Raw genomic sequence first — 117,386 nt, forward strand, 5'->3', positions numbered from 1 at the left:
GCTTTTAAAGTAGGACGCATGGCAGGGAGCTCACTGCAACAGTCATTATCCTCCAGCTTCAGAAAAGCCTCTTTGGAGTCTCAGCAGTGCTGCTTTCTCCTGCTTTCGCACTTTCTGTTTTGCATAGGCCTTGATTTCCCAAAACACCTGAGGGCCATGAGTCTGGACAGGTCTTTGTCTCACACAGACTGGCTCCATCTCCTCACCCACATTAAGGTATCACTGTTGTGCCTGTAATGTTACACTCAGACAGAGGTAGAGTGAAAGAAGACCCTGCTTCTGCTCCTAAATCAGCAGTAAAGCTAAATCAAGCATTGGACCTGGTTTCCAAATGGCGTGGTGTTACGTGCAGTGGAACGCTACTGGGTGTCAGATTGATGCATGCTGGGACAGGCCATACTGGTATTGTTCACATCATTTAAGTTAGTGCTTTAAAGATGTCTTCGGAAAGATGCTGGATGCAGTGAGAACTGGAGGGTGGGTTTCCGGCTCAAGCACACCTCTGCATTCTAAATGAAGGTGTAAAATAGAGAAGGCACGATGAACCTTGTCCTCCCATCACCCAATATCTAATTTCCTTAAAACCTACAGACCCTTACAATACACTGTTTTTAACAGAAGCTCTTCATTGCATCTAAAAGTATAGTCTTATGGTTCTTTGTCTGGAACATTAAAAAAAAAAAAAACAATTAGCCATAACATTAAATACTGTGTCGATCCCCCTTGTGCCCCCAAAACAGTGCTGATCTGTCAAGCTTGGACTCCACAAGACCTCTGAAGATGTCCTCTGGTATCTGGCACCACACAGTTAGCAGTAGATCCTTTAAGTCCTGTAAGTTGTGAGGTGGGGCCTCCATGAACACAATGTTTAGGAGACGTTCCGACCCAGTTGACCCAGCCATCACAACTTCACAACTAGTCAGAGTGGCTTAGACAACACATCACCTTCAAGAACTGACTGTTCACTTGTTGATTAATAGATCCACCTATTGACGAATGCCACTACCACCAGATCATCATCAATGTTCTTCACTTCTCCTGGTTTTAATGTTATGGCTAATCGGTGCATGCTCAGAGTATCAGTGATCATGCTCAAACTACACTCTTAAAAATAAAGAAAGTGCTTGGCATGATGCCATTGAAGAACCAGTTATGGTTCTGTAAAGATCCCGTAGTTGAGATGTGGGAGTCTGAAGCTTTTTAAAGGTTAAGGAACCTTCATTTGATGTACAGGTTCTTTACAGATGCAGACGTTCTTCATGCTCACATGCCTCTTTCACAAACACGGTTCTTTATGGAAACTAAACTGGTTCTTCTGTGACGTAGAAGGTTTATTTTTAAAGTGGACTCAAACACTTCTACCCCACAGGAAGAAACACACAGCTAACATCACAGACCACAACAGGAGGGTCTTCCGGGGTTCTTCAAATGCAAAGCTTCTTTATAGAACTACAGTCATTTAAAGATGCATTTGACTCTTCATTTCCTTTCATAGATGTTATTTATATCAAAAACAAAACCTCGTGGCCTTCCTGGAAGCTGTTCCGTGACTCCACCCTGTCCCTAGTCACGCAAGTGCCAACAAGTGATACTCCTGTAGATACAGACTACAGTTAAAGTTCAGGTGGTGGAAAAAAACAGGCTGCGTCGCTTGTGGGCCGCCCAGGTCACAGAGGCAGCCGGTGGACTGATAACAGCTCGCCTCTTCCTGCTATTATCACAACAGCACTAATGTGATCTAGTGCGTCAAAGCCCGGCCTGAGCAGGCCTGCACGCCGCCACAGCATGAAGCTGCAGGATTCCCACAGCACAGCGCTGTCTGCTGCTTTGCATAACATGTTTTTTAACACGCAGCCAAATGAGCATAACAGTTCCTTTGGTATCCACGCATGGCATGTTGAGTAGCCGACTTGAAAATTAGGGTTTTATTGTTTCCCTACACCCAAATCCATTCAAATGAGTTCTATATATGGGCAATTCTGCTGCTGGGAGGTGGGGGTAGGGTGATTGTGGGGACTTGAGGAGGTTAGAGGAATCATATTATTGGGACATTGCTTAAAAATCCCCCTCCTGTGCGTCCCCCTTCACACTACACACACATGCACACTTCTTGACAGGCCGCTTCCCTGCAGGCTCCTGGGCGGAGTTGCTGTTTTGCAAGTGGCCAAGCGCCCCCCGGTCAGCATAGAGCCAGAGACAATGACGGCTCCACTTTTATCTTCTGGCTCCATCCCACTGTCTCTGCCCTGTCGTTCTTCCCTCTGCTCCAGGGACGGGTGGCCTACAAAGCCTGCAGGGGTGAAAGGTCACCCGGGGTGTGCTGGGCTTCAGCAAGAGCTTTCTCTTCCTGCCCGCCTCCTGAGGGACAGGAGGGAAGTTCCCGTTCGCTGGATATTTACTTCATCTCCCAGTGCCAGCGAGCCATTGTGCTGTTGTGTGTGCTTGTTTTTTACAGGGAGTTCTGCTGCTGTCCTGTCCTTTGTGCGATACGGGTACGCATTTCCGAGAAATGGGCTTGGAGCCTAGTGAGGTTTTCAACACAGACTATTTCAGAAGAGCTGTAGACATGCTGAGCTGGTTTCCTGGACAGGGATTGAGCCTCATCCTGGACTATATATTTTTTCTTACAATGGAAAGCATCCATGCAAAGTGCCATGGAGTCCAGGACTAGGCTCAATCCATAGAATCCAGGAAAACCTGTGAGCCTGTGGAGTATATCCCAGATTACATGCCCATATGGGGCCTTTACAGGTTGCCCATGTTATGGTAGAATGGAAAACAGTTTTAGGGATGCGCTGTATGTTGTGGGAAGACTAATCAGTGGACAGATTTGATGAATCAGTAGAATTAAAGCTGATTATTGCATCATAATCCAAGCTAAATGTTCAGATTCGGGACAGTACCAGGGTTAAAGTCTATTTTATTTTAACTTTCTGCCTCAACAGTCCAAACTAGTCGTCTATATTAATTTGCTTACTTAATCTTCACTTGAACTGTGCAGGACTCAGGACTAATGCTTCACACTCTCAGTGGATTTCACTCATTCCAAAAGCTCTACCTTGCCTAGCTGCACTGTCATTTTTTGTATATATTTACGGTGCATTTTCAGCAGGACTGAAATGTGTGTCGTTGCAGTGACACTTGTTTGCATTCTTGGTTAAAGAGGAGCACAGCCTGGGGCTAAAAGGAGGCGGGTGTTCTCGTGAGCCTCTGCCTAATTGCGCTTTTAGGCCTGGGCTGGGTTCAGCGCAGCGCTGTGGGGACATGCTCCGAATTGCACACTCGCCACTTTGACCAAAACAGGAAGTTAAGCCCTCAGGGCCTCCCCGGAGAGCGACCGCAGAAGAAGGCGCCCGGCCTGGGACGGCCACAAACAGGATGTGCCGCAAGAGACATGGCCGGACGTGTCCATGGGCAGGACGTATCAGCCGTGTTGATACACAATGTTCAGCTGAAGCGGAGAATGTTTACAAACTGCCTGCGGGCTGCACTTCTGCAGTGACAGTCAAGTATGAATGCAGAGGAAAATATACTATGTGGACAAAAGTATTGGGACATCGAACATATTGCTCATCGTTTTTTCTGAAATTAAAGAGAAGAAAAAAAAAGTTTGTAGGGGTAAACTGTCTCTAATGGGCAGAGAAGGCTTTCCACTTGATTTTGAAGGAACATTGCTGCAAGATCATTATTGAGGTCAGAAGGTTGGATGATCACCGTCCTAAACTTAAAAAAAAAAGGCTTAGAATGTACATGTTAGAATCACGTAACTTCAACACAGCACTTATCTAACTGTACCAAATTTGGACATTCCCAGCCGGGCAGCCTAATAATAGGCAGCCATTCCTCAACCATCAGGCCCTGCAGTGGTCCTGGTTAGCATAACTGGACTCAATATGAAGGCCTGAATATAAGACCATTATCACTTCACGGGACGTGTCTGGATCGAAACACAAAAGCCCATTGTAAAGCCATTTTCAGGACACCTTGTGCTGCGTTGTTTCCATAACAACGGGCAGCTTTCGCCTCTTTCTTCCACTCATTTTCAGGAATGCCCTCTGAAACAATGCCCATTACGCTCACCACGAGACATAACACAGCTAAGCTCGGTGCACCCTCAGGCCTTGTGCCTCTCTCACTCTCGTTCTCCAGACCATTTCAACACATTCCTGACGGATGATTCCGAGGGCGCTTGGCTGCTGCTGGCTGTTGAGAAAGAGCGTTCTGGAAGCCATCGCTCCTCCAACAGCTGTTTTCCTCTGCTCCTAAACAGAAGTCCTGCAGATCCTGAAATATGGCAGGAATTTGTAAACAGGGGCAGCCGACTGGGAGGGCCCTGGGGTATCCTAGTAGTTGTTTGTGTAGTTTGTGCTTGTGTGTGCTGTGCACAGTGGTGGAGGGGGGTTAATTAAAGGAGGACAGGATAAGGGTTATTACTTGTTTGTTAGGGGACTGCAGAGCCCATGGCATGTAATCACAGCGTCTGGTGGGCTGAGGCTGGAAAGCGCCACATAAAGAGCCCCACGTCCTCTCACGCTTCACAGTGGACACCCACAGATCAGAGAAGGGGGGAGGGAGGCGGAGTCTTGCGTGTGCTTTAATGTGACAGATTCAGAAGAACTGAAACACACTGCACCTCTGCACAGCTCCTCCTAATGTAGTGGCCCAGTAATCAATTAATTTGTGGCCTGGCCAAATTTCCATCAGTACAGAGAACTGGTGGACCTCAGAGATCTTTCTAAAGAGTGTGGAGGCAATAAATATTAAGGCAATGCCACTGAACTAGACCTGCTGTTGGTAAAAATCTTGCAGACACCTGCTTACCCAGCAATGCATCTGAAATTGCTGTATTAAGGGCCCATACTCATCTAAGAAGGCTTTGCACTAGTTACTGGAACATTACTGTGAGGATTACCTTGCATTTAACCACTAGAGCATTAATGAGGTCAGGTACAACGGATGCTGGTCGGTTCTCTATCACAAACGTGATTCCAAAGGTATTGGAGAAGCTCAATCTTTCCAGAGAATGCAATGCCAATGCCCCCCCCCCCCCCCCCCCCCCCCGTCCAGTGATGGGGGCTTTGTACCCCCCCCCCATTCTAAATATTTAAATGCTTCCCATGTTAGATCAGTGATCTCCAACTCTCCTCCTGGAGAAGGACCTTCCTGCAGGTTTCAACTCCAACCCACATCTAACACACATCATTCAGCCAATCAAGCACTTCTGAGTCCAGAAGGCAGTAATTAGTAGGATCAGGTGGGGTGGATTAGGGTCGGATCCAAAGTCTGCAGAAAGGTAGCTCTCCAGGAGCTGGATTGGAGACCACTGTGCTAGATCAATTAGGTTTTTTTTTTGTTAGAGCTGGCGAAACACTAAAATGGGCAGACCAGGGCTACTTCCAGGACAAGGATTGACCCGTGTACTCCTTGGTCCAGATTTACCTCGGTGAAACCGAATTTCCCTCTCATAGTTGCACATCTGGTATGCAAGTCACGCAGAAGCGGCGGCATCCAAATCCATCCCGGCCTAACAAAGACATACGAGCCACAAGGACACAGCCCAGCCGCAGTGCTGGACCACCCACCAGTACACGAGCACACACCACATGCCCATTTTTAGCCAGGTAGGCCGAATGCCCCAGCGCGTTACGTCACCGCCTGAACACTTTCAGCCTATTTTTCCAACAAGGCACAAGTGTTATTTTATTCAGCGTCTGAACGAGTCAATGGTCTGAAGTGCTTGCTGCCGGGACGGTGGCACCCTGGTGGGACATTCAGAGGGCTCCTTTTCTTCTTCTTCAAGGGGAGCTGATCACAAAGGTCACCTTATGCTAGAGTATAAGGATGCAAAGGCAGGCGTCCTACATATTATTAACTGAAGCACTCTGTCAGAGGACCACCCACTAGGTTATTGGCAATTCCAGGCCTTCAACGGGAGCATTGTTTCAGTCCTTGGAGAAATAATCAGATATTTGATTTGCCCAGATCAAGATCTCTTCAGACAATTAGTCAAGAAGGGGTTCTAATTTTGCTTCAGGCAATAGAGACAAATGAGTCACTACGTCCTCAGAGACTTGAGACACACATTTATTTATTTTTTATTTTTTTTCATTCAGGCTTCGATGAGAAAGTGCTGCCAGGTGGGGGAAGGCTGCAATTCCGAAATTTGAGAATTCTCATTTGGGTCGACATTTGGTACTGAACCTGAACGGTGCAGCAGAGCCTTTTGGTTGATGTTTGTTCAGTTGGGTTGAGAGCAAGAACTTCTATTGACCATGGAGGAGAATGAGGGACGGAGGAAGCTGTGCTAATTACAGAGGCTGCGGCTGATCCGGCTCCAGCTGGGAAATGTCCACAGAGCTCCACAAGAGTCACTGGCAGTGTGCGAGTGCGGATGTCAGCGCTGTCAAGGTCAGGTGGAGCTGTGTTTTAACAAGAGGAAGAGAGCAGATGGGACCCAATCAAAAAAGACTCTCATTTTCTCTCCAGCTAAAGGCTGGGTGAGGAGAGAGAGGAGGGTGAGAGGTTTCCAACCTTTTCTTTTTAAAAACTCAAGACTGAAACATTTTTCACAGAAATCATGCTGATCTGAATCTGATCTCATACTCATACACTTAATATGCAATAACTGCATTATTGGGTGTGGTCAAGAGAGGGTCTGGTTCTCCTACTGAGGCTTGGTTTCTCTTGGTGGTTCTTCCTCAAGTTCTTATGGAGCTTCTTCTTTTGAGGCTTGGTTTCTCTTGGTGGTTCTTCCTCAAGTTCTTATGGAGCTTCTTCGTTTGAGGCTTGGTTTCTCTTGGTGGTTCTTCCTCAAGTTCTTATGGAGCTTCTTCGTTTGAGGCTTGGTTTCTCTTGGAGGTTCTTCCTCATGCTCTAACCACAGGGTGTTTCTCCTATTGAGTCTTGGTACCTCTCAGTGGACTTTACTCTTGGTGGTCATTCCTCCTTCTCTTAGGGAGTATCTTTTTGTGAGTCTTGGTTCTTCTTAGTGGTTCCTCCTCATGCTCTAAAGGGTTTCTCATTGTGAGACTTGATTCCTTGTAGTGTTTCGTACTCGTGCTCTTAGGGACTTTTCCCTTGCTACTGCTGCCTTACTGACACTCATTAGATACAGACTCTATTATGGGACTTAATAGGACACCTAAGTGCTGGCCTACAACAAGCGTGTCAGAAAGCACCTGGAGCACCAGATTCAAGTAAACATGGCAAAGCCCTACTTAAGGAGCTCCGGACAATAAAACTTAGGATTAATTCCCCATGTTTACCCAAATAGAAGGGTAACAACCCAAGCATTACCTCCATAAAAAAAATAATTGTGTGGAACCATCAGCTTCTTCAAGACTGACATAAACAGGACCATCAGAGGGAGCACAATAGATTCATTTTAACTTCCCACTTACAACAACAACATCACTAGCGCCCGGTTGAACAGAAGGCCTGGAACAGACGGTACTCTCTCCTGGTAAACATCATTAGAGGATCAGCGCTCTCCTGGCTCAGTGACGTGTGAGGGCAGCCTGCCGCGGGGAAACCTTTGCGTCCACACACCGTCATCCTATCAGCCGGGTCCCGTGCGCAGCAGCTAATCTTAAAAGATTAGAAAACTGTTCCAATGCTGCTTAGCGCGAAAATCACTTTGGAGAAAAACACTGCGTCACCCGACCAAAGTGACGAGCAGGTCTACTTCAGAAACCTTTGTGGGCCCTCAACGTTTTCTGTGCAAAGTCCAAGACACAACTCATAACGAGGACATTTGAAGCTACAAAAGCTACAAAAGCTCCTGGATTTATTTTTGATTTATTAAAATACATCCAGCACATCTGTATATGCTAATTCCTGGCAAGAGGGTCTTTTGTGTCTGGAGCCAAAACAGGATGAGGTTCTGCGAGCGGCTAACGTAAATTAGCTTTTGTTTTTGTGAACAAACCCTCTTCCTGGCGTCAGATTATGAGACTTCGTAACAGGGAATTCACTTCCTGTGAAGGGAAAACTGGCAGAAAAGGGGATGCGTGTCCAGAATGACCCATTGAGTGGAGAAATGCAAAGAATTAGACAAAACAAAGAGGGGAAGAATTGTTACATGCATGCTAATCCTCTTACAGCATCAAAAATCACACTTCAGAGGTTGCTCATCAAACGGAGGAGCTCCCTGCTGCTGCAATACATCACCGTTTTAAGACCCTAATGTGACATAAAGACACTTTCGGTGCTGCCTGTTGAATTTAGCAAGGAATTCATTCAGAGCGGTAGGCCGTGGGCCACCTGCGGCTAAAGCAGCGTGGAGAGATGAGCCTGGTGACCACACGGCTTCCTCCACATGCAGCTCCACTTCCCCAGGCTCTGCCTGGTCTTATCCTCTTTTCTTTTTGTCCTCCTCCTCTAGATCCTCCTATGCCTCCCGCTCCCCCTCTGTTCGGAGAGGAGCTAGCCGACAGATGGGTTCGGGCTATCCAGCAGTGGGAGCGGGATTTAGACAAGTGGCTAATCTAAAACAACAACAGCATTTGGCAGGTAGAAGCCTAACCTGAACCCCAGTGTCTTTCTCTCTCTCTCTCTCTCTCTCTCTCTCTCTCACTCACTTACCCATCCCCCACACCCCCTCTTCAGAGGAACTGACTGATTAAAGGGTCAGAGAATTTGGGGGTTTGGCTAGGAACACCTGGTGAGGATTATAGACAAGGATACACAGACACGCGAATGCATGCGCACACACACACACACACACACACACACACACACACACACACACACACACACACACACAAAGCCCTCTGTACTCTAGGCCACTGCTTTGTTGGCACTTCTTGGGATTAGTGGGGCCTTCCCACAACACACCTGTGCACCACTGTGGGCCACTGACCACTCGCTTACATAAAGCCTGACTGGACAGGAAGAGGACATGACATAAGTGGACTAAGCACTTATTATCCAGCACAGTGTGTCATACAAAGAAAATGAGGTAACCGAGCCGGAGCGCTGGCACCCAGCCGTTGCATAATAGAAGAAGCACAGGGGCCGGTGCTGTACGAAGACAAGTACAGTTAGCACAGTGACAAAATACGTGATTAAACGTCAGTGCTTTCTACTGAAGGTCATTTCCGTCAGTTGTTGGGGTGAAGGCTTGAATAGTGTGACTAAAGCTGGGTGCTCGGGGCAGTATGGCTTGAGGATTTGAGTTTATGTAGCATTTGTGTGGCTAGCAGCAGCTAAGTGGCTCATAAAAGCACATTCACAGCAGGACAGGAACGAGGTCACTCAGGTAGGATGGGTTTGAAAGGAGAACGAGGATCCACTGGTGAAAATACAGGTCTCCGGGACAACTGGGTTATACGTAAGGATCCATTCATAAGGCACCCATTCATGACACCTACATAAGCCTTTCAGGACGACTGACGTAAATCTACATAAGCATTTATAAGGTTTATAAGTGCTGTATAAAGTGCTGCTGTCATACAGGTGGGGTTTGTCCATTTGTAAGTCATTTCGCTTCAGAATGCAGCTGATTTCTGTTGAAATAAACCTTATATCTGTTTATGTAGGTTTGCGTCAGTTGACATGAAAAGCTAATGGTATCTATACATAACTACCGGTGCACTACAGCAAAGCATTAGCAACAATTGGGCCATTTCACTGGCACAAACGGTTGCTAGGCCCAGTTTCCCAGACCTATATTAACGCAAAACCTAGACTAAACAGAGTGTCCAGTGGTGATTTAGCACTGACACTGCAATTTAGTCTAGGACTAAGCTTGACTCTTTAAGCCCTAAAGGCCTGTATGTGGCTCATACTTTAATTATTCACCCCCAAATCACATATGTTACATATATGTAGGTTCAGGAGCAACTGAATTATTTATTGTAGCTTCTAGAACACTTGATGTAGATACTAATTTATGATATTCAATAATTTATAATAGACACTGAATCATTTAAAATAGCTACTGGAATATTTGTTGTAGATGCTGCACCACATATAATAACTACTGAATAATTTATTATAGCTACTAGAACCTTTGGTGTAGATACTGAATTGTTTATAAAAGCTACTGGAATTTGGTGTACATACTGAATCATTTATAGTAGATACTAAATCATTTATTACAGCTGCTATAACACTTGGTATAGACACTGAATAATTTAAAATAGCTACTGGAGCATTTGGTGTACATACTGAATCACATGTAGTAAATAGTGAATCCTTTATAGTAGATACTGAATCATTTAGAATAGCTACTGGAACATTTGGTGTACATAAATCATTTATAGTAGATACTGAATCATTTAAAATGGCTACTGGAGCATTTGGTGTACATACTGAATCACATGTAGTAGTTAGTGAATCATTTATAGTAGATACTGAATCATTTAGAATAGGTACTGGAACATTTGGTGTACATAAATCATTTATAGTAGATACTGAATCATTTAAAATGGCTACTGGAGCATTTGGTGTACATACTGAATCACATGTAGTAAATAGTGAATCCTTTATAGTAGATACTGAATCATTTAGAATAGCTACTGGAACATTTGGTGTACATAAATCATTTATAGTAGATACTGAATCATTTAGAATAGCTACTGGAGCATTTGGTGTATATACTGAATCACATGTAGTAGATAAATACCAGGTCTACCAATTCATACGACAACAAAAAAGCCTAGTGTTCAAATGTTAGCATATATATATATATATATATATATATATATATATATATATATATATTGAATTGACCTAATTCCTGTACTTTCACTCAAGTACAGGATCTGTGCACTCTGTTTACCACTAAATGAAAGTAAACAGGATGAGAGTAAAGGGAGTGCTAGAAAGGGAGATGTGGTCTGAACAGCCAGGAAACAAATCTGTGACCTTCCTAACTCAACAGCAGGCTAATGTGCTCCTTTAGCCGCCCAATCCAATCAGAGCAAAGGAAGGTTCGAGTCAGGGCAGAGCGCCACACCGTAGCCCTTGGGCATGTACTCGCGTCCGGGATGAATCATCTCATTCAGACGGCTCATCATGCAGCCCGGCAGGGGACCTGTTAAGCCGGGGCGGGGGCTGGGGGGGGGGGGGGGATTACCTGAGCTCGTCCACCTGCCACAGTCAGGACCCACTACCACTCAGGAGCCAATGGGAACATGCCCAAAGTCTGGCTTAAGCAAAAACCATTAGACTGGAGATGATGAAAATGGGGCCGAGGCACCTGACAGGGAAGGCACATGGACAGGGAGCCGGGAGAGCCGCCAGTGACACGGTCACACTAGATACACTCCACACACACACCCTGACGCATCACATTCACTACAGCAAAGCTGGAGAACACTAGAACTGATTGGAGTGACATGCACACATACGGTGACAGACAGAGTGTACAGAGACAGAGTGCCCAGTGGAACAGTGGCCAGCCGGCACTAAATTGACCCTTTTGGACAACTGGCTGTTTATCATTAATAAATATAATAATAAAAAGCTATTGATTATAAGTTTTATTTCATATTTGGAATGTTTATGTAGTCTGCCGTAAGAGTTGTTCAGGCCTAATTATTGAATGTAGTGGTTTTATGAGATACATTTCTCTATTGGGGCCGTCCTAAGAGCATGTAAACCATATGTCCAAAAGTCCTAAAAGTATGTTCCAGAATCTCCAAACATCATAGTGTGTTATGGGATATGTATATATATATAAGATGGTCGCACACAATGCCAAGTGTTTGCTAAAGCAGTATGAAGCCCCCCAGCATTTGAGCTGTGGAGTAGTGGAACTGCATTCTCTGGAATAATGGCTCTCCATCTGATACCTCTGGTATGAATTAGAGTGGTATCATCCAACATCAGCACCTGACCTCACTATTGCTTGAGGCTGAATGCAACCAAATCCTCCCAAAAAAAAACCTGGATGCTGTTACTTCAGCAAAGCGGGGAAACTCCCTACTTACACTCTCGACTTTGAGAGAAGCATTGGATGAACAGGTGTCCACACTTACTTAGTGTATGTACATATATATATGTATATACATACATACATACATACACACACATATATATATATATATATATCTAATATATTACTGCAATAAATGATTTATTGGCAAAAAAAAAAAAAAGAATAGCAAACATTTGTACTCAGATTATTTCATAAATTTATTAAATGACCTAATCAGTGCAAAGTTACGTATTTCCAGTATTTATTCTTTAAAATAATGACTTAGCATTTGTTCATTTTTTACAAAACTGTCAATTTATTAGTATTATTGTCAACATATTATAATAATATTATTATTAAGACAATTCTGGCATGCTACGCTTTTGATGCAGGCAGACTAACACCTATATGCCATTCCTTGCAGACACTTTACCAAGCCATTAACCAACTGTTATAATAACCATTAATTGTGCAATAAAGTATCACAGCAATTTCAGCAGTACAGAAACAGGGGGTGGTTGAGTTCGATCTACATTATGTCACCAGTGTGGCCTACATTTGTTCGGGGGAGGCAGGGAGCAGCATGCCAAGGAGTACTGCCACCCACCACCCAGATGGCACTTTCCAGAAGCCCCATTGATACAGCTGTTGTCTGCCCCGCGATTCGGATGTGAGGCTACTTACAGCGAGGCATGCACAGGAACATACAACACTAAATCTAGCACTGTTCAGCTCAGAAGCAGCAAATAACATTCAGTTATGCAATATAGAGAAGAACGATCATATATATATATATATAGATCACTCTATATATAGACCACTTAAAGTTACAGAGCCGAATCGCCAAGTGCAGAGAAGTATAGTGCAGAAAATTCGTCAATGCTGACTCAACTCTGCGTTAATGCCCAAGGGTTTAGTATGGGACGTCATAAAAGCTGTTAGGTGTTATTTGTAGGTGTCCAAATACTTTTGTCTAGATGATGTATATTGATGTACACAGCCTTCAGTAGTATAGCCCTGTCCGTTCATGCTTGAGTTATAATGAATGCATCAGACAAGAGCGTCACTGGAAGGTACTGGAAGCACAGGCTGCAAGGTTTTGAGGCAGCTTCCTTAAAAAGGCAAAGGCCTCCAAACGCTCTTTTTGGTTCAATTTGGCACCTTTTTTTATTGTTTTTTTTTTTTTTTTTTTTTTTGCACACCATCCAGCCGGGTTTCGCCTGAGTCATTTCCACAATAAAAATGAACAAGGTCAGGTTTATCCAAAAGGTTGTGGGGGGACAGGAAGGACGTTGGGGCCTGGCAGTGACCCCTAGCAGATTCTCTTTCCCGCCAAGGTCCGATCCCACACGGGAGAGGCGGGGAGTTCCGTATTATCGGAAGCCTGCTCTCACACTTCCTCTTTCAGTGGAATGGAAATGAGGGAGTGAGGAAAAAAAAGGGAAGATATCTACGAAAAACGGAAAGTCATGTGACCTTATGAAAACAAGGTGATTTGGAAGAAAGGGCATGAGCAGGACACAGGGCACTTTAAGACCCTGTGACTACAGGCTCTTTCAGTTGTATAGTGTTTAAGATACACTATGTGTCCAAATGTTTGTGGACACCCCTTCTAATGAATGCATTCAAATTACTTTAAGTTGCTGACACAGATGCACACACACACATACTGCTTGTCTAGTCCCTGTATGCCAGGTGTGGGCTAAAGTGGTGTAACCCTTCCAGCACTGAGCCGTGAAGCACTGTGTTTTCTGGAATGATGGTGCTCCAATCAATACTTTTGGGATGAGTTGAGGGTGGTGATCATTTAACATCACGACCTTACAAACACTGTTGTCACAGAATGCGATCAAACCCTCACAGCAATGCTCCAAAATCTACCAGAAAGCCTTCCTTGGACAGTGGACAGTTATTTGTGTCCCAATACTTTTGTCCAAATAGTGCATTGTAGCAGTTTCTGTGATTCCTGAGATTCTTGAGCATAGCAGACAATCTCACTGCTCAGAACGACTCACACCAACTTCACACTTGCAAACGACGCTCCCGGCCCAATTAACACCCTCACTGGAACATCACGCCGAGACTAAAAAACAGACTTCAGAAAGCAGGCAGAGATTGTTGTGCGAAAATCTTCAACAAAGACACCCGTGCAGGTACCCAAACTCTACAATGTCGCTTGTCATTTTCCTGCTTGGCCTGAAACCTGAAGTGCAGCTGCCGTCTTATCGTCCCCAAAAGCCTTTTGAGCCAGACGGCTCTCCTTTCAGGAAGCAAAACAGGTTCTTAGCATTATACAATCAAAGGAAACCCCAAGACACTTAGGTCAAAGGATTTGCTATGGGCCGTGCAAGCGTTCAACTTCAAAAGGAGCCAGACTTAGCAAAACAGAGCAGAAGATAAGAGGGCAGAGATTTGTCAGTAGACGGGAAAGTCTCGTTTCAAATGCACACACAGCGCTGGTGCTCATGAAGTGCAGGAAGACGCTAAAGAGGATTCCAGGGCTTTCACGCCTTCTGAAAAACCTAATGACCTGCTTAGACACAAATCATGAATCAGTTTCAGATAATAAAGTAGAGTTATTCACCAGCAGGTCACGTCACTGAGATTTTATTTTTATTTAAAAGTTGTTTGCTCCTCACTCATGGCCAATCAACCAAAACACAGATGGTGCAACAGTGAACCAGTCAAATGAGAAGACACAGCAGGGTCAAGAGGTCAATTACATGAAATTTAGCTTCGGGAACAGCAGAATTTAGGCTATGTTCACATTACCAGGCTTGTTTTTGTTCAGGGCTATGTGGACATGCCAAATCCAGCCTTTTCAATCTGGATCTGAGTCACTTTCATATGGGGTCCTGGATTAGAAAAGTATCCGATTCGTAGACATGTGGCGGTCAGATCGGATTTTTCACGCCTTCCTGCCTGTACGCATCCGCTCAGTGCTGTCGCAATCATACATTAGCATAAACGTATCAATGTGCTCATGCATGCAGTTTTGGGGCCAGATTTGATCACATTACAGACACAGGCCACTTACATTTATAAATGTAAACAGTCAAAGCTGTCAAATCCAATCTCACGAGGCTTGTAATGTGAACGTAGCCTTAGGATTCAAAAGCTTGATTATTTAACTCCTAAATAATACTACACATGCTTGTGAGCACATAATCCACATAAGCACCTGGCTGTGCAGCAAAGCGGTTGTGTATAGAGCTTAAAATTATAGTTTGGTGAAAATAAATAAATAAATCAAATCTCACCCAGTTATTTTATATATGACAACCCAAACGGCATTGTTCCTAGGAGGAAGTTAGGACAGTGATTTTAACATGGAAATTCTGATGCCTACCGAGACTAAACCACAGGGCTAAAACTGCTGTGAGTTATTAAGCTTAACATCAATGTTGAAAACTCTTTTTTCCCACAATTTTTATAACAATTCCGGTCTGAAAACCTTACCAACCATTTGCACTCGATTGGTTCCATAATAACGCGAAGTGCTTGGACCCCTGGTGGTTGCCACTTACAGTGTAATTTGGTTTAAAGCAATTTTGTCAATTTGAGATGAAAACTAAATATGATGTGATGAGGTCATCGTTGCCAACAACATGCCAATTTATGTCAATTAACATTTTTTTAACCCACTATTGGAAAACAACATAGGAAATAAATATGAAAATGAGAATACCTGTGTTTGGGGGAGAGGTGGGATTGCCCCTCAGATTTATCTGACGGCCTGTTTGAATAAGCCTTTAGAAACGTTTATTTAGGTTTAGGTCAGTTATCATGTAAGACTTATGTGGGTGTGAGGTGTCCTTATGAAAGCTGCCCTTCAGTAAAGTGTCATTCACTGTTCTTTTGTCCATGGTTTTACATAACCCTGTATGTGTGTCCCACTGGGCCAGAAACTACATAAGTTTAACAGATTACTTAACAATTAACCAGTTTGAGGCAAACGTGTGATGATTTACGCATGTGGTTCAGCAGTTTGTACAACACAATATGGTGGAGTTTAAGCTTCCATTATGGTCCATTTTTAATGTTTAATATTAATTTGAAACAACCCAATCAAAATGTGATTGAAGTGACTGACTTTTCAGAAACAAAGGACTGATTGCTTCATTTCGAATCCACTGTGGTGGTGTATGCAGGCAAAATAACAATTGAGCCACTGTCCAAATACTTATGGACCGGATAGTATATTTACCTTTGTAGCTCAGATTCAAATGGACTGGCCGACGGACTGCATGTATTATTTACCTAAAGCTTTAAAGATGCCCCAGAATGTCAAATTTCTTTGGCATAGTTGAACACAGTGAGAGTTCGGTTCATGGAAGTGACAAACCATGAACCGTAAACACTGTTTCTTCATAAGAAAATCCAGCAAAACTAGAGCTTTCAAACAGGCCAAAAACTGTTGCATAGCAGTCTTGAATTTTTTACGCCCCCAAAATTTACATACACACAGCCACACTGGCGAAAGCCTTAGTCAAAGTGGGAGAAACTGAATAACGCAACAGTGACTTCAGGAGAATATGGTGTTGTTAATCTCCTCAGCTTGCTAAGAGCACATCGCACTGAGAGGACAGCAACACTATCCCATCACTTCTTTTTTTTTTCCTCTAATTTGTTACTGCCAATTAACTCACCCAGTTGTAGCTTCCCCTTGTGCCAGCAGTGCTCTCAACACTAGGAGGGTGGGGACTTAACACGTGTCTCCTCCGATACAAGTGAAGCCAGGCCTCTTTTTTTAACCTGCCACTGACGCAGCATTTCTGGGCAACCAGCACGCTCTGAGAAAAGCGCTGGGTCCACAGCTCCACCGCACCAGCTAACAGACACCAGTGCCGGCCAACATCGCTTAAGAGTGATGAGGGGAAGGAGCGCCATCTACCCACCTGGAGAGAGCAAAAGAAATTGTGCTCTCTCAGACTCCGGCTGATGATGGCAAAGAGTCATGATTTGGGATTCGAACTCGCAGGTTAGCGGTAGCACATTAAGCCCTCTGAAGAAAGGAAAATCAGCCCGTTTCATTAAGGCAAAATAACAGGGTGGTATACAGGCTTGTAAAATCAACCAAAGACACACACACACACACACATCAAAGAACGGCTTAAAATACTCAATAAACGCATTTTTGGCACCTTCAAATGATACCTTTGTTCCATACCCACATATAGTCAGTTCCACCTCACCTTGCCAGCTTGAGCTCTAACCCAAATACGACCCGCAGCTCTTACAGGTGGATACAAAGCTTTCAACTTCTTTCCACTCTGTCTATTTTGGTTTACTGAGGGAATCTTTCAACACACTTTCTCTCCTAAAACCGAAGGCCACCTGAACACGAAGACTGGGTGCAGGTGTCGCCACGGAAAGATTACATACACTGCCTCTTTTCCTCTCCAACACACTCTCATTCACACCTACACACCCCCACGTACACACACCTAGTGTTTACCTCCTCTTTCCCCAGGGCTGGGGGGTTTAGAGGGAATTTCCTCAGCTTATTGCTGCGTGGGTTTCAGCGCCACCCTGGCTCGCTACCAGGAGGAAGGAGAGGAGGCCTATGATGTCTTTGTGTTCCTGCAGGAGTATGTGTGCATTCGGAAAACACACACACACACACACACACACACACACACACACACACACACACACACACACCTGCCACACACATGCACCCATTTATTTTTGTGCTCATCATTTACAATTGCCTCGTGAACCCGCAGACACGGCGCTGCTCCCTGCTCGGAAGAGCCTACATTCGGAAACCCGATCAGGAACAAAGGGCCCGTGCCACTAGCAAAGAGGTCATGGGGCACACCTGCTCTGTGAGTGTGGGTGTGTGTGTTCTTTGTGCAAGGAAGTATTTGAGGGGATGAAGGGGGGTGGTTAGGAGGAGTAATTAGAAAAACAAGCGTCACGTGTTGAGTGTTTGTTCTTATGTTATGCCTGAGGAGAAGACCTGCAAAAGCTCTTTCATCAAAAGAGCACAGGAAAAAAAAAGGTCAACTGGTGGCACATCAGAACAGTTCAAAGGTTCTAGTGATGTTCCATAGCAAGAGGTATACATTTGCAGCCAAAAAGCATGTGCAGGGAAAATAAAAAAAAATGGGGTTTCCTTCAAGCATTGAACTTTGGCACAAAATACAACACAAAGTTCAGTTTAGCTCTCTAAAGGTGGGCCTACACTGTGTTCTGCAGTTCTTAGTTTCATATGGTCCTCTGTGTTAAAGTACCTGGTGCTCTACACATTCTAGGGTTCTCCTGCTCATAGACACCCACTCTGACTGAGAAAAGCCCCGATACTTACTTGATTAGCTGGTTCAGGCATGTTGGAGGCAGGGCAGACACCAAGACATGCAAGGTATAGGAACGCCAAGACCCAGGTTAGGAACCACTGATAAATGGACTTGGAGGACTCTCTGCCTTGCACATTTTTAGGGTTCTCCTGCTCCAAGATAGCCACTTCAACACAGTAGGGGGTTGTTAATTACCTGATAAGCTGGTTCAGGCATGTTGGAAGCAGGGCAGACACTAAAATGTGCAGGACAGAGGGATGTCAAGGACCAAGACTGGGAACCACTGATCTAAGAGATCTAATGATTTATCTTTGTACCTCTTTAGATCAGTGGTTCCCCAATCCTGGACACCCTCTGCCTTGCACATTTTAGAGTGCTTCTGCTGCAAGCCACCCACTTTAACTCAAGGCTTGATATTTAGCTGGTTTAGACATGTTGGATGCAGGGTAGACAATGAAATGTGCAGGGTAGATGGACATTAAGGACCAGGGTTGGGAACCACTGATCTAAGAGGATTTACTGACTCATATTTTGTAGCGATGGACCTCCTTAGATCATTGGTTTCCAACCTTGGACCTGGAGGAACCTCTGCCTTGAACATTTTATAGGGTTTTCCTGCTGCAAGACCCTCACTTCAACTTAGAAAGGCTTGTTAATTCTTTTAATTTTTAATTAATTAATGTATTTATTTATTTTTAACTTTTTAACATTTTATCAGTAGATCTTTAGTAGTTGTTCATGCAATCCAACATGCTTGTTTATTTTGATCACAAAACCTTAACGGATTTGTTAACTTTTATGAATTAGTGCTTGGACCCCCGTAATTGCCACGTGCAGATTTTCAGTTTTTTTTTTTTAGGGAACTAAATGTTTTGTTTTTGTGTTCTCGGGCCAGTGTTGTAACTTCTCTGTGTGAGAGTACGAGTGTGGGGAGGAGCAGAGCGAAGCGCCAGCACGAGGAAGGATGTGGTACCCAAAGCAAACATGAGCTGCTGGACCCTTTGTGTCTCGCCTCTCCCCACTTCCGCCTGACCTCCACCCAGAGGAAAGCCACACGGCTGAAGTAAACGTAAACAAGGCCAAAAGTGTCTCTGAGGACGGCGACTTTTGACACATGCACACATGCATACACACACAGAAATGCTTGCAAATCAGGCTGCAATTCTTCTTTTGTAAAAGTTTTTATTAATATAAATATAAGTGAAAAAATACATGGGGGGGGTTAAAAGAGAGAGAGAGAAAGTAAGAGAGTACGGACGGCAGGGGACCAGCAAGAGAAAGAGAGAGAGAAAGGGTTTTAGCAGTCAGTGTTGCTCGCTCTCTCCTGATGCGTCTTCGTAGCGGCTGTCCTCAAGAATGCCGCCCCTCACTGCTGTCAAAACAAGGCTGGGATGTTTTGCTAGCTGCAGCTGTCTCCTCCACAGGGACTTAATGAATTTCTGGAAGAGACTGCTGCACGATCCCTCAAACCCCCCACTCCCCTCTCTGCTGCCCCCCACCCCCCAGCTCACTGCTCTTTCAATGCCTTCCATTTCTCTTCTTTACTTTCTGACGTGCCCCATGCCTTTCCTGGGAACAGGGCACGGAGAAAGCCGGGTCGAGAGATGGAGTTAAATGTATGGGGAGGGAGGGAGGAAGGAGGGAGGAGAAATGATAAATGTTTAAGTGTCTGCACCCTACTTCATGCCAGAGTCAATGATCCCTAAAGTGGGGACCACCATGGTGGCTGAAGAGGGTTGGTCTCAGTCTCTCACATGGCTGGACCCTCAGCTCCCCTCTCCTCACGAGGCTCGTCTGTCTGCAGCGCCTGCTGGAGAATTAGAGCCTGGTTGTCCAGACACTCTTTCAGCTTGTCTTCTGTCAGGGTGAGACGCTCTTCGAGAACAGCCACGGTCTGAAGCACAAGCAGAGCACTAGAGTCAGCATTAACAAGTTTATAGGGCATCAAAAAGTGTGGTATAATGGCAGTAATTCAAGTGCATTGATTCTAACAATATTTAATATCTAAAGTTGCACTCGTTTGCAGACCAAAATACCATTCTGAAATACATGGAGAAAAAAAAACCCAACAGCAGCAGAAGCCAGCCAGAACTGAGTCACCTGAGTTAGAATGTCCAGCTGCTGGACAATGTGCTCCAGAGTGCTTCTGAACGCCGGTGGAAGCCCAGAGCGTTCATCAAACAGGTTCGTAACCCCACATCCCAGCCTTTCCTCCTCTTCATTTTCCTCTGGCTCCTCCTCTTGTCTGTAAGTACAGGTGGAGGCAGAGGCAGTGCTGGTGCTTGGTCGATCTCTGTAGCCTGTGACTCCACCTGCATGTCCACCAACACCCTAATTGGGATCAAAGAGGAGGGAGAAAAGAACTGCAATGAGTCAAACATCACAACCATTGACTAGGGGTAAAATGATGCACTTGATACACGCTTACGATTTGATTCACAATTTAATATTCACAATATTTTAAATTAAAATAAATAAAATAAACAAATAAATTACTTTATTTAAATGCTCATCATCTAATGAAGGGACTAGGAGACAGTAAGACTGAAATATCAAATGTTTGCACTGAAGTGGGGTGCTGATGGTCCTGGTTGTCTGCCAACTTTGGTGCTCAAATAAATGCAACTACATTAGATACAATTACTATGATATTATTATTATTATTATTATTATTATTACTAACAACAACAATAATAAAGTGAGTGACTGGTCAATTCACTTTCCGCTATTTTAAAAAACAGGGAAGCCTGAAATTGCACACTTGCATATTGTATGATGCAATATGCTGTTAGCTGTGTATTTCGCCATGTAGAGTTGTAGAATGTATGAATACAGTGTGTCCAAATATTTGTGGACACCCTTTCTAATTAATGCATTCAGCTGCTTTAAGTCTAGTCCCTGTAGAGAAGTACTTCCAATAGAACAGGACTCTCTGGAGCAGATTAACATGAACCTATTGGCACCCTGGCTAATGCCAGGCGTGGGCTAGTATTGAGCTGATGAGCTGCGGAACAGTAGAACTGTGTTCTCTGGAATGATGGTTAGTGCTCCATCCAATACTTTTGGGATGAGGTGGGGTGGTGACCATCCAGCATACTGGCCTCATTAACATGCTTGTCGCTAAATGCAATCAATTCCTCACAGCAATGCTCCTCCAAAATCTAGGAGAAAGCCTTCATTCCTTGATTTCAATCGGAAATAAGGATGATCTGTTTTATGACACATTTTTGCATACTGCCCCAGCCTAGTTGAAGAGTATGTGCTGGACCAGAGACAACACTTAAAACGCTCAGTGGCCAGGACAAAAACTGGAAACCACTGTCCTAACATTGCCTGAAGACATCATTTCTGAATGGGTGAAGCCTAAAGGCTCTCCTTCTACTTGGCATCCAAGCACCTGTTATGCTGCATAGCCTTGCCAAACCCTGACTGCTGACTCTGGGAGACTGGGGCCACTGCATCAGAGCATGGGGGTCTCGGACCCTCAGGGTCAAGCAGCATTAAGGCACGGCTCATCACCAGAGTAGGGAGGACTCTGAAGGAAGGGGGGGGGGGGGGGGGGGTGCACACATTCCTGGCCTAATGCAGGAAGAAAATCGATTGCGGCCCCTTGCTTCCTGTGCCTCGTCCCAACTTCAAAGACCAGGCCAGAGAGACAGCAGCATGGCCTGGGAGGGGAAGAGGGGTGAAGGGGGGGAGGAAGGAGGTGAACAAAGCAGTCAGTGTGTAGTAGAGCCAGTTTGTGGGTCCCTCCTGCACCCACCGGCCACATCTGGGAAACATCTGTTCACGTCGTTTGTAGGCTCTATGCTCTCCGGACCTAGCTGCTTCTTCAGATTTTTTTTTCTTCCCCCTATCGCTCTTTCTTCCTCATCCCCCCATCAGCACAGGAAGCCCGAGTGCAATTGGCCGGAAAGGGGCGAGGATAATGGGGCTTGCCTGACTGCCAATCAAATGACCAATCAGAGTGGTCTTCTGTCTGGGTCTTGCTTGGAAGACTCAGACATGAATCACTGCCATGAAAACCAGGCCCTGAGCACATCCAGTGCCTAGCTTACCTGCTTTAGTAAGTAATGCGATTAGCTGGAAAGATGGATGACTAATCAATGACGAGCTCAAATCGCTGGGCGTTGCAGTGGGTTTAACAGGGCAAGTGGTCAGTGGATGGGGTCAAATCATCTCCCATACATCCGGGAACTCTTACATAAACAAAAAAATCTGTAGAAATATCCCATAAAAGATTACACATCTGTCCTGAGTCACTGATCAACGACGGCATTAGATTACCTCTATATGATTGGTCGCTTAATTCGTCCCTGATCCCGATGACCGCCTTCTCAGTCAAAACTTTTCCATCACCGTCAGACTTGCATGCAATCATTCATGCAAATCCAGGACCACTGGACTGGAGTACAGTTATATAATAATGAAGACCCACGCATTCTACTACCAGCTGCCAGAGACCGCGTGAATTAACAGCATGAACATTCAGATATGGTGGTGTGAATGAGTGCAGCGCACCATATATAGTCAAATGATGGCATGACCCTGGCAGTCTGCTCAATGGGTCTGAAGTGGGCACAGGTGGGTCATTACAGCTTGAATATAATCATTCAGCTTGGAGGCCAGAACCATGGCCATTATGCCGGCCAAGGTATAATTTATGTCAACAAGCTTGCCGGCTGCTAAACAGGTACTTGGTCTCTACTGGGCCAATGTGGAATATTTATGAGCTCCTTCAGACCCACAAAAAAGTCCCGACAAGCCTTTGAAATATCACCCAGTTCCTCGCGCTGCACCCCACAAACGGAATGTTTTGTCTAACACCAGGAAAGATCAGACGGATTGTGGAAATCGCGTTAACTCTCCTATCCCCATTAATAAAACAACAGCTTAATCACGTGCCTCCTCGCCACAAGCTCCTTTTGACATTACTGCCTGAATCTGGCAAATTGAACACATTTGCTTGAAACAAAAGCATGGAGCTCATGGAGCCTTTGCCTCATTGCAATTTGCCATTACACTTTTTAAAGTTTTTATTAAAAATAGTAACTTTACAGGAGACAATAATAACCTTTAATAGAAGTCAATGTAAACATATTTTATTCCAAGTAATTTTGGAGCATTTCTATTGATCCATTCATTTCAACTGATCCATTCATCATAATGCATCATAATGTTGACCTAATGTGAAGAACATGAATTAAATTAAGGCAAAAGCTGTAAGTCTGAACCAGCCTTTATTAAGCATTAAGCCCTGTTAGGGAACGTAAAGCCGGTGTTCTCGTAGCCGTTAAACGCGTTCATTATTAAAGCAATATATTCGTCTGCCTGCTACCTTACAATTTCCAGTGAATATGTGACTAAGAGAAAACGGTAACATCTAGAATCTGTGATTTCAGTTGAATAACTGTGCCAGTGTGTGTGTCTGTGCACTTAAACCCTTGGGCTTGGATATAAAGCTAAATCTAATGACTCTGTTAGACCATTATTTTAAGCATGTTTCTTTGTGTAGGGAACAGCATAAATACACTAGATCTCACACTCTGATAAAGGGTATAAATATCCCACCCCACTGTTCTGACTGTTAGGCTCATGCTCTTGTTTAGACCTACAGTTATATTTAAAATGTAAACCTTTATTCACAGTTTTGTCCAAATCAAATATGAAAATACAATTTTAAATGCTCAAATGAATCATTGAGAAGAATCGACGAATCAACAAAATGGTCGCTAGATAAATCAGCAGGAAGTAGGAAGTCATTAGTGGCAGCCTTAAGCGAAATGTGTCCTCCGCATTTAACCCATCTGTGGTAGTACACACACACACACACACACACACACACACACACACACACAAACACACACACAAACACACACACAAACACACACACACAAACACTAGTGAACTAGTGGCAGTGAGTACCCACACACACCCAGAGCGGTGGGCAGCCAACTCCAGCGCCCGGGGAGCAGAGAGGGTAAAGGGCCTTGCTTAAGGGCCCAACAGGGCCAGCTTGCCGAGCCCGGGAATCGAACCCACAACCCTGTTATCAATAGCCCGGCGCTCTAACCACTGAGCCAAGTGAAACATTATGAGGAGCTGTACTTTTACACTGCCACTCCAAACAGCTGTTTTTGGCACCTGAACGATGTGTAGAGTGGCAGCAGTCTTCGCAGTCTCAGCATTTGATGGAGACAGGCCTCTTTCACATCTAATATCTGTATTTAATAGGTTTCAACCCTGCACTGAACACAGGTATCCTCTAACCTTCAACTGCACTGACTCAAACACATTAAGCTATTAGGAGCGCAGTGCCGGCTGTCTTGTGATGAAGTCGAGAACATTTCCTTGTCACAGGATGCCATGTAATGCCATTAAAGTGAGCACTCCCAGCACAAGGAAATCCTTATTGAAATCAAAGGAGGCATTAGAGCTTTTGACCCCCCCGCCTCCCCTGCCCCACACACAACCCCCCACCCCCTCCTCTGCCACCAAGTTCATTTCAGCCTCCTTCCGCTCGTTCGCTCACTCTCTATCTCTTTATCAGTCTCGGTGCAGATCAAAGTCTGATTTCCGCTGTGTAGAGTACCTGCTAAAGGGAGGCTAATGGAGTTAAAGCTCCTCTCTGGCTCTGCTCACCGCTCTGATTAGGTTTCATATTGGTGTGCACACAGCTTCTACTTCCTGTACTATTCACAATGGATCATATCAAGTCAGGATGTGAGGTGCAGCTGAAGCATCTGCTTTTCCTTGCTTTGAAGATCCATACTGCGCATCCTTCTTCTATTCTGAATTCAAAGGCGGCGAATATAGGGGTGGTGTAAAGCTGCGGGACTCAAAGCCATATGCTGTAAGGTGTAAATTTAACAGCTAAATCACGACCAGGCCAAAATTCCTATCGGCCAGTCAGAACCTCCACCCGGTTATGTCTATAATGATAGTCAGTATAAGTATTAGCACAGGGCTGTAGCCAGGTTTGGCAGTTGCCCTACTCAAACACACCTGATTCAACTCCTGACTCAATTACCAGACAAAGTGGGTGTGGCAAACTACCAAACCAAAGACCGGCCCTCCAGGACTGGACACCCCCACTAAGGAATGATTTCAGCTACTTTATGTTGAATCTGTTTCTGACAGATGCGCAAATGCACACTCACAGCTTGTCTAGTCTCTGTAGAGAAGTACTGCCAACTGAACAGATAAGCAGATAAACAACAAAGCTATTGGCACTATGTCTAATGCCTGGTGTGGGCCAGAGAGGTATAAAGCCTTCCAGCATTGAGCTGTGGAGCAGTGGAAAAACTGTGTTCACTGGAATAAAAGCACTCTATACTTTATAATATAATATTTATGATCCTTTTGGGTAGGGCTGCACAATATATAGTTTTAACTTCGCCATCGCAATGTGGGTATGCTCAATAGTCACATCGGACATCAGAACGTGCAATGCCATGTGAGGTTCATTTAATTAAATGACTAAATGAAATTCACCCTGTTCTCAAAATCTGCCCCTAATTATTTATTAATTTTACTTCCATCTTCGATACACTGAATGCATTGTTCATACTGTATTGTGGCATGCTGGATCATGGATTTAGTTGAAATCTGGTAAGAATTATATCGCAACACACACACACACACACACACACACACACACACACACACACACACACACACAAATTAAAGGTCATTTTATTTGACCAATATAGTGCAGCCCTACTTTTAAACATGAAAACATGAACCTAATGCCAGGTGTGAGCTAGAGGGGTATAAAGTCCACCAGCATTAAGCTGTGGAGCAGTGCCACTGTATTCTCTGGAATGATCCCAAAAAATAATCCTATATTTTGGGATGAGTTGGGAAGATGAAGTCGGGTGGTGACCATCTGACATTTTCTCTATAGTATATACAGTGTATATACAGAAATTAAGTTGTTTGTGTGTGTGTGTGTGTGTGTGTGTGTGTATGTATGTATATATATTAAAAGCCAGTTTGAACTTCTCTGATGTCACAAAATCCAAAATCAAGGCATTTACAAATATCCCTATTTAACCAACAGTAGTTTAGCCACGCCCACTTACGCAAATGTTATAAGGAGTGTACCAGCCTGGACTGTTTTTTGATTGAGGCTCAATATATGGTGCCCAGACGCCATATTGAGCTTGTTTATGTATATCAGTTTTCAATCAGTAGGTCAAGTAAGAATTTGGACTGGTTTTGGCACACAAAACCAAAATAATAATCATAAGTGAACCTTAGAGAAAACGATAAAATACAAGAAAAATATAAGCAATGAACCCTTTAATGAAGTGGCATTAAAGTCGTCCTTATTTATCTCTTCCTATTAAAACCAACGTATGTTTGTTTTGCAGAGTGTTCTTAAACTCTGAATAATCACTAGATCACAGGACTACTAACATAACCCACAGCGACACTCTTAGCGGTAACTGTAACTTTACTAAATGCTATCATGCTACAGTACCCCCACTGCCTTCACAGATATCTCAGGGAGCTGCACTTACGCAGCCAAGTGAGCAGAGCTGGCCAGTGACACTGGCTAGCGCAGCGGAAATGTGAAACCAACACTTGTCACTTTGAATGTAGGCCACTTCCTGTCAGGGGACATGAGCCACAGCTGTCTGCAGCTTCACAGGACAGGAGGACAGGTCAGCGAGGCCCATGGCCGAGGCTATTCTACATCCATCCAGATCTCGGCTCAGAAAATAGAAAACAGAGCCAGCGGCAGAAAAGCAGGGGAAACACATCCCTCCTTCCAACCACCTTCCTCCCTCTATCTCTCTCTCTCTCTCTCCCTCACACATTCCTTTTCCCCCACACTTCTCTCTCTCTCTCCACCATCAATCTCTCTCTCTCACCACTATTCACTCGCCCACACACTCCAGGCTCCAGGGCAGACAAATATCCGCTTCCATGGATGCCATAAAAACAGCACCATTTTATAACCAGCTTTGTGACTAACAGGTTATGTCATATTTCGACTGGGATTAGAGCATGCACCTTGAGCGGGACGGCAATCAAACAGGTACACGGCAACAGAACCTGCAGAGCGGCGGCCGCCTTGTGCATCCGGACGGAGTGCTCTCTTTCTCTAGCCATGGTCAGTGTGTGTCCAGCTGTGCTATATTATCAGTTTCCTGGACCTACCGAAAGGAAAGAGGAGGCCACAGGATGCGAGTGTCTTATGCAAACCAGAGCTGCAAGGCCAGCAAACTGCTTACTCAAGAGACACCAGTGACGATCGGTCAGGAAATGGGCGATACGTGCAAGAAAGGAAGGGCAGAAAGGGGAAGATAGGGGTCAATATTGGCCGGCAGATCAACTCTGAATGCCCTGCTGGAGGAACGAGGGGATTCCTCCACGGAAACGGGAGCAGGCTGGAAGGAGGCAAAAGCTGCATTCTGACCCAATTCCCGGCTGAAGCACAGTCTGTCACTGAGATCCCACTGAGCAGATGAGTCATCAGCTGAGAACAAGCCTGCGCGCGCACTTGGAAACACACTTGTGCGCACACACACACACACACACTCACACAGATATACACACACTTAGAGACACATCTTGAGACACTCGAAATTGCTCAAAAACACGCTGAAAGCTGTTCAGCCTGCTTGTGATCATGTCGTGATGTGAAAATGCAGCGTTAAATAACCTTGCGAGAGAGGCGAGAGAAGCGCGCCGCGCTCCCACATGAAACGCTTGTTGTGTCTGCCGGCGGAGCCGCTGTTATTGTTTGTGTCCTGTGTTGCCAGCCCGTTCCTCTAGAAGGCGGACGGGGTTAAGCAAACTGGCCACGCTGCCGGTATCTGTGCATCTCTGGACAGCTTCCAAAGGAAATTTAGCCGCTTATATAAAAGGCATCAGTGAAGATGAGTCATTGTGTGAAATGTGGAGATGAAGGCTCTTGACTGCACGGTCTCAAAACACTGGCCATTGTTGCAGCTAGCATGTCGGTGACCTACGCAGCGCTTCTGACATTCACACATCCTTCAGTGAAGGAAGGTAATACAGATACATGGCAGAAGATGAAGAAGGGTGGAACTTAGCAGCTCCGCTATGACTCACATCCCGCTTTTTAACTGCACTGCAGAAACGGGGAAAAGTTGAGGTGAAAAAGCAAGGCGTGGGGGAAAACGCTGAACGCACAGAGCTACCAGTATTAAGAGTATGTTAAATATCACGTACAGCAAAATGTGTCCTCTGCATTTGACCCATCCATGGTGAACACACACAAACACACATACACTAGTGAACTAGAGGCAGTGGGTGCACACTCACACCCGCAGCGGTGGGCAGACAACTCTAGCGCCCAGGGAGAAGGGAGGGTGAAGGGCAGTGGCAGCTTGCCGAGCCCGGGTATCGAACCCACAACCCGGAGTGCTAACTGCTGAGCCACCACTGACTTCCTAGCCATACGTAGACAGATGAGCTGATGCGTTAGGATCCTTCAGCAGCAACCGGAAAGCTGAGTCTACTGAAAGAGACAACAGACAGGGCTGCACAATAGAATAGAATAGAATACTGCCAATAGAATAGGACTCTCTGGAGCAGATAAACATGAACCTATTTGCAACTTGCCTAAAATGCCAGGCGTGGGTTAGAGGGGTCTAAAGCCCCCCAGCATTGAGCTGTGGAACAGTGGTACTGTGCTCTCTGGAATGATGGTGGGTGCTCCATCCAATTCTTTTGGGATGAGGTGGGGTGGTGACCATCCAACATCCTGGCCTCACTAATGCTCTTCTTGCTGGATGCAAACCAAATCCTCATAGCAATGCTCCAAAATCTAGTAGAAGTCCTTTATCTCTAGACAGTAGAGACAGTTACTCCTACTAAAAGCAGGACATTTTTTTTTATTATCCTTGATTTTAAAAGAAGCAATGATTGAGCAGGTGTCCCAATACTTTTGCCCATATAGTGTATATCAGGTTGCTCCAACATTAATGGCATACATCTTCTTAGGCTTTAATGGATGTAATACTCCTAGAATTAACACTATATATTTATGTATATTTTAAAATCCATTTATGGCAGGGGGCTGGTAAAAAAAGGTCCTACAAATGCCATAGATCAGCAAAGCCATAGAAGAACCACATGACCACTCCCAATTACAGTCTGTGGAGTCAACATGGTTGTGAAGCTGCTTTTTTAAGGTAAAAGTGTGACATGATGTTAATTTAACTTCTGTAAACGTGTTCTGCTGCCACAATTTATGAATAATGTCTGGGTCACTCCTGTGAGAGTGGCGAGAGTAAAGCATAATGGGGTAAACTAGCCCTAAGAAGGGAGCAGATTGCTTGACTGACTTAATTAAAAATGAACATTTCAGGTCCACTCAGGACATGCCTGAAAAGAGAGGCTGTGTTTTGCACTTCGGGAGAGAGCAAGTGAGCGAGAGATCGTGAAAGAGAGAAAAGGCAGAGTCCGTCTGTGTGTCTGTGTATGTTTTACAGGCCACAGAAGCAGACGGTGTGATGTCTGGCCCAGGTGAGCTGGCTGGGCCGCCTCTCCTGGCAGATACAAATTAGCGCTCGGTGCGGCAGCCGCGCAGCTTCAGAGCAGGAAGCCATTACGGTGGCATTACGCAGCGGACGCAGGGCAGGAAATTAAATCCGTCCTCGAGAAACTGATGTCACAGTTCTGCCTGTGGGTAATTGATCATTACTGCCTTCCGCTGGCTGAGAGCTGGACTGAGCGCGTGTCAGGGAGGGACAGAGCGACCGGACGGGTCCAGGTGTAAGAAGCGGGTGCGAGATGGTGTGGAGAATGAGCGATATTACTGCTTTAAAGACTAAAAACACAGCTTGCTCCTGTGTTAGGTCAGTCTGAAAGGTCATGGACTACAGCAGAAGCTCATAGAGAAGGGTGTTACACCTGGATGTGGGTTGTTTATCATCATGAAAGTGGATGCAAGCTTAAAAAAAATGAAAGACTAAAACGTAAGTTGCGAAACAGGAAATAAAAAAGGGGAAAAAGTATATATATATGCTTGTTATAGTACATGAATCTGTCTGCAAGATACATGCCTAGAATACTGGCATGTGTGCTTGAACCACGCTTTTACATGATAATAGCTAATGGGTCGAATTATAATAATAACAACAACAACAACAATAATAATAAATATATATATAATACTTATTATTTAATAATATTTATTTATTATTATTATTATTCGACCCATTAGCATATTATCATGTAAAAGCGCAATACTTACAATACCCTGTTTAAACGTTTTTTTGTTTTTACAAGCAACACCAATTTTTGGCATGAAGTAAATTTAGGATCAAAATACGGTCAAATTTGTACAAATATCTTATCTGTTGAGATTTGCACTTCAAAAATTAAACATCAGAGACATTTAAGTAGCCTAGAATGTCCAAAAAGGCATGTTTGACTTTCTCTTATAAATTCTTTGGAATATTTAGGCAAAAAAAAAAGAAAAAAGAAATAATAAAAAAAAACAATCTAGCAAAATTGGCCTAGTGGTCTACCTTTTAATAGAGGGAAAAAGAAACAAGAGATCAGTGTAGGTGCATATAAGGTCCTGGCTGGGTGTTGTCTTTTAAACCAGTTTTCTCAGACACCAAATACACATATGCTGACACCACTGCTAAGATATGAATTATTTTATTATATTCTATATTTTTCAGTTTGAAAAGAAGGGAGGAGAGTGGAGGGAGGGGGAAAATCAACAACTGCTTTTATAAAAATGCCAAAGACAAAGACTGGAGATTTATGGACTTTCTTATTCGTTGATTAATTCGTTCATTCATTCGTTCGTTCATTCATTCGTTCGTTTGTTCATTCGTTCGTTCGTTCTTTCGTTCGTTCGTTCGTTTGTTCGTTCACTGAATCCAGTCATGTGATGTATGGGCTAAACAGAAATGAATGTGAGAACCCCACTGCTGTTGTAAACCTGCAGGTCACACCAAAAGGCAAATGTTGGTTTAATGCTCAACCTCCAGATCTTCAAGCCAATGATTAACATCAGGGTCAACAACCCTCAGACCATCCGTTATCAGCCCGAGATATAATACAGCCAACTGACACCTCATTCAGCTGTGTTTGAACAATCCCTCATCCTGTGTGCTCTTCATGCCAGATGAAACCATATCCGCTTCCCTTATGCTATTACAGGCAGAATTGTGGGTGAGAGATAAAGAAACAAGACGGCGTGTGCACGAGGTGGGACGAGAACATCACACACATCTGCCGAGCACAGTTTAGCCAGTATTACTGCACTTAAAGTTAAACATACGCAGACAAGGTGGGAGGGTGAGTGGGGGGGTGCAAGATGAGGAAACAGCCCTGGCTATTTTCACACTGTTTTCTTTGAAAATAAAAGAACACTGCAGGTTAAAACAGTCTGTCCTGTCCTTCTACAATTACCCACCCATGCAGCACAGCACACAGGTATGAGTTATCATTAAGCTGGGCTTATATGTTGTAAAATGTGCTGTATAATTTCAGTATAACTGATTATGGGATAGCAGTGCCTCGTTTACTGCCGCTGAGGTCGTCCTGCTTTAAGCCAAGTGGAGAATTTCACCAATTGCGTATATTTAAGTTCTGGAGTGGAAACGGTCACTGAGAGTAGGACCCAGCGGTTGTGATGTCATTTTATTTAGCTAGTCATCTTTGTCTTAATATATAAGTGGAACATGGTAGTGATAAATTTGAAAATTGGGGGTGATAAATCTGAAAATCTAAAATTAGGATTTTAAAGTAAATGTTTCGACGAAACGCTCAGAAATCAGGACATTATAACCATTAAATGATCAATTCTAACCATTTCATTAGATGGCCTTCGGTCAAGATTTAATTTCAAACCACCTATTTGAAAAATTATATACTTTTTGTTTATTATTAATCTCTCTCGTTATTAATCTCGCGCTCTCTCTCATTATATATATATATATATATATATATATATATATATATATATATATATATAAAAGCTGGAATTGTCGTTTACAGTATATTACAGTACGCTACCATCAGAAATACAGTTTACTGTAGAAAAATACTGTTTAAAAAATGGCAAAGTAATTTTCCTTACTGCTTATGTATCACATGTGTACTGACATTAAGCAGCATGATTTTATATGACATAACTTGCCATCATATGTTATTTGCTAATAATTATTTTGGATTGGAATTGGAATTTTTGGAATTTGGAATTTTTGCTAAAGTGTATTTACAGTTATATTAGTATACTGTGTAATATATATTATGTAAGTACATTTATATAAAGTATATATAATATATAATCAATCATATATGCAATTTATAAAATGGAAAATTCAGCCCTTATCTTAAGTTTCTCTAATACCTGTAATTACACCTTAATAATCTAGGCAACAACAATGTAACTCCTGGTGATGTCTTTACTGTTACAGATGGATTACAGTACACCTGTATATCTCAGTAGCTGTAACAGCAAAGTCCCTCATTTGCTTAGACATGTGCACTAAGATGATGATAACAGCATTTTTCTGAACTGCTGATTTAGTTTTTATCTTTACTGAGATGCACTTGTGCAACTGAACATGCACACGCACACGAGCTTTACTGTTAATGCAGCTGGAACAGTGAATACATCACCAGTAGTTAAGACTGTTGTTACAGAGACTGTTAATGTGTAACTGTAGTTATTGGAGACGCTTAGAAAGTGGAACTGAAAAGCACTCCATAAATTTGTAAAGCGTTTTTGTTTCCACCTTCTTGAACGTTGTGCGTCTCATCCGTCTCACAGTGTCCTTTCAGTTTCCTGGCTGACTTTTTTTTTCTTCTTCTACAGATCCACGCTGTTCTTTTGTTCCATTTACCTACATCTCACCGCTCTCCTCAATTTGCCTTTGTTTTTAAACTCTCTGTAACTTTCTGTTCCCCTTTTTCCTCTGCTGCTCTTCCACTTATTGTGAGCTGCAGTGAGCACTCGGGCTTCCACTCTCCACCCTCCCTCTCTTCCTCTGCCTCCTACAGCCATTTTTTTTTTTTTTTTTTTTTTTTAGTTTTTACACTTGCGTTCTCTCTCTCTCTCACCGGGTGCAGCTGTGGCTGAGACGCAGCCAGAGAACATTGTGCAACCGCTGCGTAAGCCAGGGGAACATTGTAAGAAATTGTTTGGTCCGAAGCCCGCTGACAGCATACTGCAGCGGTCCAAATGCATGACATCTGCATGAAGAGAAGCAAATTAACAAGGAGCTTTGAGTCATTTTTCATAGATTAGAGAGTGAGGAGGAAGAGCGCGGAGCCTGGCTCAGTCAAGCCATGCAGGTTGTCAGTTAGCTTTACAAAATATCTGCTGTCAAATTTTCTGTGTAAATTTCCATAAGCTTCAGCTTTCTTAAGCTACCAGAAATCAGCCTAATCTACAAGAAATCAGTAAAAGACTTATTAATATTTGAAAAATGGCACAAATAAAAAAAAACATCCACGAGTGCTGCCACTGAAACTGAAAGTGCGAAGGTGCGTTAGAAATCCCCAGCGTGGAGTACTTTAAGTCACAAGACAGTAAGAAAAAAGCTCACAGCAAGGATGGTGCACCATGGACGCATGACCATAAATATGAAATTATGGTCATCCTTCTCTGAGGAAGGCTTGGTAGACTGCATGCCTCACACATTACTTTACTAAGCCTATTAAGATGAGAGAGATGATGTTTAATATGTTCATAGCTGATTTCAGTTCATTTGCGCCATCACCAGTATCTACTATAAATACACTGCTTCTGCAAACTGAATAGACTCTAAGCTGCTGTAACTTTTGGTAATGAAATGCAAACAGTAAATGTTTTTTTTAAGGGTGGGTTTGAGACCAAGTATTCATCCTCAAATCTCACTTACAAACAAATCACCTCCTAGGAGTTTATTTATTGAATCATAATTAAAAATAATTAAAAATAAATCTTTTTTAATAATATGCACGTCAAATTAGGACACCAAAAACCTAAAACCTTTTTATTTTTTTTTTAAACATATTTAAACATATTTTACCTTTATTTGAACAATATTGAGATGGTGATAATCTGATGGTAAAGTAAGAACACCCTCACATTTATTACTACTTAAAATGTCTAAAATTAGAAACCGGTGCAGCACATTAGCTGTAGATGATAAGAACAAGGTTAGAGAGGATTCTGGAGGAGCCTTATGTCTTCACCTCAGACATTTAGTCTGATTTGCTCTTGGCTGTTAAAGTGAGTAGTAAAGATCACCAGGACCAGATTCAGAGAGCTCTCAGAGGCCTTCAGAAAGAAGGGAGTAGAGGTAGAGTAGTGTAGAGTGGAGGGGAGGGGGTTAAAAAGATCTCCTAACAGTCAGAAATCAGCCGTTCCACTGCCTGCTAAATCATTTACAAATGGAGAACCATTAAAGCAACTGCCATCATGGCCTGGTCAGGCCGTCTTAGCAGGTTCAGCCCAGGATCAGACTGCATGATGTGTAAAGAAGTCTACAACAGTCCTAAAAAGGTCATCACAACACCTACACATCACTCTAGGAGCCACAGTGCTCATCTAAGATTAGGTCTCCTCTACTATTAGAAAGAGTCCAAGCAAGTTTAATTGCCACTGGACATTAAAAAAATAAACAATATATAAAATAAATTAATATTTATTTATTTATTTCACATGACATACTGACCTGGAACCAGAATAGTGCATTCAGTCACCGCACCGAATGAAAGCATACACATACACAAACAAGCAGGACTGCACCAGTTTAATGTTGCAGTTCCAACCTCAGAGAACTGATTAACTGATAACCAGCATGCAAATACGGGCCCTGAAAAGTGTGCTAATGTGCGCAAGAATATGAAAATGATACTGAACTTCTGACTTGTCAGCACGCTCGCTTTACATAAGTTCCCTGTGCATGTCAACAACGAAAGCACAGAGCACTCGGTGTACCAGATGCATTGGCGTGTGTGCACACATTTGTGGGTACGTGTGTACCGGACATGGTTATTGCATGTGCTGGAGTTTAGCGCGGCTGGGTGTGTGCGTGCGTACACGCGTGCGCGAGTCCTTGCTGCTAAGCCTGCAGCAGGAAGCAAAGTGAAAGTTCAGGCGCTTGATTGACAACTGTAGCCGTGGGTGGCATGAGGCCCAGCTGAGCCTGTGCCCTTCAGAGGGCCCAGTCAGAGAGTGTCAGGCACAGCGAGTGTGTCTCTGAGCCAGCGGGGGGTCTTTCAGCCCTGCCATTAGCCCTGCAGCCACACAGCGGACCCTCACTTCTATAGCCAAGCCCCTCACAATACTTCCTGACTGCTGTAGAAGTGCGAGTTGAGTTTACTCAACCAGCTCGACGCAGAGGTGGCCAAATTTACTGCAACGAAACACAACATACAGTCAGAAAAATTAGGACACCCCATGAAAACTGCTGTCTATTTTAAGATACACTACAAGGACAAAAGTATTGGGACACCGGCTCATTCATTGCCTTCTCCAAAATTAAAAAGAGAGTTTATCCTGCTTTTGTTATTCTGCTTGAGTAACTGGCTCTACTGTCCAGGGAAGAAGGCTTTCTACTTGGCTTCTCTACTCCATAACGTGAGGTCAGGATGTTGGATGAGCATCACCCCAACTCATCCCCAAAGTACTGGATGGAGCACCATTCATTGTTCCAGAGAATACAGGTCTACTGCTCCGCAGCTCAATGCTGGTGGCTTTATACCTCTTTAACCCAGACTTGTCATTAGGCATGGTGCCAAAAAGTTCATGTTTATCTGCTTCATAGTCCTATTCTTTTGGACACACTTACATTTACAAGCCTATTTACCACCCTGTTATTTGAATGATAAAAATGATGGACCCCAGCCTCGTGTAGGGCTGTACCAAGAACACATTATTTTTTGTAATTACTCCTGACATTCTTACCACATAATGTTGCTGGGGTGTGCGGCAAGACAGCACAATAGACCGTTGCTGGCTGACTGCGTTAGCTTTTTGCCTAGCTTTCGTTCACTTCACTGGCTTCCCTATGGTGCTCAGTGGTTTCCCTGGATCCTCCAGGATCCCTGTGCGGATACCCGTGGCGTAACGTCATCCAATCAATGCTTCTCCGTTCTCTGGCCACGTAAGGTTTACGCTAGTGAGTTAGGTGTATGTAAATGGTGTGGGTGTAGCTATAGCGAGTCATGACTGTAATGTAACAGTTTTGGGGTTTCAGAATTGGCCAGACTTAAAATCTAGGGCCCCTATAAGTGGTACAGCTGGAACCTTCTGGCACTGAGCAGGAAAATCAAATAAGCAATATTAGCATCAAGTGATGTATGCAGAATGAGGATATGATGTAAGGAATGGCTTCTGCATGCATACATATATGAAATTTCACAGCATTTGTGCATGTGCGAATGTAAACACTCTTGTTGGAAAAGGACAAATCATGTTCCTCTGTAATCCTCTCACCAAAACCCACAAATTCCTCACACTGCCCTGTTTAGATTGGAAGTCCTTGTTTTCATGGCTCCGTTCTGCGATCCGGTCCCTTCCTAGGTGAAATCATACAGCCTTAAATGAATCCTGAATGAAGAAACAGATGTAGTACAAGTTCACTCCACATTACAAGCCTCTGAATAGAAGAGCCCAAACAAGGACGAGCGAGTAAGGGTGTCATCCAAGAGAAGGAGAATTCCATTTTACCCGTGCCAGAGAAGTGTCTTGAGCATGTGCTGAACCTGAAACGGAAACCCAGACTGTAGCATGACTTTCCCACAGCTGGGCTGGGCAGACACCTCATCCTGTGCCAGACAGGAGCGAAACCGGAACGGTTCAGCGCGCCTCCGGCATATCAAATACGCCAGGCTTTTCAAAAGGTGCGAAACGAGCACCTAATTTTAGTGCCGGCGGAAAGGTGCTGGGATCTCCTTCCCATGACAGCCTTGTAAATTACCAGGAGTGCCAGCTATAAGTGAGGGAAGGAGTATGTGTGTGTGTGTTGGGGGTGTTGGTGGTAGTGGGGTGAACAGGAAGAGAGAACGGTGAGGCATCTGTACAATGTGCTGGAACTCAAGCTCCGAGCCTGGTGCATTTTTCTACCACCGCTTAGGGGAGGTCAGTGTAGGTCAGTGCAAAGAGTGGGCGAGGGGATCAACGAGTCAAGCCTTCAGACAGGAGAGGCGGATGTTTTCCTATGCACTATAGAAAAGAAAAAAGAAAAAAAAAAGATGGTGGGGAGGATAAAAAGTACAGCACTAGCAGGAGAAGGAAGGAAAAACAAAAGATAAGAGGGCTGTTCTTCACTGTTCATGAAATTCCACCACCTGTGTGGGTTGGGTTAATGTCAAGCAGATCCTCTCTCCATGATAAAGTCAAGTGAGGATGAGCATTCATTGTACTGCTTTGTCTTAGTAACACTGAGGTCTTTTGTGCTCTCTCGGTGAGACGTGGCTGAGGGCCACAGTAGATTACTATCTAAAGCACAGGGCAAAACCCCAGTATTATAATTTTACATCTGGCAAAAAATACCAAGACAATTTGCCTCGGAGGTCCAGAGCACTGTAGAAGCGGATCTCAGAAACGGAATGTAAAAGTCTGGTGGGTTCACATGATAATGTTCCTGTTCTTGCATTTCAATCTCAATATAAAGTCCCTTAACCAGTTAAAACAACCATCTATGCTTAATTCTGTTCCTTTTACATAGACCTAATATAATAAATATATAGAGGTGGGTGATATAGCAAATATAACATCACAACACCTCAAGAAGTTTCAAATGGACATTCCAACCAATTCCAACTAAATCCTGCTAACCAGGACTGATTATTCACTCTCTATAACAAAGCATGTAGTATTGACAATACCCAGCATCCTCAGATGTAGTATTGACGATACCCACAATATCATCAGCAAAGCATATTTTGTCACATGGTGATGCCATTCATCATGACATTGATAAACATCACTGTATTTCCCATCCCCCATTACATCTGAAACAACAACATCTGAAAAGCTATTAGAACTGGCAGTTGAGTTTTCTTTCTAATGATGTTAATCTGGCTCCCCAGGGCCCCCCAGGCCCCCCCACCGCTGTAAACGTATAAAGTATGTCTTGATCTATGAAGATCCTCCAAAAGCCAAAATTGCTCCCGTCTCTATGTGGAATGGGCAGTCCTAAAAGTGGGTTAGGTTTATGTCACTATACCCCTGACCAATCACAAGACTAACATGGCCGAAGCCTCCCTTCGAGTCTGAGCAGCCTGGAGAGCTAAAGCTAAAGCTCAAGCAGCGACTAGGGGAGTTTAGTATTATACAAAAAATTCAGTATATTAAAATGTGTTCCCAGGGGCTTTAAGAAAGGTTAGTACTTGTACTGTAAATGCAGTACATTTCTCTAATTTATAGCTATTAAATGGCCCATAATAATGAGAATCCAAATACAGCCGAACAAATTTCCTGTTTAAACATGCACAGGTATGGCAGCAGGCTAAATGCTGTCTCCAAACATGGCAAATGACACAAACAAAATCATGTGAGAATGTTCAGAGAAGCACAGGGGACATTCAGAGCTACTGCCAATGTATAGTGTGTGATTACTGAAGTGATTTTACAGCCTAAGCACAAACATATCATTTACAGACAAGTGTTGCCACAGTACTGAAATACCCAACCTCAATAAAAGAAATAAAATAATAAATACTTCTCGTTTTTCTGCTCTGGACCCTGCGTAGAATGACAAGAAGTCCTTTTTAAGTGAACATTTCCGGAGTGTAAAAAGTTAAAAACTGGCTATTTAATAAGGACACACATATAAAAGGGCAGGAATGCTAGTAGAGCCACATTAGCAATTCAGTATTCACCAGAACGTCGGTTCAAGCTTTCCTCTGCTGATGAGGGGTGGCGGGGGACACAGCAAAGCAGTGGGAGGGCAAGACAGAAACTTTAATAATGATCACCTAAGGACTGAAACAATGGGCCTTCTTCAGACAGACATAACAAGACTGGAACAATGCAAACAATGGAGAACTTCCCTTGTCCAGGGAGGGCTGCCTCATAAAAGACCCAATTCAAATTCAAAGCACCATTCTTCTCTCCCTCCAACATCTGATTCACAGGTGGCTCAGAGGGTGGAGGACTTCCAGAATGACTCGTCGTCCGTGAGGTGATGACCCTGGCCTTACCCTCACCCTAGTTAAACAGCACTATCCTTCCTCCACAACACCTGTGTATCCACAAAGAGATCCTGTACTCGGTCGAAACGGCCCACTCAAAGGGCTTCAATGGTTTACAGGCCCGCAGCAGGCTTTACTTTCTATACAAGGTGCAAGGTTTAAGTATTTGTGTACGAAGGTAATATGGTAGTATACTGCTCCCTCTGGTCAGACCTAAAGCTGTTAATACCCATATGCACTCCTAATGCTATCTGTACCAGTGGTATGGTACATGTCAACCCTCTATTACGCATTTTGCACGTAAGTGGTGCATAGACTAACCTCACCCTGCACTTAAAACTTCACAGTCAGACACCCTGCTGCCACATAACCACCGCCACCCTCCACGCTTACCCCTCACAAGCACAGGCAATTCACACGCTCCTGTTTCATTAAGGCTTAAAGGGCTATAGGATGTCAAACTGTATTTTCCTTGGCATCACTGAATAATGAGAGTTTGGTACATGGCCGTGACAAACTGTTGACATTGTTGAAGAAATTCCAGCAAATTCCAAAACAACTGTCACATAGCACATTTGACTTTCTCCATTTACACCCCTACAATGTACATACACCCAGCCACAAACTAAAGCCCTAGTGAAAGCTGGTGAAGCTGTAAAATGCAACTTTAGGATAATATGGTGTTTTTATTATAGGAAAGCAGCTCATCACCTCCAGAGTCTGCTAGTTATGGGAATACAGGTTGCTAAATGATCCAGGCCTCATGACCATGGCTTTTCCTGTGCCAGTGTCCACAGAAGTGGAGCTCAAACTCAGCGTGCAACGAAGCAAAAGCTGGGTGGGCCCACGCTAGATGACCCTCCCTTAAAAACAAACTGGACTACCTCAGCTGATCCAAAATGGAGCTAAAACACATATCAGAAAGGAAAGAGCTATTTTTGTTTATTTACTGGTAAGAACTGAAAAAGCCAAAACTGAGGAAATAAGTTTGGGGAAGGTTAAAAGCTAACCAGCTATCGCTTCAGCTTGCTGAGCTGCTGCCTGTGACGTAAACTAGCCAAATAAGGTGGAGCTCATCTTTATTTTTTATTTTTTGCCTGTAAATCAAAAATGTGCCCGTTTGATTCTGTGGCAAAATAACAGGGTGGTAAATAGTCTTGTAATACCGTCTGAACATTTCTGACCTCAACCAAAGTCACCATTTCACCAAAAGTGGCAGCTTAGCAGACCTGGGTATCGAACCCACAACCTTTTTTTATTGAGAACACTACAACCTACCCACTGAGCCACCACTGCCCCTTGTGAGTGCTTGTGTCCATGTGCCAAGGTGTGTGTGTGTGTGTGTGTGTGTGTGTGTCCATATGCCAAGTCTAAGGTGTCTTCCACAAGCTAAATAAGGTCAGTGTCTCAGCAGCCAGAAGAAAAGCACAGCGCAGAGCATTGCAAGGAATCGGAACATATGACTCCCACTGCCACCCCGATGAATGCTAAGGAGGCACATTCCGTAATTTGATTCTGGTTAATCCGGCGAATCCGTGCAAAATCAGCGGACATCACTAGAGTGCTTGTTAAGCGTGTTTCCTGACTGATTGCCCTCACATGAGCCAGTCTGTGAATAACAGAGGGCGGGAGAGTGAGAGAGAGTGAGCGAGCGAGAGAGAGAGAGAGAGAGAGAGAGGGTGAGCGAGCTCACAGGAGAGTGCGAGTGAGGAGCAGGTCAATGTTGCTTTTCAGTGAGTGGCCTTTGAAGTGCAGAGCCTATTCCCCAAGAGGCAGCAAGGGCTTCTAAAAATACATATCAAAAATAAGGGCAATGTGATCACGGTAATTGGATTCTTAAAAAAAAAAAAAAAAAAAAAAAACAGAATGTCCCATGAAGATACAAAGTTGTGGTCCGTCAAGCGGTCATGGGTAAAGTTCAGGCCATCAATCTAAAGCCCTGGGAAATGTTCTTACCTTTCTAGCAGTATTATGGCATTATGGTACTGCTTCCATACTCTTACTTACATACAATTTATTTTGTGCAACAATAACAACAGTAAGAGCTAATTAATAAAGAGGATGCTTGACTGATCCTTCGCGTTGCACAAGCGCCTGCTTTAAAAGAGCTCCAAGTTCCTTCGGATGTAGCGAGGAATGTGTTATTCATAGCGAACCTCGAGCGGGCTATTTTCTCCAACTGTTCAGGCAAGTCATGCTTTTACTGCCTTCGAACATGAAAGACAGCCAGCAACTCCATAACCTTGAACAGCCAGCAAAACCTTGAGGCCAGGGAAAAACAGCATCAGTCAGAAAAAGGGCCACACAAAAGAAAGAGCTCGCTGAATGAGAGTGAAAGAGAGGAGGCGTGAGGAAAGAAACTGAAGGAGAGTAACTGAGGGCTCTGTGTACAGTAGAGCTTATTGCCAGTTTGTTAAACTGACGGGAAATTGGTGTGATTCTGGACGCTTCCCGGAATCGCACAGAAGAAAACGTTACCGCTACAAAAGAAACCAAATCCAGGCGTCAAATCCATCAATTAACAGAACAGTTCAGTGCTCTGGCATTGGCATGGCTCTGTTAATGAGACAGTTTCTGCCTTCTAGTTGAGAGAGAGGGCACATAGAGAGGGTAACTGCCCCGAGTTCAGTTCTCAGGCTCCAGAGCTTTCTCTCACTTTGCCGCTAATGATGGACAGGCTTCCGGCCTAACAGGATGGAGGCCCCTCACAGGCTGCAAATCTCTCACCTGCTGGAGGTCAGTCAACACATACTGTACACACTCCACTAATACTTGCGCGTTCTCACCACACAGACGCAAGACACCAGAGCTGCAGCCTGGCCGTGGTTTGGACAGTTGACAGCACTGAGATGTGAGGATTCAGTGGGTTTAGAACAGACAGATTAGCCGTCAGCCAACAATCGCTAATGTATGATAACCAGAAAAGTGCATTTCCTGAAGGAAACCAAGTGGTTCCCACTTCCAGGCGGTTGCTAGGCTGTTGCTATAGGGTCAGTAGTTCGAAAATGATTTTGCTAAGTAGTTCCTATGATATCACAGGTGCTTCGCTGTTGCTAGGTTGGCAGATTTTGTTTGCTATGGTGTTGATCAGGGGTTGCTTGGGTGTTGCTAGACAGTCGCTATGCTCTCCCAGGTGACTGCAACAGTGTTGCTAATTGGTCAACATATTTTGTTTGCTATGTTGTTGCTAAGTGGTGGCTGTAGTGTTGATTAGATTAGACAGTTGCTATGGTATCCCAGATGGCTGATAAGTGGCCGCTATGGTGTTGCTAAATGGTTGCCAAGTGGAAGGTATGGTGTTGCCAAATGGTTGCTGTAGTGTTGATTAGGGGTTGCTAGGGTGTTGCTAGACAGTTGCTATGGTATCTCAGGTGGTTGTTGGGTGGTTCATAAGTGGTTTCTATAGTGTTGCTTAGTGTTGGATAGGGCGCTTAGGGTGTCTAGACGGTTGCCATGGCATCTCAGGCAGCTGCTATGGTGTAGGTTGCTGTGGTGGTGTTAATGGTTTCCAGGTGGTTGTTATGATGTTGCTAAGTGGTCACAATTTTATACACCATGTGGATGCCACAGTGTTGCTAAGTGTTTGCTAAATGGGCGTTATAGTGTTGCCAGGTGACTGCAATAGTATTTCAGGTGATTCCCATGGTGCTGCTTTGTGATTGCAAGACAGTCGTTATGGTATCCCAAGGGCTTGCTTACAAGTTGCCAAGGTTGCCATGGTACCCCATGTGGCGGGCTGGGTGTCACTAGTGTATTTATATCACTATGACAGAAGAAGGGTGAACTTTTGTACCACATTCATTCCTAATCACTCTAAAAAATCTGCTCAGTATATCTATCAGTATATCATCTTATATCCATCAGTTATAATAATCAAAACGAAGAGTCATATTCCTCACAACTTATTCCCACGCTGACTGTAAATCATCCTGACGCTAAAAGTAGATTTGCTATCCTAAATCATGGGGAAAATGCATTTAGCACGGCTGCCTATTCACCAGTATCCACGTTCCTGAACATTAAGGTTATTAGTTCAATATTAGAAGAATAATATTAATCTCTTCCTGTATAACAAATCAACTCCAAACCAAACCACCTTCCGAGTGCCTTTAGTGACAAAAAACGGCAAACTCACAAACAGAAAGAAACAAGAGGGTCACTGTATAGGATTTAACTAAGGCTAAACTCCATTGCTACACAAATACCAGATAATCTGCTGTTGAACTTGAGATAATACCTAATCGAATGCGGAGTAGCTGTGGGAACCTGCAGTGCGCAGTGAGCTAGCCACTAATTACTCCACAGTCAGACAATAGGAATGCTAACACCTAACCCCACTCAAGGTCTGCATTCTCAGAAAACCTAAATTCCTAAATTCCCACCCAGGCTTTCAAACAGCAGAGCCAGAGCAACTAGCAACAACAACTACATCTCAAAACACCTTGAAAGGCAACGTGCACGATCCTGTATGGGGAAAGAATGTTACCCATAAGATCTTAAAGATAGGGCTGCACCGATACTACGGTTATCCTCCTGATACCAGCGTCTTAACCAGCTACACAGATAACAATAACAATACAAACAGAACTACTCGGTTCCTATAGATCCTGGCATTTATACCATTCTACTTTTTACAGATTTTACTTTGGCACCGGCAGCACTGTGTCACAAATTAATTTTAATAAAATGTTGTCACTATGACCAAAGGATCGCTGGTTCCAATACCAGGTCATGATGCCTGCCATCAGCAGCCAGAGCCAGAGAGAGCACAATTGCCCCTGCTCTCCAGGAAGGTGGATGGCGCGCTCTCTCTCGCTCTTCCAACATCACTTTAGTGTGATGCTGGTCGGCACGGGCCTCAGTTAGCCGATGCATCAGAGCTGGGTACCTGGCGCTTTCCTCAGAGGGCATTGGTTGCCTGGTGACGTTGCAACAACAGCAGTTTAAAAAGAGGCGATGGCTGGATGTGCATGTGTCAGTCCTCACCCTCCTAGTTTAGCAACCATTCCAAGTGATCTGGGGAGAGTACTAACAAGTGGGTTGGGTAATTAGCTATGTAAAAATGGGGAGGAAAATTAGATAGGAATTTTAATGAATTACATCAATCAATCAATCAAACTTCATACAACAACTTTTTTGCTAGTTGATACAAAGGAAAATCTGTTCTCATATAATATTTTGGTAGATTTGTCATGGAAAATATCATATTTCATAATGATCCATGTTGGATCATTGACATCTGGTGAAAGCTGGTGTGTATTTTTTAATATCGCAGAAAAATAAATATTGCAATGTCAATTTCTTTTCCCCAATATCACGCAGCTCAAGTGGGTAGCACTGTGCTGCTAGCCCCCACCCTGGCTCACACGAGGCAGGCTGGTGAGGAATGTTGAGCCTGATGGTTAAGCGTCCTTTAGCCAAGCTCTTGTTTCCCCTCCGCACCCCCTCCCCTCCAAACAGCCTTCAACTTAAAGTCTTAACCTCTTCTTCAATGAGCGAGGTTAATACACTTCCTGGAGGCGCGCAGGAATGCCAGCATTTTGGGAGGGGGTTAAGCCTGCAGGGGCCTAGGCAGGGCAGGGAGGCGCCGTGCGGCCGCTGAGGGCCTGGGCCAGGAGGTGGAGGGGAGCAGGGGCGTAGGCCGGAGGCGCATTGCAGCATACAAGACTACTATAAAGGGACAAAGGGTCATGGACGTTCTTGTGATGCTTCATAGAGCGCCTCCATGACCAGGTGAACTCCAACCATAACAAGAAGATGTTGGAATACAGTGGGTGAAAGCCCTGTATTCCTGAAAAATCTCTTAAATCTCATAATCCATTTTTACATGACCATCACGATTTCATTTGGAATAACACAGGCACTGAGATCATGGAACTGGAAGGAGAAAAAGTGGAGTTGGGATAAGAATAGAAGTTAATGACTTCCTAACAGGTGGGTCTTACCTCCAGAACCCAGGAGATATTGGGTTTCAAACCCATGACCCTCTGGCCCCTGCCCTAGAGGAAGCAGACTTGTTTTACAACCCCTTCCCTGTAAATCCTCCATACTTTCCACACCGGAGGACAAAAACACAACATTTCATCATCTCTAGCATTCCGCTTCCTCCCATTTAAGCTGTACAACACCATCCCCACCCCCTTCCCACTACCCATGTTCTAAAAAACCCATCACGCCTCCAGATCTCTTTAACCCTCTCCACACATTAAACAGGAATCCAACATGGACAAGGCCCATCGAGCGAGGGCATGTTGTAAACTGTCCTGTTGTCATGCACAGCATCACTGTTCGGTGTTGACAAGCGAAAAACACACATTCAGTCTTCTGCACCGGGAACTGGTAATGTTTAGATGGCTCTTCCCACACAGTTCACTGGGGCCAGCTTCCAACCTGCATTCATGCTAATGCTAAAAATAGCACCCGCAGGTGAGAGAGGATTAAAGGGAGGGGAGCAGGCACTAAATCATAAACTGGCAAACAGCGTGTTTCCGTTTGAGCAGCGAGGTCACGGAGGGATGACCTTGTGTTTTTCACAGAGCCGCTGGAACTCTAAAGAGGCTGGGGTACCGGTGTCAAAGAGCACATACACAAGCGGAGCCACTTTAATGTAGGCAAACAGAGACGGGCCTGCAAAAGCATGAGCCACTCTGGGCTTGAAAAAGAAAAAATAAAATAATAATAATAATAATAATAATAATAATTATAATAATTGACTCAGCTGCTGTAAATGGTCTCAAAAGTACTGCAGGTCTTAACGTTCTCATCAGTATTGCTGAAAGCGTGGCAGTTGAAGTCAGATGAAAGCGTGCCGGCTTTCTCAGGGTGTTCTGTGCCCATTAGGGGTTTTCAAAAAAAGGCAGCAGGCAGAACAACTTTGCAGCCACCTTAACAACTTGATATGCTGCAACTGCAAGTCGTTCTAATTACCATAAATCCACTTTTCACCTTTTTAATTACCCTCCTCTTCAACCTCCCACATACAGAATCTTTGATTTTATTTCGGAAAGCCTCTTCTGATAAGGGAGCATTAGTCAAGATTCAGGAAACACGACATCTAGCGGTTCATCAAGATCTGAAGAGAATACTGGCACCATTACTGTTTCCCTTTTAGAGCCCCTGGACTTCCATTCCCAGGGTCACGCTGCTGAACAACAGCAGCCGGAGCCTGAGAGAGCACTATTGGCCTTGCTTATCATAAAATCTATGAGAGGGTCTCCACACATCAGTCCTGGTGTGATGTTGGTCAGCACTGATGTCTGTTAGCTGTAGTATTAGAGCGCACTGGCTACCCAGCAATGCTGCATCAGCCGCAGTTCGAAAAGAGGAGCGGGTGGCTTCATATGCGTTAGTCTTTACGCTCCTAGTGTTGGGAGCATTGCAAATAACTGGGGAGTTCACATGAATGGGGATTGGACAATTGTTCTTCTAGAAAACTGGGTGAAAAGTGATAGATAAAAAATGTTTTACACCACCTTTACCCCCCCCCCTTCACATGAAATGCTCATCTCCATTTTGGAAAAGCACTTCCACTATCATGTTTTTTGTCATTAGTCTTTTGGCAGCATGGCGATTTTCTTTGCCCAAAGCGATGCAGGATGCTTACCGCATCCCCCCACGTTTTTCTAATCAAACTAACGGAGATGGGGTTAAAGTAATGGGGTGCTCATGAGAGTTCTATAAAGTGACTAACAGGAAGTGTAAAGGCACACAAAGTCAAAACAGACGCTACTTTTGAAACGGGTTTTCTCAGGCATCTAAGGGAGAGAGGAAAAAAATAATCGATTAACATTCCTTGAATAGTTGCTTCTTTTCCATGTCTGTTTTATTTCTATTACAAAAGGCATTAGGAAAGTGTCTTAGATTGTATTGTGCCATCTCTTTGGGACAATTTGGGATTGGGGCAACTGCACAGTGAGCGGACCTCAAAATCAGCTCATTTATTCTATATTGTTGGACAGACCTCAGCTGTGCAAATGGCCTTTTTGTGGACACTGCTAGATTTGTGAAGTGCATAAAAAAGCCTAGTCAGTAATCTACCAAGCTAGCATTCAAATTCATCCACTAACTATACCTGGTCAATGATATGCACTGAAAACAGTGATGCAAGGAATTGTGGGGGCTCACATGAGAGCTATTTTTTTTTTTTTTTTTTTTTTTTTTTTTTAAACACACCATTTTAAACACATTGCTTTTGAACACGGACACTGCATCTGTGTTTTGTTTCAGGGATGGAACTGAGAACAGAGAGGAAGGATGCTGAAGAGCAGCAGAGCAAGAGGAGAGCTCATTATTTGCCTTTGAGGCGTCCCTGTTACCTGTAATAGGGCCACGCTGCTATTTTTAGAAATCAGTGATGGACCATCAGCGTATTTTTAGCTGTGGCCTCACTGGGCCAATGTATACCCTTGAGAGTCAAAAGAACAAATTGGAGGGAGGGGGTAGTGAAGAGATGGCAAACAGACCTGAGCTGGATTTGGATAAGGCAGTCATCCTGCTACACTTATCATGGCAACACTGACAGGTTCTGACAAGTACTTTAGGAGAAGTGTGGGTTTGAAGGAAGCCTCTGTTTTAGCACAATGAAGCATCTGGATTCTGCATCAGCAAGAGGCCTTATGTAGAAGTGGCAAGAAGCGGGCCAGGATGACATGTGTTAGATATGGCAGCGGAAGGGACTGAGAATGCTTAGATTACGTAGATTCACTTCCACTTTTTTTATCATGTACAGATAGTTCTAACCTTAAAGCAATACACTAGAACACAGTGTGCCCAGTAGTACAGTACACAAGTAGAGATGGGAAGAAGAGAGAAGGGGGGAAAGAAAATAAATAAATAAATAAATAAAAATATCTATCAGCTATATGTCGATATCGGACAATTTCTCCAATTAGTCTAATCCGAGCAGCCACTCAGATCACATTCTTAAATTAAGGATTACAGCAGCTTTGTGTGAGGCTGCTTGGTCACAGGATGCTGCAGTTCCTTTGTTCAACTGCTAGATGGAGCTACAGAGCTCACACACAGCTGCAGCTGCAGCTGCTCATTAAAGCCAGAGTTGTGGTCCACTTTCTGTGGGCTGGCTCCACTCGGTAAGTCTGGTGTTTCTCACGAATATTGCTAACCAGATATCACTCTCAAATGTACATCACTCAGACTAGTACAGTGAGTATCAGAACAGATCAAAATCAGGTCCAAAGTAATAGAGCCTTCAGTGCTAGAAAAACAGCCCTTTTTGGCTACGTTTCCACTTTGAGCTCCACAGTGCAGCTCTATAGGAGTCTCTCAGCTAGTCCTTTAAGATCTAAAAAAGTACATTTTACCTTAAGAGACAGTGCATGAACTTTACAGAAACTCATGCATGCATGATGATGCATTAGCAAGTTTGCCTGTAACGTTTAATGTAGCACAACGGCCTGCTCTCTAGCAGTATCAGCGGCCTTTCAGTATGACCGCTATTAAGCATTTGATTTGGCCCACCGGAAAACTGTCTAAGTATGCATGGGCTACATTGTAAAAATATTTTATCACAATATTTTAAGATATTTTCATGATACACTACATTTATCGTGATACACTTGATCGCGGACTACTGGAACAACACACTTTTCGAAGTAGACTTCAAGGGCAAAAATCTAGAGCATGTTCCATAATACACCTCTAATCAGCAGTAAGATTGGAATTGACAAAAACGTGTGGAGAAACAAAGGTTCTGCTCATGATCCACAACATAAGCTCGGAGGTAGTGTCATGGCTTAGGCCTGCATACCTGCTTCTGGAATTGGCTTACTAGTTTTATGAATTGTGTAACTCAAGAAGTTAACAGTAGAATGTCTTCAGGAGTCCACAGAGACATTCTGTCTGCCAATTTACAGAATAATACATTCAGTCTATTGAGGGAAAGAACCTAATCAAGCAGAAAGACAATGACCCAAAACACACTGTCAACACAACAAAGGACTTCATCAGGGAAGGTTTTAGACTGGCCAAATCAATCACCAGACCTTCAACTCAACTGAGCATTCATTTAACCGCCTGAAGAGGAGACTGAAGGGAGAACCCCACAAAACACACAAAGGAAGAAGATGCGGGAAGCTGCAGGAAAAGCTTTGAAAAGCATCACAAAAGAAGAATGCAACAGCTTGGTGATGTCAGTGGGTCGCCAGTTTGATGCAGTCATTGCAAACTGCAATTGCAAAGTGTGTGTGTTGTTTACTTCAAGATTATCTGTTCTTAGAATTCTGCTCCATAGATCGTAAGACAGGACAAAGCCTATAAAAGATAAAATTCTAACTTTCATATAGTCTGATATTCATTATTTGACCTCAATCCCAAATGCCTTCAGTGTATAGCAAAAACAAACACATTGGCCTTATGACATCAAGCAGTTGTCAATGAACACAACTGACTGCTAAAGAACTTCCAGTTACATGGTCATAAATGACCATGACCCAACCGTGGGTCTAAAAATTCATTCCACAGTTATTACACACCTTTATTATTAATTAACAGTACGTCAGTCAGTTTGCATCATAGTCTACTGAATTAACCCTGAAAGACACAATGATGCTGGAAAACAACTGCATTTGATGTTCTTTTCAACATGTGTAAAGTTTAAGGTTGACATACGGCTGCGCAATAATGTGAAAAACATTTTTCTCTGATATACACGGTGATATAATTATATATTATACTATATTTATTATATATATATATATATATATAATTTTATATAACAATACAATAAATGTGTGTGTGTGTAATAAAAAATATTTGCGTGTAATAATAAAACATATTTAGATATATACGTGTAAAAAAAAAATAAAAATAAAATAATATATATATATATATATATATATATATATATATAAATAGATTTAACATATATATTTTAAAAAATTAAATAGTTTTAAATTTCAATACGATAATAAGATAGGTATGATAAAATATGTATCAGAGAGAAATGTTTTCCCATTATTGTGCAGCCATATCTCAACCTTAAACTTTACACATGTTGAATAAATGCAGTCACCATTAAAAAAAAAAAAAAAAAAATTAAATAAAAAAAAAATTATACACACACACACACACACACACACACACACACACACATGCGTGCGATGATATTTTATTATATGGATATGGTCAGTGCTTAAAGAACACTGATCAACTGCACGTTTCATTAAAAACAGTAATTGGACTGATGTAATTGGATGGAGTATATATCACATCACACACACCAGATTTCACTAATATTTTAACCAAATTGTCACTGTTTTTTTTTAACCAAACTGTTATCACATTTCACCAGACATCAATGGTCCAACATGTCATGATAACACCAATGCAACCCATATTTTCACCCAATCGTCATCAGATTTGACCAGAAGTCAATGATCCAACATGATAATGGTAATAATGCACTCCATGTGTCCAGATTTAAATAAATAATACTGGTATAAGGTGCGTCTTGTTAATATTAGATTAGTAGATATTATATTGTGCAGCCCTAGTCTGAGGTAGTCCTCAGATGCAGAAGATGGAGTTTAGGTGAACAAATGCTGGAGTATTCCTTTAAAAAGAGTGGTGGGTTGTGGACGGCAACAGTTTACTTTTTTCTCTTTTTTGGTAAAAATAGCATTTCTGTGCGCTGCTGTCTAAAGCAGACCCTGTGGTGGCACCAGAGGCTAACATTCTCTCGCTGCGTGGGTAGGACGTCCAACTGTGCTGTGCGTTTGCTGAAGGCTACAGAATTAGAATTCAGAGGACAAGGGCTAGCCCTCACCATCATTAACAATTAAATCTCAAACTAATATTCATATACTCAATTACATCTCCATGGCAGAAAGTCAGAGAGCTCTGAAAATCAGGCCGACAATGTGCCCTTCAGAACTGGCCTGTGAATGTGTTTGTGTGGTGAATTTGCAATGAGCTACATGCCTCTCTGGAATCTTCAACATGCAAACTCCCCTTGGGCCACATAATATAAGCCACAGTATGTCAGTCCAGAATGGCAGTGTCAGAGGATGGATATAGCATGGTTCAGGGTACATACCCATCAGAGATCCCAGGAACAATGCCTGGATTAGTGGCACCCAGGAGGTCACAGGAGGCTCTTTCTGTTTCAGCCTTTCTTCACTCTGTCTGCACTTACAGGAAATGGAATTAAAAAAAAAAAAACCTGTGTGGGTCATCAGAACACTAGCCCAGATACCACCCACTGTCATAACAAAAGCACTCAACGCCAGCCAGCCTGCGATAACACAGCGGAAATATAGCTGTGAACGGCCATTATATAACCATAACACATCCTTAACACCTACCGCTTCGAACGAATCACACAGGAGTACACACACATGCTGCAAAATATACTGTACAAACACAAACCGAGCACGCCGATGTGCTTTACAGCAAAAACAAGCGATTCAGAAGATATAACCAACAAATCTTATATATAACAGGAAAAATACCACCTCTATTATTCCCACTCCGGGCTTGAACAGCGCTATGAAATTTCAGTGGAGTGGCACAAGACCGCCTGCCAGAACTGCTGAACGCTTCATAACTCACGTTTGTGTAAAATCCTGTAATATTACTCCACACTGTTCTTCCACTTTCAGTGCTGGTTTCATAGCTCTCAGCTTGTCCAGAAAGGCACGTAGAAAGCATGTCCTTCTGAGTGAGCTAAAATTCGCTTTTTTTGTTGTTGTTGCTGCTGTTGCTTTACTGCAGTAATGTAGAAGCGAACTACACTTCCCAACTGTAATTGGGAGCCACCTACAGTTATGGAGTGTCATTCAATTTTACACCACTGCAGAGGTCCCCTTATGGACAGCTGTACACATGCATCTGTTGACAACCTGAAGGACACATCAGAAGTGACGAAAGAGCTATATTACAGGATTTTACACAGATGAGACTCCCCCAGTTCTGGTGAGAGGTTCTCGTGGAGCTCCGCCAAATTCCATAGTGCAGTAGCAGAGTCCCAGCCTGGAGTGGAGATAAATAGGGACAATGATTATAGAGATTATTGAGCTGGGCGATATGTCGATATTATATAGTAACTATTTTTTTTTTAAGTATATTGAGGATAATTGTGCTTAATAAACACTGATCAACTGCAGGTGTCATGCAAAACAGTGGAATAAGACTGGTTTAATTAGATAATCACTGTATTTAGTAAAGGAGAGAATCTAATAGTATTTTTAAAGAATGACGCTACTGATGTATTTAGTCTGTATTATGATAAATATTGTGTATCACCAAAGTAAATATTGCAATACAGTATTTTTACCATATCGCACAGCCTTATTTTGAAACTTATTGTAGGAGAACATTGCTATACAATGTTATTAGCACTGTCAGACAGAAAGTTACATTTAACACACTTTCATTATGCATGTTTACCAAATATTTTTCCCACAGTACCTGTACTTCTTTTATTAAAATGCATGGGTGTGATGACATTTTTGGGCCATTTTGATACCCAAACAGATACAGACTGTTGGTCAGCTCTATAAGCTTATTAACATATTATTTTGTTACCGGGTATATGTGCAAAAATGCCGCAGTGGTAAAGACAGAGCAGAGCCCTGAGAACTACCACTGGTATCTTTTGAAATGGACTTACCAATTACCATGCCACACACTTTGCACTGCATCATGCTTTTGCCTGTTGATGAATCTGGTCTAATCCCAGGCTTAAAATTCTAACTAATGTAACTAGATTACCTACAATGTAAACAGGCTGACTTATTCTTATGATAGAAGTAAAAGTGAAGGCCTCCTATTTTGGAATCTCTGGCAGCAGTTGGGACTCAACTGATTCGACTGATTGGCCTTTTTAAAAAACTTGGTCGTCCAACAAGGTTACTTGGTTACAAAAACATCTTAATAGACATCATGTAACTACACGAACACAAAATATGCCCCTATTGTCTGTCATGAAAATCCTCCCTCACAGTTTACTCCAAATCAATAAGCGTCTGAAGCCGTTCTGGAGGAGTGAGTTCGGCTCTGGCTCCTCTTTCCCAGTAAGGCTATCTTTCGCCGTGCTCTCCCTGTGGAAAGTGAGCCTTCCCCTGGGCCACTCTATCTTTAGCCACTTCCTTCCATCACGTCTCATCACTGGAGCCGATGGCAGCACTTAAAGCTGGTATCCACACCTCGCGGCCACCCAATCCCCTGCTCTTTACGCCACAGGAAGAGACTTTGCGCTCGTTTCCTCCTCGTCAGCCTCACACATCACCTCTAGGAACATGATACCAGGTAACACACAAACAGCTAACCACCCCCACACACACACACACACACACACTTTTCTCAGGCAGATCGTCTTGAAACAGATTCATCAGTAAATGGTCATCACCTGCTAGAAACAGCCTCTAGGCCCTCCCCGTGTTGAAGCCATGTACAACACGCAATCAGATGCTGCTAATCAGATGAGTACCAAGACCTTTAGTATTAATTTCAGTGTGTATGATCAACATTGGTATTTATTTTTAACAAAAAAATTGAAAAACTGGAAAGTGAAATTTCAGCAGACGAGTTATTTGCTGCTCTTTCTTTAGTCTTGCACTGGAGCACTAAAGGCTATTGTAGCTAAAACGTAATGGACGTTTACACCACTGATTAGCAAGAGGGCTGTCAGCTGGGATCAGAAATAAGACCCTATGAATTACTAGTGCATTTTTTAAAACATATATTTAGCATGACTTCAGCACTCTGTGAGCTCCCACACGTTTCACTAACTGGATTCCAGTAGTTTCTGCGAAATGCAGCAATCCATTAGCTTCTCTTCTCTTTAGCTTTTAGCAGTCTGTAAAAGGAAGCTCTGAATTCCTGCTGAATCTGTTCGTACAGTGAGTCGTAAAACAGCTCTCTCAATTTTGTGTTTGCAGCAGTCCCACTGAATGCTAACTTTGCCACTCAGAGGGCATGGCCACAGTTACTCCCACCACCTGCGACATCATATGCATACCCTCTACCCCAACCCCCCTCAAAAAACTTCTTTTATTTGTACAGAATTTTTTTTTTTTTGCTGACATTTCACTTTAAGGCAGGACACACTGCAGCGGGGAGAATCTAGAGGTTCTCTGAAGCGGAATAGACGTCTTCTCATCAATGGGCTGAGTGTGTTGAGCCCAGCGCTGACGTGCCCATTCAGAAGTGACAGGTCCTGCAAATGCTGCAAACGCACGGGAGTGCTTAAGGGCTAATGCACCAGGGAGAGCCATGCTGAGGAGGGCATCAAGTAAAGACTGCGTCATCTCTTTCTCACACACACACACACACAAAGATGCACATTTAAAACACACACATACACACAAGCACACACAAGGGAACTGAAAGGAGAGTCCTGAGAGATTCAGTGAAGGGGAAGTGATGGCAGGAAGTGTCACACAAAAAGGTGCCCTGGGTCAGACTTCGCCCCGCCGCCTGCTTCCTCCACTCCAGCCTCCCACGCACGCAACGGTGGGCTGCAGAGCGAGGAAACTCTGACCCGGGGGACTGTGGGATGTGTAGGGACGGATATCTGAGGGTTTCCCTGTGAATACAGCCCGACAGCTCCGGACCAGGAGGGCACCCTGAACCAGATTGAACCCACTTAGCCAGCGCACATGTGTTGGTTAGAGACGCTGTGTCCTGTGTGCAATTTAGTGAATGACAGAGGAAATGGAAATGCAGAGTGTGAAAGAGAGAGGGAGCGAGGGAGAAAGCACAGCTGAAGTCATGGCACTGAAGAGTCTATTATTAGGCTTTAGTCCCAGTGGCAAAGTGAGGTCACTTTTGAAGCCGGCTAAAGACACGTGCGCATGTGTGTGTCTGTGTGTACCGAATACTGGGCTGCTTTCACGCTTGAGCTACTACACAGCGAGAGACACAGGCAGAGAATATGCCAGAGAGACTAAAACAAGGGAGTGTGAGGAGAGGGAACAGCGGCAGACAAGGAAGATGACAAGAAGGGGACTAAACTCAAGAGCTTCTGCCAGGCTACAACATGAAGATGAGCCCTCTAACGAATGACAGGTTATAATTTTGTGTCCTGTGAGCATCCTTAGCAACCGTAAGTGGTTTCAGGTGAGGTCCTGTGCTTGTTGGAATAAACCACTGCACTTACATGACCAAGTAACGATAAACCAGACACAACATTGGGCAAAATACTGTAGGCCAGCCTTGATGTCAATGCTATAGATGCCACTGCCTCTGGTTTGTTTTCACCCTCATTTGGGCAGGTGTGAATACAGCACTCAGATATGGACCAAGACAACTGTACACAGAGACTCCTGAGAGGGGGTGGTCTTGGTCCTGTCCCATACAAACTCTGCTGCAGTATTTTTGTGGTGAGAAGGTGATCTGACCTCAAGCCAACTCAACACCTGAACCAAACAGGCCGACCTGAACCTGGTGTTCTGCCCACATAATTACTACAGCTACTAACAGATGCCATCTCTACCGCTGGCTGCTCTAGGTTAAAATGCACAGAAATATGGGGGGCTCAGAGTTACCAGTGGACTACGGGGCTGCCACTATGATCCAAAGATGGCTGGTTTGAATCACAGGTCATGCTGCTCAGCCAGAGTCAGACAGAGCACAACTGGCGGTGGGGTGGGTTGTAGGCCTTTCCCCAGCACTCCAAGTGTAATGTTGGTCAGCGCAGACGTCTGTTAGCTGTTGTATTGGAGCTGGAGGTAGGCTGGCTGCCTAGTGATGCAGCATCAGCAGCAGTGGCTAGTGTTGGGGGCATTGCTAGGGATAGGGGAAGTCAACATGGCAGTGGTGGCCCACCACTCCGGGCATGTGTGCCCACAGTCACTGTGCATGTGTGTGTTCACTACACAGATGGGTTAAAGACAGAGTGCCCAACACTAATGGTAATAATGGCGGTCTTGTCTATTCTGTATAAACCGCACAGAAACATGCACTAATCCAGAACACAGGACCAGATGGATCTAGCCAATAAGCACAAAGAACCTTCTCACATGGGTTGCTGTGCTGTGATACATTTGGTGTGATTGGATTTTTCCCGTTGTAAAGACAAAACAAACAAAGGGGAGAAGGCTGAAACTTGCTAACTGATTCGATACAGCAAACCAACTATAGGTGCGAAAATGCCCTTACATATTCAACTTCACTATATTTCAAATATTATATTATATGTATATTTCCATTTTAAATAAATTTTGCACAGCACTGAATTGGTATATAGCACATGAAAAGCAGTGCATCACTAGCTCTACTTACTAGATTATGAACAGCATTGTTAAGCCCTAACTGAAAGGCAAAGGACAAAGCCCTGTGTGTAATGTGCCCTGAGCGCGGCACATGTGAGCTCTCAGCACTGCGCTATGTGCTACACAAGTGCAATGTGCCCTCTGCACGCTACCGCCAGGAGAAGTGCTCTTTGCACTTTCAAACTGATGGAATAATTAAAAACGCCTCCTCTAATGCATGCAGCCTCTGTCTGCTTTATGCAGATCAGCTCAAAGCAGAACTGAATCCGGGCAATATTACATCTGAGGATGTAATAAGATTATCACTGCCATCTTCCACACCATTTTAATATCCAACTTAGTGGGAACCCAGAGTCATAAAAGCAGATACAATTCATGGACAAAAGTTTGTAGACACCGGCCCAGTCATTGTTTCTTCTAAAATCAAGAGCATTAATAAGGAGCTGGCCCGGACTTTGTTGCAGTAACTGCCTCTACCCCATCTGGGAAGGCTTTTTACTATACTCTGGAACAGTGATGTGAGGATTTGATTGCATTCAACAACAACAGCATAAGTGAGATCAGGCAAGAATGTTACTGAATGTAATGTTAAGAAAGGTACTGATGGAGCTCTATCACTCAAGGCTGGGGGTTGTATACCCCTCTAGCCAATGCTTAGCACTAGGTAATGGTGACCTCAGGCTCATGTGTGGTTGCTTTAGAGTGTTTGATCCTACTGTGTGTGCATCTGAACTCTTGTTTCAACTGCGGGTGGACCTCAATGCAGAAGAAGAAGCGTCCACAAACCTTTGGACATAGTCCCTTAACACTAACTAGAGTAAAAATGTAACCCAGCAGTTACACTACAACTCTTTTTCATTAGGGATGCAACAACATGGGATCTGAGGGAGGATGCAGATATACAGTACTATCCAAATGTTTTAGGCACCTCTTAAAATTAGAATAAAAAGCTCCTTATCTGGGCAGTAAGTGTTTGTTTCCTGAGTAAGCATTAATATTAGAATAAATATTAATAACTTTCATACTAAAATTTGTAGTATTCCATAACTGTGTTCGTCAAAACAAGTTCTCCTCATGGAGTCTAGTATTATTTAGAGTTCTCCTCCAACACCTGGTTTGGTGGTAAATCAGGGCTTAATGATGGTAAATCAGGTGAGCTGCTGCTGCTGCTGATGGAGTTGAACACATCCTCCACGCTGTGCTGGCTGGACTGGGGGGCGTCCAGGAGAAACCTGGAACCAAGCTCTGTTCTTCAGACTAGCTCACAAGATCTCACTACTTTCTTCACAATGAGAAATTCCTTTTAACTGGAATTTCTCTTTACCTGCACTGTTTTAAAGTGATCTAGAGTTTCTTATTGCTGAGAAAAAAAGGTTATAAATGAAAAAATTTTAAATAAATAAAAAAAAATTTTGCGTACCAATGTACAAAAATATACAAAATGTAGATATCACAACGACACCTACCTGGATTAGTTGACTAAAATGCTCATATTATTGTGCAATAACTTCAAAATTCTCTTTCGGAGTACAATACATCAAGCTTCGATTCAAAACATCAGTCAAATCTAAACATCTGTCCAATTATGAGCCATTTCAGTACTGACTCTGATATCTGTGAGCATTCTTACTTCTAGCCAGACTGCACGTGTAGAAAAGGTAGAGCAATGAAACTGCATTACAGATGTTCTTATCATCACATCACCACCAGATGGCAACTTCCATCATGGCCGACACCTTGATGTCACACAAAATTAAGCCTGTATCGCCCCCTGGTGGACCTGCCACATGAGAACCAGCTGACTGCATGTCAGTTTCATGCCTTACTTTTACCATCAGGGCGATCTGGCAAACATCTGCAGAGACGGCTGGCTCGGATATTGTGGGATAAAAAAAAATAAAGCCAGAATGAAAAGTATGTACTTTATCACTGTACTTGTTAATGAAACACTGCAAGCTTGTTTAATGTTGTCTGTACTCAAGAAATAATTTAGTAGTATGATTACAAGGTAGACAGATCCCAAGGGTGAAACTATTACTATTGCTCTTTTCTCTATTGGGGTAATTCTCCACATACCACATAGCAAGTTTTGTGAAAGATTCCTGGCTGCTCACTTTGCTCACTTTCTAAGAACTAAGAACTAACCTTTGAACAACCAGGACACATAATAACATCTTAAGAAGGTTTCTATGGTAGCTTTGTTTGTACAATTTCCATAGACTCCTCCTTATGTTCACTCCAATGTTCTTCTCCTTACAAGAACTCTGAATATTAATAAACTGGGCATAGAGTAGCTGCAGCTACTAAATTGTTTTTGTGCTCAGTGAGGGATACTCTCTCCATTCCACTCTCCGTTCAGCTCGTATAACTAAATTCTGCAATGCTTATAGAGACGCTTGAGAGATTAAATCTTACCGTCATGGAGAAAGGAGCCTCTCCTACCTCCACCACATGAGGATCAGCTGACTGGATGTTAGTAACAACAGGATTAATCTGAGGAGACACATGCAGTAACGTTAATGAACAACACAGACCAGCACTCTTTATACTTTATACTTTATAAAGTATATATATATATTTTTAAAAAAGCTGATCAGTGCATTTAGAGAAACGATTCTTCAATAGTCTACACAGGTTACTAGTCTAGTCTAGTTTGGCATTAATCAGCTGATGATGGCAGGTACAATTATTTGTTAATTTGCTAATTATTGATTAACACTGCTGTAAAAATATGCTTATACTGACATTAGCTGTGGGACTTGTAGTGTGTAGTGTGTGCATGTCTTGAGCTCTAACCTCAACAGTTCCATTCTGTGCATGGTGGAGGTGGGGGGACCTGGGGTAGATGTCGTTCAGATGAGGAGGGGGATCTGGAGTTACCCGCTTGCTGTGTCTGCTTAACAGTTCCCTGTAGTTCAGCGCATCAAAGTTGGTCTTCCACATCAAAACCTATGAAGACATCAGCAGACGCTCAGGATCAGATAGACTGATTCTAGGGAATATTAATCACAGTTTATCGCAGTAGTAGTAATAAAAGTTAAATACCTGTGAATCAGCACCACCAGATGCAAAAAGATCTCCTGTTCGGGAGAATGTCACAGCCAGAACTGGACCCTGGGCGTAGAAAACAACAGCGTTGAGGCATGTGCTCTGTTTTATGTAGCTTAATACAATAGTTAATAGTAAAAAAATATAAAAATGTACAAAAGTTCCACTTAAACCTGATTTAGTCAATCAGCCAAAATAAGTTATGTCCATATTTTGATTCTTTGTTTTAGCGCAGGATGTTCAAGGCGAACATTACTAACAAACACTATAAGCCAATGGTTACCACCTATACATTTCTCTCAATCTGCTTAAACCACTACTAAGGACACACAGACCAGTCAGCATGGTTTAGGGCACAGCAGGGTTGGGCAATATGACAATATTTTATCGTATTGTGATACACAATATGCTTTTCTAAGCATGTCAAGGAAATTGACAGTGCTTAAAGAACACTGATTAACTGCATGTTTCATTACAAACAGTGTAATTAGACTGGTGTAATGAGATGAAATCACTGTGTTCAGTACGGGAGAGTATCCAAATGTTTTTTAAGAATCTGTCGCTACTGATGTATTTTGTCTGTGATCACATGTATTGTGATAAATATGTATGCAGTAATATAATATGCATTTAAAGTTAAACTATCCATGTCAGATTATTTGCTAGGCTTCAAACACTGTTCTGGTAAGCAACATTAGGTAAGAAACCATAACTATCTTTAGTGCTAATGTACAGGACAAACCTTGGATACCAAACATGTCTTGACAGATCTTCTGTATCTGAAGGAAATATCAAGTACATTTGATCTCCTGCCGAACAATGAAGCGATCACAAAGAGTTTGAGAGCTTCACCTTGTGGCCATGAAGAGTGTAGATGAGTCTGCCCTCCAGCAGGTCCAGGATCTTAACTGTGCTGTCGTTGGAACCGCTGATGAGGTAGTTTCCAGACGGGTGGAAGGAAAAGCAGTTGACGGCTGCGCTGTGGACTGAGACAGAGGAACGTGCGATCAGTGTATATCACAGTGCCACGTTTAATGTAATCAGTTTCTTCAGCAGCAGATGAGATCATTTACCCTGGTAATGTTGTATAAGCTTGTTTGTTCGAATGTCCCATATTTTCAGGGTGTTGTCCGTTCCAGAGGATGCAATGCAAGTACCGCTGGCATTGAAATCAACAAATGTCGCTGGGCTATGGATAAAAACATAGTGGCAGACAACAATAAATACATTTGGAGAGAGAGAACTAGAGAGAGATCAAAAACAAGAACAAACTACGTACGCCAGCTATTTAACGACTAAAGAGCAATTTTGCTAGAACTAAAAGGACTATTACTAAGACATAAAGCAGAAAAAAAAAACGTACCCGCCATAGTCAGTGAAAGTATTGATGCACAGGTGGGTGGACGTGTCCCACAGACGAACTGTCCTGTCATCTCCACAGGATGCCACCAATCTTCCATCTGGTGAAAACCTGAGACACAAAACACAAACTGTCAATAAAACTAAAACAGAGCTTTTACATATTTGTTTATTAACTAATGATATTTACAGACATATTAGCTTAGCCTGATTCTGGTGATTCCTGTCATTCTGCAAATGTTTATCACAATAGATTATAAATAATATAACATACCTTGTTCTCCCACATTTATCATATGGGGAGGGGGGGGGGGATAAATAAACAACAACAACAACAACAACAACACATCATATGAACATGGCTGTTCAGTGACCTCAAATGCAGTTGATGAGTCAAGACATGTTTGCTATCTGACATGTGCTTATTTAATTTAAAGTGGGGGATGCTAGGCTAATGTGGCAAACACTAGACTTAGACAAATTAGACTTTTTTTTATTCAATTGATTTATTAGCTTCAAGACCGAAAAACAATTTAATAAGTAAAACTGCACAGTCCTTACTAATTGAATCTAAACCTGGAATAATTTAATTCTTTTTTTATTATTCACTTTGCCATACCGCGTTCTATCACACCGATTTGTCTGCAGCAAACAAAGGAAAATCTGGCTTTATTTTGAGTGTAGTGCGAAACCTTTTTGGGACTGTATTTACCAAAATGAGATTGGCGACAGTCAATGTCCAGTGTTTCTTAGCAACGTTAGCCTAGCATGTCCGGTTCTAAACTAAAAAACACATCAGATGTCAAACCTATCTTGGCTGATCGAGTGCATCTGTGATAAGTGACAAACCATGTTCATTTGATTTTTCGCCAAACTAATTACCACCAGCTACATACCTTGCACAGCGCACCCAATTGGTGTGCTGGTTTAGGGAGTAGATGAACTTCTGCCGATTAACACTCCACACTTTCAGTGACTTGTCGTCTGAGGCAGTGACCAGTCTCTGGCCATCTCTAGAGAAGCTCACACTGCGCACTGTGGCCGTGTGCGCTTTGAACACAGTCGAGTCTCCCTTGCTGACATACCACAACAGAGATCATGTGAACCTTTACCCAGATCTGAGATACTGCAGTAAGTCTAAGTCATTATAAACACAGACAGATAGAAAAATTGGAATGTTCTTGCTCACATGCTTGGGGTCCAGAGTCGTACAGTCTTGTCCCTGGATGCAGAGGCTACCAAATCCCCAGATGGTGAGAAGTGGACAGCAGTTACGACATCTTTATGACCCACAAATCTAAAAGCTCTGGCTTTTGGGTTGAGGTTCCAGATCATTACAGTCTTGTCACTGGATCCAGTGGCTGGGAAAAACAAATCCACGAAAATTCCAATAATGCAATGCAAAAACAAGACAATGTGTTTTGTGGAGATGTATCAACGCTTAGTGGAAAACAGACAATATATTAATTATGATATCTAATGCAGAAGCAAACACCAAAGTCCTCCTTTCACCTTCTCGCTGAAGTTTCACCAGTAGATTATGAGGACAGAATATGTTATTCTTTCAAATTTCATTTAAAGTACTGTGAAAAAATCAAGTTAAAAAAAAAAACCATCATGAATCAATGAATCGATCTATAGCTAAAGCATTGGCACATTGCATTCATTTAACAGGACAGTGAGGAAAATCTTCTTACATACCCAACTGCTTATTGCTGGGACTGAAATCTGCACATGTGACCACATCTTTGTGTCCTTTAAAACACCTCTCAAGGGTGGGATCCTCCTGAAAATGAGAAGCAGTCAGTTTTATATGTTGACATGACCTTACTCGCCTCACTAGCATCCCAGTTACAATCAAAATCAAGCAGAGCAAAGCAAAGCATTCACAGACTCAGTCAAACCAGACCTCACAGGTTTTAGCACCAACTCCAACTGAACAGCTGCTGCTTTCCAGCTGTTGTTTTCAGAGAGATTTTAACCATTGCAGTCTATTAAGACCTCTTCTAAATTCTAAATACGACAATTAAAGATCTCTTAATCCATCTAATCATCATTTCAAGTCATAACTCAACTAGCTAGCTAGATAACTAAGCAGTTACTCAAGCCACGACCCTCTAAGCCACCTAAGTTGGCTAGCTAAGTTAGCTAGTTAGCGCTAGCTAGCTAGCTTACAACTTAACGTTAGTGCTAGCGAGCGAGCTAAGTTTGCACCCACTTACCAGGACAGATGCCATGGCATTTAGCCAGCTAGCTAGCTGCAAGTCTTGAAACTTCTCTCATGGGTTGCAAACCTTGGGTCTTTCTAAAACGAGGTAAACAGAACCTCCTCATTTTAACCTGCTAAGTATCTCCCCATTCCCCTATCTGTCAAACAAGGCGCGCTTTGCACGGCTAAAAGTCTAAAGAAGTCGAACTTCGAGAGCTCGATCCAGGCTGATGAATCGATTCGAGCACAATGCAACTAACGGCTGTTGTTATGGAGTCCATAAAGGTGGAAAATAATATTTACAGACATAAAACGTTACTTAAAAAAAATAAAAATAAATATATTTAACGGATATTTCCCTTAATATAATAAATATCGCATTTTCCCTCAATGTAATAAATCGTTGCCTAAATGTAACTAAACTTGTTTCCTCGATTTAGCTAGAGATAGCTAACGTTATTAACTAACTAAATTGTTTAATCGATTTAACAAATATCATTCCCTTACTTTACCTAATTAAAGCATCTCTTCCAAACTGAGTGAGCCGTTTATTAAATGAATTGACAATTGACAATTATTTATTAGCTATTAAATCGAGCGAACGTTTAAGTCTCTAAATATTATTTTCTATAATGTAGATGATGATAAATCTACATACACATTAGGCTTTATTATTTATTATGCAGACTATTTTACTTACGATATCACAGCGGTTCAAATTCGGATCTAGCGCTGTTTCAGGCATCGTGCAGTCAAATATGCTCCTTTATCAGGAGCCAGAGAGCTAGCGAGCACTAACTCACACTAGAAAAGCGTTCAGCGATAAGCACTGTCCTTTAGAAGTCCTCTGATTGTTGTGTTTTAATGCGGAGTCAGATATTAATTTTCTATCGGGTCGGGTCGGGTCGGGTCGGGTCGGGTCGGGTCAACAGGTTGCTAGGCTAGCACGAGCTCCCCAGCTCCAGCTCCAGCTCGCCGAGGTCGGCCAAAAGCTTCACGCCGTGGTTACTAAGCAACCGCCGAGTCAGTGAAAGTCGACGCGGCGTCCTATGAACAGCCTCGTTGATTGGGCGCGCGACCGAACGAGCCAATCAGCGACGGCCTTGTTCAAATCCGCAAGGCTGTGAAGTTTGATTTCGAGGGGCGCAGCGTTAGCAGAGCCGCGCGGCACGTCGGCAAGATGACTTCGAGGCGGGGTATTGGCGACACGGAGGTCAGTGGTTCAGTTTGTTCTGCAAGTGCTGAACAAGTCAGTTTTGTAAAATAAAATAGGTGCTGGAAGGAAGTAAACATGACGGGGGGGCGGTCGTTGAGGCTGAGACGCCGCCGCCGCTGCTGTCATTCGACACCGCGGCTCTCTGTGGCAGGGTTGCTAGCTAGCTAGGACAGACGGCGGTTTGGCTGCTGGGGGGTTTATTCCTTGTGTAGTGAAGCACCGAGCTCTCCCCTCTCCCTCTTAAAGAGTAAGGTCAGGTTGGATGATGATCACCACCCCAACTCATCATCCCCAATTCATCCCAAAAGTACTGGATGGAGCTCCTCCACCATCATTCCAGAGAACACAGTTCCTCCACTGCTCCACAGCTCAATGCTGGGGGGCTTCATACCCCTCTAGCCCACGCCTGGCATTATTAGGCAGCATGGAGCCAATAGCTTCATCCATGTTTGTATCTATGTCAGCGATTTATCAGAAGGGGTGTCCACAAACATTTGGACATGTAGTGTATTTCTACAGTTAGCTATAGCTAGTTTCCCTAGATTGCTGATCATCGAAACAGGAGGGTTGCAGTTTGCTAGCCATGTTTACCTGAGCTAGGTAAAGCAGTGCACTGCCTGCCATGAGTCTGATCATATGTGTGCTTCTGGTCTTCTTCTTTTTATGACAGTACCTGAAAAAGAAGGTCCCACAGAATCCCAAATATCAGCATGTCAAATCAAGGCTTGACACAGGTAACATTATTGTTTTGGTTCTTTTGGAGGACTCCAGAGCCCTCAAAATATCAAGGTAGAAGAATAATATTTAGATATAAAGATCTAATGTTTCCCAGATCTAATGCATCGTTCCCGCAGTTTAATCATTCATTCCCTTGAGTTAACAATCCGTTACACAGTTATTATTTTTCTACCTTGATAATTCAGGGTTCCTGTGGTGGACCTTGCATCCAAGGATGAGAAGTAACAAACTTTATAACAGACATTGAATATTTACTTTAATAAATACATCATGAAATAATAATAATGTCCTGTGTCTTGCAGGTTGCAGCATGACGAAGTACATGGAAAGGCTGGAGGAGATCAAGAAAAGTAAGCCTGCTTTAGTATAGATCATCCACCTACAACACCACCTTGTAAACTGCTTGCATAAACATGCATAATCTGGAATTAATGCAATAATCAGTGTAGATATAAAGAGTTAGTTCCCTTTTTAATCAATGCAAACAGGAGAAGCTCTGCCCTACTGATATTTTCTGGCCTGATTACCTGGCTTTTACTAAGAGAAAGGCCACTTTGTCCACAAAAGCCGTCTTGTTACAGTTTCTCTCAGATTTCTCAGGGATAAGAAACACTGGTTGGACTGAATGAGCAGAGGGGTCTGATTGTACTGAAGATCACAATAATTCCTCTGTCAGCTTCTGGGCTGGCTAGCCTTGTACGGCAGTGAGCGTCTCTGCTCTCGAGCCGGATAGATGGTGAGGTTAGCCTTTGGAACTTGTGCCAGCGTTAAAAGGAGACATGGGCATCATTTCCTTCAGTGCTGAAGTGGGAGCTGTCTGAGCTAGAGCAGGTCTCGGTGTCCTCTTCAAGGCAGCGTGGGGATGGATATCGCAGGGTTGAATTTGTGTGATTTGTTGGCTGATGAGGATGATGTTAAAAATGGTGATGTGCAGGATCCAGGTGAGTGAGATTTTATATGGGATAGACAGTGTGAATGTTCTTTAACTTTTAATTTAGCTAAAGCTGGGTTTTGGGTTAATGACTCAGGGTGGTGGTCAGACAGTGTGATCCTGTGTTGTTGCTGTGTATTTATGAATGTATTTGTTCTCAGATTACAGATATAGAAAAGATGAGCTTTTTAAGAGGCTCAAGGTGACCACGTTTGCTCAGCTGGTAAGTTGTTCAAATACTGCGACTTTTATTTTATTATCCACTGTGAATGTAGGTCAAGTACTGATTTTGAGGACTGACTTTGTCTTTTATCAGGTGATACAGGTTGCTTCAGTGTCTGATCTGAACGAGAGTTTAATGGACGAAACACCTAGGCTTGAAGGTAACTTCTCATTTACAAGTAACAAGCAATTGTATGGTTTTGGGTTCTTTTCTTTTAGATCTAAAATTTATAAAGAAAAAAAAAATCCTGAGAGTGGGCATAACCACCCTTGGCTCGGATGACACTAACGAGGCGTTGCGTAGGCTGACTGTATTAGGTGGCGGCAGGTGTTCATTATGGAGGCCATTCTGCCATTGGGAGTACCACTTCACTTCAGCGGCTCTAGAACATCCCACAAAGTTAGAAATTTCCAAGATGCTACCACTCTTCATCCACTGTCTCAGTCATATCAGAATATTATGACTATCCTTGGTTTGGAACTCAGCCTGGGACATCACAGATGCCAACATTACAGGGTACTGGTGCACACCAGTTAGTTTTAGAGTGCAAATGATCGTCTTGGGTAAAGGACATGATTTAACTGATGTCCAAATGTGCATGCTAATAGCGTACTGGGCAAAGTGTTGGGGCATCTCTAAACCGCTAACTTCATGGGATGTTCTAGAGCTACTGTAGTGAAGGTATGCTCTAGTGAATAATGTGTGTATTGAATGGACTTCTCGCACATTGACAATCAGCCCAACAATCAACAGCCATGGACTCCTCTAAGCAGCTGTCTAGCACTCTGAATACTTAAATAAGTGTTGCCCACATAGCAGGGGAAGGCGGTAAGATTATAGCAAAGCATTTTCAGGTACCCTAACCCTGTCATTTTTCACCTTTGTGAGAAATGACAGGGTTAGGGTTAGGGTTAGGGTTGGGGGGGGGGGGGGAAATCTGCATCCTATTAGCTGCTACAAAAAGTGCTTAAAGGCTGTGATCCTTGCCAAAGATTGTTTAGTACTAATATGCTGGGCTCCCAAACTCATTTTACATAATTTCGAAACTGTAAAGGATGAAAATAATAAGTAATCTTGCTTAAAGAAATAGGCCATCTTTAACATTTTACTGTTTGGAAATTATTTCATCTTTTGCTCACCTAGCTATCCACAGCAACAGATATTTTGACCAGGGTGCTCAAACGTTTGCATGTCACTGTATAAATAATTTTTTTATCTGTACCAGATGATGTTCCTGAAACCGACCATCTTTCCGATCAGACTAATGGCTCGCCCCAGCTGACGCCTCACCCTGTAAAATTCATTGACGACAACGAGTCAGGTGACACTGGGTTTTCTCCCAGATCCACACTTCAAAGGTAGCCTCAGTTCTTTATTCTCCCTACACACACACACACACACACACTTCTATGTCTGTAACCTTATTCCTTTAATCCAGCTAGCCAGCATGTCTGCCTGTATATCTGAGCAGCTCATCCTCTCCAAACCACCCCTCCATTGTGGAGCCACAAAGAGCCCACATCAGATAGGCCCCTTTCTCAGGGCCCCGAGTTCCATTAGACCTGACCGGGGCAGAGGAGTGCAACTAGACTCCCCCCTCAGAGACTCTGTGGGGTTAATGACTCTATGGGGTTGTATTACTTACATTCTGCTGGAGCACAGACAGCTGATCAGTGAATCTGAGAGTGTGTGTGTGTCCCTGGCCAGTGTGATCAGTGGCGTTGGAGAAATGGATTTGGATAGGAATGGGCAGAAGACCATCAGCCCGGTTCCAGTGTCCACTCCCAGCTCTGTAGAGCGCCCCTATACGGACTGTCCTTACCTGCTGCTGGACGTTAGGGACCGAGACCAGTATGATCAGTGCCACATCATCAGTGGTAAGAAATGGGACACAGGATATTAATATTGAATATGGGGGGGGGGGGGGGGAAATGAGTATTGTACAGAATTTTACTGTAAATGGGAATGATTTAATCAGCTCGCATGGTCGTTCCAAAGTGCAGGAAAATAGGTTACACTGATGTCTTTCTCTCTTTACAGCACACAGTTACCCCATTGCAACCCTATCGAGAACCATGAATCCTTACACCAAGGATGTGCTGGATTACGTATCCTTGGCCTCAGTACTGTCTATAATAATGCGTTCATTTAAATGAAAGTGAGCAGTAGTACAGGTAGCTGCGTCAGAATTCCTTAATTATTTTGTTTACAGAAAAACGCCTCAGGAAAGATCATCATCTTATACGATGAAGATGAAAGGCTGGCCAGCCAGGCGTCCACCACCATGTGTGAGAGGGGCTTTGAAAATCTCTTCATGCTCTCTGGAGGTAAAACAGCATCTCATATTCACACAAAAGCACCTGGTACGTGATTTGCGGTGAAAGCAATTTCATCCTGAATTTCTTCTCCGTCCATCACTGTGTAAGGTTTAAAGGTGATCGCCCAGAAGTTTCCGGAAGGAATGACGACAGGCACTATTCCCGTCACTTGCCTTCCGTCTCCAAAGGGGAATTCGGGACGGAAGTACTGCACGCCTCGCCAGACGCAAATGCAAATGGCTGAGAAAAAATGGCGTTTCACCTCAGAAGACCTTAGCAAGATCCAGCATTATCTGGATGAAGTGCTCATACCTAGCGAGACCAGCAGTAAGTGATTCAGTTTACACTGAGGTGAAGTGCCGTTGTGTTTACAGTACAGACTGAGGTGAAATAGTAATACTGGGTATTAGTTATGGGGATTTGAGGATTGTGCACTACTCACCACTAGATGGCGATGCAAAATCAAATGAAAGCATTTGAAGGGAAATTCAACTAATTTTTTTAAATTTTTGCACAGTTCCATGATTGACATGTCAAGTCCTATCTTATTGACCTCGTGATTATGTATATATCTTTTTTTGTTTTACTGTGGTGGGTGTTAATAGGAGACGGGCATCCCATAAACATAGCTATTTTATTTGCTGTCCAAAATGTATGTAAAGTTGATCATTTTACAACCCTACAATGTAAATAATAATTAAAAAAAGCTTTCTTTGGCTATAATTCTTCTCTAAAACAACCTCAATGTACACTATATGGACAAAAGTATTGGGACACCTACAAGAGCTTTCCATAGGCAGTAATGTGGATCGCTTTGGTGACTTTTTGCACCATGCTCTGAGGTCAGCACTCAGGACTAAATGAAAGACAGGAATTCAGTGGTTAAGATGTGTGTCCCAATCCTTTTGTCCATATAGTGCCAACCATTATGGTGATTAAAAAAACAAAACCTTTCTTTAAATGATGGTAAATGAGCTCAGACTTCAGTAAGCCATCAGTGACCATAGTATTTGTAGACATTTTAAAGACATTTTAAAAGATGAATAAGCTTAACTTTCCAGATATCTGGTTCTCATCAGCACCATAGTGCACAATTCTGAATTGGTACTGAATTTCTCTAGAATGGAACTTTTCACACCGGTCCACTCAGAACCTTTTTGTTTCTACATTTTTTTCTACATTTTATATTTCATTATTGAGAAAAGTTGAACTACAAAAAAGAGACATTGAGTTTGTTGTAGAGTAATATTACTAGATTTGGTTGTTTTCACAGTTTCAGACTGTTTGCTAAAACAGCACTGTGGTCCTTGTGTTTGTGTCCTGCTTTCATCCAGGTCGCCTGAGCAGCAGGATGTCCACCGGCAGTGCCCACTCTAAAGTTTCCAGTGCCCGCAGCAGTCGCCAGGGCTCAGCAAGTGCCAGATCACAGACCAGCCGACCCTGGAAATAACCCCTGCCTTCATCACCCTGATCTTCATCACCACAGCCCAAAATAAAGCCCATATATCCTGATACCCCATGCAAGACTCCCGTAAACATTAGTGATGGGCACCAAGCCTTTACATGTACATGCTCCCAGCCTAGTTTATACTGTCTGCTGTAGACTAGCTGTAGGAATGAACTCAGTTATTGCAGACTGAACACCTCCACTGATCACTGAAATACTCCTGACATCTGTTGCCTGAAATGAAGACTCCGGTGGTGGTGTTTTAAACATCACAAGACTTGTCGCAAGTCTGTTTTCATTGCTGTAGAGGCTTATTTGAACTTGGGAGTGGATTTCTGCTGAATTAACACAACAGCATGGGTTAGGTATTATTGTCCCTTTTTAACAAGCTTTAAACCCTTTCATTTGAAATCGAAAAAAAAGATAATAATTTGTATTTAGATCAATTACTTTATTTCTGATTATGCATGAATGCTGCCCGGCTTTGAGGCGGCTTTATGTGGCTTTTTGTGATATTTTTTTAACACCTTAGCACTAAAGCCTTTCTCTCCATCCAGATGTTACTAATTTTAGCAGGTCCTAATGTAAGCGTCTTACAAATCGAGGGCAGGTTTCAGTCGTTATCTCCATATCTGCTGTCTTGTCTTGTCTCGTCTGTGAGGAGCTGTATTCTAAAGCTGCCTGAGAGACTAACAAACCCATACCTCATCACCTCAACACTTACAGCAGAACATCCTTCCACTAGTGTGTGATTGAAAACATGGTGGTATAGAACACAGAACCTAATCAAACTCGTCTGTTGCAGAGGTGTTAGAGGTTCAGCACTTCTGTGAGTCATAACAGACAGCACCAGGGCAGTCCCTCAGTATCGCTGGGCCTGTTAGAAGTAGTTTGTGGAAACAGGAAAATAGATGAAGGAACGCATTTACTGTAACACTATTATGAAAGTGCACTGAAGGCCTATGTAATGTAATGGGCTTGCTGGACCAGTTACTGAATGTGTGTGTGTGTGTGTGTGTGTGTGTGTCTCAGCGAGTGAGAAGTTTTCATCTTTTCCATTCCTTGATTGATGGAAGTCAGTTATGCTAATATTGAATCTTAACCAATGAAGATTATATGAATGAAAAACTACCTGGTTTATTGTTTTTATAATTTAAAGTTAAATAAAGGAACATTTTATAATGTAAATATGTGAAAATCCCAAAGATCATATTTCACCTACCCAGTTTTTTTCAGTAGAACATAGGCCCAAATACCTTTACATATAAATGTGTGTGTATATATATATTTGTTTATCTTTTTAATACTTATTAGAAAGTTGTTATTTAACTTATTTCTAAATTAGTTTTTTGTTTTATACTTATTTTTAAGTTATTTTATTGCTTATATATCTTATTTCATTGCTTTGAAACAACAATTTTTTTGCCAGTGGAAAAAGAAACCAATTTCACTATGTAATACTACTTAAAACTCAAATATATTAATAATATTACATATCACGTTAGCAAAGAATATCTTCAGCAAAAAAAAGGATTATCTGAAAATGTGCTCTGTGTTCATTTGTTAATGTTACAGTGATGATGTTCGCACCATGCCCATGTTTACACGCATGCACACTTGCAGCCTAGTGATATTTTCAGGCTCCAACAGATTTTACAGAATGAGATTCAGATAGATTACATATGCTAGATATTTTCTATTAAAAATGTTGTTGTTTTTTTTTATCTAAAGAGCACAAATTCATTACTGCACAGAGCTGCCTTTCCCAAAAGCATCTTAGCACAAAAATGATTCTTAAAGGATTGAGAGCCTCACACTGAACACGTTCTCTACCAGTTTAGATAATCTGACCACTAAGAAGCTCTTGTGATTTCACTGTCGCAGTCAAATGTCCTGCTTCTGAATAAAATTAGAGTCTTACAGAGTCTTGGAGCTGGAGTTGCTGCGCTTGTTTGGTGTAAGGTGGGTCTTTTTCATGCTTTGATGTTTTGATCAAATCAATTGTATAAATTATATATAATTTTATATTTTTCTGCCGGGTAGGTGAGGCCTCATAAAAACGAATAATTTAAATAATATATAATAATAATATAATAAAATATTACAAAAATAAATATATAAAGGGAAATAAGATCAAAAGGAAACTAGTTGCATTCTTGCAAACAGTGACCCCGCAAGATGGTCTTTGCAAAATTTAATTGTGAATTGACAAATTGTTTTTAGATGTATCACACTTTAGTCTTTCAAAGACTTTAAGTGTATGGTTACCATAAAACTACCCCCCCCCCCCCAATTAAAGTATCTGTTCAGATGATCATAGTCGAGCGCATGTTGTCAGAATACCTTTCTGTTTGTTAGCAGACAGATGCCTCTAACTGATAAAACCATGAGCACTGTTGCACAATATGGAGGTCACTGTGCCGAAATCTGTTGCTGAAATTTAAACACCATTAGCTGTAACTCTATTGTGGAAGTGGTTACATAGGTTCATGTGAAGCAATGTGACTCAGTGACCGCCTTTTTTGCTTTTGGTTGGCTTTATTTTTAATAGTCAATCAATTTTCTTTTGCCGACACGTTGACTTCTTAATAAGCAATCCACTTTAATAAAGAAAGCTTCCTTATTAACTTCCTTATCGTCTACCAGCAGGTCCAGTATTAACTGAACCCAGCTGCTGCTTCAGTAGGTTGTTCTTGGCGTGCTTCATGATCATAATGAGGGCCAACCATGTCTCCCTAGCGGTGGGGACGATTTGATTAGCAGGCAGGATGAAACCATAGCGGCCAGAATCTCTCAGCTCAAAGGTGTAGGAGTACTTGATGCCCTGGTCATAGGTCCAGTCAATGGTGCCACCACTAGCTTGGTCTGAGGAATATGATTGAAAACGTTCTTACTGTGAGAGTCTGGTGTGAAAATGAGATGTTTGTAGCAACAAAATCAATACTTTGACAAAAGTTGAACAACGCTGGTGGTCCTAGGCCCATAACTGGAGCCAAGTAAGACCTTTAGTTATGTTCTACTTACAAATAACTTCGATGACGCTGCCATATCTATAGCTGGTGCCATATGGCCGCTGTAAGGCATTGATGGCCTTTCCTGCAACTCTATGCTGTTCAAGAAAAAAACATGGTTGTCACCAATCACAGAGAAAAACCATTAAGCAGTCACATAACCATGACCCTTTTCTATATAACCCTTAAAGACAAGGGTTTTCTAAGCCTGTAGCATAAAGCAAGGCCTGAGATACTCATATCTCATATATATATATATATATGGTAACTATGAAATTTCGAGAGATTTTCAGGTCCCACCAGCTCTGCCTGGTCCTTGCAAGGAGTCCTGGTGTAGCCGTAAGGATAGAGCAACATCTGAGAGTAGCTGTGGATGGACACGAAGGCTTTGAGCTTGCCGTGAGACTTAACAAAGTCCACAATGGCCTTGACCTCAGGCTCTGAGTGAGCATAAGGTCCATGGTAGATCTGAGAGCAAGGGTCATTACTGGAACCAGGGCCTGAAGAACAAAATATCTGCCCACTTAGATCTTCTGCATGGCATACATAAACATACATGAAACGAATACAAAAAGTCACAGTGTTTCAGTCTGTATACCGTACCTCCAAAGGAAGCATTCCAGTTCCTATTGGGATCGACACCTACACAAGTGGATCCAGGATTGGGCCTCCTCGTCTTGCGCCACATGCGGTCCTAAGCCAGTAACACATTTGAAAGAATCATCACTCAATCGCTTTACTGGGTTTTGACCATGTACGGGTGGATATTTGCAGTCGTGTGTATTTCCCTGTAGTTTGAGGGCTCACGGTTTTGTGGGTGTAGTCGTATCCATCAGGGTTGGTGACAATCTCCAGGAAAATGTCAAACTTGTCAAGGATGGCGGTGAGAGCAGCATTACGTCCATAGTCATTTACAATCTACACAAGGAAACCACACCACACATGTACTTGCAGATGGATTTCAGTGCTTGTCAGGATCTCATTAGTATAAATTTGAGATGTTGGTGAAAGAGCAAAGGACTAAAGCCAACCTTCTTGGCGAACCAGGTTCCACTGGCCTGCGTGACCCATTCTCTGGAGTGGATGCCAGTGTCGATCCAGATGCCATGGCGGTTAGCACCAGTGCTAAACTATGTGGAAAAAAGGAAGACCATGCTAAAACATAGTCCCATGCTGTGTAGCCTTTCTGTCTAAAATCAATTTAACTAACTAAATAATTAATATGAAAAAATAATCATTAATAATAAAAAAAAAATAGAATGAATTGGTATGACTTACTTTCAGAACATTCAGGGGACGGCGCTCATAGCTTTGACCAATCACAACTTTGCTAACCAGTTTAGGGTTCTCCTGCACCAGCATGTCAATGAAGCTGTAGATCTGAATATCAGATCAGTGATGTTCAGTCAAAGGTCAAACATCTGCATATCATGCTAATCACACCATATAAGCATACCTATGTACAGTGAGTTTATGTTAGTGGATGTTTTCCCACTTTACTTGCTTTTTTAAATAAAATTATGGTCAATACAATCAGGCTTTTTTACAATAATTAAAAAATAACTCATTTCATAAAGTAAAATAAAAATATATAAAATATAAATATGTAAAATAAGTGATTGCATAAATATTCCCCCCTTTAAAGTGACCAATCTAATTCAACAGAGGTCCAGAATGGTCCAAATGGTGCTAGTAGTCTCACAGTTACTGAAATGGACATCACGTGAGTACAGTGAATGTGTCTCAAGTGATTGTAGTATAAGGGCAACTGTCTGGAAGGTCCAGTCACTAGTTAATCAGTATTTCTGGCTACAAATGCACAATGAAGACAAAATAACACATTGTGCATCTCTGAGAAAGGGCTATTTACGAGAATAAGTCCCCCATAAGGGGGATGGATATAAAATGAAATCCCTGGAGTTCAGTTAAATCCTTCATTAAGAAATGAAAGGAATATGGCACATGTGTAAATCTGCCTAGAGCAGGCCATCCTCACAAACTGAGTGACCATGCAGGAAGCCAATGATCATGATAAAGGTATAAAAGCAACGAAAGGGTAAAGGGGTGAATACTTTTTGTAGGCACTGTATATTTATGTGGACTGGTATTGCATGCATCATGTAATTCATCCTGACTTTAACGTGGATTTGAGGCAAGATAGAAAACCGCCCATGTGCATAGGTCTCAAGGTCTCAAGGTCTCAAGGTATCAGAGTTCCAATACGTACATAGTACCATCCTGATCAAGTCAGGATAGTATATAACGGTGCTAACCTCGTCCAGGGTGTGGTAATTAGTGTAGTCATAGTCATTCGTGCTTCTGGGCTGAAAAGCACGAGACCTCATCATCTCCTGCTGTTCCACATCCAGAAGATCCTGGTGGAAAAAGAAAGTTTAAAGTGAGTTTTATAATTGACTTCCATGTGTTAATGTATGTATTTATTTATTTATTTATTTATTTTTGGAAATATGCATTACAAACTTTTTGTGAGGTGATGGGACAGCATCTCAGTGGTCATATTAAAATATATTTCAAATCAAACATGTTTTGAACAGATATGAAATTTGCTTCCCCCATGCTTAAAATGCTTAAATTGTTTTTTTTTATATTTTTAATTTTGACCCAATATGCTCTCCAATTTAGGTAATAAGCCAATTAACCCCCCCATTGACTAGGATTCCCCCTACCACTTGAAATGCTCCCAATATTAGAACGGTGAGGACAAACACATGCCTCCGCCGATACATGTGCAGCATCTCTAGGCAGCCCATGATTCTCAGCTCTGATCAGCCAACAGATGCCTGTGGCAGCCAGCAATACAATGGGAGTGATGAGGGAGAGGACCCTATCTACCCACCCAGAGAGAGCATGGCCAACTGTGCTCTCTCTGGCTCCAGCTGCTGATGGCAAAGCAGCATGACCCGGGATTCAAACTTGTGTTTTTTAAATCAAACATTTTTATTACCAGAAACAACGATAATAATAATAATAATAATAATAATAATAATAATAATAATGACAATAGAAATCATCATCAAACAGCTCAACCTGAAGATCCTGGATCATAATTTCATGATGAATGTTGTTGGTCTTCAGGAAACTCTTGAGCTTTTGAAGGCTGGTTGAGGGAACAGAGACATCGACAGGCAGAGACTTGTGAATGGGCTCCCTCCAGAAGTCCAGCTGCACACAGGTAAACAGACACATCCAGTACATTGATAGTTACTGCGCCAGTGCTACTTCTGACCATGCTCTGACTTGTTGTGAGAACATATAAACCTGATCTAAACCTGATCTAAACCTGATCTAATACTTTACCTTAAGATGTTCCAGCTGAGTCAGGTTCTTCAGGAGACTGATCTGTAAATCATCTGCTGCAGTGATCCGCAGGACCTGGTGTCTGTGGACATCAAGTTTAGCAACTAATTAGCAACCTATAATGGATATAGAAGTCAGTGTGCAGCTGCGCAAATGTCTGAAATGACAAAAATGTGGTTTTATTTCGTCCGCTTCACCAAGCCAGTACCCTTCAAATGTCCTCCTGCCAAAAACATCAACGACCAGGGATAAAAAGAGCCAAAGAGCCAAAACCAATAGTGCCCTCATTTTGCCTCCTGAAGCAGAGCTCCTGAAGCAGAGCTGCTCAGTGTCATCGGCCTTATATATTATTTCAGAACATGGTATGGTCTGAGGTATTGCACATGATGCACTTGAGGTATTGCACAGTTCCTACTTAACTTCCTTTAAAAAACAAATGCAGTTTCATAATAGCAAACCACTACACATATATCCATATAATACAGATAATACAAAATCTAATGTTGCAATTGGTTATTGGTCATTTTTTATATTGATTTATGAATTGCATTTACATATTGAATATCCCAAGTTTTTAATGTCTCCTTTTTTGAGGAACTTGACCAACACTGTTTCCTTTTCATTAAAAAAAAGAAAATCTGGCACAATTAAAACAGGGCTGGTAAACAGCCTGATTCCAAAATTCCCTTTACTGTTACTTAATACATTTTATTTATATGCCAAAAAATTATTTTATACACCCAGCCCTCTAGTGAAAGCCTTTTAAAGCTAAAAGCAACAGCTACTTCAGGAGAATATGGAAGCAAAGGTCAAACGCTAACAGTGGGCCAGCTGGAGAAGGAGTACTGTGGGTCACTGTTTCGGCCACAGTGTGCAGAAGCCAGAGATGAAAAAGCTAACCATAGGCAGGCCAGAGAAGGCAGAAGGGCCGACTGGGTGCTAGGCTAAAAGACTCAGCGAGAACAGCCAATAAGAGCAGAGCTTATCTTTTTTTATGTGCCCACCATTGAAGGAAAGTCTGAGTGTTTCCATCTGTAACAAAATAACAGGGTGGTAAATAGCCCTGTAAAACTGCGTCTGAGCATTTTACCCTCAACCAACGTCACATACTTACTACAGCATATTTGCTAAAGTATTCGGACACTTGCTCATTCATTCAAAATCAAGGGAGTTTTTCCTGCTTTTGTGGAGTAACTGTCCAGGGAGGGGGGGTTACTAGATTTTGGAGCTTTGCTGTGAGGATTTGATTGCATTCAGTGACAAGAGCGGTGGTATGGTCAGAAAGGTGAATGATCACCACCCTACCTCAACCCCAACTCCAAAACTCTTCCCAAAAGTATTGGATGGAGCACCATCCATCATTCCAGAGAACACGGTTCCACTGCTCCACAGCCCTTTAGCCCGCACCTGGTATTTGGCATGGTGCCAATAGGTTCCTGTTTATCTGTTCCAGATCAAGGGAGTCCATATTCTATGGGCAATATTTCTTTGCAGGGACTAGACAAGCTGTGTGTGTGTGCATTTGTACATCTGTGTCAGCAATGGGTGCAACTTAAAGTAGATGAATGCATTCATTAGAAGGGGTGTCCACAAACATTTGGACTTTAGAAAACAACTTAAAATACTATATGCATTAGATGGAACTTTTAGTTTAGTTAAACCCCAGACAATGATCAGGATTGCATTAGCAGTAACAAAAGTAACACCAAGGATGACCTTTCAGTAACTACAGAACATTTCCCCATGAGTGGCTTGACAGACTGAACTCTAATTTACACAGGGTTTTGCTTGTGTAAATTTGTGGATGTCTATTGACATTTGCAGGGCATGCAGGTATGCATGAAAAACTCACTCAAGGAAACTGGCTCACTGTTGGCCTATTTAGTGACACAAGGTTGGAACCCTCACTGGTGTCCTCTTCTCAGTTTCAGACACCTGTTTTCATGTTCATGTGCAATTTTAGAATCGATTAGTGCAAAATGAGGACCTTGAAACCACCAGAGCTTGCTGGAACTATGCAGCAATCTTCTGCTATACAAAAAAACGACAATGGCCGGCTTGTGCAACCAACCAGCTTATGGTCTTGGAGCAATATTTAGTTTCTCAAGTAAACCAAACACTACCTGTTTCTGAAGGCCCATAAAGTTCACACCATCACTCCATCATCTCCAAGAATGAATGAGACAAAGTCATGTTTGGTACCATCCATATTTTCCTGTTGTAAAGAAATCCTGCTCAGATCATGATGCATTGCCTGACACAATGTAGAGAATGTCATCCTGGAGACCTGGTAGAGCTTTGGAATGGACAGCAGCATCTGTAACATGATTTTTCTATCCAAGAGATCATCACTGATCTTACCAAGACTTCTATAAAGTCTGATCTAAATTCCAAATACCAACCAGGTTCCTCAGACACCTAACACTGCGGGCCTTGAGGGTACCCAGGCACGTGTACTAGCAGTGGTCTCACAATCTCAGCTCACAATCTTTTCTCTTTGCAAGTTTGGCTGTTACAGGGTTGTCCACAGGCTCCAGTCAACTTACGTATCTGGGCAGGGGTAACCTTACTTTCTTTTCTCAGCTATGCAAATTGGATCCATGCTATGTTCTGACTGGAAGTGCAGTGTCAATAGACCTCTATGTTATCTACAAGTATATTGGTCTTTGAATGAACTCAGAAAACTAAAGTCATTGCCCAAACTGCAGAGTCTAACCACTCCAGAAGTTAAAAAATAACCCAGACTTGACTACTGCAACTCTCTTCTGGCTGGTCTCCCTCTGCGCACCATCAGGCCCCTGCAACTCATCCAGAATGCAGCGGCACGGGTCGTCTTCAATGTCCCAAAATTTAGCCATGTCACTCCACTGCTGCGTTCTCTCCACTGGCTTCCTGTAGCTGCTGCCCGCATCAGATTTAAAACCCTGACTCTGGCCTACAAAGCCAAGACTGGACCAGCCCCTCCGTATCTGATGGCAATGGTTAAAAGCCGATCCGCACCAAGAGCCCTTCGAGCTTCAAGTACGGCTCGGCTCGACCCGCCATCCCTCAAAATCCACGGAAGACAAGCGTCCAGGCTCTTTTCTGTCCTGGCACCAAAGTGGTGGAATGAGCTGCCCTTGGGTGTCCGAACGGCCGAGTCGCTCGCTGTCTTCAAACGCAAACTGAAGACCCACCTCTTCAGAGAGTACTTGGACGAATAGTTCTATGGTCGCCTTATTGTATTGTGTTTAGTAATGTCTAAGCTTAGAGGTATCTTTGAATTATTAGTCTATTCTATCTAGCTAAGGCTTTTCTTGGGTAAATAGCAAACCACTTTGTAAGTCACTCTAGATAAGAGTGTCTGCTAAATGCCATAAATGTAAATGTAAATGTAACCTAGCCGCAACTGTTCTGTTAAGATACCACATGGATCAAGGGTGCAGCTCCAAACCTGAAGGCCCAGACGTTGATCAGATTGGTGATTTCTGTGCCCGAACACTTTTATTAAACCTGAGAATTGATTCATGTGTTACATTTGGTGTGTTTACACAGGGATACTGAGGTACACATCATTTCTGAACCCTCCTTACCCTTACAGGTATTCTGTAGGTAACATCTTGGTTTCCAAAGCAACCTGAACCCTAAAAGTATCAATCAAGGGCAGTAAAGATAGCTTAGATAGCTTGCTATCTAGCTTGCTAACACAGGAGTGTGTGTAACCAGTGCTATGGAGGACCATATGGTTTAAGAATCAGTCCCCCCCCCCCCCCCACCTCCCCACCATCATGCACGGCATTGTCTTGGATTGTTATCCTCTCAACATAAAGCAGAAAGCAAGGTCGTTTGAGCAATTCAGTACTTTATTGTTCTGTTTTGCAGTTTAAGCTGGGTGTAGATGCTTTAGATGCTTGGTGTGTTTGGCCCCAAAAGCATTGTGTTTACCATAGTCTGATGTCATTCACGTCATCTGCTAACCCAACCGCTGGATTATTTTTTAGGAGTTGTTCTTGGTGTGCTCCATGATGGCCATGAGGGCAAGCCACGTCTCCTGAGCGGTGGGGATGATCTGTTTGGCAGGCAGGAGGAACCCATAGAATCCAGTGTCTCTCAGCTCAAAGGTGTAGGAGTACTTGATGCCCTGGTCATAGGTCCAGTCAATGGTGCCACCACTAGCTTGGTCTGAGGAATATGATTGATGATTTGATTATAGAGCATTATTTTATATTAGAAAAATACTTCTTACATCTTGCAGAAATCAGCTGGGAATTGATATAAAAAAGGTTGATTTCATACATAATTGGTTCATTTTAGCACTTAGCAGTTAGCATTTTATTAGAGTGTGCTTGCTGGCAGTATTGCTTGGGTGTTTTGTGCTGCTAATTTGAAGTCAGTCTATACCTTCAGAGGTTTGGACAGTCTTTGGAATCCAGATTTATCACATTTCTATTAAGTTCCATTGTGAGTTTTCTCTATTTCCAGAAATGACTGAACTAAACATTCTTCTCATGATATAGGAGCAACTGGATTGAGCTCTAGGTTAATTTACTTACAAATGGTGCTGATGATGCTGCCATATTTGTAGCTTGTGCCATACAGACTCTTCAAGTCAGTGACGGCCTTCTTTGCAAGTTCATGCTGAAAGAACATAATGGGAATCTTTTGCATGCAACAAAAAGCACTGGAGGACACATGGTAGGTACATTTAGTATAAGTAAAGTACCAGTCAAAAGTTCGGACACCCCTGTTTGAACACATGCTGATCCTCTGATTCAAGTTTTAGGGTGTCCATAATTTTGGGGACACTTGGGGATCCACCATAGTTAGGATGTTGTGGCTAGGCGGTTTCAGGAAGGTGTAAGTTGTAGGACTGTGGCAATGCGTGTGTGTGAGGGTGGAAATACCTCTGAAACCATGCAACTACAGTATGTTAATGAATGTTAATACATAAACCTTAACTCTTTTAGCAAGACCAATTAACAGCCATAACAGCCGATATGACCAAACCATCTCCTTTCAGTTCAATGTACAACTTAGACCTACTCGAACCCCCTCCCCAGCTATGACATCCATACTATGGTGAAAAATATGGTCACCCCCTAACATTTGGATCAAATATTTTAAGCTGATTATCAGCACACATTCGAGCAGGTGTGTCCAAACCTTTGACTGGTACAGGATGTCTCACCAGCTCTGCCTGGTCCTTGCAAGGAGTCCTGGTGTAGCCGTAAGGGTACAGCAACATCTGAGAGTAGCTGTGGATGGACACAAAGGCCTTAAGGTTGCCATGAGACTGAACAAAGTCCACAATGGCCTTGACCTCAGGCTCTGAGTGAGCATAAGGTCCACGGTAAGTCTCGGAGCAAGGGCTGCCACTGGAACCAGTACCTGTAGGTAAAAGATGACAACGTCTTTTGGCCTCTCCTGGATTTCTTTAATGCATGTTAGTGCAGACGTGCGTATACTGTACCTCCGAAACCAGCATCCCAGTTTCGGTTGGGGTCAACACCAACACAATTGGATCCAGAGTTGGGCTTCCTTGTCTTGCGCCACATGCGGTTCTATTCATATAAGAGATTGGAAGGAACCATTGTTTATTCAATTGCTCTGGTGGATTGTGACCGTGTAAGAGCTCTCAGAGGTGTGACTGAATACTGGGAACTAGTCTACTGTAACTGTATAACAGTTGTTGTAGGGGTAGGTATAAATGGTATACATGGTTTGGCATGCTTATGATGAGATTGAGGGCTTACAGAGGAGTGGGTGTATTGGAATCCATCAGGGTTGGTGACAATCTCCAGGAAAATGTCAAACTTGTCAAGGATGGCGGTGAGAGCAGCATCACGTCCATAGTCATCTACAATCTACACAAGGAAACCACACCACACATGTACTTGCAGATGGATTTCAGTGCTTGTCAGGATCTCATTAGTATAAGTTTGAGATGTTGGTGAAAGAGCAAAGGACTAAAGCCAACCTTCTTGGCGAACCAGGTTCCACTGGCCTGCGTGACCCATTCTCTGGAGTGGATGCCAGTGTCGATCCAGATACCAGGGCGATTAGCACCAGTGCTAAACTATGTAGGAGAGCAAAGACAATTTGGTTAAACCAACCAACAAGATTAGTTCCATGTTGTGCAACCCCTTCTTTCACTTGTCTGTAACACTGTATAGTATTAAAATCTTTATTTTAATAATACAAAAAGTGCCTTACCTTCAGAACATTCAAGGGGCGGCCCTCGTAGCTTTGACCGATCACAACTTTGCTAACCAAATTAGGTTTCTCCTGCACCAGCAAGTCAATAAAGCTGTAGATCTGAAAATAAGAGCAGTGAAGGGTGAGGCAATGGTCAGGCAACTACAAGTCATGTATCTAGACATTTTAGGTGCCTCCATCACTGTCATATGACCTTATCTTGAAATAGGATTTGAGCTAAGCTCACTCACTCACTCACTTTCACCAACTGCTTGTCTTTTATCATGTGAGGGTTATGTGTTCAAAGGAAATGATCTAATCTACAGTTGAGAACCACACCCCAGTGTAGCTAAAGCCAAGATCGTGCCTAAACGACTGTAGTTCTAACCTCACTCAAGGTGTGGTAGCTGGCATAGTCGAAGTCATCAGTGCTTCTGGGCTCAGGAGCACGAGAGCTGATCATCTCCTGCTGTTCCTTCTCCAGAAGGGCCTGGTGTACAAGGAGGTAACTGTCAACCAAAGCAAAAACGGCACCGACAATCTTAACCTACACTCAAACTTTGGGCTGAACTTTTACTATTACCTGAAGATCCTCGATCAAGATGTTATAGTGGATCTCGTTGTACCCCAGGAAGGACCTCACAGGCTGCAGACTTTTGAATGGAACGCGAACATCTATAGGCAGAGACTCATCAATGGGCTCCATCCAGAAGTCCAGCTGTTCACATAGGGGGGCAGATCCATAATGGGAAGTATGATATTTGGTGTTTTCATGAAAGCGTGGTTCAGAAGACGTTCTAGCTTTTGTAAACTGAGTAACTATTAGTATATTAATATATTACCTGAAGGTGCTCTTGCTGTGAGAGTTCCTTCAGGAGAACAAGCTCGGCCTCATTTTTTGCAGTTATTCGAAGGACCTGGTGTCTGTCAGGAGATCATCAGGAGATCATCAAGAGATCATCAGGAGGTTATCAGTCACAGGCATCATCAATCAATCAGTCAGTCAGGATTTGAGAGTAACAAGACTGCCCTCTCAGTGCCAGATTACAGTTCAGTTCCCAAGCATACCCTAGAACACCAGGTTCTCCTTGGAGAATGTAAATGTCCAGAAATGTGAGTCTATGTCCTGATGTGTCCTGAATGTCCTGATGGGAGAGTGAAGAACCTACAACTCTACAAGAACCTTTACATCCACTTCTTTAAACCTTAAAAAAGGTTCTCTTTTACAAATCTGGATCTTTATGGAACCAAACTGCATCGCTTAAAGATCCCTTTGTCGCACCTTTATTATTAAGACTGTAATGATGGTTATAATAACAGTATCAATAATTCACATACAAAGTATTGCCCAAATAGCATTGCTATAAGTAAACTTCACTCTGTATGTAATAGGAGCCACTGCTGCAACAACCGGTCAGCTGGTGAAATTTATTCCCTCCTAGATCTTAGTATCTTAGAGGTATTATTATAGAAGAGTGTTTAGGAACCACAGAGTAACTCAGCCACTGAATGTCAGACCACGTAAAGATACAGAGCGGGGTCAGGGCCGAGTGCTGAGCTCAGAGCACTAGAGCTCCAGACCTGCTGCTGTTAGAGTCCAACTAAAATTAAATGTCATAAAGGTTCCTGTAGGTGTAATGTGTAGATGTCTCAATACTTTTGTCCATATAGTGTACGTTTGCTTCTGACGTGTCCTACATGAAAACTGGTCATCTTCTATGTGAAGGTGCCGGCTGTAATGCCGGTTTAATTTTTCAACCATTGCATCCAAACCCCAAAATCTTCAAGTCCTGATAGATCAGGAAAGCTCAGCTTTTAATGTACCGACCTCACAAGACTTAAAACGACCTCACAAGACTTATAATGACCTCACAAGACTTCAAGAATAATAATAGTTTTGCTAGCTTACCCCACAAATGTTTCCTTGGCAAAAACGGCCACAGACAGAGCTAGCAACAAGAAGAGCCCCTTCATTTTTGCTTCCTAGAGTAAGATCATTCACACTGACAGTGGCCTTTTATAATTGAGCTCAGGGGTTATCTGGCCTTCAGACTGCCACATGAGACTGCTGCATTAATTCCCACACCTTGACTCATATTTACCAAATGTTTCAGAGTAAGACTGCTGATCCTGGATCATGTGCTTCTTATCTGTGCACTTGTGCTTATTAAGATTTTAAAAAGCAGTGACTGATCCTAGATGTTTTCGTTTTCTTTAACAGACAGTCCCTGTGTCTATATTTGGAACCAAACTACTGGAATGAGAATACAGCAGCTGCATTCCCTGACCTGACCACTGACCCTCACCTGCATTTGAAAGTCCTATGCAAAGTTCAGGCCAGCCTTGGCCAAACAACACATTTTCTAATTTTTATATTAATAAATATTTGGCATATTTTTAGCAAATGCCAATGCATAGCTAAAAAGGCTTGACTTTTTTAACATAAAGACATATTTAACAGTGTTTATGTGGCCTGTGCAAAAGATTTGACACCTTCCAAAGTCAGGACTGAGTGAAAGCACTTTTAACAGAAATCATGAGATAATCAATACATTTTTAAGTGTCAATCAGAATTCCTAATATTATTATTAATATTATTATACCACAATACTAAATACTCGTCAAGGAACCCAGGTGTGTTGGGATGTTCGTTTGAGGCCAGTTAACAGTGCTGTACACTGCTGTGTGTCACAAGAATAAAAACAAGCAAAAAGCTGCTAGTGACTTTTTAACATACAAAAAATACATATTTAACAGTGTTAATGTGGCCTGTGCAAACGCTTGGACACCTTACAAAGTCAGGACTGAGTGAAACTCCCTTTGGCAGAAATCACAGCTTGCTAGACTTTTTGTAGCTGCCAAAAATCTTTCAGTTGTTGTATTTGAAATTTTGACCTCTAGGTCATCCTGATGCACAGCTTGTTCGGGTCTGTTCACAACCTTTAATGGTTTAGGATTAGAGGACTGTGAGAACCATTCCAGAAGCTTCAGTTTGTGTCTGTCCAGGTAGTCTATGGTGATTTAAGGTATATTTTGACTCATTCTCCCGTTTCTCTTTTCAGTTTCAGCTTTTTCAGAGATGGTTTGATTTGGACCGGGATTTGCTGGTATTTTGTAGAATCCATTTCTTAATGTCCATAGAGATTATGGTTGTGTAAGCAGAGCTGCACAGTGGAGCAGTAATAATAACAGGGTTGATTTGCCTTATGTCTTTGTCTTATTAGCATACAAGCAGGTTTCTGGTCCTCCAGATCTCATCTTGACCTCCACAGTTCCCCTTAACTGCCATCTCCTAATAATATAACACAAAACTGTTAAACTGCAAGCCTAAAACTCTTGGCTCTAATCTTCTTGTCTTCCCCTGCCTTGTTGGCATGAATTACATTCATTTTTCAGATCTTTAGACAGTTGTCTAGAGGAGCCCATGGTTAAAGAGTGTTAGCACAAGGGTTGAAGAGTCTGAGAATTTATAAAGCTTGGAAATTTGGCTGACAGGTAACAGGTAACAGGTAACAGGTAACATTTTTATTTTAATATTTCCCCAAATATTATGTTTGATAATATACAAAATACAGACACTGTGTTCTTCCCGGTGAAAATAATGATAAAATGTGCAAAGGATGTCCATACTTTTGTATACGACTGTATAGTCATTTAATGCACAAATCAGAGACTGGTGTAAATATTTTTTTTCCCCAACCAACCTGTCATCCCTGCCCCTGTTCTGTCTGACCTGCCCCTGTTCTGTCTTACCTGCCTCTGTTTTGTGTAACCGTATGCTCTCTAGCACATGGCTCGGTTTGTGCTTTGCCTGTCTTAGCTCCTCCTGTTCATTAGTGTTCCCACCTGTGCCTCCTCTGTAGCTACGCCCCCTTGATTGTTCCAGGTGTTCCTCATTGTCTCTTTTTTGCCAACCTTCCATGCCAACCATGTCTGGTCTTGTGCTTGTTAACATGTATGTTTCCATGGTTTGTTGGCTCGGCCTGTTTGTTTGGTGTCTGGAGAGTTTGGTTTGTTGGTCTTAGTACTTAGTCATGGTTGTTTTTGCTAAATCCGTTTTCTTTGTATCCTGTTTACTTTGTTTAGTTTAGTATTTAATAAATACCTGTGTACCTCCTCCAAGCTCAGCAATCATAACACAACCAATAAATACAAATAATATAAAAAAAGACTTAAGGTTCACCAGATAATTTATACATCTCAATCATAATTAATACATTTTTATTGCATTCAATTATTATTATTATTATTATTATTATTATTATTATTATTATACCACTATTGTTAAAAACACTCAACAAACCCAGCTTTTAAGTGTTGGGATGTTTGGCTGAGTCCAGTGAAGTGTCCACACCACTGTGTTACAAGAAGAAAAATAAAACAAACAGCTGTTCTGAACAGTGGTGCAGGGTGGAGTGTGGCTTTTCTCCAGGTTCACTACACTACAACAGTGATTTAAATATTCACTGTTTGTTCAATTAGCCAAACCAATGAACTAGCTTTATTCAACCAGTGTTAACCAGTGTTGTTAATTTGGTTTTATTTTAGGTTAAATAAAACTGGTTCAGTTGCTTGTGTTTCCACAGGAATTATGCTTTTTCCTATTTGCACAGTAGATTTTTTTTCTGAGCAAATTAGTGGCATTTACTGAACTGCCCTCACAGCATGGCAGCTCTCTGTATGTGCCATCTTCTGGACACACTAGGGATTGCATCAAGAAGAAGCTTAATCCCTTACACACTGACTGATACAGAGAAATACGTAGACAAGTATTTATGGCAAGCTGTTGTAGCCTAAAATCACGCCAGTGATCCTAACTCAGTTTTTACTAGAAGAAACTCTCATTAGAGAGATCAACTGCAAAGTTTTTACTAGTTATAATATCAGAATATGAGTGTAACCACCCCACCAGGTGGACAATTCGCTTGAGCTTGCCCCTACCTGGTGTGCTGTAAAAATGCATTCAGTAATTAAAAAATATATTTACTTCCAGCAGTAAATATCCTCTCAGCTTCTAAATATACTTCTGAAGGTAAGAAAATCATCATTGAATCCCTGTAGATGAGCTAGCACTGCTGGCTATGTGATTACCTGACTGCTGGACGCAGTGTTTATGTTCTTTGTAATATTACAAAGATCCCGCTGGGATCCTCTTTACCTGCATCAGACAAGCTGCCACCAGGCTCCCCTGCCACCCGTGTCAGACTAGCTACCCACCCCCCTGCCACTGCTACCTGCTCAATGACCATGTTAAAATCTACATGAGCTTTTAACTATCTGCCATTATTACTAAAATACCACCATTAACCATCATTACTCGCCTTACTTTTACCATCACTACTGTGAAGTTCTACTATATTATGATTATTATATGATGATTTTATATAATTTTGCAGACCTGGGCAGTAGAACAGTTTTGGTTGTGGTTTGGTGACTTTTATAAATGAATTATGAATAGTTCTGATCAGAGAAGGATGGGTCACTCTTGAGTCTTGGTTCCTTCCAGGGTTTTTTCTTGCCGCTGTGGCCTTTGGCTGCTCACCAGGGGTCTTAGGTTTTTATGTTTTGTTGATATCTTGTCTTTTTACTGTTTACTGATTCTGTAAAGCTGTAAATGCCAGTTGTAAAAAGTGCTATTCAAATCAATTTGACTTGAATTTGGTTGGTAACACCAACATCTGTATATATAAGGCAAAAGTAAAAGTAAAATTAATAAGATGATCACCTGTTCTGTTTAATATAGGTAATTTACCACATCTAAACAGACCTGTTGGGGTTGGGGACACTTCATAGATAAATTGGAAGATAAATATTCCAAAATATAAAGCAGCAAAAGTAGCTTCAAACTCAAAACCTACATTTTTTTAGATGACTAACCGCACCTCCAACCCCCACCTCCTATTCAAAAGTGTGTCTCTCAGGGCAGCAGACCTGTCCAGACATTAATTTAATATGGATGGATGGTGTCACTCATGCTGAGAAATGACAGAAAATCTCAGCGTAGTTTCCTTTATTTTTTACTTTGGTGAAGATTAATCAGAAGATTTGCCTCTGTTGGCTCCTGAAGCATCATCAGTTATCCCCAGCTGCTGCTTCAGTAGGGATTGTTCTTGGTGTGCTCCATGATGGCCATGAGTGCCAGCCATGTCTCCTGAGCGGTGGGGATGATCTGATCAGCAGGCAGGAGGAAACCATAGCTGCCAGTATCTCTCAGCTCAAAGGTGTAGGAGTACTTGATGCCCTGGTCATAGGTCCAGTCAGTAGTGATTCCACTGGCTTGGTCTGAGGGTTGTGAGAGACAGTTTGTTGAATACTGAGACCTTTTCTGCTACAACAGTTGATAAGCCATTGCTCTGATCTAGCCAAGCTTGTTTTTAGCACACTCTTAGACCAGGAGTGAACCAGAAGCAGTTCTTTTATGCAGCATAGGATTATATTTTTCTACTTACAGATGGTGTCATAGGTGCTGCCGTATGTGTAGCTAGTGCCATGCAGACTCTTCAAGTCAATGATGGCCTTCTTTGCAAGGTCATCCTGTGAAAATGCAAGTAGGAAGGGTTTTCAAGAACCTGAAGGACTTGAGATAGGTGTAATCTATGAAGAACAAACTCACCAGTTCTACGTGGTCTTTGCAAGGAGTGCTGGTGTCACCGTACGGGTAAAGCAACATCTGAGAGTAGCTGTGAATGGACAGAAAGGCCTTGAGGTTGCCATGTGACTTAACAAAGTCCACAATGGACTTGACCTCAGACTCAGAGTTAACATAAGGTCCACGGTAGGTCTCAGAGCAAGGGTTACTACTGGAGCCACCACCTGGGTAAACAATCAAAGCAGTTAGCCTTGATCTCCTCCATCATTATCCCACCATTCGTTCAGGTTATGCAATGTATCTTCTGGACAAAGAGTGAAGTTATTGAGAACTGTACCTCCAAAGCCAGTACCCCAGTTTCTGTTGGGGTCAACCCCAACACAGTCAGAGCCAGGATTGGGCTTCCTAGTCTTGCGCCACATGCGGTTCTAAGCATAAGACATCTGAATGTTAGTCATCATCAAATCCACCACAAATACTTAGAGTTGCATAGATCATGCATCCCATGTGTGTGTTTTTTAAAGAGTCCACATCCTCAGGGGTATAAAGCTAGAGGGGTATGAAGCCCCCCCAGCATTAGCTGTGGAGCAATGGAACTGTGTTCTCTGGGATGATGGATGGTTGGTGCTCCATCCAGTACTTTCAGGATGAGTTGGGGAGTTGGGGATAAGGTGGGGTGGTGATCATCTAACATCCTGATCTAACTAACACTCTTTTTGCTGAATGCAATAAATCAAATCCTCACAGCAATGCTCCTCTGAAATCTAGTAGAAGGCCTTCCTCCCTGGACAGTAAAGACAGTTACTCCAACAAAAGGATAAACCCTTTTAATACCCTTAATTCTAGAAGACACAATGAATAAGCAAGTGTCCCAATACTTTCGTCTACATAGTGTATGTGAATAATCTATGTTCTGATTGCCTGCCCACATTCAGAAAGCAGCCAGGGTCAAAACACTCAGTCAAAACTAAGTTCAGTGTGAATGGGCGGGGCTAAACTGCTGTAGGCTGACTAGGTGGATATACAGCATGTAACTGTGCTGTTTTTTGTAACATCATAAAAACACTGAATTTAAAACAGGCTGTTTTTACCTTAGTGTGCTAAAGTGTCTTAGGGCTCACCGTTTTGTGAGTGTAGTCATATCCATCAGGGTTGGTGGAAATCTCCAGGAAGATGTCAAATTTGTCAAGGATGGCGGTGAGAGCAGAGTCGCGCCCATAGTCGGTTGCAATCTAGAAAAGAAATCAGATGCTCTAGTTAGTGTGTATTTAAGGCTTTCTTAAGATATTAGAAAGTGGATGAAACTGTGGAAATGAACCTTTTTGGCGAACCAGGTTCCACTAGCCTGGGTGATCCACTCTCTTGAGTGGATGCCAGTATCGATCCAAATACCAGGGTGATTATCACCAGTGCTAAACTATTGAAGAAAGCAAACAAACACACAAACAAACAACCAATAAAGATGCATTTTGTGCCTCTCAATGCTTTCTAACACATTAATGGTATTCATGTGCTACACCTCTATCCACATCTTCTTAGTCATATTACAGTAGCTTACAATGATGCATCATTAGAACTGTATTGGTGACTGAGATTTACCTTCAGAACATTCAGGGGACGGCCCTCATAACTCTGGCCAATCACGATTTTGCTAACCAGTTTAGGGTTCTCCTGAACCAGCATGTCAATGAAACTGTAGATCTGAAGTTCAAAGCAATGATGGTCAGGCATTGGAAATCAGCTATGTGTATGCCAGTGCACCACACACACTACAATGTGGTACATTCGACCACAATTACTATCCTACTGACCTCGTCCAGGGTGTGGTAGTTGGTGTAGTCATAGTCATTGGTGCTCCTGGGCAGAAAACCACAAGACCTCATCATCTCCCGCTGTTCCATATCCAGTAGATCCTGGATTTAAAGTGATGGTTAAAGAACAGCGAAGAGCCTTGTTTACTAATAAGTTGAACATGTAAAATTAGTCTCATTGGCTGATGGAGATCTTCTATTTCCATAATCTACGTAACATAATCCCACCTGAAGATCCTCGATCATGATATCGTAGTAGATCTCGTTGTAGGCCAGGAAAGACCTGACAGGCTGCAGACTTTGAAATGGAACACGGACATCTACAGGCAGATCCTCATGAATGGGCTCCATCCAGAAGTCCAGCTGAACATGTAAGAGGATTATATGCACATTCAACTCACATATACAGTCCTTGTTGTGCTTCTATCATTTCCAATTATCAGTAAAAAAAAAAAAATGACTGGTGTAAAATTTCACCTGAAGATGCTCCAGCTCGGACAGTTCCTTCAGGAGCTTGATCTGCACCTCATTTATAGCGGTGATCCGTAGGACCTGGTGACTGTCCAAAAAAACAGTCAGTTCTACCGGTCATGGGAAACAGGAGTAGCTGAATGAATGCTAATAACTAATAATTAGGGGTAGTTAGGAGGTCTGTATCATCATCATCATTATCCATATCTTCATTTACTGTGTTATCATCTTTTTACTGTCGATTTCAGCTTCTTGAGCCTATTATCATGCTGAAGCTAAATGGCAAAAATGAGAAAACCTACCCCTCGAAGGTCTCCTTGCCGAAAACAGCCACAAACACAGTTGCTAAAACCAACAGCGCTCTCATGTTGCCGGAGTGGAGGACTTCAGTGTGACTCTAGACCTTTATATTTCAGCTTTGTGATTCTGACCTTGGGCCACAGGTACCAAACTGCCCTTCTGCTGTATTTCCCACAGCCTGTGTCTATAAAAGATCTAAAACTGGAATGAGCCAGAGGGGAACGCATTTCTTTTTTCTGATATTCTGTAAGTGGGCTCCACTATTTCGTCAGAAATGATTTCCCTTGCTCTTGGAGAAATACGATTCATGGTGTCTAACAGATTAGATACAGATAACAGAAGCTTTTCGGCATAAAGAAGTCAAATATCTGCATAGAATTCGAGAAAAGAAGCAATGTCTAAAGTCGAAGAGTAATGAACTGCTGTGAATTTATATGGAGGACATGGACACAGGAGACAGGTGTTTACTTTGGGAGTCTTAATTAAACTGTGCTAAACTAACTACCTGTGTAGAGGACGTACTTCAACCTAGATACAATTGTGGTTGGACGTTTACATACACTCATCATGGATATCAATGCCATGGCGATATTGGGCTTTCAATATCAGGGTAAGAATTATAATTCAAAGTCACAAAAATATACATACTTCACACCTAAGATTTGGTTAAATGTCCCTTAGGAAGTTGTACCTTGACCAGATGCATTTGGTATTCATCAACAAGTTACAGGTAGAATTCTGACCAGATATTTGGCCACCTTTCTCTGCAAAATTGGTAGAATTCAATGAAAAGTTCTGGTTTCCTGGCACAACCTGACTTGTAAGCACAGTCCACATATTTTTGATAGGGTGGAGGTCTCCTGTTGGACCACCTAATTGTTTTCAAGTTGTGGGCAACGGGGGCCAGAGTCCCGCACAGTTCGCTGATCTCCCTGCTCTGCCAGACCTGCTAAACCTGGCAGGTAACAGGTGAGTTGGACCAGGTGAGATTGAGCAGAAAAAGGTGATTGTGATTCTGAGATAAGATTCTGATCTCATCATGGCTGAAAGCTCTTCTGAAATGAATTGTCTCTGATAACGAATGTAAATAACCTCTGAGCTCCATTTTAAAGGACTTGATCATGGTTGTTACTAACCTGAACACCTTTAACTAAATAACCACATATGTGGCCTACAGCAGCTTAGCCTACCTAATTTTACACTGCAGTGGTAAGGATAACTACTAGCTAACTAATAGCTACTGCAGTAGGTGGAAATGATTCAATGTTGTTAAATGTTTATTCTGACATCTTTGAATATTTTAAGCTGTCCTTTTCTTTAAAAACAGATAACAGATTACACATTCAGCACATTCAGAGACAACCTCTTCTGTAGTTTCTATTGGCGGATGCCGCTGTTTAGAAATTCATGCAGAGATAAGGCTGGGAAACACACCCAGTGTTCAAAGCACCTGTAGCTGACCTTGCCTGAGTCATGGCTGGGTGGTGTTCAAAGTTCAAACAAGGACTTTAACCTATATTCATGCTTCTTACGGTAGACTAGCTCATGCACACATATTTCTGTTTTATATCTGAAATAATTTAAAGATTAGATCTTTACAAAAGTCTCTTATTTGTCATCGTTGGGCATACTGTCATGTTTCATATACCTATTTTGTCATAATGCCTTGTATTTATTGTTGAGAGAGTGCATTTTGCTGCCGATCTCTAGTTTTCACTATCAGGCCTAACTTTGTGCTATGCTGTACACGTTAAATGGAACGGAGCTTCAACAATGCTGAAAATGAGGTTACATTTAGAGGCATAACTACTTTGAGGGGCCAGTAGAAATCTTCTTCTATAGATACTGACATAATTGTACACCCATGACTCACAGAAATATACAATTACGTAACAACATTCCTCACCAGTTAGCATCTGTCAGCACTACACAGACCACCCTGACATCAGTTCACCCCATCTGACTCATAATGCAGCCTGTCCATGCTAATTGCTTTCAAATGGGACCTTCGCAACCTGCCACATGATATATTTATTATTCATTTAAAATATATTCAGATGTATTTGTATCACTATATGTATATGTGTGTGTATATATATATATATATATACACACACACAATCACCCTTTTTTTTCTGACCTGTGTCAGACAAGTATGGCCTAAAATTACTAGTAAGGTCCAAATACGTAGTCTAGCATGAAACCTTAGGTTAGCATTAGATGCTAATGAGTAGACTGGCATGCCTTGAGAGCATCAACTATATGGCCCAAACTACACACAACGTAGTAGTTCCCCATTATGCTGCCACAACAGATCTGACCATTCGAGGCATGGACTCCACAATACCTCTGAAGGTATCCTTTGGTATCAGGCTACCCACGCAATGGTTAGCAGCAGATCCTTGTCCAAGTCCTGTAAGTTGTGAAGTGGTGCCTCCATTGATCGCATCAATGGACCTAAGGTGCCCATGACCGTGTCACCAGCTCACAGGTTGTCCTTTCTTGGAGCACTTTTGGTAGGCACTGACCACTGCATACCAGGAACATCCCACAAGACCTGCCTGATGTTTTGGAGATGTTCTGACCCAGTGTGGCTATTGTCAAAGTTTCTCAAACCCTTATGCTTGCACAATGTCCTGCTTTTAACACATCACCTTCAGGAACTGACTGTTCACCTGCTGACTAATATGTAGATCTCAACCCTTAACAGGCACCTGTCACTGGTACTGGTGCTAGTGTAATGGCTGATGAGTGTGTACTTATATAGAGACACACTGAGAGAGAGAGACACAGACGGAGAGTGAGAGAGAGGGAGAGAGAGAGAGAGACACAGACGGAGAGTGAGTAATGGGACTCTGCACTGTGACACTCACCACGCCCTGCTGACTAAGCCACAGCTTCCTTTGTCTGATAATGACGGAAGTGTGTAACGAGGTGCCACAGGCTACATGTAGTGTACTGAGTGTGTGTACACAGGAAAAGCAAGTAGAAACATCATACATCTGCTCTGTATAGCTAAGAAATCTCATTAAGAACAATATTACACTTTATTTACTAATTTAATTATTTACTTAAATGGTCTTATAATCCAGCCTTTTGACATACTGATTGAAATGGCCAGACTTTTGACAGTTTCACTAGATAAAGTGGCTTAAACATGTACAAAAAAGTGGAAATACTCTCATAATCCTCTTATGACAATCTTAAACGTTCACTATTAGATGATTTCACTCGACAGTGTATACTTCTCTGCTGTGTCTCCACGTCTCTGGTCATTATTACCTGCAAAACATCTGCAGAGAAAAAAGATCACCACCCTCCGCAGCATCCCAGTCCAGCTGCACATGTAACCATTCATTTTCTATACACGCTACAGTGTCAGTGCAGGAGGACCTTTCCTTGGCTCTGATTGGTCGTCTGAATCCCGTGGTCGTGCGCTATTGGTCGAGAGCTGCACGTTGGAAGACTGAGGAAGAGTGAACAATGAGCTGAAAGTGAAGAGGAGGGCGCGGTGAGGAGTTCAGCTCAGCGGCCACGAAACCACAGCCTCCCGTTACCGGACAGCCATAAGACCAGGATTACAAACAGCGAATCCAGCTGATTTGACCGGCTTCGAGGAAAAAAACACAATGGAAATCGAAAAGGAGGTGAAAAAGGTGAGTTCTGCCCGCTTGCTTCGTGAGGGTCCGGTAGAGTTCCCTCTAGTTAAGGTGATTGACTGGTCCGTGTGAGGAGACGCCCAGAAAGGTAGAGAGCCAGTTAGTGAGGAAGTTCTCCATGATAGTAGCTAAAAGGGGCAGAGGTTAGACCTGAAGGAAGCTAGATCTAGGAGCTAAAACTCACTCTCACTTTCGCTTTGTGCAGAAAACAGGCTGACAGGACTACATTTAACATTTATCATCCAGGTTTATTTATTATCACTCAACAGCTGTTAGCTACTACCTATAGTTTCGATGTCAGCCTCAGAAATCATGTATTTTAGCTACCTAGCTACTAATTCCAGCTGTCCAGGGTCCGAGATGACGTGGATGGGAGGAAGTGGGGGTCCTAGATGGTGGGGGACATTTTGGTCATGGACTTGGATGTTACATTAAGAAACTAGCATTATTTTATGTCATAGTTTAGAAGCCCTATCCAACAGTCTCCAGCCTCCAGACATCTAATCCCAGCTGGGGTAATCTCCATAGAGAAGCACTGCTAATAGAATGCGATGCTCTGGGCCCTGGAGGGTCAAGCCTAAGGTCACCATGACCGACAGCTAGAATATGTATAAAGCCTTAGTATAGTATTGTGCTGCGGAGCACTGGAACTGAACCGTGAGCACCAGAGCGAAGTCATCCAACGCCGGTACCTGACCTGGCTAATGCTCCTAGGACTAATGCAATCAAATCTGCACAGCAGTGTTCCAACATATACAGCAGAGACAGACATACATAAGAGACTTTTGGGTGTGTAGAGTGTTGTGTCATCCATCTGCAGTTACGTGATTAGGCCTCAGCCACATGAAAGGTCTACGGCAGGGCTTCTGTGGATTCTATGGACGTATTTGGTTCCACTAGGATCAATAACAGGGTATCCTTTGTGTCCTCAGACATTAGCCATCCATCATTTTGGCTGTGGGTCAAAAGTCTGAAGGGTCTGACTACTCATTGAATGCTTTTCATTCATCGACCAGTCCTTCAATCTGCATCGGACCTCGTTGATGAGAACTTCAAGACTTCAAGAATTCTGACCTTCAGGACTGCGAAAATGAATCATCTTAAATCCATTTATTGATATAAATGAATTAATCCTAAACCTAGTAGATATTTTATTTGCCAACATACACTCACAGAGCACTTTATTGGCTACACTCCGCTAATACTTTGCTGGGCCTTAATTTGCTCCTAAAACATGGGAGTTCTTCCATGGCATGGATTCCACTAGATGTTCACAAGATCCTTGTCCATCACACAAAGCTGCTCTGTTGGATTCTGACTAAGTGACTGGGAAGCTCACTGAAGAACACTAAACTCATGGTCATGAAACCAGTTTGAGATGACTTTTTCTTTGGTAGCCGTTAGAAGATGGGCATGCTGTGGCCATGAAGGGATGCACATGGTCAGGAACAATACTCAAATAGGCTGTGGCATTCAAACAATGGTTGATTGGTGTTTAGGAGCACCAAACATGTCAATAGAACATTCTCCATAACGTTACACCACCTCCACCAGCCTGGACTGTTGACCAAAGGCAAGTTGGGTCCATGGATTCAAGCTGTTGGTGCCATATTCTGACCTTACCATCTGTTTAATTCAGCAGAAAATGATCTCCTCATTAGACCAGGCTCCATTTCTTCAGTTTTGGTTAGCCTGTGTCCTCTGCAGCCTACCTACCTCAAGAATCGGCATGTTATGCATTCTGATTCTGTTGTGCTGACCACAATTTATTTATTCCTCCACTCTGTGTAAATCTAGAGACTGCTGGGCTGAAAATCCCAGGAGATCAGCGGTTGTAGAAATACTCAAACCAGCCCATCTGGCAGCAACAATCATGCCACTCTCGAAATCTTTGAGATCATATTTTCCACCATTATGATGTGAACAATACATGAAGCTGCTGACCCGAATCTGATTCATTTGATGTATTTGATTTAATCAATTGCACTGCTGCCATACGATTGGCTGATTAGTTCATAGCATGAATGAGTAGGAGAATCGAGGTCCTGATAAAGTGCTCAATGAGTATCTCACATTTTTTCCAAGACTACACTACTGTTTCTTAACTTTCTAAAACGATCTGAGATTTGGAATGCCATATTTGCCCAAAGAATTTGGGGCTTGGCCTGCTCCTGTATTTCGCTTGAATTAACTCCCTGCCTCATTGAGTTGTTTTCCAAATTACTAGAAAAATGGAACCGTCCCAGTGTGTGGATTTATAGCAGTTGACACTAGTTTTATAGTCTAGTAAGTTTTATTTACCACATAATATACCAGACTCCTTCAGTTTCCCATATGAGCAAGTTCCACTGGACTGAACATCAGCTTACTGTAGGCTGCATGCTGTTCTGAGTGTGCATTTGTGGAGTCTGCTGTGGTCACTTCAGCTTGGACAGGGAAAAAGGAAAGGCTCATATGTCTGAAGATGTGAGGAGAACCATTCACAAACATTTACTTAATTTATGAAACACTGATTAATGTCCTTGGACCTTTATGCACAGTCTGTAACACTGCCTTCGAGGACACTGTAGCTTAGATAAGACACTGAAGGTGTGACAGACTCTTAAAGTGCACTTATAGAGCTACAGCGATGAACTGTCTGCGTGGGTGAGTGCTAGCAGATATTTAAATCAGAATGTGCAACATTTATAGGGCCATGGGTCTGATTTGGGCCCCCCACTACACTTTAACCAGTCATTAGGTAGAGTAGTGTTTATAGACACATGCCGTATAAAGGCCTGCAGCATATAGACCAGGGGTGCGAGGCGAGTGTTTTGTGACTCTGTGTCTGATGACTTTGCAAAAGGGAAGCATGATATAGATTGTTGGTGATTTGTTATCGCAATTTCTTTCCTTGCAGGACTGATATTGCGTGAGGCTTCTGCATGCAAACGAGCCTTCTAAAAATTCACAGTATTTGTTGCTGTGTACTGTGTGCATGCTAACCAGTCGTAGATCCAGATGAATGTTGCCAACAAAGCTTAATTATTCTGTTTTTTCGCAATAAATTAGCAATGTAATCGACATACAAGAATTCATTCCTACTTTCCCCCTTCCATATCTGGTCCAGCATTTTCTGCTGATCTCAGACTCTCAGATACCTGATGCCACCACCACATGCCATACTCTTTTGCTTTAGCAAGGTCTTGTAAAGTTCTTGTAAAGTAAATTTAGTCTCAATTTCCCACGTTTTATATATATATATATATATATATATATATATATATATATATATATATATATATATATTTATGTATCTGCAGACGTGCATTAAAATATTGGGCATCAACATCACCTCAGAGTTCCAGTATTCGTACATTCCTCCTTTTTTCCTTCCCATATATACTCTGCTGATCTTGGCCCAACACTGGCCCAATACCTGGTGCCACCTCTACATGCCATACTTCAGCAAGGTCTGGTTCTTGTAAATGGTGAATTACACACCCCTGATGGGTTATGGGATTAGTGTGATTATTAGTTATGAGGTTAGTAGAACCTATAAACACTAGTTAGAATGTCATGGTTCTAAAACCCAGCTAGGCCTCATGTAACGAAGAAGATAATGCAAGTGGAAATGCTATTCTAATAAAAGGGTTATTTCTCTGTAATTATATAAATGTCTATGTATCAACAGACATGTGCATTAAAAATACTGGGCAGCAGCATCAGCTCAGAATTCCTGAGCTAATGGGGAAATGTTTTCCTTCCCATATCCTCCTGAATTTTCTGCTGAGCCCAACACGATACCTGGTGCCACCTTTATATGTCATACTTCCCTGCTCAGTAAGGTCTGTTTTTTTGTAAATGGTGAATTACACACTCCTGGCAGGTTATGGAATTAGTGTAAATATTACTGATGAGGTTAGTAGAACCTATAAACACTAGTTAGAGGGTTGTGGTCCTAAAAGCCCAGACGGGCCTCACATGGCTAAAGTTAATTCCCTTAGGAGGAGGGGTCAGTCCGTTATTTTAGCCCCTCTATGAGCTGATGAAGTGAAGAAAAGACTTAAGCTCTGAAAACAGGAGAAGACTGTTTAGTGCCCCCAGGCTTTTCCCCACACCCTCAAATACTTAGCCTTATATAGCCATCCCCAGGCTGGAGCTGTTTGGTGTGCGAGAGAAGAGCGATAATGTGAGAAGATTTTGGCAGGGCTCTGCTCTGTGCTGACAGCAGAAGTGAAAATCACTGAAATATTTTGCAGCCTGTTCATAAAGCATGCAAATAAACTTCTGTTTTTTGTGTCTGAGATGCAGCTAAAGGCCGACACAGAGACGGTGTGATTATAAAAAAAAAAAAAACTGTAAATATGAATCCTCTCTTAAACACACTCTGCTCTTCATAAACAGATTGGTCGACTCCCAGTGAGGTTTGCTCTACTTTCACAATCAGACCGGGCCCCAGCAAAATGCTGCTCTTAAGGGATTTAAGGCTAGTAAGAAGCCTTTAAAACTGGATTTGTGCTTAATACTGAGATGTTGTTGTGCTGTGTTGGCAGATGACCCTGGGCCATGAGATAGGAGCCGGCGCAGCGTGCCTGAAATGCAAGGACAAGTGTGAGGGCTTTGAGCTCCACTTCTGGAGGTTTGTATAGTGCTTCAAACTTGCACCACCACCAGCATCAGAATTTTTATCATTGTGTGCAATCAAAGGGCAAAGTGCTTCCTATTCATTGACCGCCCCCATCAGTGACTGATATCATCACTGTCACTAAAAGAGTTTTTTTTTTTTAACATTGGAAACCATATCAAGCATAAATAAAATCTGACCTACAAAGAATATGGTACGTGTAAAAAATATGGTTTATATTTTATGACACAATTAGCAAGGTCTGGTTTATATAAATGTTTATTAAGAATATTTAAGTTAATTTCCTGTAAAGGATTTATTTACATATATTTACATATATTTTAGATTTTAAGGGTCTTAAATTTTCATGTCTTTTTATGTTATTTATTTTCCTTTTTTTTACAAATACATTTGACTTGACTAAAAATCAACAAAACATAATTTGACTAGAGATAATATTTGCATATTACTGTACAATAAGGTAAACCTTTTCCCTGTTCCTATAAAGTTGCTCCGGTGGTAAGAATCTTCTGTTCTGTGCAGAGGGTTTGTGCTCCTGTATTCTTCAGTTGTCTTTATTTGGGCAAAATCCCGAAAGGGAAGACCCTGTCAGGCCGTGCTCAGTGGGAGTGTTCTTGCCATGAGTTCCACTTGGCTAGTTTTCTTGAAGGACACTCTACAGGTGCCAGGGTGCCAGCTGTGCCCCTTTTCTGTCACCGCGGTAGCCCCACACTTAGCCCTAGACATTCGCAGTGGGAGGAGTCTGGGAAGCAGACACCCATTGTGTTTGGAAGGGGATCTAGTGAACTGGCTGGGGCAGGACCATAGAATGGCTGAAGCAATTTATCGCTGAGAATTCGAACAGCACTATAAAATGCCATTCACTGAACCAATGGTCCAAACAGAGCAACAGTGCGGTTCCAATGGGTTCCACAGAGTCGTAGGAAACCATTTCACATTTGTCTTTTTTCCAGAGCTGCAGGGTGACTTTGCGTCTATTATTGAATTTTGTAAAACCTCAGACACCATTAGCTTTGTTAGCCTGTTCTCTCACACTGCCCAGTTGTGCATTCTCTGTTTTCCTGCCAGTCGGAAAGCGGTTATTTGAGACGTGGAATTCTGAACTTTTAGCCTTGCATATTTTAAGGAGCCCCCAAACACACAGTCAGTATTAAGATAAATGATCCATGTTTAAGAGCAGCCAGGCTCTTATGCTAGCGCTCTTAGTAGGCCGATAGCCTACATTTTTAGGGCCACTTTCTCTTCTTTTGTTTACTCTACTAAAATGTGGAAGGTAGGTGTAGTTTTTTTTTTTTTTTTTTTTTTTTTAGCCCAAACTGTCCTCCTTAACCCCTTAACCAGGAGATATACACTAAAACAAGATCATTGGCAAAAAAAAAACCTAATTAACCTCTTAAACTCTAGGTTAATGATGCAGTAATTATTTCGAATGCAAAAACTATTATAAATGAGTTAATGTAAGGTTAGTTTAACATATTTGGTGGAGTCCCACAGGGGTCTGTTTTAAAGGCTACAGAACGGATTAAATGTAGTTCAAGCTAATGTAGGTCTGAGCGTGTGGATCTGAGGCACAACCAGTTATCTACACAATATTGGTCCCCGAATGTTTAACAGAGACAATAATTATTCAAAAAACAGGGGTAATGTGTTGATAATATCTCCAGAACTAGATTGCTTTATCTGATTTTCATGAACTTTAACATGCTAATACCAGACATGGTTAGGTAGTGAAGTATGAAGTAGTTCATCAAGTTTGATGTACATCACTCAATAACTGGCACTATAAAGTCTTCATCACTGCTTATCCAAAAAGCTGAAATCCTTACTACTGCATCTTTAAGGTACCTTTTAAACAGTTTAGCACTTGCCACTCCTTATAATATACAGTGAATGGACTGGGCTAGACTGCTGTAGGCTGAATGGGCAAATATATGTAAATATGTGTAATGTTGACATTGCAAAACCAGTGAATTCTGTGTGTGTGGTTATTTTATTTATTTTTTTTGGACTAGTAGTTGGCAAATTTTGAAACTTGTTTACATACATTAAACTGAATTTTAGTGGGGAAAACTTGGTTTTCCATGTTACGGCCCCTTTAAACTAACCAAAGTGCAAAAAATATGCACCATGATGCAGCTGATGGCAGCTTTGTGTGCCTGTTTTTGTGCAAATTTACATAACAAATTATGTAAGCCTGCAAAATTCAGTGTCTGACAAAGTGCAGGGGACTATTTCAGAGAGCCCCTCTGAACCAAGTCAAATGAAAGGGGCCTGAATTTTACCAGCAGTTTGTCACGATATGTATGTGTGTGTGTATATGTATGTGTGTGTGTATATGTATGTGTGTGTGTATGTGTATGTGTGTGGAGTTGTGAAACATACTGTACCTTACTTTCCAACTTCTATCCCCCTGTTTGCTGTTCATTCATGCTATTACATGCCCAACAGGCCAAGCCGCTGATGTAATGTACAAAGGAAATCTCTCAGTCAGGTTTCACAGAATTTCACTTTGGCGTGACGTGGAAGTTTTAGAACTTGTTCTGTTTAATTAGGTCGGGAACTCTTCACCTCCTTCAGCATGATCTCTACTGTGACTACTGTTCAAAAGTTTTAGAACACCCCAAGCCCAGATGACAAAATTAGAGAAGTAGGCTTGCCTGTGCCATGCAGCACTGCCAGTGCACTACAAAAAAATTGGGGTGTTCTAAAACTTTTGACCAGTAGTGTATAAAGTGATCCACTTTAATCCATGATCGTTTTACCTCAACAGAAAGATCTGTCGGAACTGTAAGTGCGGGATAGAGGACCATGATGTGCAGTTGCAGACTGAGGAGAACCAGAAGGTGGGCCGGCTGTTCGAAGACACCAAGTACACAGGGCTCATCGCCAAGCTGAAGAAGGATGGGGTGCCTTACAGAGGCAATCAGATTACCATATCTATTGCTGCCCCAGCTACTGGCACTGCGGTGTCCATCCCAGCAGCTGCTTCTGCAGCTACAGTTTACCCTACCATCACTCCCACCCCCGCTGCCCCTTCTGCTCCCGCTGCCCCTTCTGCAACTTCTGCCCCCATCCGTGGTGCACCCTCTGGCCCTGCTGCAACTTCTGCCTCAATCCATGGTGCACCTTCTGGCCCTGCTGCACCTTCCGCAACTTCTGCCCCTACTCGTGGTGGAGTCTCTGGTCCTGCTGGATCTTCTGCAACTTCTACTCCCAACCGTGGTGCAGCCTCTGGCCCCCCTGCCCCCTCTACAACCACCTCCGGACATCCCTCTGCTGCCTCTGTGGCTGCCACTGTGACGCCCACTGCGTTTCCGGCCAAAACGAATGTGGTCAAAGCCATCACCTACGAGTGGGCACCTCCAGGGGTTAACCAGAGTTTGGTAAGTGTCTCAGCTAAAGGCTATCAGGGTTAATTTTATGGTTTGTGCAGATTGACTGGAAATTGTGTCTGAAAAACATCTGTCTGTTTCACTCCAGCTACAATAATATTTCTTAGTCCTGGACCAGTTGTTCCCACCTTCTTCACACCAATACAACCAGTTCTTTAGGCCTGTATGGTTTAGGCTGAAGTTCTGTAACAACTGCTGTATGCTGCGTTTTCACAGTTCTGACATGCACATTTATATTCACAAGCGTAACAAGAGGCAAATCCAGTTACGTGTCGAAGATCTGATGTCTTCACAGCTTCTTTTGCATTAAATTTGTGCAACTTTAATGTCTGATCCCACATCGTATAGATACCAGACAAGTGGGACCAGGCAAAGGAGAATGGTCAGGTTGGAACTGTTGGCGTATTCTGAATAATGATACGGTATTTGTCCAAATAGTTTGTGGACACCCCTTCTAATGAATGCATTAAGCTATTGTAAGTTGCACCCATTGCTGACACAGATGTGTAAATGCACACACACACACACACACACACACACACACACACACACAGGCTGGTTTAGTCCTTGTAGAGAAGGGCTGCCAGTAGAATATGAAAGGACTCTCTGGAGCAGATAAACATAAAGATAAACAACACTGGAGCAGATAAACACTATTGGCAATATGCCTAATGCCAGGTGTGGGTTAGAGGCAGGGATGGTGCTAGAGACTCCAACAATTCTACCCAATTAATACATGTTTAAGGGCCCCTGATAATCATGATAACTTCCACCCCATGCGGCTCTTCTGGCTAAAGGGGTATAAAGGCCCCCAGCACCGAACTGTGGAGCAGTGGAACTGTTTTCTCTGGAGTGATGGTTGGTGCTCCATCCAATACTTTTGGGATAAATTAAGAAGTTGGGGATGAGGTGGGGAGGTAAACATCCTAACCTTACTGATGCTCTTGAGGCTGAATGCAATCAAATCCTCACAGCAATGCTCCAAAATCTAGAAGAAAGCCAACAAAAGCAGTATAAGCTTAGTTTTTCTTTAAAATGAAAAGGCTATTTTTAATATCCTTGTGTTTGGAAGAAATAATGAATGAGCAGTGTCCCTATACTTTTGTCCTTAGAGTGTAGGGACAAAAGCATAACCCATTCACATTGCATCATTCACTACGAGCCTATCAATTTAAAATGCACAGGATAATATGTTCAATAGACTACTAATTAATACTAATTTATTGGGTATGAATTAATATAAGAAATAAAACAAACCAGACCAGAATGAGAGCAGGTCATCTCTCATCTGAGAAATTAGTTTCCTCCTTACCTCAGAATCAAGAGCAAGGAGGAAAAATCACTCCTCCTAAGCATACTGTATATCAGCTCTGTGCATTTTATTGTAAAATACTGTACTTTTATAATGTTGAATGTTCGCTCTCCCTAATGAGACTTGTTCTTTCTGCAGGCTCTGCGTTACATGGAGCTACTCCCCCCAGAGCGAAGGCCCGTCGCAGGCACTCAGGGGGCAGACTACCGTAAGAAACAGATGGCCAAGCAGCTTCCAGAGCATGACCAGGACCCGTCCCTGTGCCACGAGCTCACGCCAGCCGAGGTCAAACAGATGGAGCAGTACGTCCGCAAGTACAAGGACGAGGCTCTGGGTATGGGAGACCTGACTTTGCCGGAGGAGATGTGCACCCCCTCCGGACCTGCTGGAGCAATGGGCCCTTATGGTCTGGGTGCTGGAGCTGCTGGAGACAAGGCTGCTGTAGGCAAGGCTGGTGCGCCAGCAGCGCCAGGAGCTATAAGCAGTGGTCCTGCTGGCAGTTTTGTAAGTTCCTCACCAATGAACTACAGGAACCTCATTCATTTTCCATTAGAATCATGTATAGACTGGCAATACCTCTTTCTCACCACTAGATGGAGCCATTGAATAGGCTATACTAGATCACAAAGTGCTCCTGCATTCCTTTTGCTCTCCATTCCCACAGAGGTCCAGATAAACAGTGTGAGTGTGGTCCAGAATGAGTCAGCCCCTCTGTGGCCCATAACTGGAATGAACATTATAAGTCCTTCAGATTATCTTAAATTGCTGCTTAAAACTCCATATTGAGTCTTCATCATTTGTGCTCTGGCTTCCTCTCTGATTGCACATGCCAGGTGAATGAGGCAGCTTGGGAACTTAATTTTCCTGCAGCCTGAACTTTGTTATGGTTTAGTTATTCTCAGCCAAGCCAATCCAGGCTTGAGTTCTCATTGCTTGTTAACCATTAGCAAGTGAAAAAGTTATACTTCAGTTAGTTTAGCATGTGTTGTGTTGAGCTTTATGCCAACTAGACGCAATATGCATCACAGATAAGATTTTCTCAGATGACCTGGACATTAGGAGAGCATGCTTTTACACGATTTGTGGAATACCTATTATCATATTGTCGATTCCATGTGTAATTATCCTAGAAGGACCAGGAATGTTCATCTGAGATCAGTACTGCCTTTTCACATCCCTTTAAACCAGGCGTGGGCAACGAGGGCCAGAGTCTAGTGCAGTTTTCTGATTTCTTTTTCTAGCACACTTACTAAATCTGACCGGTGAGCCAGATGTGCTTGAGCAGGAGAAGCACACAAAACTGTACCAAAATCCAGCCCTCCAGGACCGCAATTGCCCACCCCTGCTTTAAACACTGAGGAGCTGATGCTTTTGGCACCTGCTAGGAAATGTTGGATTTGAGCTGTTGGGTCTTGCTTCTGCAGGCATGCCACCACTGCCAGAAGGTCATGCAGCAGGGTGATCCAGCGGTGTACGCAGAGCGTGCGGGGTACGACAAGCTGTGGCACCCGGCCTGCTTCGTCTGCTGCACCTGCAAGGAGCTGCTGGTGGACATGATCTATTTCTGGAAGAAGGGCCAGCTGTACTGCGGCCGTCACTACGGTGACAGCGAGAAGCCCCGTTGTGGAGGCTGTGACGAGGTGAGAAGGATGAGTGTGCGTTTGTAAATGTTGGGGAGTGTAATTTACTTTCTCTCCACTGCAGTAAATACAAATCACTTTGAGCGCCCCCTCATGGGCAGCTGTTTACGTGCATTTGTTGACAAGCTGATAGATACAGAACCTGAGGGATCTGAGGGTGAAGATGCATGTGGACTGAGGTGGTAGAGTAAAATTACAGGGTTTTACACCAGTATGACTTGAGTTACGCAGTGTTACTGAGTTCTGGAGAGAGTCCTCGACTACAGTTTCATAGTGCAGTAGCAGTGTTTCACCCTGGAGTGGCAATGACGGAGATGCTGTTCTCCCTATTCTTAACATGGTTCTTAAAAAATGACATTGAAAGGTAAAATTGTTACATAATGTTATGTTACAACAAGATTTCGATCTCAAATATTTAAATTTCTTGATTTTTATTTGTGTTAAATTATTATTTTATTATATTATTTATTTATAATAAAATTTATTTATTATTATATTATTTATAGACTTGTGTACTTAAAATACACTGAATGTCACTAGAACAATAACAATTCTGTAATATAGACAATAAAAACTTTAAAATACAGATTTTATTGACTTCTGACCTGATTTAGTCAAAGTGTGTATGTATCTGTGTGTTTTTCAGCTCATCTTCAGTAACGAGTACACTCAGGCTGAGGGCCAGAACTGGCATCTGAAGCACTTCTGCTGTTTTGACTGTGACTGTGTCCTGGCCGGAGAAACCTACGTCATGGAGAACGACAAACCTGTCTGCAAACCCTGCTACATGAAGAACCACGCTGTGGTAAACACAACATACATACACACACACTCTCTCTCTCATTCTCTCTTCCTCCTCTCTTCTGCTCTTACATTCATTATATAGTGTTTAGTCCTGCCTGATCCTGCCTGTTTTAACTCTTCAGTATTTTACACCACTTTCTGCCACAATGTAAGATTTGACTAACGTTCACTTCGTGAAAAGAGTCATTTCACTGTCAAATAGTCCTGTCAGGGCTCGAGGGCTTTATCTGCCTGTGATCAGGGGAAAATAAATATTCACATCATCTCCTACTTTTGGGAAGCAAACATTTACATGCACATCAACATAAACATCAACAAATGGCTGGGGGAATCCAGTAGGCTGTAGTTTCTACTGGATCTTACTGGAGCTTACTGAAATCCACTTTAAGGCTCTGCAAACTACAGAAATCATTAGCAAGTACTCTAATACGTTTGTACTGCATGTGCATGCATTACTCACTGTCACTGCCAGATAGCAGCCCGTTACTGCTGAAGGGTTCTCAGCACAGATCATGCTGCCAGCAGGCAGAGCCTGTGTTGAGCTGTGATGTTGTCTCTGGAGCAGGTGATGGGGATTAAAGCAGAGCCAGTAACGTGATAATAATAACACTTCAATGAGGAAGGGGAATGTGGCTGTGTGATATTGGCCTATCTCATTAGACTGGTGTGTTTATCTAGGGCTTAAAGAGAGACTTTTTTCCCCTCAGAGGCCCCCCAAAGTATTTTTTGCCCTGGTAACAGGTTATATAGTACAAAGCAAGCTGACACACAGGTAACGGAAGATGTGATACCACCAATGAGAGAAAACGGTTACCAGGTTGCAACTAATTAAAAAAAGCTACATGAATGAATGGGGTGCAACCTTTCTTGTCACAACAATACAAATACAGTACACCCGACCAACCTCAAGGGGTACCATAGCAACCACATAGCAACACTGGAGCACCCATTTGCAACTAGTGACTCCCTAGAAACCACCTAGGATACCATAGCAACACTCTAGCAACCACCTGAGACACAATAGAATCCTCTAGGAAACCATAGCAACACTCTAGCAACCACCTGAGACCCCATAGGACCTTCTAAGATACCTTAGCGACACTAGCAACCACCTGAGACACCATAGAAATCACCTAGCAAATATCTGAGTTTCATGTAGCAGCAGCCTAGCAACTGCCTGGGGGTGGGAACTACATAAACTGCGCAACCATTTTGTTTTCTTCAGGAAATGCATTATTAATATTTTTATTTAAAATTATAAAAATATATATTAATATTTGTGTGTGTGTGTGTGTGTGTGTGTCCACAGCACTGCACAGCGTGTCAGAAGCCGATTGAGCCAGAGGCCCAGCGCGTGTCCTACGGGGAACACCACTGGCACGCCGAGCCTGAGTGCTTCCTGTGCTCCGGCTGCTCCAAGTGCCTGATGGGTCAGCGCTTCATGGCCCTGCAGGGGAAACTGCTCTGCTCAGTCGAGTGCAAAAAGAAGGTCCTGGCTTCTTAGATGGCCTTCACTTACAGTAACTCCAGTCCACAGTTTGGTCATTTTCTGGTGCTAAAACCTAGTTCCACTCCTTAATTATTACCAAGTTTAGTAGGTGGCTTTGAGCAGGAAAGTCCCCAAACTGTGCTGGACTACAAAACTGAACTAGCCTTTATCAGGTTCTTTTAAACCACTAGCTCTGCTTCAGAATACAGAGTATTCAGATATTGTGTACTTTTCTACATTCTGAGCTGATTCTGGTTTCTCCTTTTTTAGCTTTAGAGTTCGTAAGATGTTTTTTATAAGGACCTTGTTTTTCTCACCAGCTCATGAGCAATGCAGTAGAAGTAAACTAACCAAAGAAGCAGCATCATTCTTGGAAGTAATGGACCAAGCCCTGCCTGTACACTCTTTACTCAGTATATGCCATTAGGACAGGTTGGTCGCTTTGTCCTGCAGTGCTGTAGCCCAGTCCAGTATTATCAGCCATGCGTTTTCAGCTCGTCTCCAAGTGTTCTATTTCTGTCAGTCCCACTTACTTTCAAGTGCCATTATTGTTTCTATTACACCACTGGACTCGCACTTTATTTGGGGTTTTCACTTCTTTCACTTCTTAATCTAATAAATAATTTGTAATGTAATAAATAATTTGTAATCTAATAAATAATTTGCAATTAAAGGATAATGATGTGTATGGTTATCTGATGTTCCTTTAATGTATGTATTATAGTCACAATATACAGCCACATTGTCGTACCGCTGGCCTCTGCAGTGTAGTGCTGCAAATATTGCTAATATTGCTAATCAATATATAATATTGATAATATCATATGCAAATTACCTGCATTTTGGGGATCATTTTGGTGATACACTATGTCCAGATGTTTGTGGACACCCCTTCTAATGAATACACTTAGCTACTTCAAGTTACTTCAACCCATTGCTGCAACAGATGTGCACATGCGCGCGCGCACACACACTCACACACACATAGTTTGTCTGGTTTCTGTAGAGGAGTACTGCCACTTCAAGCATGTGGACTGAGGCGGTAGGGTAGTATTTTAATATTTTACACGTTACACAGTTTTCGCGAGCGTTGTCCTGCCCGCTTCTCCAGAGTTACATAGTGCAGTTAGCAGCGTGCCGAGCCTGAAGTAGCAACCACAGCGATGCTGTTCTCCCTGTTACATGTCAGAGAAGCATCACAATGATTTTAAAGCTGTTAGTTTAAGGCAAGAATTCGACATGATGTTGCTTCAAGTAGCAAAATACACCCTGGCATTATTACAGCATGATATATTGGGCATATCCTACAGCTCCTGCTTGTATTCGGATAGCTGTATGTGCAGCCTCTTAGTCTCTGGGCTGGAGTAGCGCTGTAGGTGATCCCTCAGTTATTCCACCACTGAGAAATATGCGGCCTGTCTGCCGCTCATGGAAAAAGACAGGCGCATTTTGTGTTGTTTTCACGCAACTGTGGAAACCTGCACAATTCAAGGAAGCCCGGTCCTCACAAGCTCCTATTGTGTTTTAATGGTACCCAGCTTTAGTGTGTGACGCCATTTCCTGACACCTTTACCTCTACGCACTACACTGAGAGGCTCGCACCAGCACAGGCCTCCTTAGTTCCCTCCTTGCTAGGGCGGAGTTTTCCAGAAGGGAATTCTTTCCCTCGATGTCATCCTCACACCAATTTGCATAGTGCTTTCCTGCCATGGATGAAGTGTGTGCGTGTGTGTGTACTCACACAGGCACAAGAGCACGCACTCAACCTGAAACTGCCTCTCCTTTTCAGCTCTGAGATGATCTGCTGCAGATTTGCCTGTGGTCTTCTCAGGCGACGAGAGCCAGGCGCAAAGCGCTTCTGGCGTTTAGTGAAGCAGTAGTGCTGCAAAAAAGACCTGCCCAGCCCCGTACACACACAGAAACGAAGCTGGGACACACTCCAGCCCCGGAGAAAAGTGCTCCCACCATTGGCAACCGGGACAGCAAAGACTTTCCTGGCACTGTTCGCCTTCACATCATTGTTCCACTCTTTTCGCGAGAGAGATATGACATTCTAATGTGTGGCAGTCACACAAGCCCTGAAGTGTATATAGATAGATATCAATAAAACTCTGAGCTTATATTAGTAATGTGACTTATATGATATTACTGTAGTGAAATAAGCATATCACAGAGTTTATGGACCCCACAACTCTAACAACTCTGCCAAAATACTTAATTGATAAATTTTTCAGGACCCCTGTCAGTCACAGGCCCTTAGAATTGTCCCCAACCCCCACACAGTGCCCCTTAAAGGTCCAGTCCAGCAGTTTATACAACAAATCTGATGTGCATTTACCTCCCATTATAGCATAAGCGCTCATTAACCTATAGGGGGGAAAAAACGGGTTCCTCAAGGAGCACATCTTTACACTAGATGGTTCTTCTCAACACTCTTAAAAGTGAAGGTGCTTCAAATGGCTCTTTGAGTATTGCCGCAGAAGAGCCACTTTTGGTTGCATAAAGAAGAACCTTTACATCGCTAATTTAAGGAGTGAAATGATCCAACAGGCCGATCACCCAATGACAGTAATTACCCCCACTGAAATGAAAAACTTGCACAATCACAAGCAGCTATAAGTGCAATCAACATTCCTAATAACTGAATGCCAGCCTTTCATATTGTGGTGGAGCAATTTGAGCCCAAACGAGTCTTTACAGAACTTCTTTCATTCAGGCATGCTTGTAGGCTTTCGACTGATAAACTGCTTGTTTGAGGCCCTGCCACTGAATCTTCACTGGGATCCAGTCAGGACCTTCTCTAGGTCACTTAAAAAATAATAATGAGTTATATATAGTAATTTTTGCTTTTTTGCAATCCTTTGCTAGATTAGGTTTCAGCTTCACCTCATGATGTTTCTGATACAGGACAGAAGTCAAGCTTTAATAATAGCAAGTTGTTCAGGTCCAGAGGAAAATGATAGTAATTTGATGACAGGAGTCAGAAGAAGAGATTTTGTCAGTAATGTGTTTACATGTATTTTGTTAATCAGATAATGAAAAAACTATAAATAATTAAATAGATGGAAATAAAATTCAAATTAAAAAACAAGATATTTAAAATATTTAAAATATTTTGGAGGAAAAAAACAAAACAATGACTGGACTATTCCGTGCACATAGAGACTATTTCCCACCCTGCTTTACCCCCTCATCAGTATTTGACCCATAACTAAGTGACCCCTGAGCACGAGCTGAAACAAAGACGGGAAGGTAAACGGCAAGTTTGTAACTCCTCCCGTTTCTGTCACACACTTTTCCTTTATTAAACACTGGCATGAACATGGAAAAGGGAAAGCATCAGAATGGCAGCATTGTTACTGAAACGCAGGCCTAGCTTCTGCTGAGCGAGCCCCGAGCCTTCGTCTGGAACTTCAAACAGGCTGATCCTGAAGGCTGTTTACAAGTGCATAAAAGCTCCCCTTAAGTTCTCCCAGCTGTGTTCACTCCATGTGCTGTGGTCAAGCCAACAGTCTAACCTCTCACCAGGCCCACTCCTCAGCCCCTTTTGTCGTTAGGACTGAGGGAAACGGGCCTGGTGCTGTAATGGAAATAGTGTTTCTTCATTCAGGCTTTACGATGCAATGGATTTATGGATTTGTCATGAAAGAAGAATGAAGAAAGCGGATTCCTGCTGTTTTACTTAATCGTACAGGTTTAAACGCGTGTCATCGTTGCTTTAATGATCTTTAGCATCTGCTGGAGATGAAACCTGAAACCCGTTCTGCACTCTACGTTCTCTACGTTCTGGACACCTGCCTTACCTTTCTATTTGGCCAAGGTGTTCTGCAACGTCTCTGTAGGGGGCGCTCTCGCATACTCATAAGCAACGTCCTGCAAGTGAACTTCACATTTGCCCAGTTTTGCTTGGCAGATAATGTTCAGTGTATAACACTCAGGGTTTTCTCTAAGGGGGTAAAGGCAAAATGCGAGGCTGGGGTGATTACTACCACTACCACTACTTATAATAATAATAATAATAATAATAATAATAATAATAATAACAGAATTTTATTTCTAATATGTTATCAAGAATGGTTTCAAAATCACTGGTTTATGGTCATAACCAGTACCATCACTGGTTACTGTCATCATAGATACTATAATGTTTGGCATCATGGCAGTTTATTACTCTTTATAATGTGTCATAATAAGTCATACTATATACCACTATATGACAAATATCATGATCATGTTAATGGCCTGGTTATGTTAATGTTATGCACCATGATATGCTTATGGCATGGTTATGTCATTGTTATGGATCATGACAGGTTTATAGCATGGTTATATATATCAAGGTTATGCATTGTGACATATTTATGACATGGTTATGTCATTGTTATGGATCATGACATGGTTATGGCATGGTTATGCCATTGTTATGGATTATGGCATGGTTATGTCATTGTTATGGATCATGACATGTTTATGGCATGGTTGTCAATGTTATGGATCATGACATGGTTATGGCATGGTTATGCCATTGTTATGGATCATGACATGCTAATGGCATGGTTATGCCATTGTTATGGATCATGACATGTTTATGGCATGGTTGTCAATATTATGGATCATGACATGGTTATGGCATGGTTATGCCCTTGTTATGGATAATGACATGTTTATGGCATGGTTGTCAATGTTATGGATCATGACATGGTTATGGCATGGTTATGCCAGTGTTATGGATCATAACATGCTTATGGCATGGTTATGCCAGTGTTATGGATCGTGACATGTTTATGGCATGGTTATGCCAGTGTTATGGATCATGACATGTTTATGGCATGGTTGTCAATGTTATGGATCATGACATGGTTATGGCATGGTTATGCCCTTGTTATGGATAATGACATGTTTATGGCATGGTTGTCAATGTTATGGATCATGACATGGTTATGGCATGGTTATGTCATTGTTATGGATCATAACATGCTTATGGCATGGTTATGCCAGTGTTATGGATCGTGACATGTTTATGGCATGGTTATGCCAGTGTTATGGATCATGACATGCTAATGGCATGGTTATGTCATTGTTATGGATCATGACATGCTTATGGCATGGTTATGCCAGTGTTATGGATCATGACATGTTTATGGCATGAATCTTCCATTAAGAGTTATAATAATATTTTGGAATGTCTTCTGTTAGGTTACTGATATGGACACACACGCTTTTGCTTTGACAGTGATTGAATATCAAGAGGAGAAATACATACAGCACAGAAAAGCACACAGCAGCAGCTGGAGAGGTTTTGACCGTAGATAAGAAAAAAAAAACCCACTGTGATCATAAACGTGTAAGAGTACATAAAGATTGAGAGAAAGGTGAGGGAATGGGTGTGGTGTCAGCTGAGGAGTAAACATCAGCCTGCTCGGCCTCAGACAGAATTCACCTTCTCTTGCAAAAGAGAGAAGAGAGAGAAACAAATACCATTCCAATGACAAAGAGAAGCAGTGTAGAATTCTCCTGGGAGCACGTTGCCAGACCAGCTCGCTCTTTCACCGCACACTCCCGAAGGGAATACCCTTTTCCTCACTTGTGGAATATTTGCTCTGCACAGTGATTAACTTTGAAACTGCGCTCTTCCAAATATTGTAACTCGGTAGGGAATCTGCTGGAATGCTCTCGTTCCGTCCCTCACGCCTTTCATCTTCCCGAACACCCTTCAGCTCAGTTCTCCGCGGGCTGAAAGGATAGCTCCTCTCCTGAGGTTAGCCAAACAGGTTTGTGGGACTGCCATAATTCCGGGTTCAGACAAGTGGGACTTGTTTACTGAATGTTTCTCCAGCTGAAGAATAGCTGTCAAGGATGATGTGATCCCCGGTTGGCAGCGTGTTCTCTGGGTTTGGAAGTGTAAGGTAGTCTTCGCCTGAGGGCTTTAGGAATAACTCACTCACACACACTCTCTCCTCCATGGCCCGGGCACGCTCCCTGTTGATGTTGCCTGAAGAAAGGCCCGGCGCTGCCTGGAATGCTCTGTAAATCATATCTGCTGCCTCTGCTTTCTGCTTTCTTCTAAGCATTCCCATATTATAGATCATATACTGGATCATATGTTGATGTGCTCCACAGTTAATAATAGAGTACTGCCTCCCCTGTTACACAATACACACCATGCTTATGGGAGCAGCGTCCAGTTTGTCTCTCGGTTTCAGTGTCACTCTCTTACTCGCGTTCTCTGTCTCACTCTCAGTCTCTCTTGACATCCTCAATCTCTTTCTCCTTTTCTCACTCTCTTTCATTCACTCACTCATCCACTCACTAGGACACTTACTCAACTCATTTATTCATTCACTCACTTGTTCACTCACTAGCTCACACACTTATTCACCTACTAGCTCACTCACTCCTTCATGCACTTATTCATCCACACACTCATTTACTCACTAACTCACTTGTTCACTCATTCATTTATTCACTCATTCACTCACTCATTGATTCACTCATTCACTAGCTCACTCGCTCATTTATTTACTCACTTATTCACTCACTAGCTCACACACTTGTTCACCTACTAGCTCACTCACTCATTCATGCACTTATTCATCCACATACTCATTTACTCACTAACTTGCTTGTTCACTCATTCAATTACTCACTCATTGATTCATTCATTCACTAGCTCACTCACTCATTGATTCACTCATTCACTAGCTCACTCACTCATTTGCTCACTAGCTCATTTTTTTCAGCCATTCACTCACTAGCTAATTCATTTATTCACTCACTCACTTATTGACTCATTAGCCCACTTACTCATTCATTTACTTACTCATCGACTCACTAGCTCCCTCACTCATTCATCCGCTCATTAGCTTACTCACCATCTCATTCTTTCTCTTATTAGCTCACTCACTAATCTATTATCTCACTAGCTCACTCATTAATTTACTAGCTCACTCGCTCATTCACTCGCTCAATCACTCACTAATTCACTCACTAGCTCACTCACTTATTCATTCACTCACTAACTCACTCGCTCATTCACTCTCTCAATCACTCACTCATTCACTCGCTCAAGCACTCACTTATTCACTCACTAGCTCACTCACTTATTCATTCACTCACTCATTCACTCACTCATTCACTCACTAAATCACTCACTCATTCAATCACTAAATCACTCAACCACTCGCTCAGTCACTCACTAATTCACTCACTAGCTCACTCCCTCATTCATTCACTCACTAACTCACTCGCTCAATCACTCACTAATTCACTCACTCACTCAATCACTCACTCATTCACTCACTAGCTTACTCACTTATTCATTCACTCACTAACTCACTCGCTCAATCACTCACTAATTCACTCACTCACTCACTCAATCACTCACTCGTTCACTCACTAGCTTACTCACTTATTCATTCACTCACTAACTCACTCGCTCAATCACTCACTAATTCACTCACTCAATCACTCACTCATTCACTCACTAGCTTACTCACTTATTCATTCACTCACTAACTCACTCGCTCATTCACTCGCTCATTCACTCGCTCAATCACTCACTCACTCATTCACTCACTCAATCACTCACTAATTCACTCACTAGCTCACTCACTTATTCATTGACTCACTCACTCACTCGCTCATTCACTCACTAACTCACTCATTCACTCACTAACTCACTCATTCACTCACTATTTCACTCACTAGCTCACTCACTTATTCATTCACTCACTCACTCACTTGCTCATTCACTCACTAACTCACTCATTCACTCACTAACTCACTCATTCACTCGCTCATTCACTCACTAACTCACTCATTCACTTACTAATTCACTCACTAGCTCACTCACTCACTCATTCACTCACTCAATCACTCACTAATTCACTCACTAGCTCACTCACTTATTCATTGACTCACTCACTCACTCGCTCATTCACTCACTAACTCACTCATTCACTCACTATTTCACTCACTAGCTCACTCACTTATTCATTCACTCACTCGCTCATTCACTCACAAACTCACTCGCTCATTCACTCACTCAATTGCTCCATCATTCACTAACTCATTCATTTATTCACTCACTCATTTTTTACAAGCTCTCTCTCATTCATTCACTCACTCATTAATGAGAATAAATGTTGCATTATTGGCAAAGCAATTAACAATAATATTATACATTATACATAAAACACAAGCAGAAGTGAGTATTTATCAGATGATTTGGCAGCAATACAGACAGAAAGGGTTGAGGGATCTCTCTCTCTCTCTGTCTCTCAGCCGCACCCTGTTAGAGATACCTGCCTCAGTACGTGGTCGAGGAAGAATCAGAGCACATGTGGTGTCCAGATTCCTCAAGAATGATTGGACAAGGAGTGGGAGACTCTTGGCCAGTTTATCAGCAGCTGGAGAGCAAAGCAGAGAGATGCTGGTGTTTAATATCAGATCTGTTCCTGTAATTTCAGAGTGGAAGACTGTTTATGTCTGATGGGTTTAGTGGAGGTTTTGGATGAACTGCTGTACAGACCGGTGACTTCTTAAGAACTTTATTACTACTGTGTTTTTCAGGCATTCTCCAGTGTTGCAGAAAGCAGCGTCTCTCGCAGCTCTGCAATTCACTGCTGCTCCACGGAAACCTCATAACTCCAGTTCTGACAGCTGAGGTTATTGAGTAAATTAGAGGCTGACACCCCTTTACACACACCA

General features: G+C 42.6%; 6 protein-coding genes across 9 annotated transcripts; 2 read left to right on the forward strand and 4 right to left on the reverse strand.

The window, feature by feature from the left end:
* Positions 1 to 19,732: 19,732 nt before the first annotated feature.
* On the reverse strand, positions 19,733 to 64,123 carry poc1b (POC1 centriolar protein B). Of its 3 annotated transcripts, none has more exons than XM_072663321.1 (12): positions 64,011 to 64,123; positions 62,700 to 62,784; positions 62,188 to 62,359; positions 61,895 to 62,074; positions 61,003 to 61,110; positions 60,713 to 60,828; positions 60,492 to 60,625; positions 59,637 to 59,705; positions 59,388 to 59,540; positions 59,007 to 59,084; positions 20,326 to 20,556; positions 19,733 to 20,119 (listed from the first exon to the last, which is right to left on the reverse strand). In XM_072663321.1, exons 3-12 carry the CDS (start codon positions 62,331 to 62,333, stop codon positions 19,976 to 19,978), a joined length of 1,359 nt encoding a protein of 452 aa, XP_072519422.1. In that variant the 5' UTR covers positions 62,334 to 62,359; positions 62,700 to 62,784; positions 64,011 to 64,123; the 3' UTR covers positions 19,733 to 19,975. The 3 variants fall into 3 exon arrangements, with proteins under 3 accessions (XP_072519422.1, XP_072519421.1, XP_072519420.1); XM_072663320.1 differs by lacking the exon at positions 64,011 to 64,123 and adding an exon at positions 63,221 to 63,379 and having other exon boundaries at positions 62,700 to 62,781; XM_072663319.1 differs by lacking the exon at positions 64,011 to 64,123 and adding an exon at positions 63,221 to 63,379.
* A 213-nt stretch (positions 64,124 to 64,336) lies between these two features.
* Positions 64,337 to 71,372, forward strand: cep41 (centrosomal protein 41). Its single transcript, XM_072663327.1, has 11 exons — positions 64,337 to 64,420; positions 65,094 to 65,157; positions 65,464 to 65,511; positions 66,254 to 66,315; positions 66,409 to 66,475; positions 67,541 to 67,673; positions 68,023 to 68,192; positions 68,356 to 68,423; positions 68,528 to 68,642; positions 68,742 to 68,960; positions 69,968 to 71,372. The coding sequence occupies exons 1-11, from the start codon at positions 64,388 to 64,390 to the stop codon at positions 70,081 to 70,083; spliced, it is 1,095 nt and encodes a 364-aa protein (XP_072519428.1). The 5' UTR covers positions 64,337 to 64,387; the 3' UTR covers positions 70,084 to 71,372.
* A 1,226-nt stretch (positions 71,373 to 72,598) lies between these two features.
* Positions 72,599 to 76,171, reverse strand: LOC140540883 (carboxypeptidase A1-like). Its single transcript, XM_072663328.1, has 9 exons — positions 76,140 to 76,171; positions 75,365 to 75,466; positions 74,370 to 74,471; positions 74,123 to 74,221; positions 73,899 to 74,009; positions 73,695 to 73,785; positions 73,392 to 73,591; positions 73,105 to 73,189; positions 72,599 to 72,945 (listed from the first exon to the last, which is right to left on the reverse strand). The coding sequence occupies exons 1-9, from the start codon at positions 76,155 to 76,157 to the stop codon at positions 72,713 to 72,715; spliced, it is 1,041 nt and encodes a 346-aa protein (XP_072519429.1). The 5' UTR covers positions 76,158 to 76,171; the 3' UTR covers positions 72,599 to 72,712.
* Positions 76,172 to 80,233: 4,062 nt separating this feature from the next.
* Positions 80,234 to 84,581, reverse strand: LOC140540599 (carboxypeptidase A1-like). Its single transcript, XM_072662966.1, has 11 exons — positions 84,493 to 84,581; positions 83,426 to 83,507; positions 83,167 to 83,301; positions 82,972 to 83,073; positions 82,602 to 82,703; positions 82,366 to 82,464; positions 82,142 to 82,252; positions 81,859 to 81,949; positions 81,577 to 81,776; positions 80,942 to 81,026; positions 80,234 to 80,570 (listed from the first exon to the last, which is right to left on the reverse strand). Exons 1-11 carry the CDS (start codon positions 84,555 to 84,557, stop codon positions 80,386 to 80,388), a joined length of 1,257 nt encoding a protein of 418 aa, XP_072519067.1. The 5' UTR covers positions 84,558 to 84,581; the 3' UTR covers positions 80,234 to 80,385.
* Positions 84,582 to 88,578: 3,997 nt separating this feature from the next.
* LOC140540617 (carboxypeptidase A1-like) lies at positions 88,579 to 91,833 on the reverse strand. The gene is made up of 11 exons (XM_072662983.1): positions 91,757 to 91,833; positions 91,461 to 91,542; positions 91,212 to 91,346; positions 90,984 to 91,085; positions 90,772 to 90,873; positions 90,491 to 90,589; positions 90,294 to 90,404; positions 89,510 to 89,600; positions 89,197 to 89,396; positions 89,033 to 89,117; positions 88,579 to 88,865 (listed from the first exon to the last, which is right to left on the reverse strand). Exons 1-11 carry the CDS (start codon positions 91,819 to 91,821, stop codon positions 88,678 to 88,680), a joined length of 1,260 nt encoding a protein of 419 aa, XP_072519084.1. The 5' UTR covers positions 91,822 to 91,833; the 3' UTR covers positions 88,579 to 88,677.
* A 3,397-nt stretch (positions 91,834 to 95,230) lies between these two features.
* On the forward strand, positions 95,231 to 109,356 carry tes (testis derived transcript (3 LIM domains)). Of its 2 annotated transcripts, XM_072663205.1 has the most exons (8): positions 95,231 to 95,410; positions 96,346 to 96,986; positions 99,949 to 100,034; positions 102,811 to 103,423; positions 104,883 to 105,248; positions 106,169 to 106,384; positions 107,031 to 107,189; positions 108,498 to 109,356. In XM_072663205.1, the coding sequence occupies exons 3-8, from the start codon at positions 99,949 to 99,951 to the stop codon at positions 108,690 to 108,692; spliced, it is 1,635 nt and encodes a 544-aa protein (XP_072519306.1). In that variant the 5' UTR covers positions 95,231 to 95,410; positions 96,346 to 96,986; the 3' UTR covers positions 108,693 to 109,356. The 2 variants fall into 2 exon arrangements, with proteins under 2 accessions (XP_072519306.1, XP_072519305.1); XM_072663204.1 differs by lacking the exon at positions 96,346 to 96,986.
* Positions 109,357 to 117,386: the final 8,030 nt, after the last annotated feature.

This window comes from Salminus brasiliensis, chromosome 19 (genome assembly GCF_030463535.1).
Source record: "Salminus brasiliensis chromosome 19, fSalBra1.hap2, whole genome shotgun sequence".
NCBI lineage: Eukaryota > Metazoa > Chordata > Actinopteri > Characiformes > Bryconidae > Salminus > Salminus brasiliensis.

Excerpts from the sequence above, each read along its gene's own strand:
- poc1b (XM_072663319.1), bottom strand. Across the intron at positions 20,557-59,006 it reads AGGCTCCTTTCTCCATGACG|GGTGTTGGTGGACATGCAGG; the intron begins GTAAGATTTAAT and ends GATCCCAATTAG. Across the intron at positions 20,120-20,325 it reads AGCTGGACATTCTAACTCAG|ACCGTGGCTGTTCTCGAAGA; the intron begins GTGACTCAGTTC and ends CTTGTGCTTCAG.
- cep41 (XM_072663327.1), top strand. The coding sequence starts at position 64,388 with ATGACTTCGAGGCGGGGTATTGGCGACACGGAG. Across the intron at positions 64,421-65,093 it reads GGGGTATTGGCGACACGGAG|TACCTGAAAAAGAAGGTCCC; the intron begins GTCAGTGGTTCA and ends TTTTTATGACAG. Across the intron at positions 65,512-66,253 it reads GCTGGAGGAGATCAAGAAAA|ATTACAGATATAGAAAAGAT; the intron begins GTAAGCCTGCTT and ends ATTTGTTCTCAG.
- LOC140540883 (XM_072663328.1), bottom strand. Across the intron at positions 73,786-73,898 it reads ACGACTACACCCACAAAACC|GACCGCATGTGGCGCAAGAC; the intron begins GTGAGCCCTCAA and ends TTACTGGCTTAG. Across the intron at positions 73,190-73,391 it reads GCAAGGACCAGGCAGAGCTG|CATAGAGTTGCAGGAAAGGC; the intron begins GTGGGACCTGAA and ends TTTCTTGAACAG.
- LOC140540599 (XM_072662966.1), bottom strand. The coding sequence starts at position 84,557 with ATGAAGGGGCTCTTCTTGTTGCTAGCTCTGTCTGTGGCCGTTTTTGCC. Across the intron at positions 83,302-83,425 it reads CACAGCAAGAGCACCTTCAG|CTGGACTTCTGGATGGAGCC; the intron begins GTAATATATTAA and ends CTATGTGAACAG. Across the intron at positions 83,074-83,166 it reads TCTTGATCGAGGATCTTCAG|GCCCTTCTGGAGAAGGAACA; the intron begins GTAATAGTAAAA and ends CTTGTACACCAG.
- LOC140540617 (XM_072662983.1), bottom strand. The coding sequence starts at position 91,821 with ATGAGAGCGCTGTTGGTTTTAGCAACTGTGTTTGTGGCTGTTTTCGGC. Across the intron at positions 90,405-90,490 it reads GAACCTGGTTCGCCAAAAAG|ATTGCAACCGACTATGGGCG; the intron begins GTTCATTTCCAC and ends TTTCTTTTCTAG. Across the intron at positions 89,397-89,509 it reads CTGGGGTACTGGCTTTGGAG|GTGGTGGCTCCAGTAGTAAC; the intron begins GTACAGTTCTCA and ends TTGTTTACCCAG.
- tes (XM_072663204.1), top strand. The coding sequence starts at position 95,384 with ATGGAAATCGAAAAGGAGGTGAAAAAG. Across the intron at positions 103,424-104,882 it reads CAGGGGTTAACCAGAGTTTG|GCTCTGCGTTACATGGAGCT; the intron begins GTAAGTGTCTCA and ends TTCTTTCTGCAG. Across the intron at positions 107,190-108,497 it reads ACATGAAGAACCACGCTGTG|CACTGCACAGCGTGTCAGAA; the intron begins GTAAACACAACA and ends GTGTGTCCACAG.